The sequence below is a fragment of the Sapajus apella genome, unplaced genomic scaffold, assembly GCF_009761245.1.
Source record: "Sapajus apella isolate SASKATOON/1434 unplaced genomic scaffold, GSC_monkey_1.0 scaffold6, whole genome shotgun sequence".
Lineage (NCBI taxonomy): Eukaryota > Metazoa > Chordata > Mammalia > Primates > Cebidae > Sapajus > Sapajus apella.
In genome coordinates, this window is record NW_022436946.1 from 13,135,941 (window position 1) to 13,280,119 (window position 144,179).

The 144,179-nt window shown below is 39.7% G+C and overlaps 2 protein-coding genes and 1 pseudogene across 5 annotated transcripts; 1 reads left to right on the forward strand and 2 right to left on the reverse strand.

Annotated features, from left to right (window-relative positions):
* Window positions 1-9,790: 9,790 nt before the first annotated feature.
* SLC35D3 (solute carrier family 35 member D3) lies at window positions 9,791-13,474 on the reverse strand. The gene is made up of 2 exons (XM_032274666.1): window positions 12,568-13,474; window positions 9,791-11,541 (listed from the first exon to the last, which is right to left on the reverse strand). Exons 1-2 carry the CDS (start codon window positions 13,004-13,006, stop codon window positions 10,739-10,741), a joined length of 1,242 nt encoding a protein of 413 aa, XP_032130557.1. The 5' UTR covers window positions 13,007-13,474; the 3' UTR covers window positions 9,791-10,738.
* Window positions 13,475-20,724: 7,250 nt separating this feature from the next.
* On the reverse strand, window positions 20,725-106,975 carry PEX7 (peroxisomal biogenesis factor 7). Of its 4 annotated transcripts, XR_004267762.1 has the most exons (11): window positions 106,407-106,975; window positions 103,929-103,986; window positions 102,689-102,839; window positions 81,978-82,055; window positions 81,492-81,600; window positions 71,738-71,844; window positions 68,431-68,544; window positions 66,158-66,213; window positions 65,306-65,381; window positions 39,430-39,529; window positions 20,725-21,213 (listed from the first exon to the last, which is right to left on the reverse strand). XR_004267762.1 is itself a non-coding variant. In XM_032274667.1 (10 exons), exons 1-10 carry the CDS (start codon window positions 106,756-106,758, stop codon window positions 21,145-21,147), a joined length of 1,194 nt encoding a protein of 397 aa, XP_032130558.1. In that variant the 5' UTR covers window positions 106,759-106,975; the 3' UTR covers window positions 20,725-21,144. The 4 variants fall into 4 exon arrangements, 2 of the variants coding, with proteins under 2 accessions (XP_032130558.1, XP_032130559.1); XM_032274667.1 differs by lacking the exon at window positions 65,306-65,381; XR_004267763.1 differs by lacking the exons at window positions 65,306-65,381; window positions 66,158-66,213.
* Window positions 23,142-23,877, forward strand: LOC116549237 (annotated as a pseudogene).
* Window positions 106,976-144,179: the final 37,204 nt, after the last annotated feature.

Genomic DNA, 144,179 nt, shown 5'->3' on the forward strand with positions numbered 1-144,179 from the left:
GAATTCCAATCATGACCTGCATTAACTCTCACTAATCCAAGGCAGGGATGCTATACAGCAGAGATTTAAAACTGGTGGTGTTCTATTAAATTATACAATAGATTAGAATTCTAGTCACACCATAATTGAAAAGCCAGCCCCAAGACCAACAGCACCCCACATTCATTAAGAGATCTTTGATACAAGGAAACACTCACCAGCAGAGAGAGACACAGACAGTCTATATGAAGCCAAGTAGCCAAACAAAAATCAACAAATTTGGTCTACTGCCCAGATATCCCAGAATTTGGTGCTCTGCATCAGGCCTTGAAAACATCAAGTTGAATGGGTTTTTACATTTTTTCCAACCAGGCTTTTTGGCATCAAACGATTGAAATTAAACTTTCTTCCATCACACCAAAAGAGGGTGGATTCAGAGGCAGAAATGGATCAAACACATTTGGAATGATATCACGTGGAGGGATAAAACCAAGGGGATGCTTTTTTCTAATAAGTAATTGTTCCTTCTGTGGCATCAAGTTTATTTTATGGATTATTTTCAGAATGTATCACAGAGGTTAATCCATTGTTACATCCTTGGAAGCTTCGAAGTTCTACCAAATTAGTTTACAATAAAGGAGGGGCTTGAAGAAATGATGGTCTCTATCCTTTTGCTTTCATGGTCTCAAATCTTTTCTATGATGAGATAAAAGGAATAGATGACAAATACACATGATTCTTTTGCCTTTTTGGACATATCTATTATATTCAATTGACTCTCTGTTGGCATAAACCATGAACCAATCCTTTCTTTTTTTCTTTTTTTAGGCTAGTCAAGTAAAGCAGTAAACATGGAGAAGGAGCAAAGAAATCTGTAACTGGTTGTGATTAATTAGTTGTAAACACCACTGCATTCAGGCCACCCCATGAACTAATTCTTATTTGAGTTATAATGTAGGATATTTTACTCATCAAAAACTATCAACCATTAATAAAAAATCAATGAAAAAATTAAATTATAGGAGCTTACCCTTATATATAATACTGTGCCTTCCACAGTTCAGTAAATTGAAAGCAAACTAATGTAGAGGGTCCTGGGAGTGTGGAATCTGGGGCATGACTGATTACAAGCCGAGGGATGGTTGGGATGAGGGAGGAAGAAGAAGAAATAGGGCAGGTAGAAGCCCTCGATCACTGTCTCTTTTGTTTTTCAAAACCATTGTCTTTCTCATGAGAGGTGAGGTGACAGTGGATTAGTTAGAATATGGGCCACACAGCTGAACTAAAAAGAACCTTACATATAAAAGCTCAACTGACAAAAGTATATTTTCCTCTCCTAATAGTCTGAAAGCAGGGATGGGGGCAGAGTGGCAGAAAGCTTTGCTCAAAGGATGATTCAGGGCCCCAGTTTCTTTCTGTCTATGCTCTGATGTCCCCTGGAGCATTGTTATGGCGGGGCCAGTGCCACAGCCACAGTTGGGCTGTGGGACTGGAAAGGAAGGAAGGAAAGGACAAGCAGGTATCTTTTTTTTTTAAGTGGCTTTATTAAGATAGAATTCCTATATCATACAATTCACCCATTTAAAGTGTACAAGTCAATAGATTTTAGTATTACATCATTAATATTTTTAATTGTGGTAAAATATATGTAACACAAATCTTGTCATTTTAACCATTTTTAAATGTATAATTCAGTGGCAATAATTACATCTACAATGCTGTATGACCGTCACTACTATCGATTTCCAAAACTTTTCATCACCAAGCAGTTTTAAACAAGTGATACGTGTTGTCCACGTTCCTTCCCTTCTGCTTCCCATTGCTGCTTGTACCTGAACCAATTTGGAGTTCTGGGTGCAAGGAAGAATTGGTGGGTGGGGGGCAGGGGACTCACAAATGGGCAGACAACCAACTTTGCATTGGTTGTAACATTTTCCAGGATAAGTCTCCACTCTGCATATGAGTTTTGCACAGTGGGATGGAAAAGGGGTGATGTTTTAATAACAATGACCTTTTCACATTTTGGGAAGTGGTGAAGAATTATTTTGGAGAATGCCTCTTCTTCAGTTTTAGAGAACACTGTTATAGGCTTTCTGGTTTCTTCATCAGAACGTGAAGAATGAGGGACCTTGAGTCTAGAGTCCATTCTGATTTACAGAGGGCCCAGCCACAGAGCAGCAGGCAGGGCCCAAGGACGGAGGCCCGAGAAACTCCACGCAGGGACTTCTGGCATTAGCTCTCACGTTTTCCTTTTCTACGTTGAGATGCCCTTATAGTAGGTGGCGTCAAGTGTTCGGTAAACCTTGTCAACTGCATCCCAATGCCAGCTTTATTCTGTAGTGACTTGGGTAAAAACAGGAGTTCAGGAGAAGGTAGAAAAGAAGTCTGAAAAAGCAATTTCAGGGTACCAAGAAATGATCAGTCCATACAGGCAGATCCACGAGTGGGAGGAGTGGAAACAAATGCAGTGTGACTTCCAGTGGGTATAGGACTTTTTATTTTTTGAGGTGAAGAAAATGTTCTAAAATTAGACGGTCGTGACGGTTGTACAACTCTGTAAATAAACTAAAGATCACTAGTTGTACACTTAAATCAGGCAAAATTTATGGTATCTAAATTATATTTCAATGAGTTGTTTTTTTATTATCATTTTTTTTTCTTAAATAGCGACAAGGTCTCATTATGTTGCCCAGTCTGGTCTCAAACTCCTTGGCTCAAGTGATCCTCTCACCTCAGCCTCCCAAAATGCTGGGATTACAAGTGTGAGCCACCATGCCCAGCCTCAATGAAGCTGTTTTTTTTTTTTTAAGTGATCATCAGTACAGCAGCCTGGAGCAGGAAGTAACCAGCAGCGCTGAGCTATGCTGCTAAGACAGGGCGGTGCTCAATGACTCCTTAGAAACACCAGTGCGGTTCTGTGCTTTCCAAGGTTATTATGTAAGGTGAAGGAGTAGGTTATATTATTTGAATATTAAAGGAGATATTGACCCAAAAGGCTGGATAGCTTGGGGTTACTTGGTTATAATAACAATTGAGACCTTTCTCTACTCTGCTTTTCATAGTACCTCACCTGTTCTCTTAGTTCCTAAAGTCTCACAAGCAGAAAACTACACACACACACACACACACACACACACATACACACACACCCCACACGTTGCATCTAACAGTGTTGTATCCTCTTCTCTTCTGGCAACAGCAGAAAGGAGTGAATGCTAGAGCCGGGGTCCTCGTGGAGCTGCACAACTAACAAGGGTGAAGCTGCCGACTCTCACTTCCCCCACCTCCAGCTTTCCTATGTCAGCTTCTCACCGAGAGGCAGAATGGCACAGTGGGGAGACACGGGCCCTGAAGCCAGACTACCAGGGTTCATGTCAAATCCCAGACTTACAAGTTACTACCCATACCACCTCGGGCAAGTTATGTAGCCTCTCCATACTTCAGTTTACCTCTTGAATGATTGGGCTCATATTCATACCAACATGTAGGAATGTTGTGAGAATGAAATGAATTCATACATCTAAAACACTTAGAACTGAACCTGGCAATAGCAGGCATGCTAAAATAAGCACTGGGTATTTATTATTATTATATTACTCATAGTAGTATGCAATTCATAATATCCTGCAATCTCCAGTGAATTTGTGAACCATAAATGTAGGAATCAACTGACTTGCAAATGGAAGAGAATGAGAGTAGGTAAGCTCACGGGTTATTTAGGACTATGGGTGGTACATGCTAGACAGTGATTTGCAAGGAACCAAAGAAGCCTATCTAGTCCCTAGTTGGATGCAAGGGCCAACAGGGAGCTGGTTTGTGTTTCTTGCTGGAGAAAATCAGAACCAAAACCAAACAAACAATAACTCTCTTTTGGTCCTCTACCCAACCCTGCTTGATGAGAGCCATTAATTTATGTTTATGTGTCTTGGGACTATTTGGGTTGCACGTATCAGGAGTTCCAACTCAAAATGGCTTAAGCAATTAACAACAACAACAACAAAGACTTTGTTTTATGTAACTGACAATCTGAGGAAAAGTGCAAACTCAAGGTGAAAGTCAGCTTAATACCAGGGCCAATGAAGATCCCTAAGACTCGGTCTCCCCAGAAACCCACACCCCACCCCACCCAGTTCTCTGTGTTGTTTCCTTCCTATTACATGTTTTCCTCATGGCAAGATGGCAACAGCACCTCTGCTTTACCCTACTCCATCCTCCTAGGTACAAATCCATTGAGAAATAAATATGCAACCTAATTAAGTCTTGCCAAAAGCATCCTTGCACCTCATTGGCTCTGACCAGGTCCCATGACTGTCACTGAACTAACCTTGGTAGCCAAGTGGAGGAAATACTTTGGATTGGCTGGAATCTCATTCTGAGCGGCAGGGATGGGGTCAACACCATATGAACAACCTGAGCTCAGAGCGGGACGGGGATGATTTCCCAGGAGGGATTTGGGATTCTATTTTACCGGCTGTATGTCCTGCTATTCTGTTATACTCTGTTCTGTTCACAGGTTCTCTTCCAACTCCTACTGTTTTATCTTAGGAGCAGAACAAAGCCAACAGGCCAATAAATATATTCAGAATAGAAAGTGCTTGTGATGTATGTAAGGGGGAGGGGACATAGTCTGGGAGAGGGTACCATTTCAGTAGATGCTGGGTTGAAGTCCATCCTGGCAGATCTAACATGGTGTCTGGAGACTAAGGCAACGGATGAGTCAGGCTAGCAGTCATCACTGGGAAATTAACATGAAAAATACAAACATCAGAGAAGGTGGTTGAAACATGGTAAAAGAAAATCCAGAAGTGGAAGAGACTTGTGTTATGAAGAAGTGAAGCACTCCAAGAAGAAGAAGGGGTAATTGATACTAATCACAGCTGTCGTGGCACACCAATCTTAACATGCATGGACTCTTGCTCACAATGCACTTGGATTTGGATGCTACCCGCATGTATATGTCACCGCAGCTGAGTGTTGAAGTGGGCAACACTCAACATGCGATGTGGGAGGGTGGGAGTGACAAGAAGGGCCAGTGGCTTTGGGCACTTTTGCTTTCTCTTGGAAGCTTCCTTAAGAATGTCTAGGTTCCCTTCACAACTTCTGTTTTTACAGAAATTGAGCAGACTTTTCAAGTCTTTACCCAGGACTTCTGGTTACGGCTTCAATATGTAAAGAACTTAGAAGTGGTTCCTACCATCCTTACAACAAGAAAAAGAAAAACAAAATCTGAGAAATCAATGAGATTTCTTGGACCAATCAGAGAACTGAGGTCACCAGGCAAATTGCCACCCCTAAATCTGAAGAGAGGTAAATCCCAAAAGTTTATAGCTGAGATCTCCTTACCTGGAGCAGAGGCCACTGGAGCCATTGGTCAAAACACTTAAACGGTAATTTTGATAAATTTCTGGAGGCTTAATATGGACTATTGAGAGAGGGAGAAATTCCTAAGGGTCACATTTTCATGGGCCTGACCTCCAGGAGCCCCACAGGTAGTGAAGAGTTGAGAAAGCGCCCCTTGCCCCCTGGTCAGGGGAGGGGAGAGTAATCACTGTGATTACGAGAGCACTCCCCGTTACAATACCAGGGACAATTTTACTAAGACTTGGCTGGGTACAGTGGCTCACGTCTATAATCCCAGCACTTTGGGAGGCCAAGGCGGGAGGATCAGCTGAGGTCAGGAGTTTGAGACCAGCCTGGCCAACATGGTGAAACCTTGTCTCTACTAAAAATACAAAAATTAGCTGGGCATAGTTGGGAAACGGGGCGGGGGTGCCTGTAATCCCAGCTACTTGGAAGGCTGAAGCAGGAGAATCACCTGAACCCAGGAGGGGTAGGTTGCAGTGAGCCAAGATGGCAACAGCAGCTCTGCTTTACCCTACTCCATCCTCCTAGGTACAAATCCATTGAGAAAAAAATATGCAACCTAATTAAGTCTTGCCAAAAGCATCCTTGCATCTCATTGGCTCTGACCAGGTCCCATGACTGTCACGGAACTAACCTTGGAATTAGTAATTGCTGGGGGCTGGAGGATTGGGAAGAAATGGGTAGTAAATACTCCAGCCTCAGCAACAGAGTGAGACTCTGTTTAAAAAAAAAAAATGATTACTAAGACTTAGGCTAGTGACTCCCAGGGTCAAAGGCTCCCCAGAGCCTTATTCCACCTGGGGAAAGGGCATCTCTCCCATTCCAGGCTCCTCTAGCCTTCCTGTCTCATGTAAAGAGAGGGGGGAAAGGCGAGGAAACACTTGTGAAGGTCAGGGACTAGGGACACAGGCCTACTAAAAGGCTGAAGTTTAATAAGATTGCAGAACATTTCCCCTTCCCCACAGTTTACCACCACATCCACAGGCTCCAGTTTAATCACAATGGATTCCACCTGAAAGAGTGGCAATGTGCCTGACTCTAAGGAAGGAGGAGTTCTCAGGGAAGCCCAAAGACAACAGGGAGACAAAACAAGGATGCTGGAGAAAGCTTGTAGCCTCTGGCACCTGCACCTACAGCCGCAGCAGACATTCAACAGAACCTGATTTCTAGCCAGATTAGCATGCAGTTTCACACTAGAGGCCTGTTTACCTCTGTTTCTGTTTTCTAATACAGCATGTAACTTCCAAGAAAAAAATTATAAGACATGCTAAATAGGTGAGGAAAATTCTGAAGAGACAAAGTAAATATCAGAACTAGATTCAGATATAACACAGATTCTGGAATTATCAGACAGGAATTTAAAATAATTGTGATTAATATGGTAAGGTCTCTAATGGGAAAAGCAGAACCCTCCAAGAGCAGATGGGTAATGGAAACAGAGAAAAGAAAATCTAAGAATCAAAAGGAAATGCTGGAAGTTAACAATTGACATTGTGACAGAAAATGAAGGCCTTTGATGGGTTCTTCTAAAGACTCAACACAGCCAGAGAAAGAATCAGTGAGCTTGAACGTAGGGCAATAGAAAATTCCCAAACTGAAATGCAGAAAAGTCTTCAGTCAGTTAAGGACTTAAGAGATTCACCCACTTTTGTCTTCGTGAAGTATTGCTATTAGTCACTTAGACCACGGTGTCCTCTGACAGTGAGTGACTGCTTTTGTAGGACTGCTCCTCTCGCAGGAGCTCAGGTCAGTGCTCAGCTCTGCTCAGCAACCCCAGTAACATTCACGCACCCTCTCACCTACGCAGTTCTGGGCAGTCATTGCCTCAGTGTTTCTTATTTATCTGTTTGTTTATTTGTTTGTATTTGAGACAGGGTCTCACTCTGTCACCCAGGCTGGAGTGCAGTGGCATGGTCACAGCTCATTGCAGACTCAACGTCCCTGGGCTCAGGTGATCCTCTCCCCTCAGCCTCCCAGGTAGGTGGGATGATAAGCACACACCCCTATGCCTGGCTAATTTTTTTTTTTTTTGTATTTTTTGTAGAGGCAGGACTTCGCCATATTGCTCAGGCTGGTCTTGAACTCCTGGGCCCAAATGATCTGCCTGCCTCAGCCTCCCAAAGTGCTGGGATTACAAGTGTCAGCCATTGTCCCCAGCCTTGCCCCAGTGTGACTGATCTTTCTGATTGATCTCATCCTCAATCATAGAGATCTAGGCTTAGACACAGTGGTTCATGCCTATAATTCCAATGCTTTAGGAGGCTGAGGTAAGAGGATTGCTTGAGACTAGGAGTTCGAGATCAGCCTAGGCAACATAGTGAGACCTTCTTCTCTACAAAAAAAATTTTTTTAATTGGCCAGGTGTGGTGGCATGCAGCTATACTTTCAGCTACTCAGGAGGCTGAGGTGGGAGGATCACTTGAGCCCAGGAGTTTGAGGCTGCAGTGAACTATGATGGCACCACTGCACTACAGCCTAGGAGACAGAGCAAGACCTGTCTCAATAAAATAAAATAAAACAAAACAAAACAAAATAAAGCTAGACAGCATTTGGGGGGCCAGCATTGAGAAGGTCTGTCTGACATCAAGCTATGTTTTAGAGACAGATTCTAGTTGGGAAATGACAGGTAAGCGTGAGGCTGGGCCTCAGCCATGAAGAATTGATATAGGGACAGGTTGTCCAAGCAGGGGGCCAGTTGGGTACTGGGTGGGGGTGTAATTTCAGAAACAAGGGAGAATCCAAGTTGTCAGAATGGGGTAGACTGACAAAGACTGGATCAGTCTAGCAGCAGTGGCGAGTGAATTCCAGTGAGGTCCCACCTATACCGATATCCGGGAGCCGGTCAGAAGCCCCCTGCCTGCCTGATGCAAGGCCTTACCAGAGCCCGAAGGTCAGGGTGAACCAGAGTCTTGGATTGCCTCCAGTGCTACTGACAGTGGAGGAAGGATTCCTTTTATGTGTCAGCTTGGCTAGGCTGTGGTATCCAGTGTTTGGTCAAATAGCGTCTAGATGTTGCTGCGAAGACATTTGTAAGATGTATCATCTAATTAGCTGAAGGCCTACAGACCAAAGAGTAAGGTTTCCAGAAGTAGCAACATCAATTCTGCCTCAAGATTGCAACATGGAAACCCTGCCTGAGTTTCCTACCTGCCAGCATGGCCTATAGACTCAGACTACCCCACAATCACCACTTCCTTAAAATCTCACTCTCTTATGGGTTCTGTTTCTCTAGAGAAGTCCAATAGAGTGTCTCCACAAGTTCATTGACAGCAAAGAGTTAATCCTTTTTGCTGTAAAAAATGCAAACTCACATTTTTAACCAATGGAGATTTCTTTCTTTTTTTGTTTCAGTGAAAAACAATCATTCTGTTCACTTATCTGGCAGTGGTGTCCACAAGAAATACATACTTCATCCAACTTTGCTGCTTTTCATTAATTCTCAGCTTTCTATAGTTGTAACACGATGTTGCTCTTTAGCATGTTAGCATGAAAATAAATGCTTATTTTTGAAGAAGTCATCGTAACCCTGACAAACCATCTCTAACTGCAGCATGTGAGGTCTCCTACATCTTAAATGGCTGGTGGATGCACCTCTGGCAACAGTCAATTGCCTGTGGAAACCAGCAAACCAGGGCCAATCACAAACCACAGTTCCACTTGCTCAGCCACTTGTGGAGCCAAACAGATGGAGCCGGAACTTCATTGTTGCTTCTGCTTTTTGCTTTGCTTTGATTTTTAGAAAAGAAAGAAAAATATAAGATGCTGCTCTCTGGGAATCTCAGCAACATGCTGGCACATCAGAGGGCCCCCTCATTCTCAAAGTATCTCTCCTGCCTGGAGCTCACAGAAAGCTTCCTCCTTGGTGGGTTTGAACGTTTATTACTTCTCAGATTCCATATTAAGTGAAGTCTGGTGTGGATGGCTTTCATGCCTCAGTGCGATGCAGTGTTTTATCGTGTTTTGTTTGTGTGTGCGTTTGCTTTTGAGACAGGGTCTCACTGTGTTGCCCAGGCTGTAGTGTAGGGACACAATCAGAGCTCCCTGTAGCCTCGATTTCCTGAGCTCAGGTGATCCTCCTCCCACAGCCTCCTGAGTAGCTGGGACTACAGATGCCCACCACAACGCTTAGCTAATTTTTGGTGTTTTTGCAGAGATGGGGTTTCGCCGTGTTGCCCAGGCTTGCCTTGAACTCCTGAGCTCAAGCCATTTGCTTGCCCTGGCCTCCCAGGTTGCTGGGATTACAGGCGTGAGCCACTCCACCAGGCCTTTAACAGCTTCCTTCACTGGAAGATGTGTTTCTGTTTCTGTTGTTGTTTCAAACCAAATAGCTTTGTTAATTTAGCAAGTTTCCAATGGCGTGGTCCCTACCCACCAGATACTGTGACCACATATTGGAGGCAGACACAAACCACTATACAGCAACAAGAGAACATGTGTCTAAAATAAATTTCTAACAATGTATCTTTTAATAGTTACACTCATACTTTATTTTGACAAAGTTAAGATAGAAAAATATCATAATGTGAATATAGCAGTTGCTCTTTTGGTAACGTGGTTGGGGATATGCAGTGCAACTTGAAAGGGATTGCTTTACAGGTGGCCCTCTTCTGACTGGGTTTCAGTTAATTCTGAATTATATTCCAGCCATTGCATTTGCTTGAAAGAATATTGGACACAGTGAAAAAGAGAATAGGTTTGGCATTCAATAATAAATATTATAAAGCAATGAACCAAAACAACTTTCAAAATAATTACTAAAAGCAAACTTTAGACTTCATGATTAACGCTAAGAACTCATATTTTCAAAATAGCTTTAACAGTTTCTATCACCATATAATAGAATAGTTGGACACTTATTTTAAAAAACAAGTGAGTAGAATCTGAGTAAATACGGTATTTCAGATGACTATACACAGTAAACATCAATTCAGTATATTTATATATCATTTCAGCAATATACTCTTTGCCCGCTTGGCGATAAAAACTAGTTCTGTCATCAAAAATGCATCCCTGAATGTCATCTTTGAACTTACTAAGCACTGTCTCATTTCTACACTCCATCTTTGGAGGGGGTGGCTTAGGGACTCTTGGTACATGCAGATATTTAGTTATGGCTATAATGACAAAAAATAAATGTGCCAGGAGTCTGAAGCAGAAACCGTTGCCTTACTTTGTTAAGTACCTTCACATTCTTTTGTCTCTGTGATGCCTCAGGTGAAGTCACACTAAATAATTCACACAGGTGCTAAATTTGTGGCTACCTGTCAGTACCTTTCAGCCTCTTTCTTTTCTTCCCTTTCCCGTTCCGCAAAGAATAAAACGGGGAGGCCTCTCATGAAAACATGTCATTCTAACATATAAAATAAGTGTATGCACAAGGTACCTACTCTCCTTCTCAAGGACTGGGTAACTCCTCGTTTTCTATCAAATAATCCTTCTTCATATACCTGGTTCCCCTAACCAACCTCCACACCTCGAGGTAAGCATCTTTTAATGACCTCCTGCTCCCTTCTTCACAGCTCCCAGCCACCAGCAGGACTCCTCGGGGGCCACGCCTGGCCTCTTGCCCACTTGGGCCACCTGCCGCCTCCGCACCTTCTGACCGGCCATTTCCTCCCTCCCCGGGCAGCTCCTCCATCACGAACGGCAGCTGGTCTCCACTTAGCTGCGCCTCTTCTCCCCGGGGCTGGGCCTCCAGGTCCTCATAATTGCTTTGTTTTCTGGTCTCCATGAACTTGGCCACACAGTAAATGATGGAGCCCAGGGTGTTCACCACCACGCCAGCAATAAACAGAGAGGTGGGCTCCACGTCGCTGAAGGCCACCATGCCCACCGTGATGGTGGCAATACTCTTCACCACGCCCACGAAGCTGGTGGTCACTGCTGAGTTGATGTAGGTGCAGTGCAGCGTGGTAAAGTTCATGGCGCAGCCGATCAGGATACAGGCCACGAAGATGCAGACCATGGCCGGGTCCTTCCAGCCCGGGAAGGTCCAGGCGTGGATGGAGTCGGTGCTGGCAAAGGAGCAGATGACCAGCAGCGGGGTTGCGGAGACAGCGATGACATACTGCGCGGTGAGCGGCCCGTGCTCGGTGTCGGCGCTGGCCTTCTGGATGAGCACCAGGTAGGCGGCGTGGACCAGCACCGCCAGCACGCCCGTGACGTACCCGATGGGGTCGCCCGTCAGGTCGCCGGCTCCTGTGGCGCAGGAGGTGGACAGCCGAGCCGGGCGGGAAGGAAAAAGAGAGAAGACAGCAGGTTGGCGTGGGGCGGGGGGACCCACGGAGAAAACGCGTCGGGTAGGGAAAGCAGACTGGGTTCGCGCCCCAGCTCTGCCCACCGGATTCCTGAGTGACAGACCCCAGTCGTACCTCGGCCACCTGAGTCAAATGCGACAGCCAAACTCAGTGTCTAGTGCGCCTTCCCGCCATGTCCCCGGGTCACCCCATCTTCCCCTGTCCACGACAAAGGTCCCGGAGAGCGCACATGCCCTCGGGGAAGGTGGTGTGGCTTTCCCGAGCTGACACGGAAGTCACTCCGGCGCGTGGTACCTGCACCTCCCAGCCCCCGCCCCGTGGGGCACCAAAGGAAGAGGAAGCCTGAGCCAGTGACCTGTAACCCAGAGCGGGCCAGGCGCTGGGGAGAACGCCTGTCCTGGCCCCCAGTGAAGCTTCCCCCTGCCCCGGCCTCTCGTCTCACTCAGCACCTGGGTCTGCTTCAGGCCTGCAGCTCCCGCGTGGCACCAGCCACTCTGCAGTAGCCCCGGGAGCCTAAGCTTCGCCCCCATCCCCCATCCCCATTCCAGCCCCTCGTGACCCAAGGAAGTTCACGGCCCCCTCCTTCCGGGTCGGTCCAGGCTTGGAGGACTCTAGCTCCCAGGCTCAGGCGGCTCTCCCACCTCTCCCGGAGGATGGGGTGACCGGGGAAGACCAGTGGAGGGGGCTGTGGGAAGAGCGATCCGGGTGAAGCAGGGGTGAGGGTCGGAAGCCAGGACCTTGGGGGCAGGAGGACTTGGGGAGAAGAAAGCCGGAGCGCTGCAAAGGGCTGGCTGGGTCCCGGAAGTCCCTACTGCGAGCTGAGAGACCACTCTCAAAGCTCTCCGCAGCTCTCTGCCTCAGTTTCCCCATCTGGAAGTGAGGGCGTTGCACTCAGTGAACCCCGCGGTCTCTTCCCTGCTGGGCGGGGTGGGTGGGGTCGGCTGGGGTCGGCGCGAGGCCAGCTCACCTGCCAGGGCGGCGCCGCAGGTGGTGATGAGCACGGCCGCCAGCACCCCAGGCGAGGGCGCGCCGTTCTTGAGCACCAGGACGCCGATGAGCATGGTGACCAGGGGCAGGCAGCGCTTGAAGACCACGTACATGGGCAAGCTGAGGCCGCGCAGGGACCAGAGCGTGAGGCTGGACTGCAGCGTGGAGAGCACCGCGACCCCCGCGAAGGAGCGCGCCAGGCTCAGGCCGAAGGGGGGCACGGCGATGAGCCCTAGGCGCCGCAGCAGCTCCAGGCTCAGCGCCGCGGTGGAGCTGGTCAGGCACTGCACCAGGGTCAAGAAGGAGAACTGGTAGCGGCTGATGAGGAACTTGAGCAGGATGTTGAGGGAACCCGAGAAGACCCCGTGCGCGATGGCCACCGAGATGCCCAGCACGCGGCCCCGGCACAGCTGCCGCATCGCGCCGGCCCCGCCGCACCCAGCGGTGGCGGAGCTCCGCGACCTGCGCGCAGGGAGCCGGGAGGAGCCGAGCGAGGGCGGCGGGGGCGCCCGCCCGGCGCGGCGGCGAAGGGCAGGGGGCGCCGGCTCGGCTGCAGAGGGCAGCTCCGGCCAGGCGATCTAGCGGTTCGGCAGCTCCGCGTCCGACTGCCCCACAGCTCCAGGGAGGCAGTGACGAGGGCGGGGGACTCCGAAAAGTGGCAGGGGTGGGGGGGCCGGACTGAGAGGAGTGGCGGGAATCCTAGCGACAGCGATTTGTAAGTGGGTGGTGAGCCGCGATGGGTTGTGTCCCGCGCGGTTTCACCGTCAGGGACGCTCTTCGGAGGGAAGGAGGCGGCTGGGTGCCCCGGGGCGGCTGCCGCAGGGCGGGACGGGGCCTCTTCGGGCTCGGCGCCCCTCTCCCCCAACAGAGCCAGAGGCTCTCGCTTGCCCCTTCTTCCCGGCCGAAGTGCTTGAGTTGGAGAGACCCGGGACACAGCTAAAGATTTTAGAAACAACAGCGCATCAGGATCGAGCGCCGTTTATTGGTCGCAACAAGTGACTGCGCCCCCGGCCCCCTCGCCCCGGCGCTGCAGCAGCTTTTCCACCCACAGTCCCTCCCCGCGCAGCGGCAGGACCTCGTCCCATTGCTCGCCAGGGAAGCTAAAACCGTCGGTGCCGGCGGGCCCCCGAAGCTCCGGATCCCGTCTCTGACGCCCGGGCATCGCAGTAGCAACCCGCGGCCGGGGGCGCTGTCCCGGGGTGCTTCGGTGCCCAGAGGAGGGCCCCTTCCAGTGCCAGGCCACGCGCACCGCTCTCCGCGTGCCTTCCAGAGGGGGTCCTGGGATTATGCGCGCGGCTCCGGGGAAGCTTTCGGGGGGTGCAGTGGTCTCGCACGGGAGCGGAGCCTGGAAGCGGGGATCGTATTCCAATTGAGGCAAATATATAAATAAGCAAACGCGCGGAAACCAAGTCTCTACCGCAAGTAGCCACCACCAGGAACTGAGGAGCTCGGGGGCGAGCTTCCCGAAGCGCGGGCGGCAAGATTGGCTGCGCTCGCAGAGTGGGGGAGTAGAGGGGAAGGGGGCGGGAACCCGGGGCCCCTCATCCTGCAGGTAGACTCCGCGTGGCGCTCTCCGGATCCCAGGGAAGGGATTGCAAAGAACCCTCACCCTGCGGGACCGTCGTGGGTTGCGTTGGGAAGCAGGACAACCGGGAGGCAGAGGGGTGGGGGAGTCACCACCTCTCTGGACCAGGGTACACCTTTGCACCGCAGAACTTGGGAACTGTGTGTTTCCTATTTGACTAGGAGAAAAAGGGAATTCTAATTTTGTGGAGGGAGTAAGGCTTCGGTGATTCTTTATTCAGAATTCATTTCTTTCCCTGGAAAGTAACCTACGGACCTGTAGTTAAATCATCAGCAACGGAGGGTTTCGCTCAGCCGAGGTCACCGTCAAGCGCCAGACAGTTTGGTTTTCAGGCGATCTGAAATGTGTGGCCTTGGCCAGGATTTGGCTGTAAGGGAAAGGTTCGAGATCAATGCTCCCCAGCACCCATGTCGTTCACCGCCAGCCGTTTGTTTCTCTTAGCCCGGGGATCGCAGCCTCCTAACCTTTTAACGCTGCATCACGTTGTCTTCATACACAGGATCCATTTCTCTCAGTTCTTCTGTTTTCTGCCCCTTACTTCCACCTCTGTGCTGAATGCGACACTTCAGCCCAGGTGTTGAAGTCGTGATTTACCGCAACAGGGGAAGAAAAAAAAATTACAGCAGAGATCAGCAGCACCTAGGCAGCCCTTCATTTGGGCCAGCATTTTGGGCTCTGAGTGCTCACTTCGGTGAGCTCGAGAGAGCTCGATGTCAACCAGTCCACCAGCTCGTGTGCCCGGCGCCTAGGAGGTCACCTCCCTGCCCCCGATAGGTGGGCACCCAAGAAAATGTTTGCGAATGGCCCAGGGTACCAACTTTCCAGGAATGGTTGGAAAGCATTATACTGAAACACGTGCTTCCAGTTCTCTGGGGAGCTCTTGGTTTTTGTTGCTAAAACTTGTGGTTACACGCCGCTGACTGTTTAAGTGACTCTATTTTTCTAGAGTTGATGTTATTTAGGAAATAATGAAGTCTGAAGCAGGAGTTCACATTCTGTGTGGTGGTATAACTGTATATTCAAAAATAGTGATTAAAAACTCTGAAAATTAACTTTTTAAAGACATCAGCAAATAACAGATTTCTGCTTCTAGAGACCATTCCAATGAAAGTATAACTGCTTTAAGCCATCCTAAGTGCATATTATTAATATAAAAAAGTGGCTGCACAGACCTACTTTTGGAATGATTCATTTCTGCCCGCAATTATAATTGCATCCATTTGTGATACTAACATTAGGTAAAAGATTTGGGGCTGATTCAGCTATCTTACTCTTCTCATTTAGGCAAGACAATTTAGCTTAATATTTGAAACCTACAGTAGCATAAAACAGAATATTTTCTCCACTTCTTTGCATATAATTCTTTTCTATAAGGGTTTTTTTGTTGTTGTTGTTTTTTCAAAAGAACACCTAAACCCCCATCTCCCACAAAACCAGATACTAGATGAGCTCCTTTAAAAAATTGTGAAAAATTAAGAATATCATGTTTAGCAAAGTTAAATTATCAAGATGAACATGAATGTAGATCTCAATAGCTATTTGACCTACTGGTATCAGGGTACCAAGGGTCTAGACTCAAACACATCATCTTTGGAACCACTCAATAAATACTAATGTCATTAAATAAATCTTTTAGTTTATCCATTCATTCAACAAACATACAGTACAGGTATTTTGTGCTAGGTAGTCTGTTAGCCACAGAGGGCTCAAAGATGAACACACTGGCTTCGTCCTTAGCAACAGTGGGATTGTGTGGCAGAAAAGAGGGGAGCACCAGGACAAGTACATCAACTTGACAGCAGTAGCAAAGAAGGCTTCCTGGAGAAGGAAATATGGTCTCTTTGAAATCTTTACTTATTTCATTGTTTTTCATTGTAAAAGTAACACATGCTCATTGTAGTACATAAAAGAAAAGCAAATTTATAAATATGTAAACAAATTTATAAATAAGTAAATCTTATTATAAAATAAGGATAAGTGCTCACCATCCCCAAGCCTACTGCACAGAGCTTGCTGTGCTCGGTGTGGAACCTTTCAGTCTTTTTTGCATCTGTGTTTATACACACACAAACTCCTCCTTTAAAAAAACAACAAAACTAGGATATCATATACATTTGTCTATAATTTCCTACTTTAAAAAGCATATTATGGGCATGAACCTTCTAGATAGTTCCCAGTGATACCTGCTTCCCCATTCACATCCTTATGTTAACTCCTCCCACGCTGTACCAGGGTTGGTCTGTGCAGCTAACAGAACCTGGCAGAAGTGATGGAGTTCACTCCTGACTTTAGGTTATAAAACACTGAGGCTTCCTTCCATCTTGGATGTCCTTTTTCTCTTGTATCACTGAATCTGGGGAAGCCAAATGCCACATTGTAGAGGCATTCTTCCTATGGAGAATCCCATGTGGTGAGTAATTGAGACGGGATTTTGCTCTTGTTGCCCAGGCTGGAGTACAACGTATTGATCTTGGCTCACTGAAACCTCTGCCTCCAGGGTTCAAGCAATTCTCCTGTCTCAGCCTCCTGAGCAGCTGGGACTACAAGTGTGCACCACCACACACAGCTAATTTTTTGTATTTTTAGTAAAGAAGGAGTTTCGCCATGTTAGCCAGACTAGTCTCGAACTCCTGACCTCATGATCCGCCCACCTTGGCTCCCAAAGTGTTGGGATCACAGGCATGAGCCACCACACCCAGCCTTCTTAGTGATTTTTAAGAGCTTTTTGTAAAGTTTGGCTATTAACCATCCACTCTATATATGTTGCCAGCATAATGAAACGAAGTATATCTTTCTGTTATATCCTCTTTTAGCTTTGCTAGTGATGTGCTTTGCAATTTTAGTTTTTGTATGTTGTCAATCTTCTTTAGTTATTTAATGTGACTTTTATTTATTTTATTATTATTATTTTAGATGGAGTTTGCTCTTGTTACCCAGGCTGGAGTGCAACAGCATGATCTCGGCTGTTGTTACCCAGGCTGGAGCCTCCACCTCCTGGATTCAAGTGATTCTCCTGCCTCGGCCTCCCAAGTAGCTGGGATTACAAGCACCTATCACCACGTCTGGCTAATTTTTGTGTTATTAGTACAGACAGGGTTTCACCATGTTGGCCAGGCTGGTCTCGAAGTCCTGGCCTCAGGTGATCCACCTGCCTTGGCCTCCCAAAGTGCTGGGATTACAGATCTGAGCTACTGCCCACAACCTAATGTGACTTTTAAATAATGGGTAAGAATTTACCAAGCCAAGAGCAAGGCACTCCAGGCACATGGACCAGCTGAAAACCTGCATCACTTACATTAGGAATTTGTGAGCATGCTGGTGCTGCGTAAAGATGGGCGGTGCTGCAGACAGAGGCAGGAGCTATCCCTGGAGGACCCTGGCTGCTTGGTGAGTTGTCTTGAATTTTTTCCTATAGGCAGTCTTATAAGCAGAGAAAGGTTTTATACTGAAATTGATGTAATCAGATTGCATTTGAGATCAGTCTCCGGCAGCTGTGTAGAATAAGGTGGCTCTGAGGGCACAGAACTGGAAACAGACACCCCATTTAGGAAGCTGCTGCAATTGTCCAGAGAAAAGCTGATGATGCCTTGAACTGGGGCAACGGTGGTTGGATTGAGGGGAAGAGATAAAGGGAGCGGTGTTTAGGCGCTATCTTTGGTTTCAAAAGATCCATGATAGATCATCATTTGATGTATGCAGAGAAGTGGGAATAAGGGAAGAACCAAGGATGGTGTTTAGGTCTGTAGCTTGACCCAAATGAATCTTTTATAATAGCTTGACTTTTGACAACAAATGAAAAAGCACGTGCAGGAGGAAAAGCTGGGTTAGTGCGCAAGTGAGTTTGTTGGAACAAAACGAGTGCAAAGGCTTGTGGGAAACCCAGGTGGGGAAGGTAGGTGTATAGATTTGGGAGTATTCAGTATAAACATGAAAGTAAAACACATTTAAGTGGATTAGTATACACAAGGAGAAGCCTGTTAAGTAAGAAATTCCAATTCATTTTTGGAAGAGTCAAATTATTACTAAGATACACAGTTAAGAAGTGCCAAAGGCAGAAAGGACAGTTGACTCAGCCTGGATCTCCCTGAACCTGATGGACCTGGTAGGGTCACTAAACTCAGGCTCAGCTTAGCTCTTGAGACTTGGAAACTCAATTCTGTCAAATCTCTCAGGAATAATCAGGATCTACTCACCAGAAGTTCTACACCTTAACTATTTTTCAGTGTGCCAATTTCTGTTATTCCTAAGAAAAGGGGGCTATGTGGCAGGACCACGGGTTTGGATTCAATCATTCCAGATTTCAAATTCGTTTCATTTCTTGGCTACTATGACTCCTGAGAACACTGGCTTCCTTGTCCTGAAAACAAGGAGGACTACCTTGCAGGGATGTTATAGGGATTAAAAGTGATAACATATATAAAGCATCTCACACGGTGCCCTGATCACAGATCCGTAACTGAGTTCCCTTTTCCTCTATCCACTCTTTAGTGCTGTTCTGTCACTGCAGGTGCAGGAGGAGCTTGGGGGAGGCAGATAAAAGCTGAGCTCAGCAGCCAGGGGACAAATGCTGATTTCCCAACCTGGAAAGAATGACTGGTCATCCTCTAAAGTCCAAAAGCTGCTTAGCTTGTGAGTTACCAAGAATTCAAAAATCTTGCACATTGTCATTTAGGAAAGAATCCAGGTTTGCTCCTTAGAGTTCTCCAATTCTAGTTCTAAGGAACCAACTGGATAAGGGATAAGCATTCATCCACTCTCATTGACAGACTCCAAGAACCTGAGTGATATATCATGAAGCCAGTGTTCTAACATCCCTGGAATAGAGGGAAAAAAATAAAACAAGGGAGAGGTTAGTTTTTAAATTACAAGTTTTTGTTTTAAAAGATACATGATAGATCATTTTGTTAATAAAATCTCTTGCGTTCTATAAAGAAAAGAAAAAATTTCATTAAAAATATTATCTGGGTTAGATATATTTGAGACAAAGTGTCACTCTGTCACCCAGGCCAGAATGCCATAGCCTGGGTCACTGCAGCCTCAACCTCCCAGGCTCAAGTGATCCTCCTGCCTTAGCCTCCCAAGTATCTGGGACTACAGGGGTATACCACCATGTCTGACTAGGTTGGGTCGGATACTTTTAAAGGTCTATCACAAATTCTGCTGATACAGAGAACACCCATTGTGGACCCACTTCTACTAACCACAGCTTGGTATAACGCCATTAGTTCCTAAAAGGCAAGCAGCAAGAGAAAAGGCTCTGTGAAACTCATCAGTGTGACAGCTCTCAGGATGTGGTTGAGCACCATGTTCATTGCAATATACTTAGGTTAAGCCGTGTCTTCTTTATGGGGTCTCTCAAAAGCAATCTGTATTGCTGATCTAAGAATCAAAAAGAAGCTGAACACTGTGGCCCGTGCCTAGAGTCCCAGGTTACTGGGAGCCTGAAGTGGAAGGATGACTTGAGCCCAGGAGTTCAAGACCAGTTTTGGACAACACAGTGAGGCCCCCTTCTCAAAAAACAGAGAAAGAAATTTTTTTTAAATTTTCCGTGAGACCATTTATTCATTCAACAAATAGTTGCTGAGCCCCTTCTGTGTACCAGACACGGTGCTAGGGCCAGGTCTGGCACTAGGACAGAGTCTGTCCTCTAGGCCATAGGCACTGAACTGTGTAACTGATCAGATTTCCCATTTATGAGGCTAGAAACCTTAGTAGCAACTCTTTGGCCCAGTCAGTGGTAACTGGACAGGACTTTGAGGTATGTATACTCAGGCCCCACTCCTGGCTCTGCTTTCTTTGTTTCCACCTTTTAATTTATGCTGTTTTGTTCTTATATCTTAAGCTGGCTTAAATGTTTTCTGCAACAACAAGGAAATATATAAAGAAGACAATTTACATATATTTTAGTTTATTTTTGCTCTGATTATTACAAGCATATTTTGTTCTTTAAAAAAAGAACTTAAGAATTATAATTGTTGCCATTTATAGCATATCTTATTATATAGGAAATATACGTGTTATGCAAAGTAGTTTGTTTTGCTTTTTCCCTTTTAACCTACTTTTTTTGTTTTTCTTTTTTCAGTTCATCTGCACCTAGAGCTTTTTCAAGAAAACTTAGGGATGTGGCAAGGAGCATGTATAGCAGGACTTAGGGCTGGTTTCAAGGGCAACAGCTAGAAGCCTTAGTAGGACCAAAAACTGCTTGTTCAATTGACAGTTTTGAAAAATTTTGATATTAGAGGAGTGAGAAGACAAAATTATACAGTCATGGGTACAATATCTAAAAATATGTGAATAAATTTTTTTTTTTTAAAGTAAGCTCTTAGCTCACAGCATTCCATGTTCTTAAAGCATGGCACCAGTCCTTGAGAGAATCTCATTCAGTCTATATGTCAAACACTGAGTAGATGCTCAATAAACAGCTACTAAATAAATAAATTAATTAAATGTATTCTAGTGCCATGTTACTGAATCACAGATATATCTATATTATATATAGTACTGTATTCATATATACAATGTAATACAAAGAGAAGTCTTTTGGGGAAGTCATAAAATGATAAATGATCAACAGATATGCTTTATTTTTATTTTTATCCACAGCAGTGATTATATTTTACACCAAAAATGACATAAATTAAAAATGAAATATATCACTATCTATATAAGTATAATCTACTGATCGCCCCTATTTTAATCCGTTTTATGACAGAGACATCTTAATAGATATTACAAGATATAACATAACATTAATTATTCCTTAGAATTTTAAGTAATATGGCTTATGTATCAGGCTTAATGAGTGAGCCAAAGTCCTTATCAGCTCCCTCAAAACTGATTCGAGGGTAAATTTGAAATATTTGAAATCTGAATAACATATAAAATCATAATGTCTATGTTTTCCATAGTTAATTTATTCGCTGTTAAGCGGTTCTTCAGCCAACATCCTCTGTCTCTAACCAGAGTAGTATCTCAAGCAGGAAGAGTAAGACAAGCAGGGTCATATATCTTTATCGTTTCATCCCAAGAACAGTCAGCCACCTATAAAACAAAAATGAAATAAGAAGAAATGTATTTAGATGTACAAAAATTCAAAACCAGCAGTAAAAGCCCAAGTCATTTAGAGTGTCGTAAACCATCCATTAGTAAACATATTTTGAATAAGAAAAACATAGGACTAAGTTTTTGATAAAAGGTCTATTTTCCCTTTTTAAGATACATTTCAGGGATTATTTCCAATTGACTGAGGTTTCCTACAAGAATGTTCCCCACCTTCACCCCATCATCTGAGATAAATGTTGAAAAGATATGTTCCCAGACTGTCGACAAGATGCTGTGCTCAATATTGTGGGAATAGAGAGGAAGATAAAGTAAAGTTCTTGCCTTCAAAAAATGGCTCATTCAAGACTGAGTGTGGAAGGTGCACTAACAGACTCTTAGGGGGACTCTATGATTCCAACTGGGACAGTGTTGGACAACATCACAATGCCATGGCATTCCCACTGGCCCTCTGTAGGAGCCAGACATAAAAGACAAGGACATTCACATCTACAAAGCCATAGGGAAACATAAAGGGAAGAAAGTCCACGGTGTTCAGGAACTATGCATTAAAAACTTAGTGAGTGTAGCAATGTCTCAGGGTATAAAATTAATAGATGAAAATCAATTGTATTTCTGTATACTAGTTTTTTAATAGAAATGGATGAGGCTGTTTTTGTTTTAATCTATGTGGAAATGTACAGGACTTAGCCAAAAGAATCTTGAAAAGAAACAGCAAAGCTGCATGACTTAACATTAGCTGACCTCCAGGCTTAACATGAAACTACTGTAACCAAGACAGTGCAGGATTAGGTAAAGACAAGGAGACGAAAGGAAGAGAACGGAGCTCAGGAACAGGCCCTACACTTGGACCAATGTTTTTCAACCAAGGTACCAAAACAACTCAAGAGCAAAAGGAAAAGTCTTTTCAATAAACGGTGGTAGAACAATGGAATGCCCAAATGGAAAAAAGTGAATCCTGACTCCAACTTTGCACACAAAAATGAATTTGAGATGGACCATAGACCTAAATATAAAAGCAAGCAGTATAACACTTTTAGAAAAAAAAAAAAAAAACAGGAAAATATATTCTCAATACAGAGGTAAAGAAAGATTTCTTAGGAATACAGAAAGTAATAACAACAAAAATTTGGCAAGTTACTCTCAATCAAAAATAAAACTTTTGCTCATCAAAAGACACTGTTAAGAAAATGAACAGGCAAGACACAGTTATATAAAATATTCATAAAATATACACCTGACAAATAACTGTATCCGGAATACATAAAGAACCAATACAACTCAATAATAAAAGACAAATCAAATAAGAATGATGGGCAAAAGTAAGCACATAAAAAAATGCTCAACATCATTAGGCATGAAGGAAATGCAGATAAAAATGACAATAAGATACCATCATCTACTCACTAGGATGGCTAAAATTAAAGATTGACAACACCAAATGTCAGCAGGGATGAGGAACAGCTGTGACTGCATGTATTGCTGGTAGGGATGTACACGGTACCACCATTTTGGAAAACAATTTGGCCGTTTCTTACCAAGCTAAACACATACTTATTTTTTGACCCAGTAATTCCACTCCCAGATGTTTGTCCAAGAAAAATGAATACATTTGTTTACAAAACTATGTATACAAGAATGTTCATAGCAACTTCATTCACAATAGCAAAAAAATCAAAAACAAGGCTGAGCACAATGGTTCATTCCTGTAATCCCATCACTTTGGGAGACCGAGGTGGGTGGATCATCTCAGGTCAGGAGTTTGAGACCAGCCTGGTGAAACCCTGACTCTACTAAAAATACATGAAATTAGCTGGGTGTGGTGGTGCCCACCTGTAATCCCAGCTATTAGGGGGGCTGAGGTGGGAGAATCGAATGAACCTGGGAGGCACAGGTTGCAGTGAGCTGAGATAGTGACACTGTACTCCAGCCTGGGCGACAGAGTAAAACTCTGTCTCAAAAACAGAAAAGAAAAGAAAAGCCTTCTGCCGCAGGATTTTGACGTGCACCCGTGAGATTTGGGTCTTTTCCTAAGTCGGTGCTCACCAAAGAGAAAGCCATGTTCAGTTCGAGTGCCAAGATCGTGAAGCCCAATGGTGAGAAGCCAGAGGAGTGGAGTCTGGCATTTCCCAGGCTCTTCTGGAGCTGGAGATGAACTCAGGCCTCAAGGCTCAGCTCAGGGAGCTGAATATTATGGCAGCCAAGGAAACTGAAGTTGGTGGTGGCTGGAAAGCTATTATAATCTTTGTTCCCATTCCTCAACTAAAATCTTTCCAGAAAATCCAAGTCTGGCTAGTACGCGAATTGGAGAAAATGTTCAGTGGGAAGCATGTTGTCTTTATCGCTCAGAGGAGAATTCTGCCTAAGCCAACTCGAAAAAGCTGTACAAAAAATAAGCAAAAGTGTCCCAGAAGCCGTACTCTGACAGCTGTGCATGACGCAATCCTTGAGGACTTGGTCTTCCCAAGCAAAATTGTGGGCAAGAGAATCCACGTGAAACTGGATGGCAGTCGGCTCATAAACATTCATTTGGACAAAGCACAGCAGAACAATGTGGAACACAAGGTTGAAACTTTTTCTGGTGTCTATAAGAAGCAGCTCACAGGCAAGGATGTTTATTTTGAATTCCCAGAGTTTCAATTGTAAATAAAATGACTAAATAATATATTCACAGTTAAAAGAAAAGGAAAATAACCAAAATACCAACTAACAAAAAATCAATAACAAATCGGAGTAAATTCATACAACAGAATGTGCTCAGCAAAACAAAGGGAGGAATTGCTAACAGGCTCAGCACCATGGATGAAGCTCATAGGTAAGAGGTCAGAAACAAGTGAGAACATACAGAAGAGTTCCTTATAGAGAAGTCTAAGACAGGCAAAACTCATCTAAGGTTAAAAAAATCAGAACAATGTTACTCCACTCACATGGAGGGAGGGGTGTGGATGGGGAGATTGGAAAGGCATAAAAAGGAAACTGGGAGAAAGATCAAATAATTGGGATGTTGTGATCAAATAATTGGGATCTGTCAAAAATGTCTAAGATTTGTAAATTTCAATATATGTTAATTATACCTTAAAATAGTAAAAATAATGTTAACGATAACAACTAAACAGGAGGTGCGAGTACAGGAATAAATAAAATAAGAACGTTGATAGTTGCTCAAGCTAAGTAATGAAGTTCATTATCCTATTGTGTTACTTTGTATGTTTTCCACAATTAAAAAAGAAAAAAGAAAAAAATGTAGAAAAAAGAGAAGAAAAAATATGAAAGATGAAGTAGCAAGAGAGAGATTTTGACCAAAACTACTTGCACTCCATTTCCCATTCTTTCATGGTTATTACAAAGGCTGAAAATTACACAAGAGAACCCCCGTTTTGACTAATGTAATTTCTTAGCTATCACTAAGTTTGAATACAAGAACCATTCAAATTAATCAGAGTAATACTAACTCCTTATCATTGACTAGCAATGTTCTGAGATCAGAATCCAAATTACAGAGAGCATTAGAAACTTTTTAGTCAAAAAATTTAAAAACCACACTCTTCAACATCTGGTTGCTGCCCACTTCTTCATTTCTCATTGTACCAGGCTCACACCTCAAATCCAAGTATGCTGTTCATGCCTCTTTGTTCTTGTTCCTTTACTGATCCCTTCCCCTTAACAACTCTTTTCCTTCCTTTTCTGTCTGCTCCTCTGTCCCCTCTTGCTCTGCCAGAGATGTCTCTCTTTTTAAGAATCAGTTTAGGCATCACCACCTCTACGAAGCCATTCATAGTACCCATAATACTTGATTGTACGTATTTTACCCACTGAAGACAAAGAGTTGTCTTCAGCTCTTTGAGGGCATGGACCATGTCTTCTTAGAACATAACTCAATGAATATTAGTTCAACAAATTAATTTTATAGATTAAGATTTCAGGGATTAACTCTGTTCTCACGTTCACACTAGAGTAGGAGAGCCACAACCAGAATCTAAACCTGTTGAATGTATCCACTAAAAACAGTGCCTCGTAGAAAAGGCAAAATGAAAATCATTATTTGCCTAATCTCGCAGTTTTAAGTTTTTATACCATGGGACACAAAGATCATTATATTAAATTATACCTGTCTCATCTATGCATATTTTTTCAAGGGTTGGGCCTTTCCACATGTTAAACATCAACTACTAGAGAGAAGAGAATCAGAGAAATAATACTTAGGTTTCTAGTGCAAGGTATCTATAAATTGTGTTTCCACAACCTTATTCAGCACTCTTCAATCCAGATTCTTATTTACTCAGGACTCATAATAACTACCAAATGTCAAGGCCACTGATTCAGCAAATGTTCATAAATCTATACTTAATTGGTAATATAAGCTAGATCTAAAACTGCAATGATATAAAATTATGAATAGATTAATTCAAATTGATGCAAATAACATTTCTCTATTTGTTAATTAAACCCTATCTGGCTCTACAAATTTAAACAAGCTAACAATTAAGAAAATAATAATAACAAGGTAAGAAAAAAAAAAAGCACTTCATTAACAAAGAGGCTCCAGATTCTCCAAGGTTGCCACTATAGGAACTTCCTGGTAAGGAAAAACTTGTTGTGCCATGTGGTCCCCAAGGGACCTCTTAGTCACTATCATCACCACTGCACTGGCTTCTGGTAGCACTGCTTCCCCTCTAATTCCAGAGCTGAAAGTAAACACGGGTTCTTTCTTAATGCTCCATGGCACCTGTCTGTGGTCAGCCTAAGAGACATTTAAAAAAGACTGTACTAAAAATAAGGGCTAACAAAAAGACACACATTAAAAAAAAAGACTTTGTTAAAAAAAAAAAGTGTTAACAGAAAAAGTAAGTAATGAAAATGGCATGAAAATAAATAATCTGCTTTATAGGATGAGGGACACTCGTTCTTTAGCTTGTCAAACAAAGACGCATCTTTCCTGGCTCCCAGACTGCTTCCTCATGACAAAAGCTTCCCCTCCCATCCCCAAGAATGCATGCCTGCCCCTGAAGACTCCTTCAAGGCCAGCCTCAGGATACAGAATGAGAAAGATGATGATAGGAATCTCCTTTCCCACCTAACCAAGATTCTCTTTCTCAGTTTCAGTCCCTTATATGTGAACCCACTTCTTTGCCCATTATCTTGTTATCAGAAAAACTGTGAAAGACTGAAACCAGAAACAAGATGAGTAAGTGTCCTTTCAGGGGGAGGCTGGCATTCTTTTAGGGACCATATGGTTTACCTGCTTCTACAGAGCTCTGTGCATTTCACTTTCTGACTAGATTACTTTACAACTCTGCAGATTACAGAAAACCGACAGCAATGCAAATGATTCCCATCCATTAAAGTTGCAAGGGAATGCTGTCTTCTAGAGATGCAACTGATGCCACCCCCAACTCCTGCAAGAGATGACTCCAAACTTTAGGTCTTATTTCCCTGTGGATAGTCCGGTTTTGCACCTATTAGTAAATTCATTTCAGCACTCAATGATTGCCTGTGTCTGTTCTTCAGTTCCTTTAAGCTAGCTGTAAAATCTTTGAGTTACATAAACGAGTTAACTAAAATCTTTGATACATCTTCATACTATGAGAGTCATGTCACCACTTTGAAAATTATCCTTTAACATGGTCACATACGGGGATTCAGTTTACTATGTCAAGGGGGTAACCATTATTTCAACGAAACATAATAACTCTTGCTTTCTTATAGGACATACACAGTGAGTAACAGAAAAACCGCTTCATTAACAGAACAAACATTATGAAATGGGGAAAAGGGGCAGATAATTATACTTAAAAAAGAGGCTGAGAATAACTGCTAAAATTGAATATGAAATTAAAGGCAAATAATTATATAAGATACACAGATATGATCAATTTAGCAGCTCATCAGAGGATATAAAAGTTTTTTCTAGTACTTGACTATAAGAGAAATATATAATAGGCCCCTATTACAAAAATTACTCAGTGCCAACAGAACAGCTTTATAAAAAAATATATCTTACTTCATATGGCTGTGAAAAACCCAACATCTCAACTCTCTGGTAGACCAAAGGCATACATTAAACTATATTTAGTTTAACGGAGGCAATTCTACAAAGTGGTTGTTCTCAAGCTTTAGTGTGCATGAGAATCACCTGGCAGTCACACAGACTGGTCCCCATCTCCCTTGCCTCAGGCTTCCAAGGGGATCTTGGTTCCACACTGGGCTGATATACAGCCTGGGGTCTTGAAGCCAAGGTCTACAGATAGGCTTCAGAAAGTCCATACATGCAACATTTTGTGTATATTTCATTCTGGTGAGAAGGGAGAGAGAATCCATAATTTTCTTCAGATTCTCAACCTCTGACCCCAAACATGAATCCAGAGTATTCTTCAGCTAGGCATTGTAATCGTCTGCGGCCCTTTCCAAAATTCAGCTAGAACTGAGGACCTCTGATAAAGAGTATGACATGTATCAATTTTTTAACTGGGTTTTGTCATGTGAACTAAGATGAGATACTTGTGCAAGAATTTTTTTGTTGTTGACTAAAATAAATTCAAAACTTGGCCGGATTGAAATATTCTTCTTAAGGAAGAATTCTCTTCCTTTCCTGAGGAGAAAGAATAAGAATATGCCACTAATATAATGGAAAACACCTTGTGCCATATTTTTACATTTTTATTTAAAATTTAAGAATCAAATCTGATAGGTTAACATGAGATAGGAGGAGAGAGAATTGGGAGGAGGACTTAGAGGTAACATGATTGAACTATCTTTAAACAAAAACCCAAGTCCTCCCTGAAGCATTCCTAAATCAAAAGTTTATGTAGCATCCTGGTCCTACTCTACATAAGCCAGGATCCAGAATTTCTGCTGAAAGACATGAGAAAATTTTATTAATCATTTAAGCTATGGTTAATGACAATATTTTTATTTACTTTCCTTGAGACTTGTACCCTGCTGAGTTCTAAATGGGCTGAGGTGGTTTATAGATTAAACCGCAAAGCCAAATAAAGATTAAAAAAAAAAAACAAAAAACTCCAAAAAACAAAATCTGTACTAAAGGGAACAAATGGAGCAGAGGATTTCAAGCGTCAGAGCTGAGCACATTGTAATACCGGCAAAATAACTTAGGCTCTATGCTTTATAACAATGAACGAGGAAGCAAAAGCATGCTAGGTAATATAGTTCTGTTTTCCAATAACATTCATGTATGTTTGTAAAAGCTAAACCTCAAAATAATTTTTTATTAAGAGTCAGGAACTGTATCTTGATTAAATCTGTAAATCCATATTCCTTGTGTTCTATATACAGTACACCTTTGATAAATGCTTGTTGACTAATCCATGTGTGAGCCATAGTGTCCTGCAAGACTCTGTTGAGCAGAGTGAGCCTCTCACATAATAAAAAGCATCCAATTAGGTGTGAGGTCAGAGATTGGGGTAAAAGCAACAAGTTTTATGGGATATGGAACATATATATTTTTTGTTTGTTTTTAATTTCAGGAATGTTATTTAGAGAAGTTTCACAGGGAGCTTTCCTTTGTGTCCTAGGAACTGTTTGTCAAATATTCCTCAGCATTACAAAGCTATCTAAAAGATAATCCATGTATACATCTATTCATCCACTTATTCAACAAACTCTTATTATGAACCCCCCCCCCGTGTCAGAAATATGTACAAGTTATGAAAATAAACATAATGGTCCTGGGTCTCTGGCCCCACAGATCTTAATCATAATGAAGAGACAGGTAAGCAAAGAGACACCTATCCTGCAGAGTAATATGTACAATGATCGAAGAATTATGGGGGTCCCATAAAAGCAGGCAAGGGGCCATTCTAATGGAATGTGAGGGAAGTGCCCACTTTCAGGAGGAAGTAATATCTAAGCTGAGGCTTAAAGGAGGAGCCTGCCAGACAGTATTTGTTGCTGTTTTTGGGTCAGGGGCACAATGGAAAAAAGGAAAATGTTCTAGGCAGTGGGATACATCAGGATAAATGAAGAACTAAGAGTTTTAGTTTTAAGGCAATTTAAATGTTTTAATTGCATTATAACTCCTCTGATGAAATTCAATCTTTCAAAAGGTGGCTTTTTTTTTTTTCTTTTTTTTTCTGAATCCCATGTAGGGTTTCTTGAAGGCCGAGGCATCTCTTGTTTGACCCTCTGCCCTAGCAGTATGAGTGTGCATATGGACACTGAAGGGCAGAAGTCTCCAGGCTCTACTGCTTCTGCCCAAGCATATATAAGTGGAAAATTTATTCCTTAACTCACAAGCCCCCACTATGGTACGTTTCATACCTATGGCCTTCTGAATTTCCTTTAAGACCGAAATGCTAGTCTTTTCCTAAAAACTCAGAATGAAAATTACCAACATTACAGAAAAAAATGGTTTATCAAATATTATATTTCTTTACTTAAGGTAAAATTTGAAGAGAAATGAATCTTCATTATTATTTTAAAAGATGCTATCTACTAGGGTAGTAAAAAAATAAACTAACAGGGTAAGAGCCCATATAAGTTATATTTTTAATTATTTCATTTTCACTTTAATACAGCAAAATGAGTATTTCTATTGTAAGGATTAGCACACTAAGAAATATGAATTACTTGCTTTGAACTAATGTGCCAGTTTCTTCAGAACATATAATAAAGTTTGAAAAACTGAACAGAAATTTATTTTATGTCAATAATGCCTATTCATTTCTAAACAGAGGTATGCATGGCATATACATCAACACGTCTTCAAACATGGAATGCCAGAGAGCAACTGTATTAAACCAGTATTTCGGCATTTCCTATGTTCAAAATACTGGACTAAATACTACATAAATCCAAAGACAGTAAAGAAGCATGCATTCCCTAAGAAGACTATAATAAAAATTTACCAACGGTAGATCAAATCATATGTACTGTAGAATATCTTCAATAATAATGGTCCCATAAATGTGGATTTTAGAGAAGGAAACATTATAATGGAAATATGATACTTTAAATACATGTGAAATTTAGAAAATGAATTTATATCCCTTAATTTTATCAATTCCCTCCACTTTATTAAAATGTTTACACGTGCAACTGATAAGGTAACTTATCTCAAATATTTTAATGTGATTGTTAGTAATAACCAAGAATTCCAAATGACTCATTAGGAGATTTACTTTATTAAGAAGACTTCCATTTCCTATTTATCATTATACGCTTTTTTTCTTAATTTTGTGGACAACTGCTTTTGCCCTTGGGAAACTTGTTCAATCTACTGTAATTATCTGTATGACATATGGCCTCTTTAGCAAAAATGAGTAGGAGAAACAGGCAGAAAGATATAGACAGAATGAAAAAAAATCACAGTCAATTCTACATTTTGAAAAAGCAGCCAAGACATTATATTGCAGTATATTAAATTTGGGGCTAAAGAAACATATTTTACTTACTCAACCAGCTTACAATAGAAAGTGACAATAGGAGAGAATATGGCTTATTATGATTATCATTATGGAGTTTATGTAAAAGCAAGGAGAGAGAGTTGACCAATAAACTAAAAAAAATTCTTTTCATTAATTCATTCAATATCTATTTAGCACATATGTATCAGGTAGTTTACACTAATCCACTGTGTATCTCCTGGCACTGAAGACAGTTGACACAAAATATTTACTGAAGCAGAGAAGGAAAGAAGAGGAGGAATGAAAGAAGAGAAGAACTTAATTCTGGAGTCAAAAAGGCAGAAATAGTTTCCATAGGCAGAGACAGAGGAGAGCAAGAGAAATGGGTGAAAACATGGAGAGGACAAATAACAAAATGTAATTGTTCTGCAACAGAGAATTACATAGGATGGTGAGAACTAAAATTAAAAAGGAAAACAGATTATATTGAATCTTGAAAGCCAGACTAAAAGTTCAGACTCTACACTGAAGGGAATGAATGGGCTTCCTCCTGAAGGTTTATGAGCAAAGGTGACAATGATAAAAACGACAATTTAGCTGGATTGATCTGCAAATTAAAACTAGTATAGTATGCCAGGAGGCTAATGATCTGAGTGGTTTAAAAGCATCACAGGAGTGATTGACCTTGAATTCCAAAGAGAGAAAGATAGGTTAGGAGGCAAATAAAGCAGCATCTGTATTGGATGACAAATGCCTTAAAAAAGAGACAGCAATAGGAAAAATGTATTCTGTTGCAGGAACATGATATGTCTGTTCATTTATTCCAGTCTTTTTTCAAAGGTCTCTTAGCAAAGTTACATAATTTTCTTATCTAGAGTCCTGTATATTTTTAATTTTTATTCTTTTGGAATCCTACACCCACACACACACACATGCACGCGCACGCACGCGCGCGCGCGCACACATACACACACACAGTTTTTGTTGCCGTGTAAACGTAATTTTTCCCATTTTATTTTCTAACGGATAATTGTTATACCTATAGGGTATTCAATGTTGTATATTTATTTTAACTGACTTTCTCATTGGACTCTCTTATTATTTTAAGTAATATTATTATTAAAAATTATTACTTTTAAAGTTGATATATTTAATACTTAGATTATTCAATTTGACAATCATTTGAAGTACAAATGACAATAAAATGTTCTACCTTTAAAAAATTTACTCCATTTTGTTTTCTCCTATTACTAACTGGCCACACAATTTTTAGAACCATGTTGATTTACAGTGGTGATAATGGTAGTTTTCATCTTGCTCCTACCCTTAATGTATTTCAGGTCAAGCACTAACAAAATCAGATTTGCATTATGGAAACCTCTCTCTGGGAGCAACATGGAGAATCGACAGGATGATGGAAAAAGTCTAGAGACCAGGTTTGAGATTGTTTTCAGTAATCCATGGTAAAGGTACAAATAAGTGCTTATCTAAGGCAGTGGAGGTAGAAAGGCATTGTCTGGATTTCAGATATATTGGTGAGAAAGAATTCATAAACTCAATGCCAAGTTGAATTTAGGAAGTGCAAAGAGACAGGAAAACTAGGATGACTTCCCATATCTCTAGTATGGTTCCAAAATGCAATCAATTGACCAGGTTAGGAATACTTAAGGAAAAGCATCTACTCAGATTTCACAGTAAAGTCCACTGGATAAATGGGGCAAGTATCACTATCATAGAATTAAATGACAGCTTCAAGGAGAAGTTGCACCAAACTAAGAGGGCTAAGATTGAATATTGGAGAACATCTACTTTTGGAGTGATGGTGTTAAAGATATTTAGCAAAAAGGTAAGGCAGAAGAGGTCAGCATGGTAGCACTGAAAAAAACAGGAGAGGAAGATTTTTTCAAATATCAGAATTATACAGCTAAATAAGAAAAAAATCTGAGAAAAGGTGAATTTGGTTTTCAGGAGTTTACTGGTGATCGTTTTGGGCTTAACTTCAATTGAATGATGAAATGAAGATGGGTTTAAAAGAGAGTATAGATCCTGAGAAACTAAAAGCAAGAGGTCAATCTACTAATTCTAGATATTTAACAATAGAAGAGAAATAGAACTTACTGATAGTGAGACAGGACAGCGGGGTGAAGTAATGGTAAGCCCTATAGAGCTTTGAAAATAGAAGAATGGATTGAAGATCTAAAAATAGTGGATAAGTGAAGAAGCAAAGATGTGGATGAGGGAACCAGTGAGAAAATTAGGAACCCACTGGAAGGGTGGGGAAAAAAAGAGATAAAATGCAAACATTTTGGGGTGACAGAGACAGAAGAAGATGCTCATTCCTGGGAACTCTCTTTTAACAGTAAGTAGGACATAAGGTCAAATGTCTGATACTGACACTGAAAAAGGTTGAGGAAAGATATGGTGGAGGATGTGCTAAAAAATCAGAAAGGCTTCAAAGGTAAACTGAGTAGGACCAAGAGTCGAAATGAAGTTTTTAAAAAAAGTAATCTGAAGTGTGCCTAGTCATTACATTTGCTGGATTTTTAGAAGCAATGCTTCATAGTCAAGAGAAAGACAGCTGAATAGGAAAGTGAGTGATTCAGGAATGGGAGCTCAGAGGCAGATGTCAACAGTAAAGGGATGCTATAATTGCAAGAGGTATGTATTAGTCTGTTTTCATGCTGCTGATAAAGATATACCTGAGAATAGGAAGAAAAATAGGTTTAATGGACTTACAGTTCCACATGGCTGGGGAGGCCTCATAATCACAGCAGAAGACAAGGAGGAGCAAGTCATGTCTTACATGGATAGCAGCAGGCAAAAAAAAAAAAGAGCTTGTGCAGGGAAACTCCCCCTTATAGAACCATCAGATCTCATGAGACTCATTCACTATCATGAGAACAATGCAGGAAAGACCTGCCCCCATAATTCAGTCACTTCCTACCAGGTTCCTCCCATGATACGTGGGAATTATGGGAGTTACAATTAAAGGTGAGATTTAGGTAGGGACACAGCCCAACCCTATCAGGGTGTCCATGTAGTGCAGAGGGCAGCAAACACAGCCTAACACCATCCAAGGAGCACACCAATACCCTACAGAGCCGGACCTGGGAAATGTTTTATGGCTTGGAGAAAACAACAAAGACTTGTTATATCATTGTAAGCTAAAAAAATTATACAATTATGAAAGCATCAATGAGGAAACAGCAGAAACTAATGCCTGAGGACACTGACTGCTTCTGGCACTTATTCTTTTCAACTCTAAAGCTAGTCTGTGACAGACACAGAAAATACCACCTGACATAAAAGGTGAACAGGACACAAATATCCTAACTACCAATAATGCTTGCCATCTTCAAAAATCCAATTTTTCAAACTAATTAGAGAATTCTTAAATACTTTTATTTATTGCCAACCATTAAACCTGATACTGAAGTTTGTGGGAATATAGATTTGAACCAAAACATGAGATGAATTGTGAAATGATACCTAACTGAGCATAGTGGCTCATACCTGTAATCCCAGTACTTTGGGAGGCTGAGGTGGGAGGATCACCTGAGCCCAGGAGATCCAGACCAACCTGGGCAACATAGTGAGACCTCATCTCTACAAAAAAATTAAAAAGTGGTGTATACCTGTAGTCCCAGTGACTCAGTAGGGTGGGGTGGGAGTGGGGGCTTGAGGTGGGAGGATCATTTGAGCCCAGGAAGTTGAGGCTACAGTGAGCCATGATATACCACTGCATTCCAGCCTGAGTGACACAATGAGACCCTATCTCCAATAACAATAATAATAATAATTAAAAATAAAAATACATTTAAAGAACTAGTTTAAATAGGAACCAAATCTAATCATCTTCCACTGAAACAAAACAAAAATATACAAAACTACTTCTATTAATATTTTAAAGAAAACTCATTATTGGAGCTATATGTTCCTAGCATGGACACATTTAGATATTCATTCATTAAAGACTATGTTAGGCTGGGCATGGTGGCTCATGCCTGTATTGCCAGCACTTTGGGAGGCTGAGGCAGGAGGATTGCTTGAGCTTAGGAGTTCTAGATCAGCCTGGGCAACACAGCAAGATCCGTCTCGATGAAAAAAAAAAAGAAAGAAAGAAAGAAAGAAAAGATTATGTTTACCAAGCATTTTGGGAGTCCCAGAAGGTAAACTTGTACATATAGTATAACCAAAACTTTGAAAAATACACACACATATAGAGGCTGGAAGAGTAGTTACTGTTGGGAAGGAGGGGAAGGGTTCAGATTTGGGAAGAAGCTTCTAGAATGCAAGCAACGTTCTATATCTCAATGTGGATAGTGATTATACAGGGGTGGTCACTTCTGGATCACTAATTGAGCTGTATACTTAAAAATATGTGTATTTTAAAATACAATTTTACATTTCAATTAAAAAGTTTTTTTTAAAAAAGACTGAAAAGAAATGTAACTATATGGTATAACAGAGTCTGTTATACCTATAGTATAATCTTTTTTCTTTCTTCTAAATGTAATTTCCAAAATTTTGTCATGAGAAAAACATTAAACTTTATTAAACATAGAGCAGTATGATATCTGAAAGTGATAATGTTTACTTTAAAAGAGATTAAAATGATAACTATGTCCCAGAAACAATGTATAAAGGTATGTAAACTTGTATCCATATTATAAATACTAAACAAAACATCACTGAGCATTTGGAAGAGCAGAATTGACACTGCAGAGCACAAAGTCAGGAATTCTAAAGATAAATTAATATAGAAATTCCAGTTATATAAAATGGTACGTTATAGGTCTAGAATCACAAATCTACAAATGGAAAAAGAGTATCCAATTTCGAAATAATAAGCATAAGAGAGAAAAGATAAAATGTTAGAATTGTACAAATCATGATCAGAAAAAAAAAAAAAATCAAAGAAAACGATGCCTTCAGCCTGGCTAACAAGACAGGGCATAGAGCATTTCTCAGCAATTATCCTTAAAGAATGACCCCAGACACTTATTTGTCAAGTTTTAAACTTTTAAAGACAAGATCTTACATTCTGTTAAGAAGAAAGGTGGTGTAATGTAAGAATGCCCTTGACCTCATTTCTTAGATCTCTAAGAAGGGAGAAGCTAAAAAGAAAAAGAATTATACATAGAAGAACTCAGATAAATCTCTTTTAAGACTGAGAATATATAAAAACACAGAGCCTTAAAGTAACATCAGCAAGGTCCTACAGCTGCTAAGATCACAAGAGACAATAGGTATTTGAAAGCAGATGGAAAGATACTAAGAAGTGAGAGAAAGATACATTCTAAGGGAATAAAATATGATCAGAGAGTAAAATTAAATTAACCTGTAATCTGTAAATCTGACACATTATGAGACTAAAGAATAAATATAACACATTAAAAATAACTTAAACCACCTACTATGCCAACGAAGGTTAGTGTGGCAGATTTTAAGTGACTACAAATTCTTCACAGGTCCTTCTATCAAGTCTATTTGAGAAAAGGCCTAAGAATTCTGGCACTGGACAGGATATCCAGCCCAAAAGGGACCTCACCCACTTTGTGAAATGGCCCCGCTATATCAGGTTGCAGCGGCAGAGAGCTATCCTCCACAAGAGGCTGGAAGTTCCTCCTGTGTTGAACCAGTTCACCCAGGCCCTGGACCGCCTACAGGTACTCAGCTGCTTAAGCTTCCCCACAATACAGACCAGAGACAAAGCAAGAGAAGAAGCAGAGACTTGGCCCAGGCCGAGAAGAAAGCTGCTGGCAAAGGGGATGTCTCCACTAAGAGACCACCTGTCCGTCAAGCTGGGGTTAACACCGTCACCACCTTGCTGGAGAACAAGAAGGCTCAGCTGGTGGTGACTGCACATGACATGGATCCCATCAAGCTGGCTGTCTTCCAGCCTGTTCTGTCTCAAAAAATGGGGGTCCCTGACTGCGCTGTCAAGGGAAAGGCAAGACAGGTCCACAGGATGACATGCACCACTGTCACCTTCACAGTGTTAAGCCTCCAAGTCCAGGCCTGGCCATTTTAGCCTTGGTGACCCACACGTACACCTCTGGATCATCTCTAGGAACCAGAAAGTCTGAAGCAACCACAAGTAACCAGGTGGCCACAGAAAGAAATAAAACTACTTGTTCCTACCTCAACTAATTGCTGCAACTTGCATCCATTATCCCTGTTCAGCCTTGCAAAAATGTCACCCTGGACATTGGATTTCTCAAGATTCCCACTCCTTTAACTATGTAATCTACCGCACCCTCCCCTCTGACTGCAACTGATACTCTCCATCCTTACGATCATGCCTGTTTGTAATAAATGAACCCTACCTTGTGATCGTGCATCCTGTGATGCTCTTTTCCTCCCCAAGATAAATTACCGACCCCTACCCTTGTGACCATGCATCCCATGATGCCATTTCCCTCCCTAAAATAGGTTACCACCTTTAACTGACCACTTGACCCAACCTATAAAACCAATTCCTATCCCATTGCCTTCCACTGACTCTTTCAGACTCAGCCCACCCACACCCAGGTGAATAAACAGCCATGTTGCTCACACAAAGCCTGCCTGGTGGTCTCTTTATGCAAGCGACTTGCCTAACACACACAGGTTAACTCGGAAGACGAAGGGGCTTTGTCTAAGCTGGTGGCAGCTATCAGGACCAATTACAGAGACAGATATGATGAGATCCACTGTCACTGGGGAGGCAATGTCCTCAGTCCCAAGTCTGTGGCTCACACTGCCAAGCTGGAAAAGGCAAAGGCTAAAGAACCTGCCACTGAACTGGATTAGATGTACACTGTTGAGCTTTCTGAACATAAAAATAATTAAAATAATACAAATTATCCTTCAAAAATATATATAAATTAATAATATGCACAACTCAAATGTTTGTGTTTAAAATGTATTAATATTAGATATATTTAAAAAATAAAATGCTGGTTGAGATCACCATCTTAATTTGAATAAAATCTATTACTTAGGGATGTATGTTCTCTGATGAAGTCCTCTCATCACAAAGTTCCTTTTAATAAGGTAGGTCTATGTGTGGAGGATTTAGAAAACATCTGGTATTCTTCAGACCTGGGAGAGGAAGCGCCACAGCTGAGGAAATGGAGGCGCTGTGGCTGCTGCCACAGGTGACAGTCTGGGCTCACAGAGGACAGGTAATAGAAATATGTAAGAATGAGGAATTCAGAAACATTTACTTAGGATCCTTTGTTTGGGGGTTCCATGTTTCAATATGTACATTACAACTTTTTAAGACTAAAATAAAAAACAGGTGCAATTATTTTATTAAAAACCATCTATAATAAATGTATCAGAAAAGGAACTAGTTCATTTGAAACACATTATATTTATGTTGAAAATAATGCCATTTCACTCATCACTATTTCAGTTTTTTCTCACATGCTAGTAAGTAATTTTAAATTATTATTTCTAATGTTAATGGAAACATTCTAATACCGAATGAGAATCTTTTAAACTCAGAAATACATCTTTAATTCCTAAAATGAAAAACTCATAGGTCACGAGTCGTGGCTCATGCCTGTAATCTCAGCACTTTGAGAGGCCACAGAGGGTGGATCAGTTGAGGTCAGGAGTTCAAGACCAGCATGGCTAACATGGTGAAACAACATCTCTACTAAAAATACAAAGATTACGCTCGGCACAGTAGTTCTATCTGTAACCCCAGCACTTTGGGAGGCTGAAGCAGGTGGATCACCTGAGGTCAGCAGTTCAAGACCAGTCTGGTCAACATGGCGAAATGCCACCTCCACTAAAAATACAAAAAAATAGCCAGGCATGGTGGCATGTGCCTGTAATCTCAGCTACTCAGGAGGCTGAGGCAGGAGAATCGCTTGAACCCAGGAAGCGGAGGTTGCAGTGAGCCGAGATTGCACCACTGCATTCCAACCTGGGCAAAAGAGCAAAATTTTGTCAAAAAAAAAAATTAGCCGGGTGTGGTGGTGCATGGCTGTAATCCCAGATACTCGGGAGGCTGAGGCAGGAGAATTTTTTGAACCTGGAAGGTGGGGCTTGCAGTGAGCCAAGATGGTACCACTGCACTCCAGCCTGGGTGACAGAGTGAGACTCTGTCTCAAAAAAAAAAGAAAGAAAAAAAATATATTTATTTAAATTTCAGAACATAGTAATGTGAAGTGGGATTTTCTTTTTGTTTAACCTATAAAAGTTGTCATAAAAACACAATTCCACAGTCATGCTCTAGAATTTCCACATATTTTATGTTTCATTGATATGCTGGTTCTTCCACACAGTCTGTATTTAAAGGGCCTTATCACTCAACATATTGTACTGGTTCTGACTTGATTTCACAATTTACAAAATGAAAAAATAGCAGACATTCTCCTCTACTTGTTCTCCATCTGAAGCCTCCCATTCGACATGGGGTGTGGAGACAAGGGCGACAGTCCTGAGACTAGTGACCAGCCTGCCCATGGTCTCAACTGCCTACTGGGACAGTTGAGTCAGGACCACATGCTCCTGATCCTGCCAACCCGTGGTGACAATCCTGCCATATTCCATCTTTCTCTTGTCGCTTTTCCATTGGGAGAGGCCTACAGAAAGCCTTTAACGTGTTAGGACAATCCTCCTGGGATGGTTCCTTTTTCTCTCAGAGAAATCAATCTTTCAAGAGGGGAAAGGTATGCCAACTTTCTGGATACCTCTTATTCCCTAGCAGTTTAATGCTCAAACACTCTAGCTCATATAGCTAAAACGGCAACAATTTTATTCATAAAAGCAACAGATGCCACACAGAGTTGGCTGTGAACTTGGGCAGAAGAGAGTATCATGAGATTGCATCTGTTACCTGAGTGGGGCTCTGAAGACTGAAGTCTAAACCACAAGTAAACTCTGTATGATGCTCTACTGTTTCAAGAAGAGGGTCAGGCTTTGAAAAGTTCCAGAATCTGTGAAGACAAACAACAGGGAATAATTTAAGTGCTAAAATTACCAAGAAACTTACATTAAGAAAAAATACATATTTGACATAGCAAAGATTTTATTCAAACAGGCTCAACCAATTCAGAAGTGCAGAGCCCCACTATTGAGCCACACATAAAAAAATCCAATAAGGACAAAAAATGTACTCCATCCTATCATATAAAAAAAACAGAATTATTCATCAATCTACACTTACAAAAGATTACTCTATTCCCATTAGTTTACCTTGTAGGTCAGAAGCTTAACAAGTTTTATTTTTAAAAAATATTTTTATATTGCACAAGGACATTTGAGATGACAGTATGCTTTTGTAGCAATTTCTAAGAGCATTCATGGCTGTAAAATAAGGATACTGGATTAAATGGAGTCTAACATTTTGTGATTTTAAATACAACTTCATTCCTCAACAACTGACATGAAAAGATCTGATGCTTAATTTAAATTTCAACAGCAATTAGGATTCTTTGAAAAAATCTGTTCTCTTATGAAAATCTCTGTAATTCTGAAACTGTCTTTTTTCTTTTTTGAAGCACAGACTTTCTTACAGATTCTACATCAATATAATTCCTAGAATCAAGAAAAACAGACATGTGTTTTCCTGAGCCAATATTATGCATTCTACTTAACCTCGATAGACTGAAAGTGGTAATATTTACCATAATCAAGCCCTCATTTGTACTGCGCAGAATTTGGCCCTATTTTGAATACATAACATAGTACTTTATTTCTAATGCTTTATTTGCTCATCATCTTTTTCATTTGACTCTAAACATACTATAAAAATGGCACATTCAGAATCATAGAGTCATATCCTAATTCAGCTTCTCTTATGATCTACAACATGGCACACTGAAGGTTTAACAGATCCCTTTGAAAGAGAGTAAATACATAGAACCAACAGTCACAGTTTGTTTAACCTGGTGGTATTATTTCCCTAATAAACACAGAGTTGGCCCTATTAAGTTTTGAAAAGGGTTGTTGCTATGGATAATCCACTGTGTGGGTACCAAAGAAACAATGAATAAATAGCTCATTTATCAGATTACTGAAATCTACAAAATATCTGGAAAGAGCAATTTTACTTTTGAAATTTTGCCTGTTCAAACAAACGAGGTAACAAGCTACACGCGTTCTCAGAAATCCTAATAGTGGTCTCCACTGTCTTTGCATATTTATTTCTTTGAATTTTAGAGACAGTGGATTGTAACAAAATCTAATTTTCTGGATCCATTAATGTTTATAGAAGCAAAAGTAAACATATAATTTTGTAATTTCATTTCTAAAACATGGTTATTCACTGATTTGCATTATTTGAAACAATAATCAAATGATTTTGCATGTGTCTACTACATTCCAAAAAATACTCAAAATGGTTTTTAAAAAAGGCATTTAATATGGCAAAAACGAGTTAAAGGAAAATTAAGGGTAGGAAAGTAAGATGGCATCTGCAATGAGATTGGTACATAAAAATACATCCCATGAAGCTCTATGTCTTTGACAGGGGAGGACCTCAAGAGCTAAGCTTTCTAGCAGCCAGAGGAAAAAGGGAGATAGTTAAGACCCAAATGCATGGTCTACAACCAAACTGCTCCTGGAAAGCTCAGAAGGAAATTCTCCTTTGAGGGTTCGGTGACAAGAAACCCAATGGTTACATAATGAAGAACATCCCCAACGTCTGTGAGAAAACATACAGATATTTCGCCAGCTGCTGCTTTTGAGTGAATGGCATCACCCTAAAGGACAGTTTAGTAGAATGGGTCTAAGGGAAAGTCAACTTGATGTAATCCGGGTATTTAGCTCTCTGACTTCACTTGGAATTTACATTTTATTTCAGCAGAATGGATAGGCTAAATATTCTTTATGTAAACCATAAAAATTGGTTTCTTTCAGAACTTTTTAACGATAATAAAAAGCAACAAGAATTTTTTTTTTTGAGATGCAGTCTCCCTCTGTCACCAGTTGGAGTACAGTGGCACAATCTCCGCTCACTGCAACCTTTGCCTCCTGAGTTCAAGCAATTCTCCTGCCTCAGCCTCCCCAGTAACTGGGGCTACAGGCGTGCACCACCATGCCCAGCTAATTTTTGTATTTTCAGTAGAGACAGGGTTTCACCATGTTGTTCAGGATGGTCTCGATCTCTTGACCTCATGATCTGCTCGCCTTGGCCATCCAAAGTGCTGGGATTACAGGCGTGAGCCATCGTGCCCAGTCAGCAATGAGGATTTATTTTTACCTTCCTGATAAATTCCTGGGATGTACTTTCTGTTGTTTTGAGCCAGCTAAGGACAAAGCTGCATTGAGATAAGGTGGGCCTTATGAAAATTAAGATGTCTAACAAAGACACAAGTGTGTGACTATCCAACTTCAGCCTGGAAGTGTGATGAGGGAAGTCACACATTCAGGAGAACTGTGATTCTATTCAAAAAGGCTATCTGAATTTGCTTTAACATATAACTAATGGGTAGTCAAAGCCTTACAGAGTTCTACACCACAGAATCACAGACATAATTTTAACCTGGGAAAAATTATCCAGTATTTATCTGCATTTTGCAAAGAATTCATCAAAGAAAATACATGCTGAAACTTTGGTGAACAGACGGTTAGTCTACTGAGTGGCATAAAGATACTTCATTATACCATTTCATAGCTCTGGTAGAAATTATGTAACACACAAAGTATATACATTATGGTATAAAAACTAAGAGAGATTTATTTCCAACAGAATGGCTGACTAGGTTTCTAGACCAACATTTTTAAAACAACTAAAAACCCTGGATGAAACATAAAAACAAACAACCACCATTAAAACTCCACTAAAGCATTAGTGAGGAACACTATAGTAAAAGCAAAGTGAAGACTGGAACCCAGAGCAGTAAATGGAACAATGAAGCCAGCTTTTGCCTTGAGAGGATTTGCTAAACGGAGAGAACCTAAGCTTCAGATATCTTCACCTCGTGGGGATCAGGAGTCAGGAAAACATTTTAAAATCAGTATTAATATGCATAATTTAAAATAATTTTCAGTAGTGAAATATTAAAATATTAAATACAGTAAATTATACAAACTAAGTTGAGAAAACCAAATGCTAAACAGTATGTCAATATACTATATTATTTGCTAATGGCTTTTTAATAACAAAAGAAATATATGCATTTCTTTTCCCATTCTCACTTTCTAATCAGCAACCATTGCTCCTTTTTTTTTTTTTTTTTTTGAGATGGAGTCTTGCTGTGTTGCCTAGGCTGGAGTGCAGTGGTGCAATCTCGAATCTCGGCTCACTGCAACCTCCGCCTCCTGGGCTCAAGTGCTGGGTTCAAGTGATTTTCCTGCCTTAGCCTTGCAAGTAGCTGAGATTACAGGCGTGGGCCACCACGTCCAGCTAATTATTTTTTATTTATTTTTATTTTTTTTTCATTGGAGATGGAGTTTCACCATGTTAGCCAGGATGGTCTCGATCTCCTGACCTTGTGATCTGCCCGCCTCCGCCTCCCAAAGAGCTGGGATTACAGTTATGAGCCACTGTGCCCAGCCCAGCAACCACTGTTAACAGTTTAATGAGTACACTTCTAGTGTTTTCGTATGTATCTCTATTCAAGTTCCACCAGGAAAGAGTGAGTTGAAAGGAGGAGCTAACAGGAGGAAAGTGGGTGTTTCTCCAAGTTTTCTCAGGTTTGCAATTAAGGGAGTGGGCATGGGTCTCTCCTTGCAAACTTCTGGATTCAAGCATCCCACAAGTGCTATATATCCAAGGGTCTTCATGCATCTATCACATAAGTAAAATGAGCTCCTTTTTGCTGGGAGAAGTCATGCTATAATATATCATTAAGTGGCCAAATAAGGCACATTATTCTTAAGTGAAATGTTTGTTTTGATCCAGCATATATACTACTTGGTGCCTTTTTGTCTCTTTGCTGATGAAATTACTGGCTATTTAATCTCCCTCATGGGAAGTAAATATACTGCATAAGCCTCCAATGGTTAAAAATATTACAGAACTGTCGGAATATTTTTCATTTAAATTGTATATCATAATATAATGTCTTGGTTGAGTTATTTTTGCTTTTTGGTTCCACAATTCTTTAACAATGCAAGTATACATCACTGTATTACATCTCTCTTTTTAAAACATATTATTACTTTTTTTTTTTTTTTTTTGAGGGTGGCTCTGTTTCTCAGGCTGGAGTGCAGTGGTACGATCTTGGCTCACTGCAACCTCCACCTCCCGGGTTCAAGCAATTCTCCTGCCTCAGCCTCCTGAGTAGCTGGGATTACAGGTGTGCACCACCATACCCGGCTAATTTTTGTATTTTTGGTAGAGACATAAGTTTCACCATGTTGGTCAGGCTGGTCTCAAATTTCTGACCTCATGATTCACCTGCCTCAACCTCCCAAAGTGCTGGGGCACCTGGCTTATTATTACTTTTTTTTAGAAACAGTGAAATCATAGGGCACTGCAGCCTCAAACTCCTGGCCTCAAGCAATCTCCCCTCCCCAGCCTCCCAAATAGCTGGGACTGCAGGTGGGTACCATTATACCCACCTCACAGTCTATATTAAATAAAACATCAAAACTATTTCAACAATTAAGCTGACATTACTTACTTTCTACTTTAACTAAATGTAATTTGGAATCTCTTTACTAATACTTTTGAAATTTAGCCAACAGAAGAATTCAGTAGAAGGTTTACAATATTTTGTAAGGTTCTTTATTTTTCTTTCCTATTCTCAACTTATGAGTTAGTCATGAATTACTTATGAGTCTTTCCTTACTATGAGAAAGGGACAATGTTCTGGCTATTTTTCAATGCCTTACATGTACATTCATTTTTGTTGTGTTTTTGTAATTTTAAGCAATTTGCACTATTATACTCCTCTCCATTTGCAGTGCTTGGGCCTAGTAGTCTCCAGAGCAAGGAGCAAAAATGTCACAACACTTATTTTCACCTCATTTAGTTACTCATTCATTCAACCATTGATGAGTCCTCCCATGTGCCGGGCAGGCGCTAAGCACCATATATAAGACAGACATGGCCGCAGCCCTCCTGCAGCTCACAGTTCAGTGGGATCTATTGATATGTTTTTAAAAATCACCAAAACACAAATGTAATGACAATTGACAAGCGCTCCAAAAGACAATGCAGGATGACTTAAAAGCAAGTCCTGAGGAAGTGACATCTGAGCTGCAAATCTGAAGGTTGAGGAGTTAGCCAGGGGGAGAGCAGAAAAGCAGCTTGTACCTTGTCTGCAAGGAGCCTGACCAGGAGGGCCGATGAGGCTGGCACAGGGAAAGGGAAGAATGTTCCAGGATGTAAACAGGGCCAAGTCACACAGGTCTAACAGGTCATTTGAAGAATTGGGGATTTTCTCTTTAAAAAAATTAAAAAACACTGAAGGATTTTAAGCAGCAACTTAAATTTGTGTGGTCAGTTTCCCTTATTTTAAAACATTTTAATAAACATTTTTCCTTTAGGAAAGTTCTAAATTTACAGAAAACTTGTGAAGATAGTAAACAGGGGTCCCATATGCCTCAACAGCCAGATTCCCCTACTGTTAACTTTCTACGGTCAGCTTTGCCTCCAAGGTGTCTCCAGCCACAGTGAGAAGAATGGACTTGAGGGCCTGAGTGGGTGTGGGAAGATCAGTGGTCCAAAAAGAGATAAATAACGGCTTGGACTTAAGGTGCTGACCTTAAGGTGATGATGAAGAAAAGATGATGGATTGGAGATTTACTTAGGCAGAAGAATTAATACAACCTGGTGATTGATGGAACAGAAGACATCAAAAAAGATTCTCATGTTTCTGGCTATATTCATAGTACTCATAATACTTTCAAGCATTTATTTATTTCTTAATACAAATATATCGTCCTTTAATAGGCACTAAGCTCCTTGAATTCAGGGACAGTGTCCTATACTTCTTTGTATCTCTTGCATGTATAAAAATGTCTGACACATGGTCAACCAAAGAATTTATGGATACTCACAAATGAATGAATAAGCAAATAAATATACAATGGGTATAATTATTCTCATTTCAGAGATGAGGACAACAGTGTCCAAGAAATCGAGCAATCCATGGTTATGGAGCTAATAAGTGGTAGCCCCAAAACACAGACTCTCCTGACGTCATGTCTAGTATGTTTTCTACTAAAAAGATAGCATCATACATTTTTTTTCTCTAGGTCTAGGCCATGCCAGAAAATTTTAAGTATAGGTGGGCAGGACCTGGAATTCTTCAGGCAGTTTTAACATCCTGAAAGTTCAAATAGGCCTGGACCAAGTCAAGTGTCCCCCAAACTACAGAAAGAATTTCATAAGACAAAGCCCATGCCAAGAGTCCATTAGCCACTTACAATCAAAACCCTAAGGAAATTACAAGCCCGAATACATCTGAACTACTATGACAAGGAGTTTAGGAATTTTCTTTTCTTTCTTCTAATATTTTTTACATGCATTTACTTTATCCTCTAGTCTACTCTACTGTCTCTTTCTAACTTATGTATCACTCAACTCTCGTTCTATAACCACTCAGATTTCCATTCTTTTGCAGTGAAACCCCTATAGAACACATGGACACATAGGCCTATTACTTTATAATCTGTATCACTTTTGGAAGGGATTAAAAAATTGAAGTGGCTGGGCATGGTAGCTCACACCTGTAAATCCCAACACTTTGGGAGGACAAGGCGGGTGGATCACTTGGGCCCAGGAGTTTGAGACCAGCATGTGCAACATGACAAAATCCTGTCTCTACCAAAAATACAAAAATTAGCCAGGCATGGATGGTAGTGGTGCATGCCTGTAGTCTCAGCTACTTGTGAGGCGGATGCAGGAGGATCGCTTGAGTCCAGGAGGTAGAGGCTGCAGAACTGTAATCTGCAGTGAGCCTGGGCAGCAGAGTGAGATTCTGTCTCAAAAAAAAAAAGAAGTTGTTGGCTAGCAAAACTCAAAAATATGCATTGATGGTCACATTCATTTATTTGCATAACTGGATTTAAATTGTTTTGTTTTTAGGCTTTGAAACTTATGTTAATGATAACAAAAATAAAGTTTAAAACAGAAAAAACCTACCGGCTAAATGAAGAATACATAATCAATTATGAAAAATGACTGAACAGTTTTCAAAGCTGTCTGTTGGAATATTCAATAACTAATACCCAGAAACCCCACATTTACAAACTTTGAAGGTTACAGATGATAAAATTCTGGACTTAAGCTTCCCTCTCACAATGGGTCAATCACAACATTTCAATTAAAACTCTAATCAGATCAGTATTTTAGAGGAGCAGACTTTACTTCATTATAATAAACATTAAGCCCAGGAACCACACACCACAAAGCCTGGGGTACTCGGACAAATTAAAGAAAATCATCAGGCTGATGGAAGGCTTGCTCTGAGATACTCATGGCAGAGATCCAAAGGGATGCAGGATGACTTTCTGAAGAATGTCACATCTCAGTAAGAGGAGATAAAAGAAAAGCAGCAAAACTCCTATGCAGTTTATGTATTGCTTACTGGTCAAATCAAAGAATCATGAAATAATTTTTGCAATGCGGTTTCAAATAAATACTTGACTAAAAAAGAAATAAAACTGGAAGAACTCTACTCACGAAACAGTATCACTATCTTAGGGATAAGAACAGTCTGTGTACATCTGAAGCATAACTGGCAGCATCAAAATGTGGCTACCTAGAGCAAAAGAGCATTTCATAGATGAATATGATCACATGGGGTTGCATCACAACTATACCCCACACCTAAATGTTGAAAATCATTAAACTTACAGCAACTGCCTATGCTTTGGTCATTTATTAGCTATATCACCATGAAAGACTTAATGTCCTCATCTCTGCAGCTAAGCATTTATGAATAAACCCACTCAGGATGTCAGGTAGTGGAATATCTGCACTGCTTACAATGATCTCCTTTATTTAACAACTCTCTCCTCAGCAGAGGGTGGACACAGTGATGGGGGTGAGTAGGGAGAGAAGACAGACACCGACAAAGAGAGAAAAAAAAAACCAGAGACAGAGCAGACCAAATAATTCTGTTCTTTTTCTAGTAACTGGACATGAAAGCCTGAGGGGAAAAAAAGGAAAAAAAATCAGCCTGCAGAATTAGGAGGAATGACAAAGTCAGCTGTACAGGTTTGCTGCCTTCCATAGGCTGCACCGTGCTCCTGCCTTTGGGCTCTGAGGGACCCCATAGTCTGAAAAATATTTCCCCTTTTATATTTAGGCTAACTAAGGATGGCTTCTGTTTTACACATGTGTGCACAAACACACATACTGTAAATAAATAATGGAGAAAGATAAGGGACTATGATGAATTTTATTTAGGATGAAAACAGAATAATTACTATTTTTTATTCTCTGTATGGTTCATTCCATTAGGTCCAATCTCTAAGAATTCCATTTTAGAATATTTAGTGTTACCACACTCTAGACCGGGATTTCAGGACAGACCTCAAAGGGTGAATTATTCATCCTTGCGCTCTCTGGGAACTGTGTAAACTACTACCAGCTGACTGGCAGTACCTAGCTGATCTAAGTAAATAGGCTTACTATGTGTGCAAATAACCGAGAGAGGGAAAGACAGGTTTTCTGCTCAATTATCTTCTTCTTAAAAAGTCTAATTGCACAAATTAGAGTCAACTAATTCTACAAGGATTAAAACAGAATAGAGCAGCTTCCCGCTGTACTTCCTCCATATTTCACCTCAGAGGCAATCACTCTAAATTCTTTTGGTTGCTTCTTCTGATATTTTACTCTATATTTCTAAATAATATGCTCATGGAACTCATTTATTTTTTCATTTTCAGATATTATCTTTTGACTTCTTACTATAAAAAATGAGGCAAAGCAGTATCTACATTGAAAAAATATAAATACATGCAACAAAATCTACTCAGTTGCCTTATTGAAACTGCACAATAGGATTTTTTTTAAAGTATGATGCAAATTAAATGACAAAGTCCATAAATTTTCTGTTGGAACTAATCAGCACAATTCAAAGTTCAAAGCAGTGACTTATACTGCATTAAGTAAGGCTTAACATTCCTTGATCCTTTTAGATCTATCTATTTATTCATATGCCTGCATTCGGTTATGAATTAGACATGGATTTGGTTTGATTCTTAAAGAAAAATGTTAGTAACAAATAATTCTGAAAATGCTCTGCGGTTATAAAGCAAGCTATTTAAAATCAAAAGTCTTACAAGTTTCTTTCCAATTAATGTATATTGTTTCATTTTATAGGAAATTTTCATTTTCATCTGGCACTTCACTTACAAAATTATACTTCACTTCACGAAAAGACCTTTCCAGTATGACAGTAATTAACACAAGAATTTTCTAACTTAAAAAAGTCAAATGGAAAAATTCTTTTGGGACATATTAACAAACTAACATATTGGCCAGGCGCAGTGGCTCATGCCTGTAACCCCAGCACTTTGAGAGACCAAGATGGGCAGATCACAAGGTCAGCAGTTTGAGATCAGCCTGGCCAACATAGTGAAATCCTGTCTTACTAAAACTAAAAAAATTAGCTGGATGTGGTGGCATGCAGCTGTAGTCCCAGCTACTCAGTAGCCTGAAGCAGGAGAATTGCTTGAACCAGGGAGGTAGAGGTTTCAATGAGCTGAGACCACACCACTGCACTCCAGCCTGGGTGACAGAGTGAGACTCCATCTCAAAATAATTAATAAAAAAATAAGTAACATATCAACGGACTTGGGAGTAACTGCTTCATACATACAAATAGCTATCTTAACCCAAAGATATATGAAGCTTAGAGATTTGTCAGTATATTGCATATTACAGTTGATTTTTAGAAAAAAAAATGTTTATCTCTCACTTTAGTTAACAATCAGGATATAAATACGATGGTTCCAAATTTGCTAAATAGTAACATTCTATTAGTTAGTACTGACTTAACCACAATTGAACCTCAAATTTTCTCCTTGGAAAAGATTTCTCATCACAACAGAACTTTCCACCTTAAATTGTTTTATTAAGGACTGCTTTGGAAATATTTAAAGTGGAAACCATGTTAAAATACAACTGTTTGAGTTTTTATAGTCAGGGTGACCAAAGGGTATCACAATTTTTCATATAATTCAAATTCACTTACATTCATGAACATGGACTTAGCATATCCACATGCCAGGTACCAGGGACAAAACAATAAAACAGACCTACCCTGTCATCAGGCAATGTGTTTTATGAACACAGAATAAATTGAGTACTAAAATTCCCTTGTTAGAATTACACAAGTCAGGGAATGCAAATATTCCCATTCTTAAAAGGAAACCAAAGACAACTACATTCAGATGCTTTTCCAAAGTCAGTGATGAGGGTGCTGAACTTATCCCACAAAGCAAAAACAGTGACAGGGTTACAAAGACATTTCTACCTAAGATATCTGAAGGGCACAGTACATTTAAAAAATCTCTGATCATCCTAAGATTCAACTGTAGTTCCTGCAAATGTTAACAATCCGTATCATATCATTAGCCACAGGATTTCCTGTGGTTTGATGAACAAAAGTAGAGAAATTAAAAACAACTATAGTAAAAGAGGAGGTAAAATGATCATTTGAAGCTGCATGGCAGCTCACATTCAGCCACATTTCTCATCTGTTTACTCTGACTGACCTTTTTTTTTGTTGGTAAGGGGAACTAGGCAAAGTTGAAAGGAAAGGTTTGGGAGACAGAGTACATATTCAACTATACTATCTGTTTACTTTGGCTGACCTTTTTTTTATGGGGAAGGGGAAGAAAGAGAAATACCTGCCTGTGGAAATCTCTGTGCTAATAAACATAAGGATCAAAAAAGCCCATCAACCACACCAAAGTTAAGACACTTACTAGATAAGGGCAAATCCTATGAGAATAACTGTGACAAGGATAAAAGGTATTTCTGTATCCTCTGCTTTAAGATTTTCGGTTTACTACAATCCAATTAAAGATCATTTTCCCACTTAACACAATATAATACAGATAGTTAGTTATCTATTCTACAATTAAACCAGTATCATTAAATAATATTAACCAGAATGTATTTCAGTGTCTTATTTTACATGAATAAATAGTTTACTTTTTTCTCAAATGTTTTTATTTTGAAAATTACCAACACACAGTAAACCTCATAGAATAAAATGAACACCCCTATGCCCTTTGTCTAGTTTACCAACTGTTAAAATTTTGCCACATTTGTTTTATCTCTCTCTCTACACATACGCATATGAAATGGCATTTTTGTTGAACCATTTAAAAATAAACTGCAGACATCATAATTTGTCTTTGTCATTTTGCTGGTTTTTAGCAAATTTGATCAGAAATATAAGAACATATTTACAGTGAAATGACACCAAGTACAAAATCTGAAGAATACATATGGGAATGAAAAATAAAATTCCAAGTGCCAGATATGGGCCAGGCACTACGGGAATAGCCTTGCATGTATTAATATTTAAATCTCACAACAGTACATGTTATGACTGAGGAAACAAAGGCTCGGGAAGGTTAAGTCACTTTATAAGAAATTAAATATACTAAACTACATTAATTATATATTAAATATTATATAATTAAATTATGCTATAGCTAGTAGTGGCAAATTCAAGATTTTAAACTATAACTCTTTTTCTATTATATCATGCTATCTCCTTAAGAAATAAATTTTTCAACAAATATATAGGTAATACATAATAATTTAGGGGAAAATTTCTAAATAGGTTGAAATGAAGTAGAAGTGGTCACCTGGTAACAGGTTTTTTTTTGTTGTTGTTGTTGTTTTCGTTGTGTTTTTATTTTTATTTTTTGAGACAGAGTCTCACTCTGTTGCCCAGGCTGGAGTACAATGGTGCAAACACAGCTCACTGCAGCTTCCATCTCCTGGGCTCAACTGATCCTCCCGCCTCAGCATCCCAAGTAACTGAGATCACAAGTGTGCACCACCACACCTGGCTTAATTTTGTAGAGGTGGGGGTCTTGCCACGTTGCCCAGGCTGGTCTTGAACCCCTGGGCTCAATAAATTTTCTCACCTTGGCCTCCCAGAGTGCTGGGAATACAGGCATAAGCCACTACGCCCAGCCGCTTTGGTAAACAGATTTGAATCAAATGCCCAAACATATTCAACTTTGTATGGTGTGACCATTGTCCTGGTTCACACTGCACCATATTCACTAGGTTCATTCTCCTACTTCACCCTCACAGTGCAATAAAAATTCCTTTTCACAAAGCTCCTCAGTGGCTTTAAGCAATATAATTATGTTATTAATGTAATGCTAGGTAAGGCATGAATGATTAATATCTTAACTCTCCCTAAAGTACTTACATTTTAAAATGGGAAACATTATTACTACTAGTATTCTCATTTAAAACACCTGCTGTTTTTTTGAGCTCTTATTATGTGCCAGAGTATTTAAAGATACCATCTCACTGAATCCTCTGAACATCCCAGCAAGGTAGATCACTGTATCATTTCCCATATTTCACAGCTAGTAAATAGGGGAGTCAGCTTTTCATTTCAAGTATGACTGACTCAAAGGTCTACATGCTCACTGCACTACATAATAGATGTCTAATCTACAGAATGTTCCTAAATATCTCCAAAGAACAAGGATGTGGAGGGACCGAGCTGATCCTAGGTAACTTCCTACCCTACTTTGCACTTCTCTTTTACCTCCAAGGAGCAGAGGACAACAAAAGGCCAGAGGGGGCTGCTTGCTCTTGCTGCTGTAAAATAAAAATTACTACTTCAACCTTGAGGACTAGGGCTGAAATGGCCTCAAGCCCAATAAGACACCGTCTGTCACCATCCATTCTAGCCTTAATAATGACAAAAGTAGCAAAAACTCATATAGCACTTACTATGTGCCAGCATCTGTGTATATTAGCTCTTCTAACCATCATAAATCCCATACAGTGGGTACTATTAGCATCTCCATTTACAGGGATGGGGAAACTGAGCCATCAAGTTTTAAAATAACTTGCTCAAGTTTATATAGCTAGTAGAAGGCTATTTGGCTCTAAAGTCTGTGGTCCTACTATGTAATCTGGGAATGTGCCAACCCGTAATTACCCTACTGAATATGTATCTTCCAGCACTCCCTATTTGCACTTATGGCTAGATATCTCCCACGATACCAACAAAACTGATATGCTTAGGGTTCTCCTGGCTGTGCTGCTACTTGACTCCAAGCCTTCGCTTCTATCATTTCCTCAAAAAGACATTTCAAACTGTTTATTACAATGGCTGGCAGATAACAGACATTCTGTAAATATACCTGAATTTTAATGCAGAGTACAGTTGTACAATTTTGTCACCAAAAAGTAGCTTACCAGTTGAGTTGGAAGCATTAATGTTGCTGATATAGGCAGAGAGAGACTCATGTCATGCAACTGTGACTGAATACAGTTTGGTAACACTGAAATTCAAATTCACTTTATATTTTTCTTGTCCCCAGATCCACATATCTAAAAAAATTAAGTGCTTGGTTTGGCTTATTATTACCAAAGGCCATTAAGACCATTGATTAAAAAGTTTTAAAGATTATAATATTTATAAATGTATCGTGAAGAGTTACTCTGAGGCTAAACTGGTCATTGTAGCTTTATAAATTAAAATCTTCAGATATCTGAGAATTTGCTACAATGTGGAAGACACAAAATGCTGCTCTTCCTAATGAAAAAAAAAAAAAAAACCATTAACTGTAACAACTTTTACTTTTGTTTGGCTGTTACACATACCTGGTTTCTTAATTTCTGTTTATGAAAGGATCTACTTGGTATCAAACCAAAAAAAAAGCATTCACATCTCAAATAATGCATATCCACAGCTGGCACAACAAATGTGGCTTGGCAGGAAGATAAGTAACTAACTTAAGGGAAAGTATATAGGAAAAAGATAATATGCTAAAATCTATGATACATTCATGGAAGAATAGAATTAATTTACTATTGAAGTTTAGAAAGAATCAAGGTGTATTTTGATAGATTATATTGTCCACCAGCTGAAGGGAGTTATGATATTTTTCATAAAGGTTGAAGCTTTCATTTAACCTAAACCATACTAAATAATTTCCAATGCTACATTATATATCACTTCTTAGATCTTCATTGGTTATTCTGTGAAACATAATGAGCTACTATAGAGGTAAAGGTCTTAAAGCTTCTTCTATTATACATGGTAAATAGCAACATAAAATAGATGTCTAAAACTTGCATTTTATTTTATTAAAATATCCACTGTATCACCAGTTTTGATATACAACCCACCATATAAACTATTTTATAATTAAATTTTTAAAGTTTACAAACCTAAATATAACAATGGGCAACTAAATAAAAACCTATATTTGAAAAGCTTGTGTTACAAATATTAGCCACCCAGAGACTCTAAAGGTAGTATCTGCATAGTTATCAGTGCTAAAAATTAAACAGGTTACTGATGGTCTTACATCTTAAATCTTTTTTCTTCTTGTTAAAATGGTTTTCTGACACTAAAAATATCATCAATTCAATCAGATTTAAAATTCTTCAGAGGATAAATTTAACTCATATCACATGGAGTAAAAATCTACCAAAAATGCACCTTTTCTGACCTTTCCAATCAGTGGTCACCACATTCAAATAATGAGACAAGACTTAAACAGGCATTAGAACGATTAAAGTCTTATTCTCGACATGTGTTGGCAATTACAAATATACATACATATATTCAAAAGTGAAGGGTTTTCAAATGATTTTGGTTTCCTTTTCTATTTATTTTCCTTGTTACAAGAAGGTCTTTGATGATCCTGTACTGGAATACACAATCACTAGCCTCCAGTTACATGAAGTATGGAGGTGAAACAGTAATTTAGTAGCTACTAAATAACATTGCTTCTACATACTGCCTGTGAAGTACTACTCCACTTCATTTTGGGGAAATGTTTACCAATTTTTCAAGACAAAGGAAAATTCCAGGTTTCTGGCTCGTTTGAACAGGGATAAATGTTCCCATTAACTGAGATAAATAACACAGATAAACAAGCAAAGACAGAGTTCAGTGAGATTCCTGTTTGGACACTCAGGTACCTGTGTCCAGACACAGCTGAATATGCACGCCTAAGGCCCTCAAGAAAGGCCATACCTAGAAGGATGGGGCTGGAAATTATCATTTAGAATGGGCATGTAAAAAAAGTCCTAAACCAAAGGGAGATGACCAAGTTTAGGGGGAAGAGAGGGGGATTCTATGATGAACCATAAGAAGGAAGTGTCAGCAGAGAGTAAGAAAAACAAACAAAAAAGAACATGGAATACCTAAGATAAGGGGTATCCAGAAGGGAAGGTATGATCGACGGCGTAAAACAGAAAAAAGTTCAGCATGACGAATGCTGACAAGAGGACTGGATTTGGTCTTACAGAGGTCCTAGTGGCATTTGCCAGAGCAATTTCAGTAAAGAAAAAGGAACTGAAGCCAGTTGTGCCATTAGGAAGAACCAGAAGTGCTATGCCTATAAGCTTTCAAAGGTCTACAAAAATGTCTAAGAGTGGAACATTTAAATTAAACTTTTAAAATAATTAAATTCAAAATAAATAAATTAACATTATTAATTGATAAACCTGGCACTCAGAAACATTTCATTCCACTTGGAAACAACTTCTAGGTTAGATTTTTTTTTTTTAACTTCACATGAATTCTTTAGCAAGCATAATGATTGCCAAGAAATCATAATCAATCATAAGTGAGTTACTCAATGCCAAATCACTTCAAAAGCAAAAGCACACAAATCTTTTCAAAAAAATTAACCCTATTTAATCAGTGATGTGGATCTATTTTATAGGCTCAAACGATCTGGGGTAAGACTGCCAACACAGAGTATTCTGGGACAGTGAAGACCTTAAAATGGCCCTGGGAAATGAAAGCTTAGGGGGACACTTAAAAGCTTGGCTAAGAAACAAAGAGAAATGTAACAGAGAAGTTAAAGGCAAATGCAGGATGAAGAAAAATGTTACAGGCTGAGGAAAAAGTCAGTACAGAGTTGGAGACTAAGATATAGAGAGATGTTCGTAGAGAAGAGGTCACTTCATGGTGTAAAGTCCTGAAGAAAACAAGTATAAGGATCAAGAGCACTCATGTCTAGGGTTCTAAATAACAGGAGGAAGGATGAGGTACAGATTTAGATAATATTTGCAGGCCTGGGTTAGAAATTAAGGTAATTTGTGCTTGAGTCCCACAATAGTTATTATTATTATTACTATTTTAAAGGTGAGATCTTTTGCTGAATGTTCAGGGAACAGGATTGGAAAGATGGCTTTAGAAGAGAGGCAAAGGGCCAGGTGCAGTGGCTAACTTTGGGAGACTGTGGTGGGCAGATCACTTGAGATCAGGAGTTCGAGACCAGCCTGGGCAACATGGTAAAACCCCATCTCTACTAAACACACAAAGTGTGCCTGTAGTCCCAGCTATTCAAAAGGCTAACGTGGGAGAATCACTTGAACCCTGGAGGTAGAGGTTGCATGAGCCAAGATAGCACCACTGTACTGCAGCCTGGGTGACAGAGTGAGACTGTCTCCAAGAAAAAAAAAAAGTGAGAGAGGGAAAAGCAATTAAGAATGATCACAGTATTTTTAAGAACATCTTCTCATATAATTATTGTAATCAGCTTGTCAGCTTGTGAGCATAGATATCACTAGTTACCATATTACATATTAATAAAAGAAACCTGGACTCTTAAGTTATACAGGATCATTGCTTTCAAATATCTTTTTAAATTTATGTTAAAGATCTCCTACTACTGAACTATAACTCTCAGTTTTTCCAAGTACTTAAGAGTATAGCTACAACACCTTTGATCTTATAGCATGTCTCAGAACCATGACCTACGCCGCCTCCGTCCAAGGGGGACTAAACAGCTATACCCCACACCTTGTCCTTGCTCAGAGACTCAGCACTTAACAGTGGAGAGAAAAGTATAACTGAGAGCCAAAAACTATGATGATTCTGAGCGTGGTTTGATACTTTGAAGCTTTTAAGAAATGCAGTTCACATCCAGTCTTAACAAACATTCCTGAAACAAATCTGTATCTACAAAAGTAAGGCATTTTCCAACAGGGTGTTTAGGGGTACTTAAATACATAGATAAAACAGGGGTCAGTCAGTAGGATTAAGAGCATAATGACAATTCTGAAAAGAAAGTATCAGTAGTCATTAAGTCTTTCTCTTTAATCAGAAACAAAGCACTGAAATGGATTTAAGATGTCCCAATTAAAACTGTTAAGAATACCAAATATAAGATCATCAAAAGATTAATGTCTCATCTCCGTTTAAGCCTTCCTGCTTCAAATGCCAGAAAGGTGTTTGAATTCCAAGAACTAGATCCTATATATGGAAATCTTGTTGAACCCATGAGTGACAATATGTAAGAGAAGATTCCAAGTTCTCTCTCCATCCTGCTCAACCTATATGGCGGACCTGACATTACTGGCTGACCAAACCTTGTTAAAAGCACCTCCTTTCATAGCTTCTGTGACTACTGCATGCTCTAAGGTTTTCTCCTGTCCTTGGTGGGCCGTTCCTTCCTGTCTTTCAACATTAATTCCTTCCTGAAGGAACTGCCTTTTTGTTCTTCTTTCTCTACACTTATCTCCCTTTGGCTTATTCATTCTTAGGGACTGAATTATCAGTAAGTTAATGATGTCCAAATCTATATACACAGTCTTAACCTCCAGCCGATGATCTAGTTCCTCAGTTCCAGTTTCTTCCCATCCATTGCGTTGCCATTCATTGGCTCCCAAACTGAAAACTCTATAATCACTGCTTACTATTTTATACAGAATACTAAAAACAAACAAACAAATAAAAAACCTGGTTATAGTACTCTTTGATTGAGAGCTGGGAGCTTCTGTGTGATTATGCTTCCCAGCTGTCTGCCTGCTTATATTGAATGAGTCAAGAAAACCATGTTAAGGCATGAAATACATCTCAAGGCATTGTTGTATTTATTCTATTAGAAGTATGTTTTATACAAACAAAGTTATATAGACTGTGCCACATCAAATGTGAACTGAGAAGTGAGGAGAGAGGAGATTTGGGTAGTCTAGGCAATGAGGCCACATAAATCCAAAACTGTTACTATATTCTCACAAAAACCAATACAGTACAACAAACACAACAAATAAAACTACACAAACTTCAGGTCTTCCACACATCCAAACTTCAAATTAACTGTAAGAAGAAAAGTCAAAACAGAACCCCTATGAGCTCTTTTCCCTGTTCTAGCTGCAAGCCTGTGTGAATGGCAAGGAGAGTTTGGGGAACACCGAATGGAAGAGAGAGGGCAGGAGCTAGAATTAGTTCTAACATTGATCTGAAACCATATTCAGAAAGAGAAAGTGTGTCCTATGAGTGAAAATACTGGAAAAAGGGATAATAAAGATTAGATCACAGGTTTTAAGGTACACTGGATACAGGGAGGTGATGTTGGAAAGTTGATAGCTTAGTGGGGAAAGAAAATTAAAAGGAAGCAAAAGTGCCAACCTCAAACCATCAACCCTGTCCATAGGTATAAGGAGACAAAAAAGTCTTTATTTATTTAAAACACACACATATAGAAATAAACGATTACAAGAATTTCAACAATTCATCTGACAAAAACTTTCTTCAAAAAAAAAAAAATAGCGAAGTAGAAAGCCGTACCATATTCTAAACTGAATCAAATATCTTCAAGCAAGCATTTGGGGACATGGAAGAAAAAAACAACAAAACCCTTGATCAGGAACTCAAAAACAAAAGAAGTGGACAAAAACAGAAAAGAACTGAAACAGAACTAACTGAATCCAAGAAACAAACACAAGAAAAAAGGCAAAATCATTTCACAAATAATCACAGAATTACATGGGGCCCAAGAAGAACAGATTCACACAAAAACATAGTAAGAGAATTGAGGACAACAGAAAAACAACCAGACAATGAAAATGAGATAAAGAAAGAAAGAAGGAAAAAGTAGCAGACAGAAAGTGACAGAGAAGACAGGTAAAGGAGAGTCCATTTATACATAATTGGAGTTCCACAGAAAATTAAACAATTAAGTAGAACTACTATTTAAAAATATAATCCAAAAAACTTTCTGGGAATAAAAGAAGACCCGAATCTATATACTTACAGAGCTCACTGAGCCTGTAGCAAGGAAAACTGAAATGCAACAAGGGTTCTTTTTCCCCCAGGGTCTCAAGGAGGAGGGAAGGGGTTGGTGGTTGGGGAGCAGATGCCAAACACCTTCCAAGTACAAGAGAATTAGACTGGCATCAGAATTCTCAAAAATAACATAGAAAGCAAGGCAAAAATGTAGTACCATTTTCAAAAACCTCAAATAAAGAAATGTAAATCAAGGAGTTTATATTTAGCTAAACTATCCTCCAAGGAGGAAGGCTACAGAAAAATAGTTTCAAACATACAAGAGTTCATGAGAATTCTATGCCCATCAGTCCCTCTTGAGAATCTACTAGAAGATAAACTGTATCAGATAATGGGGGACACTTAGGCAAAAAAATTTATAATGAGCATTTAATATATTTAATTATACATGTAAGACTAAAACACAGGTGGAAACCAGGTAAAAATATATCATGTAATATGTGCTATATGTTAAATGTTACATGTTCTAACAAAGCATAAGTGAAAGAAAATTTGATGGAAAAGGGAAAGTTAAAAAAAGAAAGCAGAACAAGTTCATTGGTTACTGTATTAAACAAATAGGTGGGATTTAACACAAATATAATGAAAAACTCACAACCAGTTAATAAGTGGTTAATTTTTAAAGAAAAGTTATAAAGGCATTAAAAAAGTTCTAACACCAAAGGCAATCACTAAAACAAACACATAAAAACTTACCTAAATGTCAAAAAAAGTTTTAAGACAAAGAAAAAAAAAGTTTTAAGTCCAAGTCAAAACACAACAAAAAAACCATCACACATACACATAGAAATAGTAAATAAAATACAAATAATAATCAAAACATAAAAGATGACAAATTTGATGCTAAACATTTTTATCAAGAAATATAAATGAGATTAGTAGGCTGAGGCGGGTGGATCACCTCAGGTCACGAGTTCAAGACCAGCCTGGACAACATGGTGAAATACAAAATTTACAAAAATTAGCTGGGCATGGTGGTGCATGCCTGTAATCCCAGCTACTAGGGGAACTGAAGCAGAAGGATTGCTTGAACCTAGGAGGTGGATGTTGCAGTGAGCTGAGATTGTGCCACTGCACTCCAGCCTGGGCAACAGAGTGAGACTCCATCTCAAAAAAAAAAAAAAAGAAAAGAAAGAAATATGAATGAGTTAAACTTACATATTCTAATAAAAAGATTGTTTATTTGTTCACTAAGCAAAGTCCTAATATACACCCTATACAAGAGACATACCTAGAACAAAATGGTTCAACAAAATTGTTTAAAAATAAAGGTATGGGGGTTCAACATATGCAAATCAATATACATAATCCATCACATGAACAGAACCAATGGCAAAAGCCACATGATTATCTCAATAGATGCAGAAAAGCCCTTTGATAAAATGTAACATCCCTTCATGCTAAAAACTCTCAATAAGCTTGGTATTAATGGAACATACCTCAAAATAATAAGAGCTATTTATTACAAACCCACAGCCAGTATCATGCTGAATGGGCAAAAGCTGGAACTATTCCCTTTGAAAACCGGCACAAGACAAGGATGCCCTCTTTCATCACTCCTATTCAACACAATATTAGACGTTGTGGCCAGGGCAATCAGGCAAGAGAAAGAAATAAGGATATTCAAATAGGAAGAGAGGAAGTCAAATTGTCTCTGTCTACAGATGACATGACTGTATATTTAGAAAACCCCAGTGTCTCAGACCAAAATATCCTTAAGTTGATAAGCAACTTCAGCAAAGTCTCAGGATACAAAATCAATGTGCAAAAATCACAAGCATTCCTATACACCAATAATAGACAAACAGAGAGCCAAATCATGAGTGAACTTCCATTCACAGCTGCTACAAAGAGAGTAAAATACCTAGGAATACAACTTACAAGGGATGTGAAGGACCTCTTCAAGGAGAACTACAAACCGCTGCTCAAGGAAATAAGAGAGGACACAAACAAATGGAAAAACATTCCGTGCTCATGGATAGGAAGAATCAATATTGTGAAAATGGCCATATTGCTCAAAGTAATTTATGGATTCAACACTATCCCCATCAAGCTACTATTGACTTTCTTCACAGAATTAGAAAAAACGAATTTAAATTTCATATGGAACCCAAAAAAGGCTGTATAGCCAAGAAAATCCTAAGTAAAAAGAGCAAAGATGGAGGTATCATGCTATCTGACTTCTAACTATACTACAAGGCTACAGTAACCAAAACAGCATAGTATTGGTGCCAAAACAGATATATAGACCAATGAAACAGAACAGAGGCCTCAGAAATAACACCACACATCTATAATCATTTGATCCTTGACAAACCCGACAAAAACAAGCACTGGGGAAAGGATTCCCTATTTAATAAATGATGTTGGGAAAACTGGCTAGCCATATGCAGAAAACTGAAATTGGATCCATTCCTTAAACTTTATACAAAAATTAACTAAAGACAAAAATTAACTCAAGATGGATTAAAGATTTAAACGTAATACCTAAAACCATAAAAACCCTGGAAAAGAACCTAGGCAACACCATTCAGGGCATAGGCATGGGCAAAGATTTCATGACAAAAACACCAAAAGCAATGGCAACAAAAGTCAAGATTGACAAATTGGATTTAATTAAATTAAGAGGTTCTGCACAGCAAAAGACACTGTCACCAGAGTAAACAGGCAACCTACAGGATGGGAGAAAACTTTTGCAATCTATCTATCTGACAAAGGGTTAATATCTAGAATCCACAAGGAACTTAAAGTTACAAGAAAAAAACAACCCCATCAAAAAGTGGGCAAAGGATATGAACAGACACTTTTCAAAAGAAGACATTTATGTGGCCAAAAAACGTTAAAAAAAGCTCATTATCACTGGTCATTAGAGAAATACAAATCAAAACCACAATTAGACACCATCTCATGCCAGTTAGAATGGCAATAATTAAAAAGTCAAGAAACAACAGATGCTGAAAAGGATGCTGAGAAATAGGAACACTTTTACATGTTGGTGGGAGTATAAATTAGTTCAACCATTGTGGAAGACAGAGTGACGATTCCTCAAGGATCTAGAATCAGAAATACCATTTGACCCAGCATTCCCATTACTGGGTATATGCCTGCAAAATTGTAAATCATTCTACTATAAAGACACATACACACATATGTTTATTGCAGCATTATTCACAATAGCAAAGACTTGGAGCCAACCCAAATGCCCATCAATGATAGACTGGATAAAGAAAATGTGGCACATATACCATAGAATATCATGCAGCCATAAAAAAGGATGAGTTAATGTCCTCTGCAGGGACATGGATGAAGCTGGAAACCATCATTCTCAGCAAACTAACACAGGAACAGAAAACCAAACACTGTATGTTCTCACTCATAAATGGGAGTTGAACAATGAGAACACACGGACACAGGGATGGGAACATCACATACATACCGGGTCCTGTCAAGGGGTTGGGAGGCTAAGGGAGGGATAGCATTAGGAGAAATACCTAATGTAGATGATGGGTTGATGGGTACAGCAAACCACCATGGCATATGTATACCTATGTAACAAACCTGCCCATTCTGCACATGTATCTCAGAACTTAAAGCATTAACTGTGACAAAGAAGGATACTCTTTAATGTTAAAAGTCTCAATTCACTATATACATATTATAATATCTGCATACCAGAAACACAGCATCTATTTCTGTAAAATCGGAACTACAAAAGATGCAGGGAGATGTAGAAGCCTGCTAATGATAAGAGATTTTAACACACCATGTTCAGTAACATACTGTTCTCAGACTAACTGGACCATTAACAAGAAAGGATACAGAAGGCCAAAACAACATAATCAACTTGTAGGTTATGATTATATACTGAACTTTATTGCCTGAAAATGGAGAATATACAGTCTTCTTAACTGCAAATGAAACATTCACAAAAACTGATCATTTATTAGGCTCCATTTCCCCCAAATATCAATATGTTCCAGAAAATAGAATGACTAAAATAGTATTCTCTGATTTTAATGCAACAAAACTAGAAAGTATTAACAAAATTTTTAAAGTTAAAAGGCATTTTCATATGGAAACAAAATAATTTCCTATTATACAACTCTTGGAAGAAAAGGCAAGTAAAAACAGAACTAAAAAATTATTTAAAATGATAATGAAAACATTATATATCTGAATTTATGGGCTATAGTTTGAACAATAACCAGAAAAAAATTTATAGCCTTAAACACTTCATTAACAAAATGAAGGAATAAAAATAAATTCCCAGTTCAAGAAGCTGAAAAAAAGAACAATAAAAAGAAAGTACCAAAAAAGAAATAATAAAAATAAAAGCAGCAATTAATAATTTAGAGAATGGAAAAAAGTAGTTCTTTTTCTTTTTTTTGAGACCGAGTTTCACTCTTGTTGCCTAGGCTGGAGTGCAATGGCACAATCTCAGCTCACTGCAACCTCTACCACTTGGGATCAAATAATTGTCCTGCCTCAGCCTCCCAAGTAGCTGGGATAACAGGCATGCACCAGCACGCCCAAATAATTCTGTATTTTTAGTTGAAGTGGAGTTTCACCATGCTTGTCAGGCTGGTCTCGAACTCCTGACCTCAGGTGATCTGCCCACCTTGGCCTCCCAAAGTGCTGGGATTACAGGCATGAGCCATCACACCTGGCTGAAGAAAGCAGTTCTAATTAATAAATTAAAATTCTACCTGCTGAAGAAAAATACCAAAATAAACATACCACTAGATATTAAAAAAAGAATTCATAAAGATACAAAATCAGAAATAACAAGAGTAAAACAACTGAAAGAGAGGAAATCCTACAACACTACTTTACAGACATCTTTTTTTTTTTTCCTGAGGCAGAGTCTCACCCTGTTGCCCAAGCTGGAGTGCAGTGGCATTATTTCAGCTCACTGCAACCTCTGCCTCCCAGGTTCAAGTGATTCTCCTGCCTCAGCCTCCCAAGTAGCTGGGATTACAGGCACCTGCCACCACGCCTGGCTAATTTTTCTATTTTTAGTAGAGGCAAGGTTTCACCATGTTGGCCAGACTAGTCTCCACCCGTTTGACCTCAGGTGATTCACCCGCTTCAGCCTCGCAAAGTGCTGGGATTACAGGCATGAGCAACTGTGTCCATCCCTTTACAGACACCTGTACAAATAAATTTGAAAACCTACAAGCAAGGGACATTTCCAAAATTGATCCCATTAGAGATACAAAGTTCAAAGAGACCAAATTCTATAAAAGAAATCAAGTTATCAAGAAAGCACTCCACAAAAAGCACCATGCTCTGATAATTTTACAGAGCAATCCTACCAAGGATTCAAAGACCAAATAGCCTCAATGCTGTATAAGTAGTAGTTCCAGAGCTTTCTAAATGAAGGAAAATTTCTTAATTCTTTTTTATGAAACAAGTAAAACAAAGACACATAAACAAAAAGAAAGAAAACTACAACTAACATCACCTTTGAATACTGATGCAAAGCTTTAAATAAAATATTAGCAAACACAAGTCAACAACATGGTAAGAAAACGATACACAAAGAACATGAGAGACAGTCAAGGAATGCAAGGTTGGTTCAATCCATTAATATAACACATCACAGCCATAGCACTAAGAAGAAAAATCATGATTATCTCCATAAACACCAGGGGGGAAGAAAAACCTTCAACAAAACTAAGATCCATTCCTGATTAAAGAAAAAAAAAGACAAACTCAAGAAAATAGGAATTCATGCATACTTTCTCAGCGTGATAAACAAGTAAACAAACATATATAATTTGCATTAAAGTCAGAATCTTATTTTTAATAGAGAAACACTAAAGACATTTGCACTAATATTAGGAATCAGACATTCTCTATAAACTACCTAGCACTGTATTAGAGGTATTTGTGAAGGCAATTTTAAGAGAAATCAATTGGAGGTGTCAGAATTGGAAATGAAGGTGTAGAACCACCTACATTTACAAGTGATATGATCATGCACCTGAAAAACCCTAATGAATCAATGATCTTTAGATGGTGGAGAAACAGGTACTTTCAAATATTGCTGCTGGGTATCAAAATTGGCATAATCCTTATAGATGAAGATTTGGTAATATCTAACAAAACTACACGTTTACCTTTTAACTCAGCAATTGCACTTCTAGGAATACCAGATATTAATTCTCTAGTAATATGAATATGCATACACACAAAGCTATCATTCACTCTGGCACTGTTTATTTATGAAACATTGAAAATAAGCTAAATGTCCATACATAGGAGGGTAGCCAAATAAACTATGGTACATCCACACAATGGTGTATTAAGCAGAATGAGAATGATTTCTTTGATATAGAATGATTTCCAGGATGTATTGTATGTGAAAAATGCAAAATTTAAAGGAGTATGTATCCAAAGTACCCCACTCTTTGTGTAAGAAAGGGGGAAATGAGAAAATACATATAACTATGTCTACGTATATGAGCAAGACTAGTTACCTACAGAGTATGGAACAGAATAAAACAGAAAGGCTGAGGAAATAGAAGGGGAGAAATAACACCTTTCTGAATACACCTTTATGTTCATCTTGATTTTTGAAACGAGGTCAAGGTTTTGCCTAGACAAAATCAACAAGGATTGGAGGAAAACCCTAAAATTGAATACAAACAGAAACAAAGGAATCAAAGAGAAGAGGAGAATTAATCTAAGTAACTTCTGAATACAGTATCTGAACTAAAGACAAAAAACTCTAAGCAAGTGCTGAGCTCTAATTAATAAGATTCTTTTTTTCAAAGGTATGGCTTTGCAATTCTGAAACTACTTTTTAAGCATTACTGCATTTAACACATAAGAAAATACACTGTGAATAAAATGGAAGTCAAGAATTATAAATCTGGAAAGGAGAAATGAATCCTGTGTGGTGTAGAACTGTAACTGAAAGTATAAATAAGGACACACACCCACACACACTCATATCTAGATATCCATGCACATATATACACATATACGTTCATATATCTACATTCACAAACAAACTCATGTTCATTGTTTTTTCATCTAAGCAATCTTAGCCTTAAGATTCATATAATTAGACCTGAAAAAATGAAATTTCCCAATTTCTAAATCTAAATTTATAAGATATTGGCTATACAAGCTATGGTTTAGGAAAGTGTTACCATCTATTAGAAAAAAAGCTTTTACACACAGTAGCCAGGCTAATATTTGAAGAGAAAAAAATTTACTCATATATGTGACTGGATCATGAAAACAGGAAAAATATAATATTAATCCTAGTAAATATTTCAATATGCCCATCTCAGATTATTTTCATGTTAGTAAGAGTAATCATATTATCTCTTATAAAAGTTGCAAAGATGCAAATGTTACCTGGTATTTCACAATGAAACATATTAAAAGTCACCATACCTTACAGTAAAATCATACGAGCAAGAGGCCAGCACAGAAGCATGAAATGGGGAAAACTACAAAAAAAAAAAAAAGAAAGAAAGAAAGAAACCAAAAAAAACCTTTTTGAAGTCAGCTGTAATTATAACACTGCTTTCTATGATCATTCCATAAACATCATAATACATTTAAGTTTAGTCAGAGCTGTTACTTAAAATTATGCTTTTCCAAAACATACATGCTTTAATTTGTGGCAAAAATCTTCTGTCCTTTTAAGTATCCATTTTCAGGAAAAACATTTTTATATTCTCCAAAGAAAATTATCCCTCAAGTCTTTTAGAACTTATTTAGAATATTCCCAAAGTGTTGCTATTCTAGAAAAATTAAATACAATTTCACATGGACTGTCCAAAAATGATTCTTACAAGCCAGATGAGTTGGCTCACGCCTGTAATCCCAGCACTTTGGGAGCCTGAGAAGGGCATATCACCTGAGGTCAGGGATTAGAGACCAGCCTGGCCAACATAGTGAAACCCTGTCTCTAATAAAAATACAAAACTTAGCCAGGCGTGGTGGCACACACCTGTAATGCCACTTATTTGGGAAGTTGAGGCAGGTGAATTGCTTGAATCCAGGAGGCGGAGGTTGCAGTGAGCCGAGATTGCGCCACTGCACTCCAGCCTGGGTGACAGAGAGAGACTTGGGCTCCAAAAAAAAAAAAAAAAAAAAAAACAAGCAAACAAACAAAAAGGATTCTTACAAATATAAGGGATATATAATAGTACAAATATATAATTATATCATTTACCAATTTCACAAATATATATTATGATTGCTATAATTAAAGCTATCAAAATAAACATTTAGAATAAAAACAGCTTTAAGATATTTTTATGTTATTTGTATAACTAATGAAAAATGATATAAACAATAAAAAGCAAATTTAAAGACAAGTAACGTCTTCTAAATAAAAACGTACTTAACATGTTGACCTTTGCAATCACATTCTTCAGTGTTTGTCGTACCAGCACTTTAACAGTTAAATCCACATATTTAACTACATTTGATTAGCACTTAAGTACTTTCACTACATTACCTTATTGCATTCTAAGAATCACTCTGAAATAAAGAGAATATTTTTAAACTTCTAAAACTCGTCCACATAAAACAAATTTTTGCTACATTTGCACAGAGCACTGTGTCTCCTATGTTGCACTGCAGTCAGTGAAACTTAAAATATTAATATACAGTAACTAAAAATTTAGAATTTTTGGCCAGGCATGGTGACTCAGCCTATAATCCCAGCACTTTGGGAAACCAAGGCAGGCAGATCACTTGAGATTAGGAGTTTGAGACCAGCCTGGCCAACACTGTGAAACCCTGTCACTACTAAAAATACAAAAAAATTAGCCAGGTATGGTGGCACGTGCCTGTAGTGCCAGCTACTCAGGAGGCTGAGGAAGGAAAATAGCCTGAACCCAGGAGGCAGATATTGTAGTGAGCCAAGATTGTGCCACTGTACTCCAGCCTGGGTGATAGGGTGAGACTCTGTCTAAAAAAAAAAAAAAAAAAAGAAAAAAAGAATAGAACTTTTAAAATAGTAGGGATAATAATATATAATTATCTTATTTTTTAAAATCAGTAAGGTACTTTTTTTACCCTTAATGTAAAAAACAAAGAATGAAATTGGGAGATATCACTTAATAAAATGCTTTCCACTGTCATTTAGCAGAAACTGCCTAAACAAAAGCCAGGAAACTAACCTAAGTCATCTTATACCCAGAGAAATGTATTGGGACCATCACTAAAAATTTACCTCATTCTCTGCTGTTCACAGAGTAAAAAACTTCTATATCCCAAACATTTGTTAATAGTCATGTACGTTATCATGTTAGGAAAAAGAAAGTATTAACCATCTCTTTATACCTGTTTCAATAAAGTAAAGAGACTCCCACTAATTAGAAACTTACGAAGAACATAATACTAAAAGTGAATTACTTTAGTTAAAAAAAATAATATTAAAGGAAATAATAGATTAGGGGTGAAAGAATGAGAAAAAGATTTTTATTTAACCTTAAGTATTGAATGTCTACATCGCCCAAATTCATTCAATAATTATTCAAATATTTTTACCTAATTTTAGCTTTTAATATTCATTAATTGGGTAACAAAAATACATATAAAAAAGAATTAGTAACTTCCATCCCTAAACCAAGAACACTTTTTAATATATGCTTCACGGATTATATTTATATAAATTTATTCTACATATAAAATAAAAGATGAAAACTTACTTTCACCCTCCTAATAGCATAGGTATGACCAAGAAGTTCAAACACTGGTTGCCGTACATTCCTTAAGTCCCAGCCTCTCAAACTACAGTCAACTGCCCCCGTCACCAGCAAATTCTAAAAACAATTTAGAGAAAAATAAACTGTGACATCTTTGCAGAGCAGTATGCAGGCTTTCCTACCAGAAACAACATCTACTTTCTGATTATTATTTAATATGAACCCAGGAGTCATTTTTGAGAAGCTGTATAACGAGTATCAACATTAATAGCAAAAAATTAATATGACCTGTGAGAAAAAGAACTCAACATGCTTTAAGTACATGATGGAACACTACACACAACTGAAAAAGGCATAGTTCCAAATAGCATTGTGGGTTTTCTAATTCACCTTTAGCAGTGGCAGTAAGTACCTACGGGATTGAAAATTTTATCTGACAAATGAACCCAGCTTTCTCAGCACCTTGGGAGGCAAAGGTGGGAAGATCACTTGAGGCCAGGAATTTGAGACCAACATGGGCAATAAATCAAGACCCTGTCTACACAAAAAATTAAAAAATTAGCCAGGCGTGGTAGCACACACCTGTAGTTTTAGCTACTTGAGAGGCTGAGGATTGTGTGAGCCCAAGAGTTCAAAGCTACAGTGTGCTATGATCGCCCCACTGTACTTCAGCCTGGATAACAGAGCAATATCCCATCTCTAAAAAAAAATAAAATTAAAAAAGGTTTTCAAGGCCAGGTGCAGTGGTTCACTCTTATAATCCCAGTACTTTGGGAGGGCGACGCCGGCAGATCACTTGAGCCCAGGAGTTTGAGACCAGGCTGGGCAACACAGTGAGACCCCGGCTCTAAAAAACAAAGCAACAAAAATTTCAACATAGTCTGAGGTTTTTCCAGGCATTAAAAGGCAAGAGGTCTGTTCATTTAGGGACATCTGAAAAAGGATGGGCTACGAATTAAATTTTTCCATGTTCTCTAAATCAAAATTAATCAGTTTCCAACTCTCTTGGACCAAGTCTTAATACAATATCTAAGCATATCCAAGAATGTAATCAAATAGTGGTGAGTCTATCTAGCCCGGCTTTACAAATTCTGCTATCTAGAACCCCAAGTGAACCCAGAGGTCCTGGCTGAACAGGCCAAATGCTGGGTCTACACTCAGTCCACCCCATATAACCCAGAACAACAATGTATCAAGTTGGTGCAATATATTTAAGTTATTGCCATTACTTTCAATGGCAAAAACTGCAATTGCTTTTGCACCAACCTAACACTGTCTGAATATGTTGGGCTTTAGTGTAAGCTAATTTGAAGAAAAGTTTCAGTGATTAGAAAATAATTTTTATAAACCACTCTCAAATGTCTATCAGCATCTTTCTTTAGAATTCCCAAACATCTAATATATGGGCCATAATTAATTTTCCAATATGAAAAATTCATTTATGAGTCTGAATCTGTAGTCATCAGCATTGAAATGTTTAGAATGAGTAACATCATTTCATATGTACTATATTTACTTTTAACTTATTTTTATTTAAAGAACTCTGCCAATATACTGCTCTTTTAACTGTAATTAATTTAAAACTGGGAAAAAAGCAAAGCGTACATTTTACCTATTTGTCACAGTCAACAGACCACTTCAGGGACATAAATACAGTCATGCATCACTTAATGATGGGGACATGCTTTGAGAAATGCAGCATTAGGTAATTTCATCTTTGCGTGAACATCACAGAGTGTTTACACAAACCTAAATGGTACAGCCTACTACAACAGCTAGGCTAGATGGTACAGCCTATTACTCCTAGGCTACAAGCCTATACAGCATGTTACTGTACTGAATACTGTAGGTTACTGTTCTGTATCCAAACATAGAAAAGGTACAGTAAAAATATAGTATGGAAGATAAAAATGGCAGTAGGGTCCTTACCATGAATGGGGCTTACAAAACTGGAAATTACTCTGGGTGAGTTAGTGAGTGAGTGGTGAATGAATGTGAAGGCCTAGAACATTACTTTACACTAAATTTATTTTTTGAATTTTCTTTTTTTTTTTTTTTGAGATGGAATCTTGCTCTGTCACCGGGCTGGTGTGCAGTGGCACGATCGCGGCTCACTGTAACCTCTGCCTCCTGGGTTCAAGCAATTCTCCTGCCTCAGCCTCCCAACTAGCTAAGACTACAGGCACACACTATCAAGCCCAGCTATTTTTTGTATTTTTAGTAGAGACGGGGTTTCACCATATCGGCCATGATGGTCTTAATCTCTTGATCTCGTGATCCAACCACCTTGGCCTTCCAAAGTGCTGGGATTACAGGCGTGAGCCACCATGCCCGGCCAATTTCCTTTCTTCAATAATAAATTAACTTAGCTTACTGCAACTTTTTTGCTTTGTTAAACTTTCTAATTTTTTTTAACTTTTTGACTCTTTATAATAACAAAACTTAAAACACAAATACATTGTGCAGCTATACAAAAATATTTTCTTTCTTTATATCTTTATAAGCTTTTTTCTATTTTTAAATTGTTTTTAACTTTTTAAACTCATTTGTTAAAAACTAAGACACACACACATTAGTTTAGGACTACACTGAGTCAGAATTATCAATATCACTGTCTTCTACCTCCACTCTTGTCCTGCTGGAAAGTCTTTGTGGGCAATAGGAATTTTTCAGATCCATTATAATCTTATGGGCCCTGTCATATATGCAATCTGTCACTGGCCGAAATGTTGTTATGCAGTGCATGACTACAGTACATTAACACATATTTAATCCATTGCTATCTCTAATTCATATGTTCATGTGGTTAACTGAAGCTTTAAAAAAGTTGCACATGGACACTTATCTTACAGAGGCATGAAAATTGGTTAGGCTTAAAAAGGAAGATGAAATAGAAAAATTTAAAAACTGATGGACTGTCAAATTAAAAATCAAGTTACAAACAGCTCAACAGCCTGACTAGCAAGGTGAAAAAGAAATAAAAGCAAAAGATGATACAAAATTGCAGGGTTAAGAGCAATAAAGAAAAAAATTACATAAATTGGTAAGGCAGTTTCCCAAAACAAGCAAGTAAGGCTGCACTGTTGAACTTTGAGAATTTCTGTTTCTTATTTTGCCTGTTTTATGAGCACTTAAATCCAATTAATGCTAATGCAGGTCAGTCACAATCATTAATTAGAAAGGAAAGGGACAGAATTTAACTTAATGGTCCAGAAACACCACCAAAGTCCACATAAACAAAGATAAATAAAATTTAGAACATTTTAACATTAGGAAGGACAGAAGCTCAGGACAGAGCCATATACTATACCTCATTGTATTTACACCAGTCACAACTCAAGATTTCTGCCTGATGTGCTGGAATCACGATTCTGACTCCTGCTGCTTTCACATCCCATATTCTCAGAGTCTGATCACCTGGTAAAAAAAAAAAAGACTTGATCATTTCCCGTCACACCACTTGAATGTGCAGTGACGTGTTAATAACGATAAGTCAAGTAAAAATACACTGCTTTGACTGTTAGGATATTGCCACCTTTGGACTTATTTTTTAAACCATAATAATATATAAGAACTATTCAAATGAGGGAATGTAAAAGTAATGTTGCACCGTGATAATGCTTTAAGGAGGAAAACTGAATCTCACAGAGATAAACACAATATTGACTAAACACACACCACACCTGGTACATTTTTCTTTAAGGCAGGAAAGGCCCTGAAAATTCTCCTGTTAGGAAATAAGTGATCACTCTGTATCAGCGTATTGTACTAGAAACCAACAACAGAGTAACAGTGTTACTGCTAAAGGCAGGCAAAGTCTACCAAGCCAAAGTGGAGAATTTTTACTTTTCATTTTTCAAGTACACTGTATTTTAGTGGACAAGCTACAGGTGTATTTTTTCTACAAAAAAAAAAAAGAAAGAAAAGAAAGAAAAAAGAAAGCTACAAACATTTATTTATTTATTTTATTTTATTTTTTGAGACAGAGTCTTGCTCTATTGCTCAGGGTAGAGTACAGTGGTGTGATATCAGCTCATTGTAACCTCCACCTCCTGGGTTCAAGCAATTCTTGTGCCTCAGCACCTCCCCCAAGTAGCTGGGATTACAGATGCATGCCACCTTGCCCAGCTAATTTTTGTATTTTTAGTAGAGACGGGTTTCAGCTGGGTACAATGGCTCATGCCTACAATCCTTGCACTTTGGGAGGTCAAGGCGGGCAGATCACCTGAGGTCAGGAGTTTGAGACCAGCCTGGACAACATGATGAAACCCCACCTCTACTAAAAATACAAAAAATTAGCCAGGTATGATGGTGGCCACCTGTAATCCCAGCTACTTGGAAGGCTGAGGCAGAAGAATTACTTGAATCTGGGAGGCGAAGGTTGCAGTGAGCCAAGATGGCGCCACTGCACTCCAACCCAGGCAACAAGAGCAAAATTCCATCTCAAAAAAAAAAAAAGAGAGAGAGAGAGAGAAGGGATTTTACCATTGTTGGCCAGGCTGGTCTCAAATTCCTGACTTCACATGATCCTCCCACCTTGGCCTCCCAAAGTGCTGGGATTACAGGTGTGAGCTATCGCGCCTGGCCAACAAGCTAAAAACATTTAAAGATTACACTTTGCATTATTACAAAAATAGTTTGCATTACTTAACTGCACGGTCACCCCCATTAAATATTTTATATGTTGTTTGCCGCCAATTTTTCTAAACTATAAGGAAACGAAGGATGACAGGATGAATAAAATCCAGAATACATATACCTACCTCAAAAGTAAAATATAAACAACTGATGATAGGAGAAAACCAGTTCCATGTAAACAAATACGTAGTTTCTGGCATGATAGCAGGTGGGGTCTTGAATCCCATTTTGTGGTTATAGGACCCTGAATAGGATATGTAATATCTCTGAGACTGATTCCTCATTTCTAAAAGAGACACAGAATGCCTAACATGCAGCGCTGTCTAAGAATTTAGTCAAGTTTCTGTAAAGCACCTGGCATGGTCTCTAACACATAGCAGACACTGCCAAATATGGTATATAAAAACACTAAAGTTTTAAAGCATCTTTTACTTATCTACATATATTTTCCTATATTTCTAATTCTAAATCATATATTGTTAAGCTAAATTTAGCTATCCTAGGCAATTTTTTTCTGACTTCTTTGGAAGTTGCTTAAGAAAGATTAGAAATGTGTTGGCAGTAATGAAATGTTGAGATTAAGAACAGGGCCTTTGGAGTTCTGGAGCTTGGTTCTAATCCAGCTCAATCGTTCAGTGGTCACCGATGCTTAATCAAGTTACTTTGCTGATCTTCAGTTTCCTATCTACAATAAAATAACTGTCTTGTAAGGCTGAAATGAGACAAGGTAGTAGTGTGAATATGGTACCAGATAAGCAGTAACCCCTCAGTGTTTTCTTTTTTTTAATGAGAAAAAAAATCCATGATTACAAGTTATTTCTGTCCCCTAATAATAACATAAATAATAGCTAATATTTATTAAGTGCTTCCAGTGTGCCACATACTATTCTAAGCATTTTATACATATTTTTCTAAAAACATCACAACGATATAAAGTAGGAATTTGGATATATATATAAATAATTGTATAGTAATATACAAATGAGGAAACTGCAGCAGATAGAGATGAAATAACTCACCCAGGATAGTAAGCAATAGAAGCAGGACCTGGAACCAGAACCCAGGCAGTCTGGGTCCCCAGCATGTGCACTTTACAACTTTACAACTACACTATGCTGCTGCCTCCTTGTGTTGCTGGAGGACAAATGCCAAACAATCAATGCTGGCTGATTCTGGGGGAATTATTTTAATTCTTTTAATTTCCAGGAAGGAGTGCAGTGGTGCAATCTCAGCTCACTGCAACCTCTGCCTCCCAGACTCAAGCAATCTTCCCACCTCAGACTCCCGAGTAGCTGGGACTACAGACGCACATCACCATGCCCAGCTAATTTTTCTATTTTTGGTAGAGACGGGTTTGCCATATTGGCCAGGCTGGTCTCCAGCTCCTGAGCTCAAGCAATCCACCCGCCTCGGCCTCCCATAGTGCTGGGATTACAGGCATGAGCCACTGTGCCCAGCCCTATGTTACTTTTTCTATAAACTGGAGAAAAATCTCTATTATTTTTTCAATACCACTTCCCATCCTCCCTGCCCAGAGGCCACAACAGTCAAGTCCACAGCCCTTTAGTCTGCATTTTGGTTAATACTTTTATTACATTTCAATGGATCCACAAATATGGACTACTCCTTTGTATGTAGGATTTTTTTTCCTTTTTTGATTTAAAAATACTGTCTCGCTACGTTTTTAAAAAAAGGTTGAAAACCACTTTGATAGATAAGAGTAATGAACATTTTTGGACCTAGCTAAGGATGGTACCACCGTCCACAGTACCTTATTCCTGTGCTCTGACCACATCTGACAGGTCAAAGGGGGGTATTTGGGACTTTTCTGAACTTCAACTGAAAAATAATGTCAGTCCTTCTTCTATGGCAAAATTTACAAATTATAAAATTCAGGGCCCATTGGTGACAACATATCTCATTGTGAAAAAGGAATGATGAGTTTGAAAGTACCAAAAGGAAATTGTTCAGGACTGGTATAGGTTAGAGTTTCAAATAACTCCAAGGGCCCTCGTTATAATCACTGTCTGTGGTCTAGCCCCCAGTCAGTAAAGTTTGTTCCCAGAATGCCAAATAGCTTGGATGAAATGATCTCTCATGACTTTCTCCAGCCTTCAGTGTATAATGCAGGGTGACGTGGATGTCTATTGTTTGGTCTGCCCAGCAACACCCTTTTCCTAGGAAGAGCATGTCCTTTTCTCACCAAGTGATTCTGTAAAGACTTACACCTCAACACAATTGACTGGCCAAAGGCAGGTCCAGGCAAGGCCAAACGCAGTACCTCATTCCCCGCTCTGACTACAGCTGAAAAGGTCAAAGGTAGGTACTTGGGATTTTTCTATAACTATAACTGAAAAAATAATGTCTGTCCTTCTCCTGTGGTAGCATTTACAACTTATAAAATTCAGGAGGCTGGGCATGGTGGGTTACACCTGTAATCCCAGCACTTTGAGGGGCTAAGGCAAGAGGACTGCTTGAGTCCAGGAGTTTGAGACCAGCCTGAGCAACATAGCGAGACTCAGTTTCTACAAAACATTTAAAAATTGGCTGGGCATGGTGGCACACACCTGTAGTCCCAGCTACTCCAAAGGTTGAGGTGGGAGTATTGCTTGAGTCCAGGAGGTCGAGGCTGCAGTGCACCATAACTGCAATACTGTACTCCAGCTTGGGTGACAGAACAAGACCCTGTCTCAAAAAATAGAAAAATATGGCCAGGGGCAGTGGCTCATGCCTGTAACCTCAGCACTTTGAGAGGCTAAAGCAGGTGGATCACTTGAGGCCAGGCATTTGAGACCAGCCTGGCCAACATGGCAAAACTCTGTTTCTACTAAAAATACAAAAAAATAAATTAGCCAGGCATGGTGGTACATGCCTGTAATCCCAGCTGCTCAGGAGGCTTGGGTACAAGAATTACTTGAACCCCAGAGGTAGAGGTTGCAGTGAGCTAAGATCACGCCACTGCACTCCAGCCTGGGCAATGGAGACAGATTCTGTCTCAAAAAAAAAAATGTATATATATATATATAAAAAATTAAAATTATATATAAAAATTATTTTATAGATAGATATAGATATAGATAGATAGATTCATGAGCTACTTGGTGGCCACATGTCTTACTGTATGGAGAAGCCAGTCTGCAGAGTCAGGTGAACAAGTAGGGAAAAGTCCAGATGAGAGACAGAACATGACCTGGGGCCTTTCAAGCAGCCCTTCCCTTTCTGCGATATGCTTTTTAACAAATTTTGCAAAGATCTAACATAGTCCCAGTTCTATCACTTGTAGGCAAAGGAAATTACTCACTATCATAAGGGAGTGAAGGGTATTCTCCTGAGGCTTCAGTCTCCTGAAGCTAGCTCCAAAGAAAACCATTTGATTAAGCGCCAGGCTTCCATTAAAATATACAAAATGGCTAAATAATATATACTAGCTTTCAGGAATTTATATCTAACACTAGGTTGAAACTATAAACTCTGTTATAGCTAGAGCATTGTCTCAAGATCAATAAGCTTGGGTTCACCCTAATAATATATGAGTATGTGAATTGATTTAAAGTACCAAAAGAGGCCAGGCATCGTGGCTCACACCTGTAATCCTGACACTTTGGGAGGTCAAGGTAGGTAGATCATTTGAGTTCAGGAGTTTCAGACCCACCTGGGCAACCACATAATCCTGTCTCTACAGAAAATACAAAATTAGTCAGGCTTAGTAGCATGCACCTGTAGTCCCAGCTACTCAGGAAGCTGAGGTGAGAGGATTACTTGAGCCTAGAAGGTGGAGGCTGCAGTAAGCTGAGATTGTGCCACTGCATTCCAGCCTGGGTGACAGAGCCAGACTCTGTCTCAAAAAAATAAAAATAAAAAAATTTACAAGTACCAAAACATTATAGTGAAAGCGGACTAGGAGATTACGAACTATTATTGTAGCAATAATATGAATGAGTCTCACAAAAGATAATGCTGTGAAAGAAACCAGACACAAAGGTATGAAAATAAGTAACATGAATCCATGTTATTGGAAGGCCACAGTGGTCACCTGGGGTGGGAGGTGGTGAGAAATGGCTACAAGGATGGGAAGAGGCCCTCTGGGAATGTTCTGTATCTTCATCTGGGTGCCAGTTACAAGGATGTGTTCATTGTAAGAATTTGCCAAATTGTATGCTAAGATTATGTACTGTTCAATATGTGTACTATGCTTCAACAGAAGATTAAACAACACAACAACAAAGGTTATATCTCTGGCACAACAGTTCTGTTCCATACCACCATTTTCATGCAATATATAAAAAAAAAAAAAAAAAAAAAAAGAGCCATGGCTTGAGCTGTCCCCTCTTGCAGTTAATTTAACAGGCACAAAAATGTGAAGACTGCTGGGCAGGAGCTGAGAATTCCACTTCCTTGACAGCAACTCCTGACGCAACCATTTGGCACCTTGTCCTCGCCATTTTGTTTTCCAGGTAGAAAACAGGTCTTCTGACCAAATGGTACAATGACTCATTCAACTCTTTCAGCTGCCAGGACAACTGCATTTGTGCTGTTTTTTAAATTGAATTTTCTAGACAATTGGCCTTTCATTGACAGGCAGACGTTTATCAGGGGCCTGTGATGGTGCCATAGACTCACCTGAATTGCCAGATTCTCTTATCAGTTACAGACCTGCCACTGACAGAACCAGTGATTTTTTTTTTTTTTTTTTTTTTTTAACTGAGACAGAAACTCTGTTGCCCAGACTGGAATACAGTGGCGCGATCTCGGCTCACTGCAACCTCTGCCTCCCGGGTTCAAGGGATTCTCCTGCCTCAGCCTCCCAGAAGCTGGGATTACAGGTGCCCACCACCACGCCCAGCTAATGTTTCTGAGTTTTTAATAGAGACGGAGTTTCACCATGTTGGTCAGGCTAGTCTCCAACTCCTAACCTCAAATGATCTGCCCGCCTTGGCCTCCCAAAGTGCTGGGATTACAGGCATGAGCCACTGTGCCCAGCCAGAACCAGTGAATTTAAATGTACAACATGGACGAGGAAGTTACTATGCTGGCTGTTACTATGTCTAATTTCAAACTGCAGCAGGTAAGAAGTTGCATAAGGAGAATGAGTGTAAACACAGAATCTAAAACTGGGAAGTGAACTGAGTAGCAAAAGGGTACTTTGGGGCCAATGTAATATAACTTAACCAAAATGCTCTGTACCTCTCAGATGTAATATAACTTTTTCTGACAATAGAATGAGGTGTGCTTTAACTACTGAATCCCACACATTCAGGCATGGTTATGACTTACACAATTAGATGGGGTCTGTGACAACAATAATTTAGTTTTATATGATTCCAAAGATAATTTACTTCATATTAATCCTCTTCATAAAAAGATCTCAAATATTCTTCCCTTCTATCTCATATAATTTAGAAATATGAATTCTGTACCAACACAACTACCATGAATTAGGCAAAATATAGTGTCTTTAGGGAACTCTGCTATGGAAGGTAAATCTAGATCTATTCATAGTTCTCTAAAACTTCCCCCATTTTGGCCTGTCTTAATTTAGCTAACGATAACAAATTTGATTCTAGATTTGCAAAACTATAGAACCTTGAAGGTGACTAAATTCTTGGAGTAAACTAAATGCTACATTCTCGTATCTTATATTAAAATATAAATTGTTGTAATCAGTTGAAAGATATACTTAACTGTATGTGTGCAACAGGATTAGACATAAAAATACATCTTGACTGCCTATCACATAAGCTTCCACCATGAAAAACAAGTATTTTACAACTATGGGTTCCATACTACAAACTTTGCAGTTGAGATTATTTTATGCAAAGATTATGTTATGACTTATAACATGCACTTGTCTGTAAGCAAGAAGACAAAGCAAGAGAATTAATAAAGATAAACTCACTAACAAAACTGAGAAAAAACTAAGCAGTTCTCAAACTAAAGAACCCACTTTTCTGAATTCAGCACTGAAACCATTCTGTAGGTTTCTCGGAAAAAAAAAAAGAGTTGAGTATATGCCTTCGAAAACAGACACGCAATTCCTATTACCTCAAATAGAACTAAGCTGTCAAGTTGGCATCTCAAACAGAGCTCTTCCATAGACTAGTACAGTGCTTCCCAAATTGGGCTGCTCACTAGATTCAGCTGGGATTTAAAAATATACCTCAGAGAGGTATTCTGTCTTTTTATTCAGTAAGACTAAGATGAAGCCCAGAATTCTGCTGCTGTTTTTTTAAGCTCACCCAATGGTTCTGGTGATTAGCGAGATTTTAGAATCACTGGACTAGTATGTTACTAGTCCATGCATTCCAGAGTCTGCCTACAGCAAGTTACTCTAGAGCTCTGTTCTAGGAGTTTTAGTTCTCAGATAAGCACTAACTGTCCATTGTTATAGCACATATACACTGCAAAGGCCATTCTGATGGTCCTCAAATATGCTCTGTTCTCTCCACACTCCAACTTTTGCCTCCTGCTTCTCATTTCCTAACTCTTACTTATTCATAAGGCATCAGCTTAGACAGGGAAGTGACCTGAACAGCCAACCGTGACAAGCTCAGGAATTTATTTATGCATTTCCACAGAATTCTGGGCACACTTGTTAATAATAAGAGGTAACACTTAAGGCCGGGTGCAGTGGCTCATACCTGTAATCCCAACACTTCGGGAGGCTGAGACAGGAAGACTGCTTGAGCCCAGGAGTTCTATACCAGACTGGGCAACACAGTGAAACCCTGTCTCTACCAAAACTACAAAAATTAGCCGGGCATGGTGACGTGTGCCTGTGGTCCCAGCTAGTAGGCTGAGGTGGGAGGATTGTTTGAGCCCGGGAAGCAGAGATTTCAGTGAGCTGAGATGGCACCACGGCACTCCAACCTGGGCAACAGAGCCAGACCCTGTCTCAAAAAAAAAAAAAAAAAAGGTAATACAGAGTGTTTACTCTACCAGTCACTGTTCTAACTAAGCCCTTTATGTACATTAGCCAATTAATCCTCCTCGAAGCTTCATGATGTAGATACCATTATCACCCTGATTTTAGAAATGAGGAATGAGGAGACAGAGGTTAAGCAGCATGACCAAAGAACGTCTCATAACAGCAGGAAAGTAGAACTTGACCCGAGGCAGTCCAGCTCCAGAATCCTTGTTCCTGAACACTGTGCTATATTACCTCTCCTTCAAAGAACTTCACAGTCTTTATCATTAGCTGCTTCTAGTTTTTGTCTTAGCATCCCTCTTTCCTACTGGACTACATGCTCTAGGAGGGCAGGAACTCCATCTGTTTTCCTCGCTGAATCTCCAGTGCCCAGTAAATGATGGACATTCAATAAATATCTGACTGGTTTACTGGCAATGTCCTTCTCAACAATCAAAATGAACTCAGATATGTTTTAAAAATTCAAATAAGATGATTACTCCCGTATCGAATTTAATAACAATTAAAAATATTTTAGTGTTTGGCTCTGTAAGGCATTCGGCTATGTAAAAGAATACACAAGTGTTACAGGAAATGTATGAAAACAAGGGAAGCAAAGATGATCTAAGCACTGCATTTGCTTACAAACGAATGGTACATAGCTCAGTAAATAAATGCTCTTGTGTTTGAAATGGCTAAGGCACAATGAGAATTCTGGAGCTTGCCTTGGCTTTTTACTATACCAAAGCTCCTTCCAGTATTTTTGCAGAGTGGAAGAAGAACTTTGAATCTTTTAAAAAGTACTAAGTAGACTAACATTTGTAAATCATCACAAAGGATTATTTCAGGAAAATAGCAAATGTTTGATAAATCAATCTTCCAATGAGTTTCCCAAGTCATAAAAATTGGCAGAAAACAGCTTTACTGTATCCATTTCCCAAGAAAAGCTTTTAAAGAATATATTTTGGAGCTTACAGGTCCAGTACCTGATTTTCATTAAATCCCCTCTGATTCATCTGAAGGCTTAGATGTGCAGCAAATTTAGTGAATACTGGCCCCTTACAGGTGCTCTGATTTACTACAATAGCTTTATTTACCAATTATAAGCCAATGATACAATTTTTACTCACAAGGCCAGACTACCCAGTTCCAAGCTCAACCTGCTCATTGACAAACAGATGCGTGTCTCAGAGGTTCTGTAACAGTGTTCTAAAACAAAACTCAAGACCTTCTTTTTCAAACATAGATCATATCTCAGTTATAACATTATCATCCACGAATTTGTCCTTGCCAGAAACCGAGGAATTATTCTTTAGGAGCTGGAATCATCAAAAAGTAACCTGAACCTCAGCTAATAATTCTTGTCAAGAGGCTGACAAAGAAGGAAAGTCTTAAGAGCACAAAAGAATAGTAAGACTACTGTTTTCTCTCTGAATCTAAGGTACACAGCGCCACCTAATGGGAAAAACAATGCCACCTATTCACTACAAGTAGGGCTTTTCGCAAATACAGAATTATTTACCTGAGGCTGAAGCAAAACAACCAGGGATGTGGGGAGACCAGATTGTGCTATAAATGACATTTTCATGGCCTCTAAAGGTGCACAGAGACTTTCCAACAGTTGGATCCCACTACAAATAAATGAATAGATCAATTACTCAAGAGGGATAAATTCAAATTTATGCTTTTACACATATTATTTATACCCATAAACAATATACATTTATATATACATGTACAATATACATGCAGATATCAAGGATTTTTAAAGCTCTATTTTTATATAAAGCAAGATGGTATTTAAGGGCCAAACTAATGCTGAGCTAACTATTAGTTTGCAGCCAAAAGATTACAAAATGTTAAGTTCTAATAAATGTTTTGATTTTTTTAAAGAAAATCAGCTGTCCAATCATAAAGCTACAGAATTATGTTTGGAAAAGAAAAAAAGATTCAGTGGAAGCTCTAGAGGAGGGAATATTTGTTTTTGAATATAATAATGCTAACATACCAATTTGACAGTTTGATCCCATGAGCCAGACACGACAAGCTGTTCACCTCTGGTTTGGCTCCAATCAACACTATACACCTAAAAACATTTGAAAATATTTAGAAAGCAAAAGAGCATCAAGTTCAACACTGCATTTTATCTCTTGTTATATAACAGTGAAAGGCAGAACAACTAATTCACTATGTCAAAACATCAAATAATTCCTAACCATCTCAACACGGTGTCTGAGAAATGAAAAGTTGATCTTGCCCATTCCTCCAGACTTATTCCTTACACATAAGATTCCATTTTGCTTTAATAGAATTCTACAGAATACTTCCAAACCTTCTTCACTAAAACAAATTATACATGTTTTAAAACCTACCAACAAATCACTGTTTGCAGCTCCACGAAGAAATGTCAAAGCAGATTAGAAAGTTAGTCATCTAAAAAAGCTTGCGGGGTCAATGTTTATCGGAAAGCATTAAAATTCAATTAATATCCCTATCTGGCCTTTCTTAGAAAAAGCTTGCAGGAACCAGGTGGTCCTTCCAGATCTCTTGGTAAACAGTTTTAGTTATCCAATGCTGCCATTCTAATGTATGCTTCACTCCTCTCAAGAAACCATTTCACATGAACCATACGAAAACTTTTGGAAACGTTTTCATTCTTTCCTTTTATATAACAGATTATACACAGATCACTCCTGTAAACTAAGTTCAACAAAATATGTGAATAATTATACTTTATGAAATTAGTCCTGACAGGGACCTGAGTATATGCCTTTCATATGATCAGTCAGCAGGTGACTTTGAATCTTATTACTCTCCCCAACATATAGGTAGGAAGTATGAGTATCTGGGCTTAAGTCACTTAAGTGTGGGTTACTTGCTCTCTGCTGCCCACTACTATGTTGAGCCATGTTGGAGGCCGAGGAAAAAAAAATCAGTAATACTAATCCTGTCTTTATTTAAACTGTTGATGCTTTGTCACTTGTAGGCAGAATCTTAAAAAGTCAAACTTAGAGAAACATACGGTAGAATAGTGTTTGCCAGGGGCTGGGGGTGGGGGAAATGAGGCTATATCAATCAAAGGATACAAACTTTTAGTTATAAGATGAATACTCTCTAGAGATTCAATGTACAGCATGGTAACTATAATAAATAATAATGTATTACTGAATACTTGAAATTGTATACTTGAAATTTACTGAGAGTAGATCTTAAATGTTCTGACCTCACACACAAAAAATGGTAACTATTCAAGTGATGGATATGCTAATTAGCTTGATTGTAGGAATCATTACTCAAGATATACTTAGATCAAAACACTAAGCTGTACAACTTAGTTTTGTTTTGTTTTTTGTTTCCTGAAACAGGGTATTGCTCTGTTGCCCAGGCTAGAGTGCAGTGGCACAATCTCGGATCACTGCAGCCATGACGTCCTGGGCTCAAGCGGTCCTCCCACCTCAGCCTCTTAAGTAGCTGGAGTCATGCTTTCATGCCACCACACCCAGTTAATTTTTTTTTTTTTTTTTTTTTTTGTAGAGACAGTATCTCACCATATTGCCCAGGCTGGTCCCAAACTCCTAGGCTTAAGGAGTCCTACCACCTCGGCCTCCCAAAGTGCTAGGATTACAGGTGTGAGCTACCGTGCCCAGCTTACAAATTTTTATTTGCCAATCATAATAAACCTGGAAAAAAGTTTAATAAAATTATATTAAGCTTCAAAAAAAGAAAAAATAAATAAAATATTGATATTTTGTTCATCATAAGTTTTGGCATTAATTTTTATTTTTAAAAACATTATATTAACAAATTATATTGCTTATCAAGTTTTTTGGGGCCCCCTTAAATTGTGTATCCAAAGTGAGTGCCTCATACATCCTACCCTAGTCCTGGCCCTGCTGCTGCCCATATTCATGCAAAAGACAGAGGAGTAGCTGGAACATTAAAGGAAGCACAATCCAGCAGGAGACGGCAGCTATGAAGGGAATAGACGGGGCAGTGAAAACCAAAGAGCTGCCCTGGCCATCTGTTAGTTACAGATAGAAAAAAGACTGGTTTGGAAGCAATCACTGAAGATCTTGAGAGCTAAAGAAAGAGTTTGATTTTATCCTCTAAATTTCTCCTATAAATGGCCATATAGTAAATGGTAACTTTCTTCAAAAAAGGTACATTTCTTCTATAAAGGGCCATATGGTAAATATTTTAGACTTTCCAGGCTATTTGATCACTGTCACAACTACTAAACCCAGATCTTATAGCACAACAAGCAGCCATAATCGATATTGAATGAATGGGCATGGCCTGGTTCCAATAAAACTTTATTTGTAAATCGAATTTCAGGCCAGATTTGGCCCTGGCCCACGTGTTATAGTTTGCCAGTCTCTGCGCTAGGCTAATGTAAACAGTCAAAAATAAAAATAGCAAACCTTTATTGAATACTCTGAGTGCCAGATGCTGCTGCTAAGGACTTTATGTATTTTATTTCATTTAATCTTCATTTATATGAAGTAGATACTATGTCAAGGCCCAGGAAGGTTAAATTACTTGTCCAGAGCCCCAAAGCTAGTAAGGGGCAGAGATGAAATCTGAACCTGGGCAGCCTAATTGCAGAGACCACCCTTAATTGCTATGCTAGGCTATCTATACAGTATGCTACTTGAGGGCACTGTTGAATCAGAACTTCTTGGCTACCTTAAGCCATGATATCAAGGAAATAAAGCTCTACCCTTGCTGGTATCACCCTTTACTGGAGATACATTTGGGCCCAGATTGATTCCATTGTGTTTTCATGAATTAGACATACACAAGATTTTAAAGCCCCTGTCCACTTGTGAATTTCCATTTATCCATCAAGATGTGGCCCCATTACATCCCTTATGAAATAAGCCTCCCCTGATAAGCCCTTCAGTGAGGCATATGCTGCCTTCTACGTACTCCAACAGCAGCTCACGCCTACTTCTAAATCAGCATTTGACATATTTTATTTACTAAAAAGAATGTTAAACAACTGTCATATCTGCTAGATTTTGGAGACTCCTAAGAGCAAACATCTTGTACACATATGTTCATCACAGTACAATAGGCACTCAAATGCTGGTTAAAATAATTTAACCAATTAAATTTTCTTGACACCCTCAATCATCGGTAGGTAGATACAGAGAACTACTAACTACATACTAGCATCATCAGTTCAGACTCTATTGCCTTCACACACTTCCAGTGTGATGCAGCAGGTAAAACCTTATGACTCCTCACCTTTTAAAACTGCAGGAGCCTCCATCAAAAGAGAATTCAGCTTGAATCAACACCAAAGACAGGAAGTAAGAAAACCATGCTGATGGCACTGCTGCTGCCAGCTATCTTCTGTTGCACAACCAAGTGGCAAGCATTAGGTCTCTATGACAGAGCTAACAGTAGGACATACATGGTGGTGAAGTTAAAAATGGGATAATAAAGAAGAAAATAGGCTAAGTGTGGTAGCTCACACCTGTAATCCCAGCACTTTGGGAGGCCAAGGCAGTTGGATCACTTAAGACCAGGAGTTCAAGACCAGCCTGGCCAACATGGTGAAACCCCATCTGTAGTAAACATATAAAACTTAGCCAGGCATGATGGTATGCGCCTGTAGTCCCAACTACTTGAGAGGCTGAGGCAGGAGAATTGCTCCTGGAAGGGAGAGGTGCAGTGAGCTGAGATCATGCCATTGCACTCCAGGCTGGGTGACAGAGTAAGACCCTGTGTCAAAAAAAAAGAAAAGGAAATAAAGGCAATTCAATTGATAAATACTTTATGTGTTTTACTATGTTTATAATATTAGGATATAGGAAAGGAACTAACAGATCAGGAAACAGCGTGGGTTTTTGTTTTTTTTTTAATTAGAAAAAGAATAACTACACCAGGCATGGTAACTCATGCCTGTAATCCCAGCAATTTGGGAGGCCAAGGCAAGAGGACTGCTTGAGGCCACAAGTTCAAGACCAGCTAGGGCAATGTGGCGAGACTCCAACTATATACAAAATTTAAAAATTAGGCAGGTGTGGTGACAGGTAACAGTGGTCCCAGCTACTCAGGTGGCTGGCGGGGGGAGGAGGACTTGAGCCCACAAGGTCAAGGTCAAGACAACAGTGAGCCATGATCATGCCACTGCATTCTATTCAGCCAGGGTAACAGAGAGAGACCCTGTCTCAAAAACAAAACAAAACAAAACAAATTATAGACATAAGCACAAAAGCGGTACTTGGATGGAAGATTCAGCTTGGTGCTCAGGAGGATTGAAGCCGGGCCCTGAGGGCTGGCTAAAATGTTAATAGGCAAAAAAGCAGAGGTGAAATAGTAACCAGAAAACTTCCCAAAAGACATACAGCACCCTAGGGGTCAGGGGTAGTAAACACTGCAAGATAACACCAAGGTTTCATGGTTGAGGGCTGTCAGTGACGGTGGCATTAATAAAAGTGAAACCGGCCGGGCGCGGTGGCTCAAGCCTGTAATCCCAGCACTTTGGGAGGCCGAGGCAGGTGGATCACGAGGTCAAGAGATCGAGACCATCTGGTCAACATGGTGAAACCCCGTCTCTACTAAAAATACAAAACATTAGCTGGGCATGGTGGTGCGTGCCTATAATCCCAGCTACTCAGGAGGCTGAGGCAGGAGAATTGCCTGAACCCAGGAGGCGGAGGTTGTGGTGAGCCGAGATCGCGCCATTGCACTCCAGCCTGGGTAACATGAGTGAAACTCCGTCTCAAAAAAAATAAATAAATAAAATAAAATAAAAATAATAAAAATGAAACACTGAAGGAAGGAAAATAATGTAATTTTATATATACTGTGTTTGAGGTGACAGTAAGACAGGGTTTGGGCATTAACCTCAAGCTCTGAAAAAAGTTCACAGCCAGAGAGATGTTTGGGAGACAGCAGAAAAGGGAAGAATGAATTTCATTATCCCAACCTCAACCAATTCACTCATCTATTCAACAAATATTTATTAGGCACCTACTATCTACTAGGCACGAGGAGAAAGGGGGCTAAAAATTTAGACAAGACCAGCCCCCATATTTTATTTTCGCAGCAGTAAACATGCTATAAATGTATAATTTAAAGTTGCAATTTTAAAAAAATCTACAAAGAAAAAGCAGAGTAAGGAAAATAGAAAATAATGACAAGGGCAGGGGGTCACTTCTCAACACAATGGTCAGAAAGACCTCTCTGTGCAGAGACTTAAGTGCAGTTAAACACTGAACTCTGCAGATATGAAATGAAAGGCTCAGGTTACAGAGAACAGGGAAATACCTTGAAGCAGGGAACAAGCTTACCAAATCTGGGAACAGCAAGGTTGAATAGTTGGGAGGGTAAGATCCTAAAGGGAATTTGTGTATGATTTCCCTTAGTTACAACCATCAACCATAAGTTACCACTTAGATTAGCATCCTTCTAACTGCTCTCCCCATCCATTTTTGTTTACTTCCAATCCATTATCCATACTACATAAAAAGTAATCTTTATAAAATACAAATTAAATGTCACTCCCCTGTACAAAGCCTTTCAGTGGTTTGCCAGTGTATGTAGCTCCTACAACTTAGCATCTTCGCTCGACATTATGTGAGATTCATCCATGTTGATTCTTATTACCCAAAGGTCAAAATCATGCAAAACTATGCATGACTTAGGGACGCATACACATGTAATAAAAATAGAAAGAAAAGCAAAAAAATACATAAATAGAAAATTCAGCCTAGCGGTTACTCCTAGGAAGAAAAAAAAAGGAGAGAGAGGAAGGATAGGACCAGAAAGGGTAACCAGGGGACGCCAGTGGTAAAGGTAATGTTTCATTTCTTAAGCTAGATGGTGAATGTGTGTGTTCAATACATCATTTTTATATCTTACATGTATTTTATAATGTATAAAATATTTCATAGACTTTTTAAACTGCAGTGTCTCTCCACTGATCTTAGCACAACGGCCAAAACACGGACAGCTCCAAGCACACAGGCTCTAGCCTTTCTGATCGAGGTGCTCTTTCATTTGCCTCTAACACTACCCTGGCCTCTCCACTTGAATAATTCATTCGTACTTCCCCTTTAGACCAAAGGATGCCCTCCCTGCCCCTTCCCCAGACAAATCCTCCCTTCCCACAGCACTGCATACATTCACAGTGCTTACCACATCAGACATTAGATAACCAGAAACCTGCCTCCCAAGACAGGGCAGGGAGTCCAGGAGGGCAAGGGCACACCTAATGTGTTCGTCTTCCTAGCTAGCCTGGTACAGTCTCTTGCATACAGCAGAGTTACTAAAGTTTCTGGAATGAAGGAAGGAAGAGAGAACAAATCTGAATGGAAAGCACATCTCCTATTAAGTCTACTCTTCCACCTCTTCCTTATTCCCAGCCTCCCCCTCCACTCCCACTCAAATAGTGGCCATGGCAAATGCACAAATTGAATATAAAAAGGAAGAGAGATACGCAGTGCTTGACTTTATGCTTTAAGAGCAGGGTCCTCTAGAGGCCTATCTTATGAAATTACTCTTGGCAGTGGTGAAGAAAATTAACCAGGAAAATGGAAAAAGAAAAAAACCCACTGCACAATGTTTTGTGCTGCTTTATGAAATCTGAACCTCATCAAAACTATGGTTTGAGAGGACAAATTTTATTACTGAAACCAATTCCCAAAGAGCTCGTCTTTAATCTATTGTAAAGTATTGCCCTTTTTAAGTTGGTCCATTTAATTAAAAATTGTCAAATAGAAACTATGTCCAGAATTTTGATTCTTATCTATATCAATACAAAGGAAAGGGACACTGACTTTTAATTACTGAGTGATTAGAAAGGGCTATATATTTAAGGTGAAACTTAAATTTTCTCTTTTTTTCCTATTTTGAGACAGGGTCTCACTCTGTTCCCCAGCTGGAGTGCAGTGGCATGAGCACAGCTCACTGCAGCCTCCACCTTCTGGGCTCAATCAATCCTCCCACCTCAGCCTCCCGAGTAGCTGGGACCACAGTTGCACACCACAACACCAGCTACTTTTTAATTTTTTTTGTAGAGATGAGATTTTACCATGTTACCCAGGCTGGTCTCTAAATCCTGAGCTCAGGTAATCCTTCTGCCTAGGCCTTCCAAAGTGCTGGGATTACATGCATGAGCCACCATACCCAGCCCTGAAACTTACATTTTCCAATTTTTTTTTAATGTGGAAATTTAAAAACATGCATAAAAGTAGACAGAATGGTATAATAAACCCCAGGCACCTATTACACACCTGCCATAACGATCAGCATGCTGCCCATCATGTTTCCTCTGTCCCATCATTGACTGAATGACTGACTGCTGGAGTATTTTAACATCAGGTCGTTTTTATCCCCAAATACTTCAACAGATAAGGCCTGTTCGTCTTTTTTACAGAAGCACAGGCCAGTTTCACACCAACAAGATTAAAAATGGCTACTTAATATCATTTAACACTCCGTCCTTATTCATATTTCCCTGACTGTCCCAAAAGTGTTTTGTTTTGCTTTGTTCACAGTCGGCTTATTTGAATCAGTATCCAAATAAGACCCACATTCTACGCTTAGCTGTTAAATCTCCTAAGTCTCTTCCAAGCTAGGACAGCCCTCATCCCCACATCTTGCTCTTCCTGCTCCTCATCCCATAATATTTATTTGTTGAAAAACACCAAGTTATTGTTCTTGTAGAATGCCCTACCTTCTGGATTATCCCAATTGTTTCCTCATGGTGGTAATTAACTTTTTACTCTGCCCTTCCATTTTCCTCTAAATTAGAAGTCAGATCTGGATGCTTAATCAGATTCAGTTCATTTTTTTTAGCTCCCAATTATATTAGGAGGCATATAATTTCTGGTTGACCCACTTTTAGTGATCCTAAGATTGTTCAGAGAATGTTTCAGTCTTAAACTAATGATTTTACCATCCACAATGATCCCTGCCTAGAATCATTATTTCATTAGGGGCTACTAAATGGTGATTTTCTGTTATTCCTTCTGCATTCATTAGCTAGAACTCTGTTATAAAGAACTTTTCTTATCAACTATTTTATAATACCACAATAAAACATACAAAAAAGGAAGGGTAAATGCCTTGATTCTTTACTTTTGTTTATCAGTTTTCAGAATAATGAGCTGGTTGTCCTAATAATCCTCAACATCCTCAAAATGTAGGTGACTACATTTTTCCTAATCACAACTCCATCTCCATGTAAGGACTGAAAATGTGTGTGTAGGGGGGGAGGGTGTTGAAATTTGCTTTCATTCTTTTGGATGTTCCAATAGTCTCATCTCCGGCCAATGAGAGTCCCTTCAAGTTTTCTCTTCCCTTTGATATGTCTCCAGTGGCCTTTCATAGCTCTCTTGCTTTCTGACACAAGAAGATGGCGTGCATTCCTGCCCAGTCCTAGAATAAATGACTTATCCAAAGACACTATTCCTTTTTGTGGCAAACAGTATTTAGAGACCATATTCAGGGTACTAAGAATATTCACTGCTACTTACTTGTCACTTCTTCTAAATCTTTATTGTACAAAAAACTAGGAAATATGTAGTTTTTTTAGACAGAGAAAAATAAATCGCAAGTTTATATGACTATTCCCCATTCAACTTTAAGATCATTTCTACATAACTTCTTTATACTCATGAGGCTTTTCTCTCACTTTAAAACTCACAGTTTCTAATAACATAATTACTGGTGTGCCTTATCCTACAATGTACATGAGTTTCAAAGTAACAATGTTAATTTTTTGAATGCAGTTTCAAATTTCTTTCCAATTCTTTGTTTGCTTTTGTTTCTTGAGACAAGAGTCTCACCCTGCCACCCAGGCTAGAGTGCAGAGGCACGATTTCACTCACTGCAACCTCTGCCACCCGGGTTCAAGCAATTCTCCTGCCTCAGCCTCCTGAGTAGCTGGGATTACAAGTGTGCACCACCACACCCAACTAATATTTATATTTTTAGTAGAGATGGGGTTTCACCATGTTGGCCAGGCTGGTCTCAAACGCCTGGCCTCAAGTAACCCACTCGCCTTGGTCTCCCAAAGTGCTAGGATTACAGGCGCGAACTACCAACCCAGCCCTAATTCTTTCTGTTTATCAGGCTTATTAGGAATGTATAATCACAACACTGGGTTTTTTAAGTCACTTGAAATAATTATTTTCAATACCTAGTTATGGCATCAATTTGATAGACCTTTAGATTAATGTGCTTGCTTTAAATTTTTAGCAATTGGTTTTTCCTTTCCAACTTATTAATACATTGTGATTTTTTTTTTTTTTTTTTAAGAGACAGTCTCACTCTGCTGCCCAGGCTGGAGTGCTGTGGTGTGATCTCAGCTCACAGCAACCTCTGCCTCCCTGGATCAAGTGATTCTCCTGTCTCCGCCTCCTGAGTAGCTGGGACAACAGGCGCACGCCACCACACCCAGCTTATTTTCATACTTTTAGTAGAGACGGGGTTTCACCATGTTGGCCAGGATGGTCTTGATCTCTTGACCTCATGATCCACCTATCTTGGCCTCCAAAAGTGCTGGGATTACAGGCGTGAGCCACTGCGCCCAGCCCATTGGGATTCCTAATTACTTAAGAATTTCAATGGTTCCAAGGTCAGAACTATAACACAAGTTATATTTGAAGAAATCTTATTTCCATTCTAGTGCCCTTTCCCCTGCTTTCTCCCTTACCTCCTTTCAAGGTAACTATTTTTATTACTTTTTAAATTATCTTTCCATTGTTTCTTTTTGAAATGTATATATACCATATTTATAATATATATATGGTATGTACTTTTTAAATATAGAAGCGTAGCATATAACAGGTATATAACTACATATATAAAAGAGGCATATAATTACATATATATAACAGCATACTATATACCTGTTACATAGCATGCTTCTATTCCTCTCTTTACATAAAACATAAATTTTAGATATATTTACATAGCTCTGCCAATAACTTCACTTCAACTTAGCTTGCAGCAAAACCAAACATAATTTTTAGTTTCATATAAGTTTAAATTATCAAATAAGATTTCATAATTCCCCTACATATGCTTGCTAACAGATTCTAAAATCAGAGACATGGAATTTTAACTTCTATCTACAATTCACTAACTCACTTCAGAGACATGCATAGTGTTTATATTACAAATAAGTGCAGCAAAAATAAATTTTTTTTAAAAAGAAAAAGAGACATGCATAGTGTTGACACCTACACTTTGTGTATGAGAGAGACTATAGATATAGTAGCAATAGTCATGCTTGAAAAGTCCTTCTCCATCTGAACACATTCTATTATAGTTTCCATCTATTTAAAACTATCATTTTCTCTTCTTTAAAAAATTTTAGAAAGCACTGAGGTTAAATAATGTGTTGGGAATAATGATTTTGCAAGGTAAATCAAATCACTCCTTTTATTAAAGATTTTTTAAATCTACATTTTGAATATTGCAATCCCCAAATTATTAGATAACACACATATCAAGGTCATTTGAATTGAATGTTTATCAAGTCAAGGAAGTGGCTTCCAAACCATGCTGGACATTGGAATCACCTGGGAATCTTTAAGTAATAATGATGTCTGGCTCCAACCCCCAGACATTGTGATCTGGGCATGAAGATTTTTAAAAGCTCCTGGCTGGACATGGTGGCTTATGCCTGTAATCCCAGCACTCTGGGAGGCCAGGGCGGGAGGATCAAGAGGTAAGGAGTTTGAGACCAGCCTGGCCAACATGGTGAACTCCAGTCTCTACTAAAAATACAAAAAGTAGCCAGGCATAGTGGTACACACCTGTAATCCCAGCTACTCAGGAGGCTGAGGCAGAATTGCTTGAACCCAAGAGGTGGAGACTGCAGTGCGCTGAGATCACACCATTGCATTCCAGCCTGGGCAAGAGAGCAAGACTTTGTCCCAAAAAAAAAAAAAAAAAAAAAAAAAATTTTTTTAAAAGCTCCCAAAGTGATGTTAATCTGTTACAAAGTTTAAGAACCACAGACTTAAGACTGGGTACAGTGGCTCACACCTCTAATCCCAGCACTTTGGGAGGCTGAGGCAGGCAGAACACCTGAGGTCAGGAGTTCGAGACCAGCCTGACCAACATGGTGATACCCTATCTCTACTAAAAATACAATATTAGACAGGTGTGGTGGTGCATGCCTGTTATTCCAGATACCTGGGAGACTGGGACAGGAGAATCACTTGAACCCGGAAGGCAGAGGTTGCAGTGAGCTGAGATCGCGCCACTGTACTCCAGCCTGGGCAACAAGAGCGAAACGCCATCTCAAAAATAAAATAAAATAAAATAAAACTACAGAGTTAAGCCTTTGCACACCTTTTTTATGTTAAGTATTGAAATTCCAAATGGCGAATTATAGTCTAGTCCTACCTAATAGCTAATATCTGAAGAAGTGAATTGAGTAGAAAATGGGTAATACTTACCTACCTATATATGTCCTGTTTTCTGCTCACAGTGTGTGGCCCAAAATCTACACAATCCATCTTTCTCCAGAATTTTCAAAGCATAAAGTCCAACCCCCACCATCCAGGTATTTAAGGCCCATCGGGATAAAATCCTTACCCACCTCCGTTACCTCATCTCCTACTACACACACTCTATGCTCCAGGCACATGAAAGGACATGTGGTTGTATGAACACGTCACCCTCTTTCACAAGTCTTAACTTTTGTAGATGCTCTTCTCCATCAGAAATGTCCTTTTCAGTTGGATGTGGTAGCTCATGCCTGTAATCCCAGCACTCTGGAGGCCAAGGCAAATAGATTGCTTAAGCCCAGGAGTTTATGACCAGCCTGGGCAACATGGAGAAACCCCAACTCTACAAAAAATCCAAAACTTAGCCTGGCATGGTGGCACAGAACTGTAGCCCCAGCTACTTGGGAGGTTGAGGAAGGAGGATTGCTTGAGCTCAGGAGGCCAGAGGACTGCTTGCCTCAGGAATCAGAGGTTGCAGTGAGCTGGGCAACAGAGTGAGACTCCATCTCAAAATGAAAACAAAACAACAAAAAAAGAAATGTCCCTTTCCCTTTGAGCTGCCTAGCAAACTACTAACTGCCCAAGACTCAGGCCAAATAGCACCTCTTCTGTGGCAGTCCCTGGTTCTCCTCTCTGTGTATCTTCTAGACTCCTCTTTTCAACATCTGTCATGTTGTACTGAATGGTTGGGTTTTGTGGGTTTTTTTTTTAATTACATGGGACCCTAAATGGTTTGTTTGCATGTCCCAAAACTACAACCAGATAACAGCACGAGTCTTATTTACACCTGCATCGTCAAAGCCCAGCACATACCTGGCGTATCATATGTGCTACAAGTATAAACAGCTCTGCCTTTTTAATACAAGTCTAAACTTTAAAATATAAAACAAAGCCAAAAGAAGGTAAATGCTTTTAAAACATGAAAATTGAAAAGTGATGACATATCACATCCTAATGGAAGTAAAATCCAAAAAGTGAGAATTGATTCAACTGACATCTAACTAGAAACTATTTTTCTGTACAATCACAATGTTTACAGGAAAAAGCTTTAAACTGCTATTATAAATTGCAATAAAATCTTACTGCATTAACCCACTGCAAAATGAATGGCTAGGCATGACTAAATATGCAAAAGGAAATATATCAAGTCCAACTATTTCCTCAATTTTTAAAAAAGAAAAAAAAAACGGGATAAAAAGAAAGAAGAAAAAGGCCTTCAGTTGATAAATCCATTGTGCAGTTTTAAACATAAATGCATTTCTGAAGAAAACACACTGGTTTTAAATGCAGGACTGGTTGTCATTCTGAGTTAATACTTTTTATTGGTACGGGATATGGTTTGGCTTTGTGTCCCCATCCAAATCTCACCTTGAATTGTAATCTCCACGTGTTGAGAGGGGGACCTGGTGGGAGGTGACTGGATCATGGCTGCAGTTTCTCCCATACTGTTCCAGTGATCATGAGTTTTCACGACATCAGATGGTTTTAAAAGTGGCTGTTTCCCCTGCTCTCTCTCTCCTGTCACCTTCTGAAGGTGTCTGCTTCCTCTTCACCTTCCACCATGATTGTAAGTTTCCTAAGGCCTCCCTAACCATGTGAAACTATGAGTCAATTTAACCTCTTTCCTTTACAAATTACCCAGTCTCAAGTATTTCTTTATAACAGTGTGAAAAAGGACTAATACAGAGAATTGGTACCAAGATAGTGATGTACTGCTATAAAGATAATCTGAAAATGTAAAAGCAACTTTGGAACTGGGTAATAGGCAGAGGTTGGAACAGTTTGAGGGTTCAGAAGAAGGCAGCAAGATGTGGAAAAGTTCGGAACTTCCTAAAGACTTCTTGAATGGTTCGGAACAAAATGCTAATATTGATATGAACAATGAAGTTCAGGCTGAGATAGTCTCAAATAGAGATGAAGAACTTATTGGGAACCAGAGTAAAGGTCAGTCATGCTATGCTTCAGCAAAGAGACTGGTGGCATTTTGCCCCTGCCCTAGAGATCTATGGAAGTTTAAACTTGAGAGAGATGACTTAGGGTATCTGGCAGAAAAGATTTGTAAAGACCACAGCATTCAAGAAATGGCCCGGTTGTTTCTAAAAGTGTATAGTCACATGCATTCATGAAGAGAGGATTTGAATTTGGAACCCATATTTAAAAGTGAAGTAGCGCATAACAGTTTAGAAAATTTGCAACCTAACCATGAGGTAGAAAAGAAAAACCTATTTCCCAGGGAGAAATTCAAACATGCTGCAGACATTTGCATAAGTAACAAGGAGTGGAATGTTAATAGCCAAGACAATGGGGAAAATGTCTCCAGAGATCTTTGCAGTAACCCCTCCCATCACAGGCCCAGAGGCCTGGGAGGGAAAAATGATTTTGTAGGCCTGAGCGGCCCTGCTGCTCTGTGCAGCCTCAAGACATGGTGCCCTGCATCCCAGCTGCTCTAGCTCCAGCCATGGCTAAAAGGGGCCAAGGTACAGCTCAGGCCTTGCTTCTGAGGGTATGAGCCCCAGACCTTGGCAGTTTCCATGTGGTATTGGGCCTGTGGGTGCCCAGGAGACTAGAGTTTAGGAACACTTTTACACTGTTGGTGGGAGTGTAAATTAGTTTAACCATTGTGGAAGACAGTGTGGCGATTCCTCAAGGACCTAGAAATAGAAACTCCATTTGACCCAGCAATCCCATTACTGGGTATATACCCAAAAGATTATAAATCGTTCTATTATAAGGACACATGCACACGAATGTTCATTGCAGCACTGTTTACGATAGCAAAGACCTGGAGCAACCCAAATGCCCATCGATGATAGACTGGACAGGGAAAATGTGGCACATATACACCATGGAATACTATGCAGCCATAAAAAATGATGAGTTTGTGTCCTGTGTAGGGACATGGATGAACCTGGAAACCATCATTCTCAGCAAACTGACACAAGAACAGAAATCAAACACCGCGTGTTCTCACTCAAAGGTGGGTGCTGAACAATGAGAACACATGGACACGGGGAGGGGAGCATCACACACTGGGGTCTGTGGGGGGAAAATAAGGAAGAGACAGTGGGGGGTGGGGAGCTGGGGAGGGATAACATGGAGAGAAAGGCCAGATATAGGTGATGGGGAGGAAGGCAGCAAACCACACTGCCATGTGTGTACCTATGCAGCAGTCTTACATGCTCTTCACGTGTACCCCCAAACCTAAAATGCAATTAAAAAAAAAAAGAAGACGACAAGAGTTTAACCTCCACCTAGATTTCAGAGGATGTATGGAAATACCTGCATGTCCAGGCAGAAGTTTGTTGCAGGGGCACAGCCCTCATGGAGAACCTTTGCTAGGGTAGTACAGAAAGGAAATTTGGGGTCGAAGCCCCCACACAGAGTCCCCACTGGGACCAGCGGAGCTGTGAGGAGAAAGCCACTGTCCTCCAGACCCCAGAAAGGTAGATTCGCTTACAGCTTGTAGTGTACCCCTGAAAAAGCCACAGGCACTCAATGACAGCCAGTGAAAGCAGCCATGAGGACTGCACCCTGCAGAGCCACAAGGGGAGAGCTGCCCAAGGCCATGGGAGCCAAACCCTTGGATGTGAGACGTCGAGTAAAAGGAGATCATTTCAGAGCTTTAAGATTTAATAACTTCCCTGCTGGGTTTCAGACTTGCATGGGGCCTGTGGCCCCTTTGTTTTGGCCAATTTCTCCCATTTGAATCATTTAGCCAACACCTATAGCCCCATTGTATCTTAGAAGTAACTAACTTCTTGTTTTTTTATATTTTATAGGCTCATAGGCAAAAGGGATTTGCCTTGTCTCAAATGAGACTTTGGACTTGGACTTTTGGGTTAATGTTGGAGTAAGTTAAGACTTTGGGAGACTGTTGTAAAGTCACGATTGGTTTTGAAATGCAAAAAGGACGTGAGATTTGGGAGTGACCAGGAGTGGAATGATATGGTTTGGCTCTGTATCCCTACCCAAGTCTCATCTTGAATTGTAATCCGCATGTGTCAAGGGAGAGACCTGGTAGGACATGATCAAATCATGGGGGCAGTTTCCCCCATGCTGTTCTCGTGATAGTGCGGGAGTTCTCAAAAGATCTGATGGTTTTTAAAAGTAGCAGTTTCTCCTGCTTTCTCTCTTTCCCTCCCTCTTGCTTTACAGATACCTTGTAAAGAAGGTATCTGCTTCCTCTCCACCTTCTGCCATAATTTCAAGTTTCCTGAGGCCTCCCCAGTCATGCAGAAGTGTGAATCAATCAAACCTCCTCTTTATAAATCACCCACTCTCAGGTATTTCTTTATAACAATGTGAAAACAGTGACTTCTCAGCTTCTATCATTATCAAAAAGTAAATAATTGATTCATTTTTAAAAAGTAAACAAGATTTTAACTCTTAAAATGAATAAGCAAATACATTTCCTCCATAACAGAATAATAAATAGTTGCATACTTACATAAAAAATAAGTTTTTATAAGCAATGCTCAAAAACCTTAATGGATCAAACATGCTACAAAAATTCAGCAAATTGATAAACCTTGCTATCTGACAATGAGAAGAAATGTTAACTATATTTTAAATTGTAATAAGCAAACTCAGTGTGAAAATTAAAAATTAATATACTACATTGATTTATGTCATTTTTAAAGTCACTTCAACTCTCAGTAGCACAGTGCTCTGAGAAAGTAGTAAAATAAAATTGTCAATTCACTCTTATTTTTCTACTTCTCACTGAATTTTTAAAAATTTTGTATTATATATTCAGCAGCATTAGAATAGGCATGGCCAAAGGCATTTTACGGGACTCAAAAGACACAATGACTTCTGCAGACATCAATTAAACAATACAGAGATGAATTTGATTCCTACTTTGATGCTAAGTTTAGCAGCCTTTCACACAGATAATGTCCATGCTTTTCTTTCTCTGTGTTTCACCAAGACCTGCATTCCTCAAAGCCTAAAATATATCTAAATCTTGGATTTCTCTTTTTTACTTCATCTAACAACTTGAAAATTGACTGTTGGGCATATAGTCATCAAGTGGTAAAGTGGGTATCTGGAAAAGGTCTAACTTGTTTTACATTTTTCAAACCCTATTAAAATAAGAGCAAATAATACTACTAGCTCATATTTATTCAGTGCTGGTTCTAATGAAAGCACTCACGGCAACCCTGTGATACAGACTACTAATAAACTTAGTTTGCAAATAAAAACACTAAACTTTAGGAAAAATATGTGATATACCCAAGGTCTCACAACAGGTAACTTAACGAAGCCGGGATTCAAATCCAAGATTGACTAAAACCATAGTATACATCTTTATTATATACTATCTTCCATAGAAGAAAATGACCCATTAATTGCCTCTCTAATTTACAACATAGCTTCCCTGAACATACTGGTGGAAAAAAAAAAAAAAGAAAGAAAGAAAAAAGAAATTGGCTATGCTCATTCATTTATTAACTTTTTAATACATTTTTTTAAAGACAGGGTCTCACTCTGTTGTCCAGGCTGGAGTGCCGTGGCACAATCTCAAGTCACTGCAACCTCTACCTCCCAGGCTCAGGCGATTCTCGTGCCTCAGCCACCGAATAGATGGGACTACAGGTGTGCACCACCACACCCAGCTATTTTTTGTATTTTCAGTAGAGACAGGTTTCGCCATGTTGACCATGCTGGTCTCAAACCCTAGCCTAAGCGATCTGCCCGCCTCAACCTTCTAAAGTGTTAGGATTACCGGTGTGAGCCACCACACCCAGCTTCATTTATTAATTGATTCAACAAATACTTACTAGCTCCTTAAAACTCTTGTTTGAGCTTAAATCCTTTTAAGTATTTTTGAGTATCTGGCATATACTGTGGACTGAATGTGTCCCCACAAAACTCACATATTGAAATATTAGCTCCCCAACGTAATGATTAGGAGGTGGGGCCTCTGGAGGGTAATTTGGTCATGAATGTAGAGCCCTCATGAATGAGATTAGTGCCCTTATAAAAGGGATTTCCAAAACCTCTCTCATCCTCTTTCCACCACCTGCAGGTACAATGAAAAGACAGTAGTAGTCTTTGACCTGAAAGAGGGCCCTCATCAGTACCCAACAATGTGGGCACCCTGACCTTGGACTTCCAACCTCCAGAAAAGTGAGAAATAAATTTCTGTTCTTCATAAGGCACCCGGTCTATAATACTTTGTTACAGCAGCCTGAACAGACTGAGACAGAAATTGGTGCCAAGAATTAGGGTTGCTGCTGTAACAAACACCTAAAAAGGTTATTTTCATTTATTTTTCACATAACCAAGAAAAATATGTGAAACAGTAAACTCTGACTGTTGAAGCCACTTCACTGTTTTCTATTACACTAACATTCAAGGCACCCTGATACAAATGCTTACCAAAAATTGCATCTGAAAAGAAAACAAGGAAGGTTAACTACAGGAGTAGTATGCAAAACAAATTTCAAAAATTAAAAAACCCCAAAGTGTGTCTTCAGATCAAAAGAATCAGTTGCAAAATTATAAAATGATGTAAAACTGGTTTAACAGCAGTTCAGATAACAAAAGAGGGAAGTGTGTTACTAGTAGACTCAAAGTAACCTAACACTAAGACGTGGCTGAGTAACAATGGATAGCTCCTTTAGGTAATATTATTAGAATTAGGCGCTCAAGATTATGGTGGTAAAATCTTATAAAGCTTAGCCCTTTATCACATTTCTGGAATAAATTAGGTATACTACATTGAAAGGGACACTGAAAGACAGGATTATCAAAGGAGGTTACCAGGAGGATGAAAGATGTAGAGATCATGTCATCTGAGGACAGGACATGAAATGGCAAGTGCAGTCTGGAAGAGGCACGATGGCTATTTTCAAGAGGCTTCCTGGACAAGAGGGGCTGGACTTAGTCTTACCATTTCAAAGAAAGGCACTAAGAGCAACAGTTGGTTGCTAGAGAAGGTAGATCTGGGCTTACAAGAAGCAGTTTCTTAATCATGAGAACAATTTAAAATTCAAATAAGTTATATCAAGAGAAAGTGAAATTCACTTTCACTGAGATGAAGTAAAGACTGAGTGACCATCCATCTAGGACATCCTAGAACAGTATTTCCCAGAGAGTAGTTGCACAAGAGATTATTTTAACTGGTACATACATTTATTTTATTCATTACTTATTGATTTTAATGTACATTAAAAACAAATAAATGTACATACTAAAGTAACCATCAACCCCCTTGTTTCACAAAGATTACTGTTTTAGGATAAATGAAGCAACAACTTTAGTTGATTGAAAGAGAAACATTAAGTCAATATACTGAATTTAACTTAATTAGCTATATTATTTTATGATGTTAGTTACCACCCTTGAATTTATACACATAAATCATAAAAGGCACCAAAGACTTAAGAAAAAGGAAAAAAAAACTTCTGAGAAGAAAATATTTTTAAAAAAAAGAAAAAAGAAAAAGAAAAATATTAAATTAATTATAATATAAATGGTATAAAAAGATGTCAAAAATCACAAAAACTAGCCTGGGCGACATAGTGAAACTTCATCTCTCCAAAAAAAAAAAAAAAAAAAAAAAACACAAAACACAAAAACACAGGTAGGATCACTTGAGCCCAGGAGTTCAAGACCAGCCTGGCCAACATGGTGAAACCCCATCTCTACTGAAAATACAAAAATTAGCAGGGTATGGTGGCACATGTCTGTAATTCCAGCTACTCAGGTGGCTAAGACATGAGAACGGCTTGAGCCTGGGAAGTGGAGGTTGAAGGGAACCAAGATCACACCACTGCACTCCAGCCTGAGCAACAGAGGGAGACCCTGACTAAAAACAAAACAAAACAATTCACCCAGGTTCCACAAAAGTATCTGAATTTTGGACATACTACTCTGTAGAGATTAGTGCATCGATCGCCCTGAAACTAAAATTTCTCCTTTATCAAAATTGTCTTAATATTCAGTAATTCCCCAAAAACATGGTGATTTACAACTACATTTATTCAAATAGCTATCACAATAAAAATACAAACTGGCTGGGCACGGTGGCTCACACCTATAATCCCAGCACTTTGGGAGGCCAAGGCAGGTGGATCGTGAGGTCAGAAGTTTGAGACCAGCCTGGTCAATATAGTGAAACCCCATCTCTACTAAAAATACAGCCTGGGTAACAGAGCAAGACTCCATCTCAAAAAAATTAAAAAAAAAAAAAAAGCCAGGTGTGGTGGTGCTTGCCTGTAGTCCCAGCAACTCGGGAGGCTAAGGTAGAAGAATTGCTTGAACCCAGGAGGCAAAAGCTGCAGTGAGCTGAGATTGCGTCGCTGCACTCCAGCCTGGGCGACAGAGTGAGACTCCATCTCAAAAATAAAAATAAATAAAATAAAAATAAAAATAGAAACTAAAATGTTTCAATATTTCAATAACAATTTTAGAAATCTTGATTGTCAATAGCTACAGCTATAAAACATCTGGATCCCTCACATAACTAATCTTTTACCACAAAAGACTGATACTCTTGTATCTAAAAAGCATTTATTGAGGGCCTTCTTGGGCCAGGCACTGTGGTGGACAAAAATTTGAAAGTAAATTAGCAAGTTTTCATTTGAAGGACGTACTGCTACCTTAAGGAAAATCTTAAAACATTTAAGGTAAAAACACAAAAAAGAGGATGTCTTCATTATTATCTTCGCTGAAAATATATATGTATGTTAGTACAGCTGAAACCCAAACTATTTTCTATGCTATACATACACACACACAACATCTAGACACACGAACCAGATTTAAATATAAATGATCAAAGTTCTGCCTCATACTCAGTATTTTATGCTCTTGCTCCAATACATTCTGAAACTCCTCAAGAATCTCACTGAAGCCCCAAAGGCAATCTTGTGATGTCTCTGTGAAAAGTCCACCTACCTCTATTTAAAGCACCCCGTGGCAAGCACATTCTTAGAGCACAAAGAAAGTGATGGGCCTCTCAGGAGGAAATGATGCCAGAGTACACTGCTGGAGGCGTTTTTTTCTTCCTAATGAGAAGACTGACCTTTTCTTTTCTTTCTCAGCTCCTTACGCCAAGAGGTACTTCATGTATGAATAATCAAATAATAAGTGACATCTAGTGTGTCTAAGAAATACTAAAGTTTAAACTTGTCCCCGGGAGACATTGCTCCATGTGTGCATCCCCAGATGGATTTCAACCAAAGTCGAAGAAAGAAAAATAATCAGCCCAGAAAGATTCCCCACCTACCTCCTGAGTGTGTTCCTTATAGACCTGCAGCGGCCCCGCAGCTTTGGCTGTGTCCCAGAGCTGTAGCGAACCGTCGCCACTGCAGGTGACGAGGACATGTTCGTTGTTCTCACTCCAGGTCACATCAAACAAACCATCACTCCAGTCAAAGCTACACCAGGAAAAAACAAACAAACAACACTTATATAGGCAGCTACACACACACACACACACACACACTTACAATTTTGGCTTTTTTCCTTAATATTTATCACATATTTTAATACATATATCTCATGTAATCTTCACAACTATGGGAGTTAAGTAGAGCAGGTACTTGACAAATACGGCAACAGATTCAGAAAGGTTAAAAAAAAAAAAAAAAGAGTCCAGTGGAATGCCATAGTCCAAAAATGTAATGCTACAAAGTATACTACTCCACATTTTTTATGTTTTAAGTTTTATAATTTATGAGTGGACACTAAGAGATAGGCTTCAGATTTGTTTTGTTTTGTTTTTTATTTAAGAGAAGGAGTCTTGCTCTGTCACCCAGGCTGGAGTGTAGTGGCCCAATGAGAGCTCATTGTAGCCTTGAACTGGACTCAAGCAATCCTCCCACCTCAGCCTCCCAAGTAGCTGGGACTACAGAGGTACACCATTGGGGCACAGCTAATTAAAAAAAAAAAAAAATTAGGCCAGGCCAGGTGGCTCATGCACGTAATACCAGCACTTTGGGAGGCCAAGGCAGGCAGATCACCTGAGGTCAGGAGTTCGAGACCAGCCTGGCCAAAATGGAAAAACCCTGTATCTACTAAAAACTACAAAAATTAGCCAGGCATGGTGGCAGGCACCTGTATGTAATCCAAGTTACTTAGGAGGCTGAGGCAGGAGAATCACTTGAACCCAGGAGGCAGAGACTGCAGTGAGCCAAGATCATGTCACTGTACTCCAACCTGGGTGACAGAGCCAAACTCTGTATCAAAAAAAAAAAAAATTTGTTTTAGAGATAGTGTCCTGCTATGTTGCCCACCAGGCTGGTCTTGAACTCCTGGCCTTGAGTGATCTTTCTGCCTTAGACTTGGAAATAGCTGGGACTACAGGTGTACACCACCACAACCAGCTAAAAATAAACTTCATCCTATGCAAACACCAAGGTTCCTTTTATATTGTAAATTGAAATCCTGAACAAAGAGTCAAAACCTCATTCTATTAAGACTTTAATAGCAACAATATATACCTTTAATAATTAGAGCCACTTTACCTTCTAAAAAGCCTTAGCCCAGATTCATTTGGATCCAATATTAGTAGGGTTCCGCAGCCTAAAGAGAAAAAAAAATCAAGGTCATGCCTTTGAACCTGCCAGGGTAACATCAAAAGTCAAGGAGTTACCAAGTAATTGGTACCTGATTTTAATATCACAAATTTCTCCCTCAAGTTTTTGGGACCTTGAATACCAAATGGTCAGGTGATCAATTTCTCCCTAAACTTTTTGGGACATGAATACCAAATGTGTTCTCTATTTCCATTTTTCTGTATTATACTTCATTTAATAAATATTCAACTTCCCATTGCACTTATGGTTGGAATCCAGACATGGATCTGACAGGGGGGCGAAATACTTAGGGGCCTACTCTGTAGCCAGACAAGGCATCAGGGATACAAACCTTCCAAGTTGGTGTTATCATCCCTATTGACAGATAAGAAACCTCCAGCTTACAAACCCCAGGGACTGTGCTCCTCCTGCTAAATCGCCTTGCCTCACCAATAAATTTAAAATACATCTAACACAGGATTTTAAAACAAAATATGAATGCGGAGATACCTGGTGGGATTTAGCACAACTGGTGGTAATAAAGTCCTGAAAATGGTGTTAACATGTTACCTATCAAAGATTATTTTACAAAAGGGCCATTGTATTTTAAAAGTAATATTTAATTGTATAAAGACCAAGGGGGGAAATCGCTTCCATTTATATATATATCTCACACACACACACACACACACACACACACACACACACACACACACACACACACACATACATACATATATTTAAGACAGAGTCTCTTGCTCTGTTGCCCAGGCTAGACTGCAATGGCATGATCTCGGCTCACTGCAACCTCCGCCTCCGGGGCTCAAGCGATTCTCCGAGCAGCTGGGATTACAGGCACGTGCCACTGCGCCAGGCTAATTTTTGTATTTCTAGTAGAGATGGGGTTTCACCATGTTGGCCAGGCTGGTCTCGAACTCCTGACCTCGTGATCCGCCCACCTCAGCCTCCCAAAGTGGTGGGACTACAGGCGTGAGCCACCGCACCTGGCCAATACAAACTCCTTTTAAAGAGTTTTTGCATAAGATTTAAAGTAGGATTACAGGCCAGTCACAGTGGCTCGAGCCTGTAATCCCAGCACTTTGGGAAGCCAAGGCAGGAGGATCGCTTGCACCCATGAGTTCAGGACCAGCCTGGGCAACACAATAATACCTTCTCTACAAAAAAATTACAAATTAACCAGGTGTGGTGGTACCTGCCGGTGCTCCCAGCTACAGGGGAGGTTGAGACAGGAGGATCATTTGAGCCCAGGAGGTTGAGGCTGCAGTGAGCCACGCCTGCACCATTCTACTCAATTTGGGCAACAGAGTGAGACCCTGTCTCTAAAAAGAAAAAGATAAAAGATAAAAAAGAAAATTCCTACCATTATAGAATCATGAGTCTTCAATCTAACCGGTGGGCCATGTAAATCCGAACGTGCACGCACTAAGAGCTAATGACGAAAATAAATCAAGTATTTCTTTGACTTTTAGAAGTAACTTTTTTTCTGCTGTAGGACAAAACAAAAAATACAGTAGACCACTGGCAGCACGAGATGCAAGGAGTTGTTGCATCTCGCTTCAGTGCATATAATAGCTGGGGCATGAATTAAGGCAAAACCGAGAATGAACCCGCGCCTTTTCATCTAGTTCATGGCCAGAGATGATTAACTATTTTTTTCTTTTCTTTTCTTAAGACAGGGTCTCAGTCTGTCACCCAGGCTGGAGTGGAGTGATGTGATCTCAGCTCACTGTAGCCTCAACATTCCGGGCTCAAGCGATCCTCCCGCCTCAGCCTCCTGAGCAGCTGTAACCACAGGCCGAGACAATTAACTGGAGTCTCTAACATCTACTTGTAAATGTGTGCACCCCTCGTGAACAACTACAGGTGAGGACTGAACTTGATACATTTCATGGTGTCACCTGGAGGACTCCAGGCATCCGCTTAAGAGCATCCTCCTTAGGAAGACCAGCCCGCAGGTCGCGGCTCGGTGCTCGAATGCCTACTGGGAAATGTAGGCCGACTCACGAGCCCTGGAGCGGTTCTGGTTCGGACTCTCTTCCCGGTACGGCTGTGCCGGGCAGACCGATCGGAAGGGCCACGCAGGCTCCCCCGGCTCTCCGCACGGAGACATGCGCCTGGGCGCGTGACAGGTGGCGGAGGCAGCGGAGTCTCAGGGAACAAGAACATGAGCTAGCAGGCTACACCTACATGCGTTTGCACGCAACTGGAAAAGAGGATCGACTGCCGCTCCAGAACAGCTCCCGCTCTCCACAAAGGAGGGAGCGGCGCCGGTCAGTACCTCTTCTGCCCCCTGGCGCCGACCCGCGGCACCGTCTACGCTCGGAGGCGCTTTCCCTCGAGCACTAGGAGTTGGAGCCCGCTGGCGCCCACCTCCGCCCCCGCCCAGGCGGCGCGGCCCCGCCTCACCCGCGATGCCGTAGTGCTGCGCGGCGGCGCAGGCCAGGCGGCCCGGCAGGTACGGGGAGAACTCGGCGGCGTAGCCGTGACGGCCTGGCACCCGCAGCGTCCGCGCCGCGCCGCCGCACACCGCGTTCATCCCGCCCGCCGCCCCCGTCCCTCGCCGCCCCGGCCGCGGAAGCCGGTCCGAGTCGGAGACGCACTGGCGCCGTTGGAGAGACCAGGAAGACCGGGCGGAAGTGCGGGCCCCGTGCTCCGTATTCGAGATTCTGATTGGTCCGCACGGGAAAAGCCGTTGACTCCGACGGAGACCATTTTTGTTTTGGGTGAAACCGAACTGAATTGCGCCTGCTGCAAACATGCATATCTATCAGGGGAGTGATCTAGGGTTAAGTATTATTAATAATTACGACAACCTTTGTCGTTGCATCTCAGCCTCGTCTGTACGGCTATCTGGTTTTTATTAATTCATTGAGCGTTTGGAGGACTGGCATCAGGAACTTTTCCTGATGATTACTAAGTTGTAGCCGCTCTGAATCCATGCAGCGCGTCCAAAAGGCAATTGCGTGCTGCGTTACCCGAGGAAATTGGAAGCAATGATAACTTAAGTCCGTGGAGTCAATGCGGTATTTAGGAACAAGAGCGTGGGCTACTGGCTACCTCCACACTATAACTGGAGAAGATGAGATGCCAACTCCAAACTAACCCCCCATGTTTGGCAAGTGAGAAAGAGGAGCTGGCCAGTTCTAATGAAGCTAAGAAAAAGAGCAGCACATCATCATAAACAACTAATTTTTTTTAAAGTATCACTACATATATATATATTGTATGGTAATAGGTAGTAAGATGCTGGTGCTCATTCATTCATTGCTAGAGGATGAATGAATCCTCTATGTGGAAAATGGCCATATATAATTCATCTACCAAGCCAAGATACTTTTGAGAGTAAAGAGGGTGTAATTATTAAGCCAGGTCAACAGGCACAAACCAAGTCATATGATCAACTTAACCATATATCAAGCACAGTATTAGGCATTTGGGATTCAAAATCATAGGATATGGTCCATGGCCTCAAGAGATTAGAGTCTACTAAAGAGAAGCCATGTAATTAGTTAAGTGTAATCAAAATACTGTAGAGGCTATGAGAAATATACATGGGGTATTTTTAAAAGGTGACTGTCAGTGCCAGAGGTAGGGGAATTGCAGAAAAGGCTGCAGGTAAGAGGTAGTCTTTACGGTGATGGTGCACAAATGAGTAGGTTTTCTTTAAGTAGACAAGAAGATGGAGGTCTTTGTAAGAGCAAGAATAACATGAGCAACTTGGGAGACCTAAACCAGCATGATCCATAGGGGATGGTGGCTGCCAGGACTCAGCCTGGCAAAATGGAAGGGATATGGTGAAAGGATATTGGGTGGGGAGACTAGAGTGTTGTGCTGGGGCTAGATCGTGATGAGTCTTGTATACCATGCTAAGAGAATTGGATTTCTACTGTAAATAATCAAAAAGGGTGGAAGTTTTCTAATGTGAGAAATTAAATGACCCAGGTTTTATTTTTAAAAGTCCTGCAACACTAATCTGGAGATAGAGTTTGGAGATGGGGAGGCCATCTAAAGACTTTAGCAGGCCAGGCTCAGTGGCTCACACCTGTAATCCCAACACTCTAGGAGGCCCAGGTGGTCAGATCACTTGAGGATCCAGACCAGCGTGGCCAACATGGTGAAATTCCATCTCTACAAAAAATACAAAAATTCGCCTGGTGTGGTGGCACATGCCTGTAATCCCAGCTATTCGGGAGGCTGAGATGGGAGAATCACTTGAACCCAAGAAGTGGAGGTTGCAGTGAGCTGAGATTGAGCAAGACTCCCTCTCAAAAAAAAAAAAAAAAACTTTAATAATAGTTCAAACAAAAGATAAGAACTTGAGCAAAGATTATGGTAATTGGAGTGGAGAGTAAGAGTCAGATAAAATGTTAAGGCAATAACTCATAATATCTGCATAAAGAAAGAGGAGTCAAAATGACTTCCAAGTTTCAGACTTTTGTGCCTGGATGAATGCAGGGACTGCTCCCTGAAATAGGGACTATGGCAGGAGCAGGTTTAGGAAGAAAATGAGCTCCAGTTTTAAAGTGTTGCCTGTGAATTTCTTACGGGCTACTGGACATACCAGTTGGCACTCATTTGCATTTAGATAATATTTAAAGCCATGGGAATGACTGCCCTCAGGAAGAGAGTGATATGAAAAGAAAAAAGAGGTAAAAATAGAACTCTCAACAGACATGGTGGCTCACACTTGTAATCCCAGCACTTTGAGAGGCCAAGGCAGGTGGATTGCTTGAGACCAGGAGTTCGAAACCAGCCTGGGTGACATGGCAAAACCCTATCTCTACAAAAAATACAAAAATTAGCCAGGTGTGATAGCATTCGCCTGTAGTTACAGCTGCTTGGGGGGTAGTGGGGGGTGCTGAAGCAGGAAGATCAGTTGAGCCAGTGCGGCCCAGGTTGCAGTGAGCAGTGTTTGCACCACTTCACTCCAGCCTGGGCAACAAAATGAGACCCTGTCTCAAAAAATAAAATCAAATCAAAAAGAACTTTGGGAGAAACAACAGTATGTAAGGCTTGGCAGGGGAAGAGGAGCTACATGGACTCACAGGGTGCATTCTATTCATTAATTCATCTGTTTAAGAATACAGGTCAGTTTGAATTTGCACACTACCTTCTGATGCATACTTAGGCAGACAGCCTAGCAGATGGACTCATTATGAATAACATGACTCAACAGAGTTCTTCTTAACAGTATTGAAGGAAATATAACATCTATTATGGTGACTGGCACATAGTAAACATTAGGGGAAAAATGGCAACCATTACTCTGGTAGCAGGCAAGAATTTGTTAACACAGACTCAAGTACGCAAGACATAGAGCATTTCTTTATTTTCTTCAACTAACTTAAATCTCCATCTTTCCAGGCTGTTTGTTGGAAAATTTCACCCCATTATGTTTGGGGCTTCCTGGCACTCCCTAGGACCACACTACAATCTGACTAAGTAGAGTGTAAAGTCCAGGAAGGCAGGATCATTGTGGTAAGTAGTCTCTAATTGTCAGATGGCTCCCTATGCAAGTCTGAATGGGCCTACGAATGTGCATTTTCATGCAATACTCGAATACAGGCAGGGCCCAGGCCTCATTGCAGAGATGGGCTCCCACTTCCCTGAGGGCCCCATGATACCATCTTTCGAGGGAGCAGGGCCGCATCACTGTCACTTCTCCATACTTAAGAATGTCCCCTCTCAACCTCTGCTCTCTCACTCACACCACATAGTCATCTCTTGCCTCTCCCTCCTCAAAGACACGTCACAGTTCTGTTCAGTGAGTTTAGGCTTTCGCCAATGATTATAAGCAGTTTCTATGCCAGTCCTTCAAGTACCTTGAGTCCAGGGATCACAGAGGGTCTGGTTACCTAACTGAAATACGGGAAGGGACTGGGCGCAATGACTCATGCCTGTAATCTCAGCACTTTGGGAGGCTGAGGCAGTCAGATCACTTGAAGTCAGGAGTTCTAGACCAGCCTGACCCCATCTCTGCTGAAAAGACAAAACAGTAGCCAAGCATGGTGGCACATGCCTATAATCCCAGCTACTCAGGAGACTGAGGCACGAGAATCTATTGAACCAGGGAGATAGTGGAGATAGCAGTGAGCTGAGATTGCGCCACTGCACTCCAGCCTGGGTGACAGAGTGAGACTGTCTCAAAAAAGAAAGAAAAAAATGGGGAAGGAAAACAACTACAGCAAAACGATACATTAATAAATTGTCCCACCATACTGTTAATGAAAAAAGTAAATATCAATTATTAATAACAAGTGACATGTTTTTATTCATGGGGAACATTTTGTATGTTTGTCTGTTTTCTTTCAGGACCACTGCACTTGTATAAACCTGAGATCCTAACATGCAGAAGCACATAGAATAATACATCTGCCTCCCCTCACACCCAAACCACACAAGCCCCGAATTCTTACCCTCCCTCCGTGAACCTGAGACAGAATATGTGTACCTCATCACCCAGGCAGCATTCCTTATATTTCAGATCCCTGCCTTACAACCTTGTTGGTTGAGCTTTATAATATAGATTCCATGGCAAGTGGCAGACATTCAGTCAAAGTCCCAGGGACTAGGCCTGAAAGTCTGCATTTTAACAAACTCCTCAGGGTGATTCTCATATGTTGGCTAAAGCAGACCGGAAAGAAAATCACTTAGGGAAAAGTGGTCAGCACTAACAGGGACTACTAGGGCAGTGGAAGCAAGCACGTAGGTAAAGCAAGAATATGCTCCAAGGCAAAGCAAGCTGGGCTTAAGATGTTCAAAGACGGGTATCATTCGTGCAACATTGATGCCTTATGTGAAGAACAAAGAATTGCATGACATCTCCTCCTAAATTCAGAGGAGAACACTAGAACTACATTTTTCACATAGCAATATGGCTATGAGTACAGGCTCCAGATCAGACTTATGTTCAATTCTTACTTAATAGATTAAGGCTGCGAATTGGATTTCAGTTATAGACTGTGTTTTTTTTTTTTTTGGAGACAGAGTCTCACTCTGTCACCCAGAGCTGGAGTGCAGTGGCGTGATCTCAGCTCACTGCAACCTCCGCCTCTTGGGTTCAAGTGATTCTCCTGCCTCAGTCCCCTGAGTAGCTGGGACTACAAGTGCGTGCCGCCACACCACACCTGGCTAATTTTTTTGTCTTTTTAGTGAAGAAGGAGTTTCACCATGTTGGCCAGGCTAGTCTTGAACTCCTGGCCTCAAGTGATCTGCCCGCATTGGCCTTCCAAAATGCTGGGATTACAGGTATTATCATTATACATTATACCAAAAAAAAAAAAAAATACTTGCAAACGCATGTTTATAGTAGCATCATTCACAATTGCAAAATCGTGAAACCAACCCAAATGCTCATCAATCAACAAATGGATAAACAAACTGATATATATATGTATATACATATATATATATATACACGTATGTATACTATATACACGTATGTATACGTATATATATGTATACATATACAGGTATATACGTATACATACGTATATATACATATATACATACAATGGAATACTGTTCAGCTATAAAGAGGAATGAATTGGGGCATTTGCAGTGATCTGTATGAGATTGGAGACTTATTCTAAGTAAAGTAACTCAGGAATGGAAAACTGAACATCATGTCTTCCCACTGATACGTGGGAGCTAAGCTATGAGGATGCAAAGGCATAAGAATGATACAATGGACTCTGGGGACTTGGGCAGAAGGTGGGGGTGGTGAGGGATAAAAGACAAACAGAGTGCAGCATAGTGCTTGGGTGATGAGGGCAACAAAAATCTCACAAATCACCACTAAAGAACTTAATGTAATCAAATACCACCTGTACCCCAGTAATTTATGGAAAAAAAATTTTTTTAAATAAAAAATAAAAAATAAACAATAAACCTTACCGGCAATTAGTGTCAAGTAATTTTTAAAGTTTTAGAACTATGCAAATATATTTAGATTGGCTACTGTTGTCCACTAATCTTCAGAGATAAAACTTTCAAGCTAAAAATTAAATTAAATCTCTTCTTCCCCATATCACGAATATGGATTTGCCTACAGATTTCTTCTGAAAGATTCTTTTGTTACCTACACCCTCTGCCTTTTGGGAGTTCTTTGATGCTGCCCCCTACACAGGAAAAGACTTCGCTTTCCTATTCTGCAAGCAAACTCTGTCCGCTTTCATATTCTCCATCAAATTTAAATACTTCCAAAAATTCTCACCCATCTCTAAAACTTACTTCCAAATTTGAAAAGAACATTTGTTTATTACAGTTTCTAAGAATACAAATTGCTTTTCTTATTTTTCCCCTTTCTTGCAGTTATCAAAAGGGTTATCTCCTTTCTGTGACAAATTTAATGAATAAAATATTTATAAGGTAATGATTATTAAGGCATTGTTTTAAATGGAGAAAGTGGTGGACTGAGTGTCAAAAATTTCTGTATTTTGGAACAAAACATTTTACTAAGTTAGTACTCTATTATCTCACCTGTAAAATAAGTATGATAGATTCTGATTCTTTTTACCTCTTAATATTATGACTCCAAGACTTGTTATAAAAAAGATTTATGCCGGGCGTGGTGGCTCATGCCTGTAATCCCAGCACTTTGGGACGCCGAGGTGGGTGGATCACAAAGTAAAGAGATCGAGACCATCCTGGTCAACACGGTGAAACCCCGTCTCTACTAAAACTACAAAAAATTAGCTGGGCATGGTGGTGCATGCCTGTAATCCCAGCTACTCAGGAGGCTGAGGCAGGAGAATTGCCTGAACCTAGGAGGCGGAGGTTGCGGTGAGCAGAGATCGCGCCATTGCACTCCAGCCTGGGTAACAAGAGTGAAACTCTGTCTCAAAAAAAAAAAAAAAAAAAAAAAAAAAAAGGGTGGGCTGGCGTGGTGGCTCATTCCTGTAAGCCCAGCACTTTGGAAGGCCAAGATGGGTGGATCACTTTGAGCTCAGGAGTTCAAGACCAGCCTGGGCAGCAAGGCAAAACCCCATCTCTGCTAAAAATATAAAAGTTAGCCAGGCATGGCAGCTCACAACTGTAGACCCAGCTAGTCGGGAGGCTGAGGCTGGAGAATTGCTTTAGCTAGGGAAGAGGAGGTTGCAGTGAATTGAGATCATGCCACTGCACTCCAGCCTGGGCCACAGTAAAACCCTGTCTCAAAAACAAAAAGAAAGAAAACTTACTATAATTGAAAGTTATTATTATTAGAACTAAGACCACCAGAAGCTAGCCAAACTTTACCTGAAATGTTGATTCTGCATTTTATAGACATAGAATAACTTTTTTTTTAAGTGGCAAGTTCATTTTAATTAAATTCACACAATTTGCAGCTTAATTCAAAATGTAAACATTCCTGAAAATCACACTTCCCAAGAACTAGAAAGTTGACACAAAATTAAAAGAGAAGGAAAATGACCTTGAAATGGTTTTCTTAAAAATCTTAGTGTTTGGTTTTAAGATCTTCATTCAACTATTAAGAATATGCAGAAGTTTCTTTGTGTGTATATTTTATATATTTTATAATTTTTGGAAAAGCAATACATGCCCATGGTTAAAAAAAAAAAAAAAGTATATATGGTGTGAACTAAATCTTTCCTAGAGCCTTCAACTTTTCAGTCCCCCTCCTCAGAGAGCAGTATATCATCTACTGGAAAAAAAAAAAAGCAAAGTACAGAACAGTGCTTCTAATATGCCCCATTTATTTTTTAAAATATGTCTATGTTTGCATATGTCCTGCTTGTAAACTCAAAATTGTCTCTAGAAAAAAAGAAACAGGTACAAGTTTCTCTGAAAAGAAGAATTGAACACCGGAAGGCAAGAGGGAAGTAGACTGACTAGTCAGTGGGTTCCTTCTTTACTTTTAAATTTTATATCACATGCAGCTGTCAATTTAAAATGCCGATGATATATCTTGGAGGCTGTTCTATATCCACACGCAGTTCTATTTTATGCGTTTTTCTTTCTTCCTTTCTTTTTCTGAGACATGCTCTCACTTTGTCACCCAGGCTGGAGTACAGAGGCACAATCTCGGCTCACTGCAAACTCCGCCTCCCAGGCTCAAGCGATTCTCCTGCCTCAGCCTCTCAAGTAGCTGGGATTACAGGTACCCGCCACCATGCCCCGCTAATTTTGTTATTTTTAGTTGGGACGTGGTTTCACCACGTTGGCCAGGAAGGTCTTGAACTCCTGACCTCAAGTGATCCACTCACCTTGGCCTCCCAAAGTGCTAAGATTACAGGCATGAGCCACTGCGCCTGGCCTATCTTATGCTTTTTAATAATAAAAAGGTTCTTCATCTACTGAAAATTATATAGACTCAGTCTTACCCAAAATGTTAATAATATTGCTAAGAACAGACTCTGGAACTAAGCAAATCTGGGTTTAAATCCAGGCTCCCTCTCTCACTATGATATAACCATGGACAAGTTACATCACTTCCTTCTCTTTATCTGTACGTGCATATAATAATAGTCTTTGGGGCTGCTGTGAGGATCTAATGAGCAAAATATGCAAAGAGCCTAATTCTTTGCCAGACACAAAGTAAGCACTCAATGAAGTTCCGATTTCTGTCTTTCCTGGATTTTTGGTAATTTGAAAAATGGATTAATACCTAAAATAGACAAAGGTGTGTTGTTTTTATTATTATTGTCATTGTTATGTGTAGTAGACTTTTGCTCTGAAAAAATAAATACTGAAGGGTTAGTATTAAATTGTATGAAATCTAAGATCATGTACCTTTTGAAAAGAAGCTTGTTTTATTTATAAAACACAAAGAATAGGAAAATGAGGAGAAATGAAAGAAGAAAGCATGAAGCAATTATCTAGTTTTATTGCCAGCTAAGCTACTGAATTTGAATAGTTTAGGCCAAAAATAAGGAGGCTATTTGAGACCTTAAACTTTATTGCCACAACTATCAAGAAATCATTGTAGGCTGGGTGCAGTGGCACATGCCTGTAATCCTAGCACTTTGGGAGGCTAAGGCAGGCAGATCACTTGAGGCCAGGAGTTTGATAACAGCCTGGGAAACATGGCAAAACTCCATCCCTACTACAAATTCAAAAATTAGTCAAGCATGTCGGCACACACCTGTAATCCAGCTACTTGGGAAGCTGAGGCACAAGAATCACTTGAACCCAGGAGGCAGAGGTTGCAGTGAGCTGAGATCGTGCCACTGCACTTTATCCAGCCTGGGCAGCAGAGCAAGACTGTGTCTCAAAAAGAAAGAGAAAGAGAAAGAGAAAGAAAGGAAGAGAAAGAGAAAGAGAGAGAGAGAGAGAGAGAGAAAGAGAGAGAGAGAGAAAGAGAAAGAGAAAAGAAAGAAAGAGAGAAAGAGAAAGAAAGAGAGAGAGAGGGGGTGGGGAGGGAGGGGGAGAGAGCGAGAGAGAGAGCGAGAGAAAGAGAGAGAGAAAGAGAAAAGCAAGAAGGAAAGAAAGAAGGAAGGAAAGAAAGAAAGAAAGAAAAAGAAAGAAAAAGAAAAAGGAAGGAAGGAAGGAAGGAGGGAAGGAAGGAAGGAAGGAAGGAAGGAAGGAAGGAAGGAAGGAAAGAAGGACAGACTGTTTCAGATTTGAGCCCCAGCTGAGGTCCAAGGGGAGTGGGTGGCTGTCAGGGGCAGGTCAGGGGGACGGGCAGCCAGCTGGAAGAACACTCAAGAGGCAGCAGGTTGATGGGATATGGCTTTATTCAGCAGCCGTTTCACAGTGTCAGTGTTGCATTTATACACCTCACAAACAATAGTGGCTTAGAGCCAGGTAACGAGCCTCCCCATGTTATGGCTGCATAGCTAAGATTATAATGCACGGAATTGTGCACTTGCACTTCAATACCACTGAGTCATACAGGATGTTTACCTCAGCCTATGCCTGTCTGGCTGCAGTGCAGCCATGTTCCTTACAATTGGAGAACACTGTGCTCTCTGTTACTATTTGCAATGGATTGAGTTGTGTCCTCCCTCAAATTTGGAGGTAGGGCCTTTATGAGAGTACTTAAGGTTAAATAAGGTCATAAGGTCATAAATACTAAAGGTTAAATAAGGTCCAATAGAACTTGTGTCCTTATTAGAAGAGGAAGAGAAACCAGGATTCTCTCTCTTTCTCTCTCATGGAAGTTTCCATGAGGATATATAGCAAGAAGGCAGCTGTCTATAAGCCAGGAAGAGAGCTCTCACTAGAAACGGTATTTTTAGGCATGCTGATCATAGACTTATAGCCTCCAGAACTGTAAGAAAATAAACATCTGTTATTTAAGCCACCCAGTCTGAGCTATTTTTTTAGGGTAGCCTGAACAGACTAATGTACTACTAAAGGATTTTCCCCTTTATCAGGACAACCGGAAAATGTGCTGTTGCTTTTGTTAATATATATCCCCTGTCTTCAATTAAAATTGTTTCTAAGACCAAAAAAAAAAAAAGATATAGACACTTCAATTTGAGAAAACTTTCAAGTTAGTAATAACTCTAACAGTTAAAGTGCTATAGCAGTAATTGAATTTCATCACCTCAATTTTGCAAATTAGAAAATTGAGGCCAAAAGAATACAAGTCAGCTCCTTCATGACTGAGCCAGAACTGGGTTTAATCCAGGTGCCCAGAGCTCTTACCATCACGCCCACTGCTTTCAATCCGCAACTGTTTTCCATTTCTGAGGATATTAGGTCAGGTAAAGGAGAAAGGAAGGGAGAAGCTGATGGTGCTCTCACCTCCCTGCCATAGTCATATGTCTAAGAATGAAGCCAAGGATTCAGGGACTCTATCTTCTCTGAATCAAAAACAAGGCCTTCCAAAGAAGTCCTTATTCTCTCTTATTTAAGAATAATGGATTTCACTCAGTGAAATGAGTGACAGCCCATAGCCTACATTCCTTGAACAATAACTGTCTAGATTGAATGGTCAGCACGCTAAAGACTTAAAGATGGGAAGAAGTCTAATATTTAAAGTTAGGGTTGATAAATAAGATTTTTGTTAAAGAATATATAACCATCCCTAAAAGTAAAATATATATATGATGATCTCCCCATGTTGCCTTAAATTTCTCCTTATACTTCTATCTACTTATCTATTTAGAGAGACACATACATACCCCCACAGCATGATGAAGATTAAGATTCCTGTGATGAAGACTGTTGCCTATGCAATGTCCATTCTGCCATTCTTCCCAGATAACGAACCGCCTATTTTGTTGATTGCATATTCGTTCCCAGGTTTAAAGCTATATTTCGCTGCCCACGTGGCAGATGTCCCAACTTGCGGATATAGTTGGGTGAGGTTTCCAAGAAAGCTAAAATTGCTGACTCAGCAGACAGGTTTGCCTTTTGCCTGCACTTCCCTCCTTCCTGTTGCTGGGAATGTGGACATGATGGCTGGATCACATCAGCCATTTTCTTGTCATGAGGTGACCCTGAGGATGTAAGCTATAAGTTAGGGCCCAGAGAGGAGAAATAATGAAAGAGTCAAGATCCTTATGACAATGGGGCCATCAGGGGAGCCCTGGATTGACTAAATCAACTTATTTTACATGAGAGAAAAATGTATCTATTTTCTGAGCCTCATTTATTTTGGATTTTTATCATATGTAGTCACTGGAATGTATGCTGCATGAAGGTAGAAACTGGTATTGAAGCATTCAGCAAATGTTGAGTGAATGCAGCCTAACACAATGCCTAAATGATCACGGTGTTTTTCGTAAGACTACAAAAAGTAACTTGGAAACATTCTGGAGTTTATTGAAATGCTAAATAAGTGTTAATAAAATATCAAAGTAAGCAAACATAATACAGCTGAGACCTTGGCAAAGAGTTGTATATGAAGAGTTATCCAATCTAAGCTAAAAATAGTGTTGTATCTCTGGGAAGGACAGAGGCTGGTTCCAGCTGGGGTAAACTATTTACAGTGACCTTGGACACACACACACACAAACTGAGATATTACCTGCTCCTTACCTAACCATATATGATTATAACATTGTAAAATATTTCATCCCACCTGTGAAGCTTTCTAAAATATAAACAACTAAGCATATAAAAAATAAACCACACTCTTCAACTAGATTTTGAGCATCTTGAAGTAATGTCCAAGTGTAATTTGTTTGTGTCTCCAGCACCCACAAAGTGAAGAATACCCAATATATAGTAAACACTGCACATGTCTGACAACTTGAGCTGAAATGGAAAATTAACAAAAAGGAGCATGCTCCTTAGATTCTCCTGGTCCCCTGCCCTTGCTCCACACCCCTTCCTCCACCCATACTTTTCCAAGTGGAGTCCACGTTTGCTAGGGGTATAGATAGAATTGGAGTTAAGAATTGCCTGAAAGGGCCGGGCATGGTGGCTCATGCCTGTAATTACAGCACTTTAGGAGGCCAAGGCAGGCGGAACACTTGAAGTCAGGAGTCTGAGACCAGCCTGGCCAACATGGTGAAACCCTGTCTCTACTAAAAATACAAAAATTAGCCAGGCATGGTGGCAAGTACCTGTAATCCCAGCTACTCGGGAGGAGGCTGAGGCAGGAGAATCACTTGAACCCGGGAGGCAGAGGTTGCAGTGAACTAAGGTTATGCCGCCGTATTCCAGCCTGGGTGACGGAGTTAGAATTTTTCTCAAAAAAAAAAAAAAAAAAAAAAAGACTCTTTTTATTGTCTACTACCTGCTCTTGTCATCATTTAGGAGTACTTGGTATTTCCCAACTGAGACAGAAACCGTTTTTTATAAACATTCATTACACCTCAGAATTGTGTAACTTCTAAACTTGGCCAACTCTGTGCAAGGCCTAATAATGTAGGCGGACATGGCTAGATGTCAGGTTTCTATAAGGATCTACAATTATATTTAGATTGTTTTGTTTTAGAACTGCTATGGTGACCTCATAACTGCAAATATTTACCAACCCACATCATTTTTAAAACTAGTTTATCTTTCCCATGAAGAGAGACCAGAAGTAAAATAATCGTAATATGTGGTATTTCCACGCAGGTCAATCATTATCCTACGTAAATCGACAGGTTGCTATGTTTAAGGCTGCCTATGGTAGTTATGGGAAATAATTCCAGGAAGGGATGGATAATTTCATTGTTCCTTTCAGCTCTGCACAGCATTGTGCTAGGGACCTCGTGAGCCTTTAATCAATGTTTGGGGGAGAGTAATGTAATCATCATCCAAGAACTTTAAGCACTATCTTCAAATATATGTTGGAAACTTGGACTGATACACTTTAAAGGCCCTTAAAGCTCTGAGAGTCTGTAATTATGGGCTAATTGTCTACATTGCTCATTTCATATCATTCATCTCTTATTATCTTAGTTATAGTTTCTTGTTAAAAACTTTAGAATCTGTGATAATGTAAAATGGTGCAGCCGATGTGGAAATAGGACAGCAATTCCTTAAAAAATTTAACACAGAATTACCATATCATCTTGCAATTCTACTTTTGGGTATATATCTAAAAGAATTAAAAGCAGGAATTCAAACAGATATTTGTACACTCTTGTTTACAGCAGTGTTACTCATAATGGCCAAAAAGTAAAAGTGTTCATTGGCAGATGCTTTGGTCTGAATATTTTTGTGCCCCCAAAATTCATATGTTGAAATTTAATCATCAATGTGATGATATTAAGAGGTGGGGCCTTTGGGAAGTAATTAGGTCATGAATGAGATGATGGCCTTTATAAAAGAGGCTGGAGAGAGATATCTCTTACCCCTTCCACCACGTGAGGACACAGCAAGAAGTCCACATCTATGAACCAGAAAGTAGGACCTCACCAGACACCAAACCTGCTACTGATGTTTTAATTATGGACTTTCCAGCCTCTAAAACAGTGAGAAATAGATTTCTGTTGTTTATAAGGTACCAAGTTTATGAGAGTTTGTTATAATAGCCTGAACCAACTAAGACAATAGATGAGCACATAAACAGTATGTAGTATATGCATCCAATGGAATATTATTCTTCCCTGAAGAGGAGGGATATTCTTACATGGACGGACTTTGAAGACATTATGCTAAGTGAAGTAAACCAGGCACAAAAGGACAAATGCCATCTGATTCCACTTATAAGAGGTACATAAAGCAGTCAAATTGATACAGATAGAAGATAGAATGGTGGTTACCAGGGGTAAGGGGAAGTGGGGAATGGAATGTTATTGTATGATAGGCATGGAGTTTCAGTTTAGGAAGATGAAGTTCTGGAAATAGATGGTGCATGTACTCAACATCATGGAAGTGTCTGCTTAAAAATGGTAAATTGTATGGTATGTATATTTTACCACAATAAAATTAGAATCTTAACTAGATTATTAGTTTAGGACACACATTTACTGCACTTCTATGTAGTAGGAGAGAAAAAAATATATCAGTGATTGTTATAATCCGATCATAATAGAAAATGCTGGTTGAGGTGGCTCACACCTAGCACTTTGGGAAGCTGAGGCAGGTGGATCACGAGGTCGAGAGATCGAGACCATCCTGGCCAACATGGTGAAACCCCATCTCAACTAAAAATACAAAAATTAGCTGGGTGTGGTGGCGTGCACCTGTAGTCCCAGCTACTCAGGAGGCTGAGGCAGAACTGCTTGAACCCAGGAGGTGAAGGTTGCAGTGAGCCGAGGTCGTGCCATTGCACTCCAGCCTGGTGACAGAGTGAGACTCCATCTCAAAAAAAAAAATGCATTTAGTCTTTTCCTCTTTTTCTGGAAAGACAGCAACTAACAGCATGGTGTTTAGAGTCAGAGACCTGGGATTGAATCCAGGCCTTGTGCTCTTTAACTTGTGTGATGAAAAGCATGTGACATCTATTTATCTACTTTCAGCTCTGGGGTAGGATTAATATTTTAGGTGATGCTGCACATGTACTGACAGCTCCTTGGCTCCCTACATGACTGGATAGACAGGTGCCTCTTCTGTAGGCTCAACTCAGCCAAACAACATGAGGTGTGACGTATTGGCTCTTTCAAATCCCTATCCTGATAACATCTCCCCCAGAGTATTGTTGTGAGGATTAAATGGGGCAGGTATCACATGTAATTGTAAGCCCTCAATTGTAAGCCCTGTTATTTTACTTGTATGCATTCTAACTTGGCTCAAGTATTAAAATTACTTCTTCATGGCAGAAAATTAAACCCTCCAGTTCCCATTTCACTTTTTTTTTTAAGATGGAGTCTCACTCTGTTACCCAGGCTGGAGTGTAGTGGCATGATCTTGGCTCACTGAAACCTCCATCTCCCAGGTTCAAGCGATTCTTCTGCCTCAGCCTCCTGAGTAGCTGGGATCACAGGTGTGTGCCACTATGCCTGGCTTATTTTTTGTATTTTTAGTAGAGACAGAGTTCCTCCATGTTGGCCAGGCTGGTCTCAAACTCCTGACCTCAAATGATCCCCCTGTCTTGGCCTCCCAAAGTACTGGGATTACAGAAGTGAGCCACTGAGCCTGGCCCCATTTCACTCTTGATTCTCTCTCTTAACCTCTTTTACTATCACCAATAAATAAGGATTTCTCAATGCTCTTAGTACTTCGCTAATTTTTTTCCTTATATACTTCCTAAAAGAATTGAGAATCATGATGAAGCCCATCTACATTTTAAGTTGCCCTCTAAACTTTTCTCTTAAATTTAAATCGCTGAAAATGACACAATTTCAAGTTTATTGAAAATTAATGTCATTTTAAAAGTAAAAATATTTGATAACTCTTTAATGTATCATATGGATTCTAAAACAATAGCCTTTTGGTACTCATCATTATTGTATTAGTTATCTGCTACTGTGTAACAAATTGTCCTTAAGCTTCACAGCTGAAAACAACTATTTATTATCTCACAGTTTCTCTGTGCAGATAAAAGTCCCTCACAAGACTGCAGTTAGGGGGTCAGCCAGGGCTGCAGTCTCATCTGAAGACTTGACTAGGAAGGATCTACTCCCAAGCTTGTTCATGTAACTGTTGGCAGGATTCAGTTTCTTGTGGACTGTAGGGCAGAGGGCCTCTGTTTCTTGCTGGCTAATGGCTAGTGACCTCCCTCAGTTCCGTGTCACATGAGGCTCTCCATAGGGTAGTTCATAATATGGTAACTGGCTTTCTTCAGAGCAAGCAGAAGAGAGAGAGAGAGCAAAAGAGGAGAGCAACATAGAAATCATAGTGCTTTGGTAACCTAATCTTGGAAGTCTCATCCCATCACTTTTGCTGTATTCGCTTTGTTAATTCCTATGCAGCACGAGCGAGGACCAGCAAGGGAGGCGGGCTTACAGAGACAAGATAAAAGCAACAAGCTGTTTATTGGCAGAGGTGTTTTCAGGAAGGAGCCTGGTCTGTGGAGACGTGGGGGCATGAACCAGCGCCGGGCTCCAGCCAGCAGAGATAGCATTTATCTGCAGCTCTCTCAAGGTTAACAGATAGCAGAGAGGCTGGGAACAAAAGAGGGGGTTATTTTCCCAGCTCTTTGGTATTTTATTTCATTTTTTTTCCTTCTTCACTCTCCTTCCCATCTGGAAGAGGGGTGAAGAGGTGAAATTGAAGGAGGGAAGGGGGTCTCCCCTCTCATCATAAAGGCTAAGGATTCAGGAAAAACTGATGGGAATAATACTATGGAATTCATGCAAAGGCAGGTTACAGTAGGTCATTCCTTTCAGACCACAAGGAGTGATTATAAATCTTGGCAGAGGCTATTGAGTTGGTCTGCCCAGCACCCCTGACTTCTCTGGAAGCTGACATCTGCTCCATCTACCCCTCACTACACAGGCCTGTGCTTAGGACTGAGCCTCTTCTAATACCTCTATCTAGATATCACGTGGTCCCAGGATTACACATCACCCAAGCCACATTAGTCAGAGTTAGTCCCTGGGACTTTTCTAGTTATCTTCTACTATGTTGTTGTTTGAGACATGGTCTTTCTCTGTCACCCAGGTTGGAGGGCGCAATCTCAGTTCATTGCAACCTCTGCCTCCTGGGTTCGAGCAATTCTCCTGACTCAGCCTCCTGAGTAGCTGGATTAAAGCCTCACACCATCACACCTGGCTACTTTTTGTATTTTTAATATGGATAGGTTTTTGCCTTGTTGGCCAGGCTGGTCTCGAACTCCTGGCCGCATGTGATCCACCTACCTTGGCCTCCCAAAGTGCTGGGATTACATGTGTGAGCCACCACCAGGCCTTATTATCTTGTACTTTGATGAAAAGCTAGCCTGAGAGAATAGTCCAAAAATGATAGTTTTAGGATCACCACAGTATGTACCTTATAAAGTGCTGTACTATAGTGGAGGTTGTCCCATCTCTCTTAAATGGACTAAAGGAACCTCTCCAGGAGAGTTGAGATGTACTAAAATCCACCTCCTCATAGTTAAAAATTTTCTGAAAACCATAGGATTTCAGAAATTGCAAATCAAAATAAGCCTAGACTACAAGAGTAAAGGAATTGGCTATGTTTGAAAGAAAGAATCCCAGTGTAACAGAAGGCAGGAAGTAGATGCTAGATTTTAAATATTCATGAATGTTAAGACTTTGATTTACAATGTAAGGTAATCTCTTTTACAGATAAAAGTTTCTGTTCTTTCCAAAAAGAGCTTGGAGTGCTGTGAATCACACAAACATATTAGAAGCCTCTTGAATTGGAAATGGTATTCATAGAACTCAGGGCACAAGAATGAGATTTGTATATTCCGAAGATGATGAACCTGAAATTAGAAAGCTTTAATTGGTAAAATGCATGATACACAAGGAACTGGAAGTTGAATAGTTCACCTGAAATTATTTTTAATCCAGAAAGGGTAACTATAAATGCATTCATATGAAGCTAAAAGTGGTGTAAATTAAACTTTTAAAAACAATGTATTTTTTTCTGAAATTAGTTGTAAGCTCAGAAAAAAATGAAATATAACAGGCTACAGGAGAAGAATAAGAACTTCAAAAGGACTTCAAAGATAGGAAATAGGCAAGAAACTTCAAAGAAAGAAAGGGGAAAAAATGGCAGTTTTAAATCCTGTCTAACAGCAAAGACTGGTTTTACAAGGATGGGGGTTGAACCAACTACTCTTTCTAAGTAAAAGAATAATTTATGAATATTAGTTTCTTTTAAAAAAATCTAAATTTGGGTATTTTTATATTAAACACATTTTAAATGGTTAAAGGGATACCATACAGTGAATCAGGGAGATTTAATTTTACCTTAATTTTAAAGGAATATAGTTTTATTATTGGTTTTCTCAGTAATGATAAGCACAGTTACTAAAGAATATAAAACTGGTAATTGAGGCATAAAATGGCTTTGTTGTTTGTTTGTTTTTTCATTTTGATTTGTTTTAGAGTCTCACTCTGTTGCCCAGGCTGGAGTACAGTGGTACCATCTCAGCTCACTGCAAACTCCATCTCTTGGGCTCAAGCGATCCTCCCACCTCAACCTCCTGAGTAACTGGGATTGCAAGCATGTGCCACCATACCTGGCTAGCATTTTGTGTTGTTATTATTATTATTATTATTTTGTAGAGACAGGGTTTCGCCATGTTACCCGGGCTGGTCTTGAACTCCTGGGCCGAAGTGATCCTCCCACCTCAGAACCCCAAAGTGTTGAGATTATAAGCATGAGCCACTGTGCCTGGCCAAGCATGTTTGACCGCATAAGTAAATTTGGAATTGTGTACTAAAATTAAATAGTCACATTTACCTAAATACAATTTTTTTAAGAAATGTATGTCATTTCAGATGGAAGGTATTGTGCTGGAAGTGTACAGGCACATGTATATTTTGTGAGTTGGTTTTAGCAAGTGTTAGGGAAGTAGAAACTTTCCTGAATCTATAGACCTCTTTGATACTGAGTAAAATTGCAGTGTTTAGCATTTGACACTTTTTTTTTATATGAGTGATTATATCACTCAGGGATACAGGGAGAAAGAGATATTTATATTAAGGTTGGCTCATGAGATTGTGGAGGCTGGCAGCTCTAAAATATGTAGGGTAGGCTAGAAACTCAGTCAGGATTTCTATGTTACAGTCTTGAGTCTTATTTGGGAAACTTCAATCTTTGCTCTAAGGCCTTCAACTGATCAGATGAGGCACATCTACATTATGGAGGGTAATCCTCGTTATTTAAAGTCAACTGGGCTGGGTGCAGTGGCTCATGCCTGTAATCCCAGCACTTTGAGAAGCCAAGGTGGGAGGATCACTTAAGGCCAGGAGTTTGAGACCAGCCTGGGCAACATGATGAAACCCTTTCTTGATATAGGTTTGGCTCTGTGTCCCTACCCAAATCTCATCTTTAATTGTAATCCAAATTGTAATCCCCATGTATTGAGGGAAGGACCTGATAGGAGGTGACTGGATCATGGGGGCAGTTCCCCCATGCTTTTCTCATGAGAGTGAGTGAGTTCTCAGGAGATCTGATGGTTTTAGAAGTGGCAATTTTTCCTGTGCTCTCTCTCTTTCCTGCTACCATGGGAAGACATGCCTTGCTTCCCCTTTACCTTCCACCACGATTTTAAGTTTCCTGAGGCCTACCCAGCCATGTGGAACTGTGAGTCAAGTAAACCTCTTTCCTTAATAATTACTCAGACTCTGGTAGTATCTTTTTGTTGTTGTTGTTTAGATGGAGTCTTGCTTTGTTGCTGGGCTGGAATGCAGTGGCTCAATCTTGGCTCACTGCAAACTCCATCTCCTGGGTTCAAGCGATTCTCCTGTTTCAGCCTCTAGAGTAGCTGAGATTATAGGCACCCACCACCATGCCTGGCTAATTTTTGTATTTTTAGTAGAGACGAGGTTTTGCCATGTTGGCCAGGCTGGTCTCAAACTCCTGACCTCAGGCGATCCACCTACCTTAGCCTCCCAAAGTTTTGGGATTACAAACATGAGCCACTGTGCCTGGCCAACTCTGGTAGTATCTTTATAGCAGACTGAAAATGGACTAATACATGTGTCTACAAAAAATTTAAAAATTAGCTGAGTGTAATGACACGTGCCTGTAGTCCTAGCTACTCAGGAGGCTGAGGTGAGAGGATCACTTGAGCCCAGGAGTTTAAGGCTACCACGAGCTATGATCATGCCATTGCACTCCAGCCTTGGTGGCAGAGAGAGACCCTGTCTCTAAAACAAATAATAAAATGATAAAGTCAACTGGTTATAAATATTAATCACTATAAAATGTCTTCACAGCTACATCTAGACTAGTGAAACAACTGGGCATCATAGTCTAGCCATATTGATACATAAAATTAACTATCACAGTTATCAATTTAATTATACTTAATTTAGATAAAATTGGATTTGAAAAAGTTTCTTTTGGAGGTTTTAGTTCACAAACCACTAAAATAATAAATGTTTATATTTATTCAAAGGCCTTTTCTTAAGTGGAATGCTATACTAGAGATTAAAATTACCTGTAAGTAAAATAAAGGTAGTAGAAACATATATGACATTTTGGCCCATACATCAAAAGAGGATTTTAAACAATCTCAAGGGTAGCTGATATTTACGTGCATTAATATTTCCTATTTATACGGAATTTCAAATACCAATATCATCTTTGATGTCATACTGGAAAATGAAAGACTGTAAGAGATATTGGGTCAATATATTACTAACTGGGAGAATTGTTTGGATTTATACAAAGCAAACTTTAAAAAATAATAACACATAGCCTGCTATTATCTAAACTTGATAGAGGGATGTTCTGCCTTTTAAAAGAAGAAAAAATATTAACTCAGAAAAAAGAGCAAAGTAAATGTAAAAGCTTTGATAATTGGCCAAGATTTTGTAAAATTAAAATATTAACAAATATTTAAATATACTTTTATATATTTATAAGCATGTGGGAATTGTGGGAGCTACAATTCAAGATGAGATTTGGGTGGGGACATAGCCAAACCATATTCCCTTATGTCTGTCTTCTTTCACTTTTGTCCTAATACTACCAGAATTTAGATAATAGGAGAAAGGATAACATTGTTTAGCCAGAACTTATATTGCTCTTATAATTATACAGTAAGGCATTGAAAATGGACTACATGATAGTAAGATGACATCCATCCAATCACAGAGTGACAATTTAAGGTTATACAGAATTAAATTGCATGAGTTTCCCTGTCATCTCAAAATGGAATATGTAACTGTTCCTTTCATTGTATGTGCAGATGTATAAATATATTCACATCCTTTCTAACTCTATCTACTTAAGTGAACCGGAGAGTTTCTGGCTCCCCTGATGGGATGAACCCAATAGGCAACACTAGTACTTGAAATATGGCTTCTTATGCCAATCAGTCACTAAAAGGCATGCATCTCCCCAGAAGGCTATCCGATTTCATGTTTGTGGCAGGGATAAACTGAGCCTGGAATATCTTCTTGTACCACAAAGCAAGGAAACTTTCAAAGATTAATGCAGCTGTATCAAAAGGAAATGGGTGCTACTTTAAAAAGGGCTTCATTGGGCCGGGCGCGGTGGCTCACGCCTGTAATCCCAGCACTTTGGGAGGCCGAGGCGGGTGGATCACGAGGTCAAGAGATTGAGACCATCCTGGTCAACATAGTGAAACCCCGTCTCTACTACTAAAAATATAAAAAATCAGCTGGGCATGGTAGTGCGTGCCTGTAATCCCAGCTACTCAGGAGGCTGAGGCAGGAGAATTGCCTGAACCCAGGAGGCAGAGGTTGCGGTGAGCCAAGATCGCGCCATTGCACTCCAGCCTGGGCAACAAGAGCGAAACTCCGTCTCAAAAAAAAAAAAAAAAGGGCTTCATTGGACAAAGCTGTGACTGAGCATCAAAAAGAGAACCAAGGCTGTAGTTGATTAAAATATATCAAATCTGTTAAAGGTCCTAAGTCCATAATGACATGCCAAAAGACAAAAGCATTCTCAATGAAAGTGAATGGAGGAGAATATGTGATTGTTAATGGTCATACTGGTCTTATCTACGTAATTGAGAAAATACTTATAGAAATTAGTAAATATTTAATTTCCCAACTTAAAAGATATTTTTGGCCCATCACAGTGGCTTATGCCTGTAATCCCAGCGCTTTGGGAGGCCGAGGCAGACAGATCACTAGGGGTCAGATGTTTGAGACCAGCCTGGCATAGTGAAACCCCGTTTCTACTAAAAATATTAAAATTGGCTGGTGGCCTGTAATCCCAGCACTTTGGCAGGCAGATCACGAGATCAAGAGATTGAGACCATCCTGGCCAACATGTTGAAACCCTGTCTCTACTAAAAATACAAAAATTAGCCGGTTGTGGTGGTGCATGCCTGTAGTCCCAGCTACTAGAGACGTTGAAGCAGGAGAATCACTTGAACCCAGGAGGCGGAGGTTACAGTAAGCCAAGATTGTGCCACTGCACTCCAGCCTGGTGACAGAGTTAGACTCCATCTCAAAACAACAACAAAAAAATTAGCCGGTGTGGTAACACGGGCCTGTAATTCCAGCTACTCAGGAGGCTGAGGCACGAGAATCACCAGGGAGGCACAGGCTGCAGTGAGCCAAGATCACATCATTGCATTCCAGCCTAAGAAACAGAGAGAGACTCTCAAAAAAAAAAAAAAAAAATTTCTGACACAAGAGCATTTCAGAAGAAAGAACCTAGTTAATCCTCCTTCCTTCCCTATATTTTACTCTTTTCATTTCTAGGAATAAATACATCTAGAATAATTATGAATCCTTTTTGTCCATGTTTTTCTGCACATATATCTATCCATAAATAATACACAGTATTATTTGGTTTGTTTTTAAAATGGACACTGGTCCTTCTGCAACACACTATTTTTCTCTCAGAGTTTTATTTTTAAATATTGATTCATGTTGATATACATCTATGCTTCCTTATGTGCACAGGGTCATTTCTGGGTCTGCCCCACTGGGCCATATCTCTGTCTCTGCCTTAGTATCATTCTGATGTTTTAAAACCATCCTTACCTTTGTAAAATGTATTGATTGATATCTATATTGAATCTTTCCTTCTTTAAATATTATCCTGGCTAGTCTCAATCATTTTGTTTCACATAATATTTAGGATCTACTCGTCAAAAGTTTTGAGTTTTAAGTTGACTGGGTTTGAAATGGGTTGAATGTATAAAATAAGGTTGCTATGAATTAATATATTTTAGGGGCCAGGTGCAGTGGCCCATACCTGTAATCTCAGCACTTTGGGAGGCCAAGGTGGGAGGATCACTTGGGGCCAGGAATTCGAGACCAGCCTGGCCAACATGGTAAAACCCCCTCTCTACAGAAAGTATGAGAATTAGCCAGGTGTGAATGGCCCGTGGCTGTAATCCCAGGTACTCGGGAGGCTGAGGCACAAGAATCACTTGAATCCGGGAGCTGGAAGTTGCAGTGAGCCAAGATCACATCATTGCCCTTTAGCCTGGACAACAGAGAGAGACTCTGTCTCACAATAATAATCATAATATATTTTGGTGTTCATTTTTTCATATGTTTATAGCAAAACTCTCTATCATTTAAATGTTCTTTGAAATCTTTCCAGATTTTTTTGTTCATTTTTATAGTGAAAAAATTTAATATATGCAAAAGTAGAGAGATGACTATGATAAACCCCCATGAACTCATAATCTAGTAAAACAATGATCAATTTGTGGCCAATCCTATTTCATCTACATTTCCATATATTCTACTATCCTCCTGTTTGATTTTGAAGCATACCCAGACATCATATCATTTCATCTATAAAAATTTCATCAAATATCTCTAAAAGATAAGGACTCCTTAAAAATATATCCACAATACAATTATTATCACTAAAAAAAACAATAGGCCAGGCGCAGTAGCTGAGGCCTGTAATCCCAGCATTTAGTGAAGCCCAGGTAGGAGGACCACTTGAGCCCAGGATTTTGAGAGCAGACTGGTCAACATAGCAGGGAGCTCATCTCTATTAACTGGGTGTAGTGATACATGCCTGTGGTCTCAGCTACTTCAGAGGCTGAGGTGGAAGAATCCCTTGAGCCCTGGAGGTTGAGGCTGCAGTGAGCAGTGTTTATGCGATTGCACTCCAGCCTGGGCAGTAGGGCAAGACTTCATCCCAAATTTTTTTTTTTTTTTTTTTTTTGAGATGGTGTCTCACTCTGTCAAGTGCAGTGGTGCTATCTTGGCTCACTGCAACCTCTGCCTCCCAAGCTTCAATGATCCTCCCACCTCAGCCTACCCAGTAGCTGGGACTACAGGCAGGCCTGATCATGCCCAGCTAATGTTTGTATTTTTTGTAGAGACAGAGTTTCACCATGTTTCCCAGGCTGGTCTCGAACTTCTGTTCTCCAGCCATCTGCCTGTCTTGGCCTTGCAAAGTGCTGGGATTACAGGGCTGAGCCACTGTGCCCAGCCTGTTATTTTTTTTTAATTGACACATAATAATAGTATATATTTATGGGGCAGCAATCAAATTAACGAACAAATCTATTATCCTCAAAAGTTTCTTCATGCCCCTTTGTCATCTCTCCTTCCTGTGCTCCCCTCCTCCTTCCCTAGGTAGCCACTAATCTGCTTCATTATAAATTAATTTACATTTTTAAAGACTATTACAGGCCCATCACAGTGGTTCACATCTGTAATCCAGGGCTTTGGGAGGCCTGGGTGGGAAAATTGCTTGACTCTAGGAGCACAAAACCAACCTGGGCAACAAAGTGAGACCCCGTCTCTATAAAATATCAAAAGGTTAGTTAGCCAGGCATGGTGGCCCATGACTGTGGTCCCAGCTACATGAGAAGCTGAGGTGGGAGGACTCCGTGAGCCCAGGAGAGCCAGGCTACAGTGATGGGGCCCCTGCACTCCAGCCTGGCAACAGACTCAGACCCTGTCTTAAAAAAAAAAAAAACCAAAAAACTTTCTTTCACCTTGTTTTGAGCTTAATTAGCTTAATTGTTTTTACGTGTATGTGCCATCCATTATTTTTATTGTGTACTCCTTTTTGTTGTATGTGTATACCGCAGTTTGTCCATTCAGTCACTTAATGGTGGACATTTGGGTTGTTTACAGGCTTTGCCTATGACAAAGCTTTGATAATGATAAACATTAATATGCAAATATTTGTATGAATCTGTGCTTTCATTTCTCTTAGCTAAATACACTAAAGTGATATGAGTCACAGTGGAGATGTGTGTTGAAGTTTTAAAGCAACTGTCACACTATTTCCAAAGAGTTCTACCATTTTATATTCCCACCAGCGGAGTAAGAGAGTTTGTTGCTCCATATCCTCATTATCACTTGGTATGGCCAGTTGTGGTACTTCAGTGTGATTTTTAGTATGTGTTTCCTCAATGGCTACAGATACTGAGCATGTTTTCTTGTGCTTGTTTGTTGCTGGTGAAATATCTGTTAAGATCTTTTGCCCATAATTTACTGGATTTTTTTGTTTTCTTATTGTTGAGGTTTGCATGTTATATATCCTGGATATAAGCCTTTTGTCAGATACGTGATTTGCAAATATTTTCTTCCAGTTTGTGGTTTGTTTCTTCATTCTTTGAATAAGGTTTTCCAAAGAGCAGAAGTTTTTAATTATAATGACATCCAATCTATCAATTCGTTCTATTATGGATCATGCTTTTGGTGTCTTATCTAAGAAATCTTTGTCTAATTCAAAATTACAAAGGTATTCTGCTGTTTTTTGTTTGTTTGTTTGTTTTTTAAATGGAGTCTCACTCTGTCACCCAGGCTGAGTGCAGTGGCATGATCTCGGCTCACTACAACCTCCACCTCTGGAGTATCAGTGATTCTCCTGTCTCAGCCTCCTGAGTAGCCAGAATTGTAGACACCCGCCACCACGCTCAGCTAATTTTTGTATTTTTAGTAGAGACAGGGTTTCACCATGTTTATCAGACTGGTCTCAAACTCCTGACCTCAGGTGATCCACCCGCCTTGGTCTCCCAAAGTGCTGGGATTACAGTTAGGGGTTATGATGCCCAGCCTTCTGCTATGTTTTCTTCTAGAACTTTTCTGGTTTTAAGTTTTACATTTAGGACTATGAAAATTTTGAATTAATTTTGTCTAATGTGAAAGGTATGGATCAAAGTCCATATTTTTGCACATAAATAGATGATTGTTTTTGCATATGGATATCTGTAGTAATCAGATATCCATAGTAATCAGATATCTGTAATAATCAGATATCCATACACAAACAGACTATCCTTTCTCTACTGAATTGCTTTTGACTTTCCTCAAAGTCAGCCATCTGTATATATGTACTATATATCTATTTCTAGACTCTGTTTCATTTCTCTATTTATCTGTCTTGATGCCAATATCACACTGTGTTGCTTACTACAGCCTTATAGTCTTAAAATAAGTAATGTTTGTCCTCCAACTTTATTTCTATTTTTCACAGTTCTTTCAACTATTCTAGGCCCTTTCCATTTCAATGAATTTTAGAATCAGATTTTCTATTGGAATTATGTCAAACATATAGTTCAAATTCAGGAGAACTGGCATCTTAACAATGTTGCATATTTTCATTTTTTGAGCTTGCTTTCTTTCTCTCTCTTTCTTTCTCTCCTTCGTTCCTTCCTTCGTTCGTTCCTTCCTTCCTTCCTTCCTTCCTTCCTTCCTTCCTTCCTCCCTCCCTCCCTTCCTCCCTCCCTCCCTTCCCTCCTTCCTTCCTTTCTTCCTTCCTTCCCTTCTTTCTTTCTTTTTTCCTAAGTCTTGCCCTTGCAGTGGCACAATCTTGGCTCACCGAAACCTCTGCTCCCCAGGTTCCAGCAATTCTCGTGTCTCAACCTCCCAAGTAGCTGAGATTACAGGCACGCACCATCACAGTTGGCTACATTTTTGTATTTTTAGTAGACGGTGTTTCACCATGTTGACGAGGCTGGTCTTGAACTCCTGACCTCAAGTGATCTGCCGGCCTTAGCCTACCAAAGTGCTGGGATTACAGGTGCGAGCCACTGTGCCTGGCCAACCAAGCCTTTTAATTTTTATACAATGTCTAGGAACTGCATATATTTTAATTTTGATTAAGTCCAATGTATAACATTTATATATATTTATATAACATTTATATATAAATCATAATTTATATTAGGTCATAACTAAGACATCTTTGCCTAACCCAAGTTGACAAAAATTTTCTCCAATATTTTATTTTAAATTTGCAGCTTTTGCTTTAAATTTAGGACCATGATTCATTTTTAGTTATTTTTGTGTGTAGCATAAGTAAGGATTGAGGTTTATTTTTTTCTTTGTAGGTATCTGGTTATTCAAAAACTGTTTTTGAAAAGACTGCCCTATCTCCATTGAATTACCAAGACACCCTTATTGAAAATAATTGAACATATCTGTGTGAGCCTATTTATGGACTCTATGCTTATTCATTCTTTTCATATTATCAGGTTACCAGAGCTTTATAAAAAAGCAGTGTAAGACCTCCTTTCAAAATCGTTTAGCTACACAAGTCCCTTTGCTTTTCATATATTTTTATATGTATCCATATCCTTTAAAAGTATATTTTAGATGTAGCTTATCAATTTCTACAAAAATAAGCCTGCACAAATTTTGCTTGACATTGTGTTGAACTTTTAGATCATATTTGGGAGATCTAAATTGGGACTTCTTATTAGTCCTAGTATTTTTTATTTTTGGTGATTTTGTAAGATATTCTACATATACCATCATGTCTACAAATAGAGGCAGTTTTACTTTTTTAGTTCCAATATTTATTATTTTATTACTTTTTCTTGCCTTATTGCACTAGCTAGGACTTGGACACTTTTTTTTTGAGTGAGTATAATTAACTTTTTATTCTAATTTTTCTCTTAACAAAGTAAAATGTTATATATTAAATAAGATCTTGAAATAGATGAAAGACATTAAAGTGAAACTGTCTAAAGTGAAATAGTACTGAAAACAGCAAGAGAACATTTTATCCAACAACAGTAATTATTGGGTGTTGTTGGGTGAAATGTTTTTGAATTGAATAGAATCCAATCCCTTCATTTTCTAGGTAGAGAAACCTGAAGTCATAAGAGAAGAAATGATTTCTCCAAAGTCTTACAGTGAATTGGTTCCAAGTCCCAGACTATTCCCTGGGTCATAACCTAGTTCTGTTCCCTTTCCATTGTGCCAGATTTTGTACTAGCTGTAACAATTAAAAGGATGATACATTTATGCCATCCACTTATGTGTATTCCAAAATTCTCTAATCAAAGGATCAAATGTTTGCTTAATCTCGAAGCCATTATTATTTTAAAAGGTGAAATATTTTAATAAATAAATGCAATTTCTTAAAATATACATCAACATTAGAGAGCTGCGTAGAGCTCATTTTAAAAATTAGAGCGTAATGTTATAGAACAAATTTTCTTTCTGCCACCCTCAATTATTTATATATATGTATATAATTGCATTTTAGGTTCTGGGGTTCATGTGAAGAACATGCAGGATTGTTGCATAGGTACGTACATGGCAATGTGGTTTGCTGCCTCCATCCCCATCACCTATATATGGCATTTCTCCCCATGTTATCCTTCCCCAACTCCCTACCCACCGCAGTCCCTCCCCTAGTCCCCTGCAACAGACCCCAGTGTGTGTTGCTCCCCTCCCTGTGTCTGTGTATTCTCATTATTCAACACTCTCCTATGAGTGAGAACATGTGGTGTTTGATTTTCTGTGTCAGTTTGCTGAGAATGATGGTTTCCAGGTTCATCCATTTCCCTGCAAAGGACACGAACTCATCGATTTTTATGGCTGCATAATATTCCATGGTGTATATGTGCCACATTTTTCCTGACCAGTCTATCATTGATGGGCATTTGGGTTGGTTCCAGGTCTTTGATATTGTAAACAGTGCCGCAGTGAACATTCGTGTGCATGTTTCTTTATAATAGAACAATTTATAATCCTTTAGATATATATCCAGTAATGGGACTGCTGGGTCAAATGGAATTTCTATTTCTAGGTCCTTGAGGAATTGCCACACTGTCTTCCACAATGGTTGAACTAATTTACACTCCCACCAACAGTGTAAAAGTGTTCCTATTTCTCCACATCCTCTCCAGCATCTGTTGTCTCCAGATTTTTTAATGATCGCCATTCTAACTGGAGTGAGATGGTATCTCAATGTGGTTTTGATTTACATTTCTCTAATGACCAGTGATAATGAGCACTTTTTCATATTTATTGGCATCATATATGTCTTCTTTTGAAAAGTGTCTGTTCATATCCTTCGCCCACTTTTGGATGGGTTTGTTTGTTTTTTTCTTGTAAATCTGTTTTAGTTCTCTGAGATTCTGGATATTAGCACTTTGTCAGATGGGTAGATTGCAAAAATTTTTTCCCATTCTGTTGGTTGTTAGTTCACTCTAATGATTGTTTCTTTTGCTGTACAGAAGCTCTGGAGTTTAATTATGTCCCATTTGTCTATTTTGGCTTTTGTTGCCAATGCTTTTGGTGTTTTAGTCATGAAGTCCTTGCCTGTGCTTATGTCCTGAAAGGTTTTGCCTAGGTTTTCTTCCCGGGTTTTTATGGTGTTAGGTCTTATGTTTAAGTCCTTAATCCATCTGGAGTTAATTTTAGTGTAAGGTGTCAGGATGGGATCCAGTTTCTGCTTTCTGCACATGGCTAGCCAGTTTTCCTAACATCATTTATTAAACAGGGAATCCTTTTCCCCATTGCTTGTTTTTGTCAGGTTTGTCAAAGATCAGATGGTTGTAGATGTGTGGCATTGCCTCCAAGGCCTCTGTTCTGTTCCATTGATCTATATCTCTGTTTTGGTATCAATACCATGCTGTTTTGATTACTGTAGCCTTGTTGTATAGTTTGAAGTCAGGTAGCATGATGCCTCCAGCTTTGTTCTTTTTGCTTAGAATTGACTTGGCTATGTGGGCTCTCATTTGGTTCCATATGAAGTTTAAGGTGTTTGTTTCCAGTTCTGTGAAGAGGGTCATAGGTAGCTTAATGAGGATATCATTAAATCTATAAATTACTTTGGGCAGTATGGCCATTTTCACAATACTGATCCTTCCTAACCATGAGCATGGAATGTTTTTCCATTTGTTTGTGTCCTCTCTTATTTCCTTGAGCAGTGATTTATAGTTCTCCTTGAAGAGGTCCTTCACATCCTTTGTTAGTTGTATTCCTAGGTATTTTATTCTCTTTGTAGCAATCGTGAATGGCAGCTCATTCTTGATTTGGCTCTCTTTAAGTCTGTTATTGGTATATAGGAATGCTTGTGATTTCTGCATATTGATTTTGTATCCTGAGACTTTGCTGAAGTCGTGTGTCAGTTTCAGGAGATTTTGGGCTGAGACAATGGGGTTTGTAAGTATACAACCATGGCGTCTACAAATAGAGACAGTTTGACTTCCTCCTTTCCTAATTGAATACCCTTTATTTCTTTTTCTTGCCTGATTGCTCTGGCTAGAACTTCCAATACTATATTGAATACGAGTGGTGAGAGAGGGCATCCTTGTCTAGTGCCAGATTTCAAAGGGAATGCTTCCAGTTTTTGCCCATTCAGTCTGATACTGGCTGTGTGTTTGTCACAAATAGCTTTTATTATTTTGAGATATGTTCCATCGATACCTAGTTTATTGAGAGTTTTTAGCTAAAGGGCTGCTGAATTTTGTCAAAGGTCTTCTCTGCATCTATTGAGATAATCATGTGGTTTTTGTCTTTGGTTTTGTTTATGTGGTGAATTACATTTATAGACTTGCGTATGTTGAACCAGCCTTGCATCCCTGGGATGAAGCCTACTTGATCGGGATGGATAAGCTTTTTGATGTGCTGTTGCAATCAGTTTGTCAGTATTTTACTCAAGATTTTTACATCTATGTTTATCATGGATATTGGCCTGAAGTTTTCTTTTCTTGTTGAGTCTCTGCTGGGTTTTGGTATCAGGATGATGTTGGTCTCATAAAATGATTTGGGAAGGATTCCCTCTTTTTGGATTGTTTGGAACAGTTTCAGAAAGAGTGGTACCAGCTCCTTTTTGTACGTCTGGTAGAATTCGGCTGTGAACCCATCTGGACCTGGGCTTTTTTTGGTTGGTAGGCTATATTAATTGCTGCCTTGACTTGTTACTGGTCTATTCAGGGTTTTGACTTCTTCCTGGTTTAGTCATGGGAGGGTGCCAGTGTCCAGGAATTTATCCATTTCTTCCAGGTTTACTGGTTTATGTGCATAGAGTTGTTCATAATAATCTCTGATGGTAGTTTGTATTCCTGTGGAATCAGTGGTGATATCCCCTTTATCGTTTTTTATTGCATCTATTTGATTATTCTTTCTTTTATGTTTTATTAATCTGGCTAGTGGTCTATTTTGTTGATCTTTTCAGAAAACCAGCTCCTGGATTTATTATGTTTTTGAAGGGTTTTTTGTGTCTCTATCTCCTTCAGTTCTGCTCTGATCTTAGTTATTTCATGTCTTCTGCTAGCTTTTGAGTTTTTTTTATCTTGCTCCTCTAGCTCTTTCAATTTTGATGATAGGGTATCGATTTTAGATCTTTCCTTGCTTCTCATGTGGGCATTTATAGCTATAAATTTTCCTCTAGACACTGCTTTAAATGTGTCCCAGAGATTCTGGTATATTGTGTCTTTGTTCTCATTGGTTTTGAGGAATATCTTTTTTTCTGCCTTCATTACATTGTTTTTCCAGTCAAGATTCAAGAGCCAGTTGTTCAGTTTACATGAAGTTGTGTGGTTTTGAGTTAGTTTCTTAATCCCAAGTTCTAATTTGATTGCACTGTGGTCTGAGGGACTGTTTGTTATGATTTCTGTTCTTTTACATTTGCTGAGGTGTGATTTACTGCCAATTATGTGGTCAGATTTAGAGTAGGTGTAATGTGGTGCTGAGAAGAATGTATAGTCTGTGGATTTGGGGTGGAGAGTTCTGTAAATGTCTATTAGGTTTGCTTGGTCCAGATCTGAGTTCAAGTCCTGGATATCCTTGTTAATTTTTGGTCTCGTTGATCTGTCTTATATTGACAGTGGGATATTAAAGTCTCCCACTATTATTGTGTGGGAGTCTGTCTCTTTGTAGGTCATTAAAACTTGCTTTATGTATCTGGGTGCTCCTGTATTGGGTGCCTATATATTTAGGATCATTAGCTCTTCTTGTTGCATTGATCCTTTTACCATTATGTAATACCCTTCTTTGTCTCTTTTGATCTTTGTTGGTTTAAAGTCTATTTTATCGGAAACTAGGATTGCAACTCATGCTTTTTTTTAATTCTCCATTTGCTTTGTAAATCTTCCTCCATCATTTTATTTTAAGCCTATGTGTATTCTTGCATATGAGATGGGTTTCCTGGATACAGCACACCGATGGGTTTTGACTCTTTATCCAATTTGCCAGTCTGTGTCTTTTGATTGGGGCATTTAGCCCATTTACATTTAAGGTTAATATTGTTATGTGTGAATTTGATCCTGTCATTTTGATGCTAGCTGGTTGTTTTGCCCATTAGTTGATGCAGTTTCTTCATTGTGTTGATACTCTTTACCATTTGGTATGTTTTTGGAGTGGCTGGTACTGGTTGTTCCTTCTTATGTTTAGTGCTTCTTTCAGGTGCTCTTGTGAGTCAGGCCTGGTGGTGATGAAATCTCTGAGCAATTTCTTGTTTGTAAAGGATTTTATTTCTCCTTCACTTATGAAGTTTAATTTGGCTGGATATGAAATTCTATGTTGAAAGTTCTTTTCTTTAAGGATGTTGAATATTGGCCCCCACTCTCTTCTGACTTGTAGGGTTTCTGCCAGGAGATCCGCTGTGAGTCTCACGGGTTTCTCTTTGTGGATAACCTGACCTTTCTCTCTGGCTGCCCTTAGCATTTTCTCCTTCATTTCAACCCTGGTGAATCTGATGATTATGTGCTTTGGGGTTGCTCTTCTTGAAGAATATCTCTGTGGTGTTCTCTGTATTTCCTGTATTAGCCTGCCTTGCTAGGTTGGAGAAGTGTTCCTGGATAATATCCTGAAAAGTGTTTTCCAGCTTGGATTCATTCTCTCCATCACATTCAGGTACACCTATCAAACTTAGATTAGGTCTTTTCACATAATCCCATATTTCTTGGAGGATTTGTTCGTTTCTTTTTATGCTTTTTTCTCTAATCTTGACTTCTCATTTTATTTCATTGAGTTGATCTTCAGTTTCTGATATCCTTTCTTCTGCTTGGTTGATTTGGCTACTGAAACTTGTGTATGCTTTGTGAAGTTCTTGTGTTGTATTTTCCAGCTCCATCAATTCATTTATATTCTTCTCTAAGCTGTTTATTCTCATTAGCATTTTGTCAGACCTTTTTTCAAGGTTCTTAGTTTCTTTGCATTGGGTTAGAACATGTTGTTTTAGCTCAGAGAAATTTGTTATTACCCACTTTCTGAAGCCTGTTTCTGTCAATTCATCAGATTCATTCTCCATCCAGCCTTGTTCTCTTGCTGGTGAGGAGTTGTGATCCCTTGGAGGAGGACAGGCATTCTGGTTTTAGATGTTTTCATCCTTTTTGTGCTGGCTTCTTCCCATCTTTGTGGATTTATCTACCTGTGGTCTTTGTGGTTGGTGACTTTCAGATGGGTTCTCTGAGTGGATGTCCTTTTTGTTGATGATGAAGTTATTTCTTTCTCTTTTTTAGTTTTCCTTCTAACAGTCAGGCCCCTCTGCTGTAGGAGTGCTGGAGGTCCACTCCAGACCCTGCTTGCTTGGGGATCACCTGCAGCAGCTGCAGAACAGTTAGGGTTGCTGCCAGTTTCTTCTTCTGTTATCTTTGTCCCAGAAGGATACCCACCAGATGTCAGCCTGAGCTCTCCTTTGTGAGGTGTCTCTTTGGATATAGGGGGGTCAGGGAGCTGCTTGAGGAAACAGTCTGTCCCTTATAGGAGCTCAAGTGCTGAGCTGTGAGCTCCATTGTTCCATTCAGAGCTGCTAGGCAGGTACGTTTAAGTCTGCTGCAGGGGAGCTCATAACGATCTTTTTTCCCAGGTGCTCTGTCCTGGAAAGGTGGGGCTTTATTTATAAGTTCCTGATGTGCTGCTGCACTTTTTTTCAGAGATGCCCTGCCCAACGAGGAGGTAGTCTAGTCACAGTCTGCTAGCAGAGACTTTGCTGAGCTGCTGTGGGCTCTCCCCAGCTGCTGTGTGAACTTCCTTGCAGTTTTGTTTATAGGGGTATAGTTAGAACTGCCTCAGTAATGGTGGTCTGCCTTTGTAATGGCAGACTGTCTCTGTAATGGTGGACTGCCTCAGCAGTGGCGGACTGCCTCAGTAATGGCGGACGCCATTCCCTCCGCAGAGCCAGACCATCCCAGGTCCAGCTGTGCTTGCTGTGAAACTCTCAATCTAGAGCATTTCAGATTGCTGGTCTTTGTGGAGGTGGGACTGGCCAAGCCACATCACCTGGCTCCCTGTTTCAGCCCCCTTTTTTTCAGTTGAATGGGTGACTCTGTCTCCCAGGCATTCCAGGTGCAAGTTGAAATGGCTGCCCAGATTTATGTGAGTTTTTGTGCAGAGACCCGCTGCACCAGCTGAAACAGCTGTGCTGGAGACTTGTGGCACTTTTCTGCCCAGGAATCTCCTGTTCTGTGGGCAGTAAAAATTCATTGGAAATGCGGTGATCATTCACACCTCTGCATTCTCACTGGGAACTGCACTACAGAGCTGTTCCTATTCAGCCATCTTGGATTGTCCTCAATTTTTTTTTTTTTAAACTAGGTGTAACTTTATCACCCAGTCTGGAATGCAGTAACATCATCATAGCTCACTGCAACCTTGAACTTCTGGGCACATGTGATCCTCCCACCTCAACTGCGAGTAGATTGGACTACAGGTACATGCCACTGCACTGCATTTTTTTTTTTTTAAGAGATAGGGTCTGGCTGTGTTTTCCAGGCTGGTCTCAAATTTCTGGCTTCAAGAGATCCTCTTGCCTTGGGCTCCCAATTTGTGAAGATTATAGGCATAAGCCACCATGCCCTACGTAAAAGTTATTCATCAGGCTAATGTACTATTAAATAAATATATTTGTCCTTGACAAATATACTTGCATAAAGGATAGGAAAGTGAGTCTTGAATTTACAATTGAACTTCTTGGAGTCCCACACCCAAGTGTGGCAGCATGGAGAGAGTGACCTTTCTTGCCATCTTTAGCTCTGGAAGAATCTTATAGACATTTTTGGAGACATCCTAGCCTCAGCAGCCAAACTCCATCTATAGCCCACACAAACAGTCTCTGAAAATGGACTTGACAGTGCTTGAGCAGATAATCCCTGGGTCTGGGGTCTCCAGAGGGCAAATTGGAAAAGGGGGATTTTTCTGTGGGCTCATACCTCTGGTTCTCTGAGAAAGGGACATGGGTGAGCCCTCTAAAACATAGGGCTCAAAGGAGGGGCCTCTCTTGTCCAAGCAGTACTGCAGGGCAAACTGAGTCACGCCTACCCTGTTGTATTTCCATCTACAGGCCACTTTCATAATGATTTACCATTGCTGTTTCTTTCCTTGGGGTTATTGACCTTCATAAGATTTCTATATTAGCCACAAGCTGATTCTCCTGGTGGACTCTTTACTGAGTCTTCCAGGTATGCCCAGGCATGGCTTAATTTTCAAAGTAAAAACTGTTTAGGCTCTCAATAGGAACACTCATCACATTAAAATAGATAATGATTAGACCGGGTGTGGTAGCTCATACCTGTAATCCCAGCACTTTGGGAGAGTGAGACAGGCAGATCACAAGGTCAGGAGTTCGAGACCAGCCTGGCCAACATGGAGAAACTCTGTCTCTACCAAAAATCTAAAAATTAGCTGGGCACGATGGTGAGCACCTGTAATCCCTGCTACTCGGGAGCTTGAGGGGGGAGAATTGCTTGAACCTGGGAGGTGGAGGTTGCAGTGAGCCAAGATCGCACCACTACACTCTAACCTGGGCAACAGAGCAAGACTCCATCTCAAAAAAACAAAAAACAAACAAACAAAAAAGATATTAATTAAAACCAACAATTACAAGGCACACCATTCACTATCTGAGGTTATGCTTTGCAATTTATTCCAAGTAGACAGGTTTCAGGTATAACTCTATAAGATAGTCTTGGCTGGGCCCAGTGGCTCACGCCTGTAATCCCAGCACATTGGGAGGCAAGGCAGATGAATCACCTGAGGTTAGGAGTTTGAGATCAGCCTGGCCAACATGGTGAAACCCCGTCTCTACTAAAATACAAAAATTACAGGTGGTGCACACCTGTAACCCCAGCTACTCAAGAGGCTGAAGCAGGAGAATTACTTTAACCTGGGAGGTGGAGATTACAGTGAGCTGAGGAGCTGAGATTTATGCCACTGCACTTCAGCCTAGGCAAAAGAGTGAGACTCTGTCTCAAAAATAGAAAATTAAAAAGATGATTTGCATGAGACTATACAAATGTTCTTTGTAGTCAGAATGGAAAAACATTTTTCATGTGAAAATGTTGTCATACATTCTTTCTGTTTCCATGATTTTATTTTATTTAAAATTTTTATTATGAAATGTTTCAGATACATACAAGAGTAGAAAGACTTGCATAATGAACACCCATGTACTCATTATAAAAAATCATTAGTTCAAGGCCAATCTTATTTCATCTGTATTCTCACTCATTCCTGTACCTCCTACAATATTACTTTTAAACCAATACCAGAAATAATTTTATTTCATCTGTAAGTATTTCTGTATGAATGCTCTGAAATAGGAAGACTCCCTTTTTAATATACACACAGTATTATTATTATATCTTTACAAATTAACAATCTTTTAATCTTGACTTTGCCCTCTTCCACCACTGCAATTTATTTGCGCAAGAAAGTGAACCATTTGTCTTGGTTTCCCACAGTCTAGATTTTACTCATTGCATCTCCAGCGTATTTGACCCTGTTTTTATGACTTTAATATTTCCTGAAATTTGTTGTGAACCTAGGCCTTGAGTTCTAGGGCTTTGATGAGATTCATGTCCACTGATTTGGGGATGACTACCTCATGGTTGGTGGTGTGTTCTTTCATCAGGAGGCATGCAATAATCTGGTTATCTCTCTTTTAATGATATTAGTGACTATTAATGATTGTTATGTAGGCTGGGTGCAGTGGCTCATGCTAGTAATCCCAGCACTTTGGGAGGCTGAGGTGGGAGGACTGCTTGAGTCCGGGATTTCTAGACCAGCCTGGGCAACATGGTGAAACCCTGTCTCTACCAAAAATACAAAAATAAGCTGGGCATGGTAGCATGTGTCTGTGATTCCAGCTATTAGGCTGAGGTGGGATGACCGCTTGAGCCCAGGAGGCGGAGGTTGCAGTGAGGTGAGATGGAGCCACTGCACTCTAGCTTGAGCAATAGAGCCAGACCTTGTCTCAAAAAAAATTTTAAAAAGATTGATATCTGAATCCAAATTCATTAAGAGTTACAAAATGGTGATGTTATAATGACATCAGGCTTTTGCATACATTAGCTGGAATATTTCTATAAAGAGAAAGTTCTCTTGTTACAATTTGGTTGCCCAGTGGTATTTTAGTTCTTTACATATTTCAGTTCAGTATAAGAACTGGTATCTTAACTAAATACTTAAAATAGCACATTGGAGCTTCAAAGGATTTTCAATTGAATCTAATTCAACATTGTTTTGTGGATGAAGAAATGGGCCCAGAAGGGTTAAATTGGTTTTCTAATTTCTAAAAGGTCATTAGTAGTTATCAGAGTTCCAACAGGAAACAGGTAGAATAATTTGAAGTGGGTTTATTTACAAAAAGACTAATTACAAAGGCGTGGAAGAGTATAAGGAGGCTTAGAGGAATTATGCAGGAACTTGGGGCTAACAGCTTTATCATTTCTAGGTGCCAATAAACAACAAAGTAAGGGACAGTTATGACCCATAAGAAAGTAAGTCCCATAGGAGCTGCCACCTTGGGAAGAGCAATGACCTCCTGTTGAAGAACACAGCCAGCCTGTGGTGACTCATACAGAGTGAGTCCAGGAGATAAATACCCAATTCCCAGTCTTCTTCCTCCTGCAGATCCCTGCCTGGACTCCCCATTGACCAAATCTAACTGATAAACAGAAAGGAAGGGAGCCCATAGACTTAATTCACGGCCTCCCAAGACAGACACTCTGGAGGGTATAAATGGAGAGTGGATCTAGAGGGGAAAACAGAAACAGATGGCAAAAATTTCAACTCACACTCTTGCTCCTATTCTGCCATTCTATTGTGCATTCAAATTTGCTTACATTTACAGATCTTATATTTGTAGAAATGATGCATGGCCCAAGATGATGTCATCTTCCTCTGGAGTGAAATT

Bases quoted from the DNA above. Each gene is read 5' to 3' on its own strand.
- SLC35D3 (XM_032274666.1), bottom strand. From the start codon at position 13,006: ATGCGGCAGCTGTGCCGGGGCCGCGTGCTGGGCATCTCGGTGGCCATC. The intron at 11,542-12,567 runs GTGAGCTGGCCT...CCTGCGCCACAG, and splicing joins CTGCGGCGCCGCCCTGGCAG to GAGCCGGCGACCTGACGGGC.
- PEX7 (XM_032274667.1), bottom strand. From the start codon at position 106,758: ATGTTTGCAGCAGGCGCAATTCAGTTCGGTTTCACCCAAAACAAAAAT. The intron at 82,056-102,688 runs GTAGGTGGGGAA...AAATGTTTTTAG, and splicing joins ATAAGGAACACACTCAGGAG to GTGTATAGTGTTGATTGGAG. The intron at 71,845-81,491 runs GTAAATAATTCT...TTTTTTTACCAG, and splicing joins TTGTTTTGCTTCAGCCTCAG to GTGATCAGACTCTGAGAATA.